This window comes from Electrophorus electricus, chromosome 10 (genome assembly GCF_041902795.1).
Source record: "Electrophorus electricus isolate QZ-2024a chromosome 10, ASM4190279v1, whole genome shotgun sequence".
In the NCBI taxonomy this organism is placed as follows: Eukaryota; Metazoa; Chordata; class Actinopteri; order Gymnotiformes; family Gymnotidae; genus Electrophorus; species Electrophorus electricus.
Window position 1 is genome coordinate 3,030,707 of NC_137506.1, and position 140,073 is coordinate 3,170,779.

General features: G+C 44.9%; 10 protein-coding genes across 36 annotated transcripts in view; 5 read left to right on the forward strand and 5 right to left on the reverse strand.

Moving 5' to 3' along the window:
• bicc1a (BicC family RNA binding protein 1a) overlaps positions 1-9,426 on the reverse strand; it is a 34,610-nt gene extending 25,184 nt beyond the window's left edge. The window contains exons 1-2 of one of the 2 annotated variants that reach the window (XM_081722000.1): positions 9,037-9,426; positions 1,361-1,407 (exon numbers count right to left, since the gene is read on the reverse strand). In XM_081722000.1, coding sequence (XP_081578126.1) covers positions 1,361-1,407; positions 9,037-9,295 — 306 coding nt within the window. In that variant the 5' untranslated portion in view covers positions 9,296-9,426. The remainder of the gene's footprint in view (positions 1-1,360; positions 1,408-9,036) is intronic. The other variant, XM_035533017.2, reaches the window with a different exon arrangement.
• A 2,640-nt stretch (positions 9,427-12,066) lies between these two features.
• ube2d1a (ubiquitin-conjugating enzyme E2D 1a) lies at positions 12,067-16,540 on the reverse strand. 3 transcript variants are annotated; one of them, XM_027017798.3, is made up of 7 exons: positions 16,405-16,540; positions 14,229-14,292; positions 14,111-14,142; positions 13,791-13,868; positions 13,336-13,441; positions 12,906-12,999; positions 12,067-12,527 (listed from the first exon to the last, which is right to left on the reverse strand). In XM_027017798.3, exons 1-7 carry the CDS (start codon positions 16,426-16,428, stop codon positions 12,482-12,484), a joined length of 444 nt encoding a protein of 147 aa, XP_026873599.1. In that variant the 5' UTR covers positions 16,429-16,540; the 3' UTR covers positions 12,067-12,481. The 3 variants fall into 3 exon arrangements, with proteins under 3 accessions (XP_026873599.1, XP_026873600.1, XP_026873598.1); XM_027017799.3 differs by lacking the exon at positions 16,405-16,540 and adding an exon at positions 16,161-16,383; XM_027017797.3 differs by lacking the exon at positions 16,405-16,540 and adding an exon at positions 15,773-16,135.
• A 23-nt stretch (positions 16,541-16,563) lies between these two features.
• Positions 16,564-19,738, reverse strand: LOC113582175 (uncharacterized). The gene is made up of 3 exons (XM_027017828.3): positions 19,429-19,738; positions 19,127-19,211; positions 16,564-18,901 (listed from the first exon to the last, which is right to left on the reverse strand). The coding sequence occupies exons 2-3, from the start codon at positions 19,200-19,202 to the stop codon at positions 17,178-17,180; spliced, it is 1,800 nt and encodes a 599-aa protein (XP_026873629.2). The 5' UTR covers positions 19,203-19,211; positions 19,429-19,738; the 3' UTR covers positions 16,564-17,177.
• Positions 19,739-21,909: 2,171 nt separating this feature from the next.
• On the reverse strand, positions 21,910-24,297 carry vsx1 (visual system homeobox 1 homolog, chx10-like). The gene is made up of 5 exons (XM_027017836.3): positions 23,828-24,297; positions 23,510-23,588; positions 23,297-23,420; positions 22,959-23,139; positions 21,910-22,696 (listed from the first exon to the last, which is right to left on the reverse strand). Exons 1-5 carry the CDS (start codon positions 24,258-24,260, stop codon positions 22,443-22,445), a joined length of 1,071 nt encoding a protein of 356 aa, XP_026873637.3. The 5' UTR covers positions 24,261-24,297; the 3' UTR covers positions 21,910-22,442.
• Positions 24,298-39,136: 14,839 nt separating this feature from the next.
• entpd6 (ectonucleoside triphosphate diphosphohydrolase 6) lies at positions 39,137-50,867 on the forward strand. Of its 5 annotated transcripts, none has more exons than XM_081722137.1 (14): positions 39,138-39,416; positions 39,947-40,257; positions 42,556-42,632; positions 42,783-42,926; positions 44,440-44,515; positions 45,787-45,822; positions 46,635-46,723; positions 46,953-47,032; positions 47,704-47,768; positions 48,416-48,517; positions 49,289-49,423; positions 49,681-49,737; positions 49,915-50,027; positions 50,236-50,867. In XM_081722137.1, the coding sequence occupies exons 2-14, from the start codon at positions 39,996-39,998 to the stop codon at positions 50,317-50,319; spliced, it is 1,320 nt and encodes a 439-aa protein (XP_081578263.1). In that variant the 5' UTR covers positions 39,138-39,416; positions 39,947-39,995; the 3' UTR covers positions 50,320-50,867. The 5 variants fall into 5 exon arrangements, with proteins under 5 accessions (XP_081578264.1, XP_081578265.1, XP_081578263.1 ...); XM_027017829.3 differs by having other exon boundaries at positions 39,138-39,305; XM_027017830.3 differs by having other exon boundaries at positions 39,138-39,305; positions 48,419-48,517.
• Positions 50,868-50,980: 113 nt separating this feature from the next.
• Positions 50,981-52,693, reverse strand: LOC113582167 (barrier-to-autointegration factor-like). 2 transcript variants are annotated; one of them, XM_027017814.3, is made up of 3 exons: positions 52,358-52,693; positions 51,956-52,096; positions 50,981-51,681 (listed from the first exon to the last, which is right to left on the reverse strand). In XM_027017814.3, exons 2-3 carry the CDS (start codon positions 52,079-52,081, stop codon positions 51,535-51,537), a joined length of 273 nt encoding a protein of 90 aa, XP_026873615.1. In that variant the 5' UTR covers positions 52,082-52,096; positions 52,358-52,693; the 3' UTR covers positions 50,981-51,534. The 2 variants fall into 2 exon arrangements, with proteins under 2 accessions (XP_026873615.1, XP_026873614.2); XM_027017813.3 differs by having other exon boundaries at positions 51,956-52,122.
• Positions 52,694-52,764: 71 nt separating this feature from the next.
• pygb (phosphorylase, glycogen; brain) lies at positions 52,765-66,200 on the forward strand. Its single transcript, XM_027017806.3, has 20 exons — positions 52,765-53,094; positions 54,617-54,718; positions 56,286-56,364; positions 56,551-56,654; positions 56,758-56,889; positions 57,147-57,258; positions 58,519-58,601; positions 59,136-59,279; positions 59,502-59,594; positions 59,830-59,976; positions 60,459-60,622; positions 60,740-60,854; positions 61,193-61,294; positions 61,848-61,995; positions 62,955-63,013; positions 63,388-63,529; positions 63,822-64,029; positions 64,254-64,388; positions 64,556-64,622; positions 64,864-66,200. The coding sequence occupies exons 1-20, from the start codon at positions 52,852-52,854 to the stop codon at positions 65,014-65,016; spliced, it is 2,532 nt and encodes an 843-aa protein (XP_026873607.1). The 5' UTR covers positions 52,765-52,851; the 3' UTR covers positions 65,017-66,200.
• A 1,680-nt stretch (positions 66,201-67,880) lies between these two features.
• Positions 67,881-97,545, forward strand: LOC118242319 (uncharacterized). Its single transcript, XM_081722140.1, has 12 exons — positions 67,881-68,143; positions 68,466-69,488; positions 69,873-71,721; positions 73,009-76,757; positions 77,078-78,100; positions 78,485-80,326; positions 81,564-85,311; positions 85,632-86,654; positions 87,039-88,894; positions 90,142-93,890; positions 94,211-95,233; positions 95,618-97,545. Exons 1-3 carry the CDS (start codon positions 68,120-68,122, stop codon positions 69,885-69,887), a joined length of 1,062 nt encoding a protein of 353 aa, XP_081578266.1. The 5' UTR covers positions 67,881-68,119; the 3' UTR covers positions 69,888-71,721; positions 73,009-76,757; positions 77,078-78,100; positions 78,485-80,326; positions 81,564-85,311; positions 85,632-86,654; positions 87,039-88,894; positions 90,142-93,890; positions 94,211-95,233; positions 95,618-97,545.
• Positions 97,546-105,062: 7,517 nt separating this feature from the next.
• aftphb (aftiphilin b) lies at positions 105,063-119,860 on the forward strand. 14 transcript variants are annotated; one of them, XR_014125664.1, is made up of 12 exons: positions 105,084-105,267; positions 105,834-105,976; positions 108,453-109,850; positions 110,562-110,698; positions 111,081-111,201; positions 111,696-111,749; positions 112,168-112,260; positions 112,433-112,463; positions 116,521-116,616; positions 117,564-117,687; positions 118,386-119,482; positions 119,610-119,860. XR_014125664.1 is itself a non-coding variant. In XM_035532755.2 (11 exons), exons 3-11 carry the CDS (start codon positions 108,492-108,494, stop codon positions 118,516-118,518), a joined length of 2,148 nt encoding a protein of 715 aa, XP_035388648.1. In that variant the 5' UTR covers positions 105,074-105,157; positions 105,834-105,976; positions 108,453-108,491; the 3' UTR covers positions 118,519-119,860. The 14 variants fall into 14 exon arrangements, 10 of the variants coding, with proteins under 10 accessions (XP_035388646.1, XP_035388648.1, XP_035388647.1 ...); XR_014125665.1 differs by lacking the exon at positions 119,610-119,860 and adding an exon at positions 116,709-117,021 and having other exon boundaries at positions 118,386-118,401; XR_014125666.1 differs by lacking the exon at positions 119,610-119,860 and adding an exon at positions 116,776-117,021 and having other exon boundaries at positions 118,386-118,401.
• A 128-nt stretch (positions 119,861-119,988) lies between these two features.
• Positions 119,989-139,858, forward strand: abch1 (ATP-binding cassette, sub-family H, member 1). Of its 6 annotated transcripts, none has more exons than XM_081722133.1 (21): positions 119,989-121,168; positions 122,008-122,155; positions 123,134-123,293; positions 123,472-123,626; positions 124,569-124,676; positions 127,014-127,107; positions 129,745-129,819; positions 130,121-130,295; positions 130,493-130,589; positions 130,713-130,881; positions 131,030-131,089; positions 131,969-132,069; positions 133,203-133,273; positions 133,429-133,478; positions 133,597-133,653; positions 133,884-133,954; positions 134,289-134,377; positions 134,731-134,834; positions 135,214-135,373; positions 135,853-135,957; positions 136,794-139,858. In XM_081722133.1, the coding sequence occupies exons 2-21, from the start codon at positions 122,019-122,021 to the stop codon at positions 136,898-136,900; spliced, it is 2,145 nt and encodes a 714-aa protein (XP_081578259.1). In that variant the 5' UTR covers positions 119,989-121,168; positions 122,008-122,018; the 3' UTR covers positions 136,901-139,858. The 6 variants fall into 6 exon arrangements, with proteins under 6 accessions (XP_081578259.1, XP_081578261.1, XP_081578258.1 ...); XM_081722135.1 differs by having other exon boundaries at positions 122,011-122,155; XM_081722132.1 differs by having other exon boundaries at positions 119,989-121,115.
• Positions 139,859-140,073: the final 215 nt, after the last annotated feature.

Consider the following 140,073-nt stretch of genomic DNA (forward strand, 5'->3'; position numbering starts at 1 on the left):
ACACAGGCTCCGTCATACGCACACACACACACACAGGCTCTGTCATACGCGCAGGCTCCATTACAGTGCCTCTAGCTCCACTCCACTACCACACCTCCCAAAAAAGAACCATTCCATGCCATTGCCTACACTCATCATTTTAATGCGACCACAGTCTGTCTCGCTACTGTTCCACACATGTGTGTGTGTGTGTGTGAGTGATTAAATGAATGCTAAATTTGAAGTTAACACTACTGTTCGCAGTACTGAAAACTAATGAAACCAATGAAACGGAGTGGGTTTGGCACAGGACTGAGTGTTACAGAGCAAAGGAATTCTCTATAAAACAACATTCTCTCTCATTCTCTTTAAAACAGAAAAAGCCAGCGGACCAGAACAGAGGAAGGAGAACTGTGGGTCTCGTTGCAGTGAGCTGTGGGTTTGTCTACTGAACAAGCTACCACTGTCTTTTACTACAATTCACACTTCCCATATTGGATCCTACATATATACATGTGTATACACACACACACACACACACACACACACACACACACACACACACACACACACACACACACACACACACAGTCAACTTCAGAAACACCCTTCATGAAAATCACCAAGACAAAAATCTCAGTGCCTGGACGTTGCCAGGAAACACTGGAATCGTGTGCTGTGGTCAGATGAGACCACAATTGAGCCCTCTGACTGTGCACACCATCGTCATGTTTGGCGAAAAAACAGAAAAGAGTATAAACCCCCCCCCCCAAAAAAACCGTATATTATGGCAATGACTCTTTGAAGCTTTGGTGCCGTTTTGCTGCCAGTGGTCCAGGTGCTCTTGTTTAGGTCAGTGGCATAATAAATCCGACTCGATACCAGAAGAGAAGCAGAAACCGGGTCGTGCTCGGGTCTTCCACCAAGGCGGTGACCCGGAGCACACGGCGAAGCAGACAAAGACATGGATGGCCGGAAAACAAAGCCAAGGTTCTGAACGGTCCTCTCAGTCTCCAGACCGGAAGCCGTTTGAGAATTGAGAGAAAACCCAAGAACCCAAGAAACCCAAGAAGAATGGTCCATGATGCCTCTACGAGCGTTCTCCAACCGTGATAAACACTACAGACAGAGTGCTGTGGAGACCTCATCAAATACTGTTGGATACTGTTCAGTAATGTTGGACTCTGCATTTTTAGGAAAACTGGTGTTACTAAAGGAACCTTTATTTTCTTCCAAACGTCTCACTCATACTTCGCTTACTCAAGCCAAAATATCACTCATTGTACATAATGGTTCGTTTTCTAGTTTCAGCTTGTTTATGTGCTATAAAACCTGCCCTATACCACACAAATCTGGAAGACCACTGTAAATGGAGTCTTACCTTCTGAAAGAAATCTTCCCCTCCACGCTCTCTCTCTCCACTGGCAGCTACAACAGAGAGACACACAGGGGGTTTCAGCGCATCTTGTAATGGTAGTCCTTTCTGCTTGCAGAGACCAGTGAGGAACATATTGAGATGGATTAGTGTCACCAGAATGTTGAAAACAAGCTGGCGGTGTTCAGAGTGAACGCCTGCAAACCAAACACAACTTTTACATGCATGGGAAACTCAGCAGACTTTGATCAGCATATACAATTTAGAGTATTGTACGCATATGTTCAAAACTATTATTAATACATATACAAAATCAAATTACATTTTGACCTAAAAATCCAAAGCTGTAATGAACCTGACAAAGTAGTCCCAGTAGTGCTTTTAATAACTGTCACATAATGGGGTGTGTGTGTGTGTGTGTGTGTGTGTGTGTAGGATGTGACAGGACAAATCATATGGGGGTGGGGGTGGGGGGTTCTTCCTAGTCTTCCTCATGTTTCCATCATCTTCCCAATGACCACACATCACCTTGCCCATCAGCCCATGGAGAATTCCAGTCCGCTCTCAGGGGCTGGATCGGGCCGAAGCAGACGGAAACCGAGAGACCCGGTGAGCTGGATGACAATAAACACGCTCCGCCATGTCAGCAGCAGCTTTGGGCTCCAGACAGGAAGTGATGAAGCCCAGGTCTCTCTCCGAGAAAACCCAAAGCCACCACGCTGACCTCTGGAGCTCAACAGCCCCTTCCGTGGAGTCTTCAACTCTTTAGTCATTGGCCACATTAAATCACAGACTCTTGCCCCATTGGCCAGATTAATCACCAACTGCACAGCCATAGGTTTGACTATTATTGGAACCAGCTGAAGTCAGAGCGGTGAATTGATGGGTTGCGCAGAAAAAGAAACTAAAAAAATAAATCATTTGTCATCTACATGTGCATTGTCATCTACACACACACACACACCAGTTGACTGTCCTGCTATAAATACCTGAGAGAGAGAGAGAGAAACAAAATCCGAACAATGAGAATTCTATCCTGTACTGGGAAAATGAAATTCCATATCAGAACAAATTAAAATGAATGGCATGATCATGAATTCAAATGAGCAAATTGCCTCCCCAAACTTAAGGACGACAAACAAAGGTGAGCCCAGTCTAAATCCCAAACTCGGGAACACAAGCTGCCCATCGAAACGGGAAGACGCAGGACAAAGCCGAGTGTCCATGGAGGACAGGATCTGCACCCGCGGCCTGTCAGGAGAGACTGAAATCGTCCTTTCATGTCCAAAATACAAGAGAATACTCCCTGCATGGAATTAATAACAAACCCCCCACCCTCCCCGTGCTGACTGATACGGGAAAACGAAACTGAGAAACAGAAACTGGAGAAAAAGATATACAAAAGTGCCATAAGATCAGAGAAAACGCTTAAAAAAAGGTACATTCAATTATTGTTTGCTTTATCGTATTCCATTTTGGTTCAAGCTGATGTTCTAATCCAATTTGGGGGGTTTTCTATCCTCTTTAAAAACCAGTTCATTTGTATTAATAATACATCTACATATACTGTATTGCATTGACAACATGGGTATTTTATCCTGTCATGCCAATGATTTGATTTGAGAGAGAGAGAGATTGAGACTGTCTGTCTGTCTGTCAGACAGACGATAAAATCGCAGCGAAGGAAAAGTCAGAGGAACAGTGTGGATTCCGCTGCTGCACGGGAATGACTCGGCACTTTCAGAGCCACAAAGCACGCAAGGCAGACTATCAAGCAACGTCCTGCTTTCTCACGCGCGATTCCACACAGAGCGGATATAGAGAACCTCCTCAAGCAAACACCAGCATCAAAAACACCAGCACCGCCTTGCTAAGTGCTGTTGGCCAGGGAGTATCAGATGACGGCCTCGTATTCAAAATGTGGTTGTCGCACACGAATTATAACCGGATCAACATGGCTTTTGGTTTACTTCTGGCATTACCAGAGCGACTTCCAAACCTGAGGGTCCACAGAAGGTGGCCAAGCCTCTACTCTGTAACAAAACAGACCTCTGTCTGTGTGTGTGTGTGTGTGTGTGCGTGCGCGTGCGCCGTGAACGTCTGCTAATCCTGCTGATCCTAACAAACACAGATTCATTTGGTTCACCATTGTGTTTTTACGATATTACAGGTCATATCGCAATTCCTGAATGTACCGATATAATCGCGATATAATATTTTGGGGCGGCCAATCCCTGGAACTGCCTCACACGGGGCCAGCTAATCCCTGGAACCGCCTCACACGGGGCCGGCCAATCCCTGGAACTGTCTCTCCGACAGTAAAAAGTAAACCCCACTGACGAGCTTCTGAACTCTCCATTACTGAGCCCAGTGGCAATTTTTTTTTACCACTACACAAAGTCACACAAATATGTGAGGCCCCGGAGATCAGGGGGCCCCCTACTGGCCATAAAAAACAAAACAAAAACAATGAGGGCAGTAAGAGGATGGGTAAAAGTTGTACGGGGAGGATAAATATTGGATTTTGCTGTAAAAAGAAAAAAAAAAAAAAAAAGGATCCAGAAACCTAAACCTGCTCCAGAAACGCTAAACCTGCCTGACTGAAGCGTTGAGTCACCAACTCTATACCCATACAGCTGTGACATCACGTTCCTGGCTCCAAAAACCACATAAAAAAATAAAAATAAAAATCACAGCTGAAACTGGAAGCTTGAGTTTTTAGTCACCACAGTTCAATTTTGCCCCATCCTGGAGACCAGTCATAGAGTGTGTGTGTGTGTGTGTAAGGGGTTTGCTTCTGCCACACTGAGATTTTTCACAGGTTATCAATGCATAAGATGCAACTTGCACATGCAGAAAGAAAAATGATGAGATGGATAAAAGGCACACATTTTTCATCCAACACACGTGCATGCGCACACACACACACACACACCCGCTGAACAGTTCAGAATTTGTGCCGGTTCATAATGTTCGGACTGCGTTATTAGTGGCATCTAATTATAACAACCCAGGCGAATGTAGAGCCCATTAGTGTAAACGGAGATGTTTTATAATTAGGTTCCATAAAGTCACCTGGGCTGAGGGTGTTTAGATCTAGTCTCAGTTTGAGCAGTAGTCACTGTTGACTAGAAGCATCACAGGCTGAGAGAGCGAAAGAAACACACACACACAGATTTTATATTATATATATATATATATATATATATATATATATATATATATATATATATATATATATATATATATATATATATATATATATATATATATATATATAAGGCCTTTCTCATGTGTTTGTTTCTCTCTCTCTGTCTTTTCAGCTTTCCTGCTTTGGAAGGAATGTAGCTCAAAGGAAACTCAGCTCGGCTTTTGATTTTCTTTGCTAATGAGATGCAGGTTCTCGTTCACCCTCACTCTCACACACACACACACACACCCTCCTTAATTATGACTGCGCTCCTGCAAAGCCTACGCCTTGAGTGCAGGCAGAATGTGTCGAGCGAGTGCGAGAAACTAAGGGTCTCAATGTGTTTCGCTGAGCAAAAGAGTTTAGGGAGTTCCACAATGCTCAGAAGGATCCAGAGCTGACAGCCAGAGTGCATGAGCCAAAGATTAGCTTCACCTTTCTAAACCCTGCCTCATGGCTTCAGTGACCAACCCTGCTCCTGGAGATCTACTGCCCTACAGGGTTAGACTCCAACCCCGCTCCTGGAGATCTACTGCCCTACAGGGTTAGACTCCAACCCCGCTCCTGGAGATCTACTGCCCTACAGGGTTAGACTCCAACCCCGCTCCTGGAGATCTACTGCCCTGCAGGGTTTTAGTTGGCAGTGGTCCTGTGGTCAGAAACCCACCAGTGTATGAGAAGGTATAGGGGCCTGATGAACACACCAACAATTGTGCACTTTTAAAGCACGCCTGTTTTTGTTGCCGTTTGTTCGTTTTGCATTCCCCCCCCTGCCTATCCCAAGATATGTGCTGTCTCCTGCTCTCCCATAGGCTGCCTAGGTTCCAGACTATGAACCAATGGGACAGCTTGGATTTCGGTACTCGTCTCCTCTCTTCTCTATAGGTTGCCATATGATTAGACAATGAGAGCTTTGACCAGCACAAGGAGGGGGAGCCCGAGGAACATGAGGTGTGTGTGTGTGTGTGTGTGCTTAGTGATTTAGGTAGGGGCAGACTTGTGCATTTCCTCTTTTGTGTTACACTCTCAGTGTTTGTTCTTTTTCTCACTCACAGCCAAATGATCCTACTTCCATTTTCTTTTGACTGGATGGCAGGAGATACACACACATACATACACACACACACACACACACACACACACGTCACTTTAGGAAAAGTCTCCTGAGACTGCATGTAGAGCTGACAGAACCCATACACTACGTCCTCTGTAAGCCTTCCAGGTGACGAGCTGGCAGGCTGTCATAGCGGCACCTGCACACCAGGTGGCGCTAACGCAGCAGAACCGAGCACGTATCAGACAACTGTCTTTAATAAAGGAACTTAGCATTAGAACAGCAGGAAGTTATTTTGTCCATAGGTCATAGCGCAGTGTAAATTAGTGCAGATTGAATAAAGCAATTCAAAATCAGACCCTCCACCCCATTCAGCAAACCCCAGAAAAACCACATTCACCCAACAACAGGGGACTGAATAGGAATCATGAGCACATTCCCTAAACAGAACTCACTTCCCGTTTACACACACACACACACACACACACACACACACACACACACACACACACACACACACACACACAGAGTTTTGCCTAAAGAAAGCACAGCACACACAATTACCCAGATACATATAAACCAGAATAGCATAAATGAACCATAGTGAATTCAATCTGCAAACGCTTGCAGACACGTGTGTGTAATTTCCCAGACCCCCTAAGACTGGGACATGCGACATGGTTACGTTAGAGCGTTACACAACCGGAGCTTGCGACATACCACACCTGCACTAGCGCAGACAAATATATATGGTGACAAAGACACCACAGTAACCACCGAGATTAAATCCATCGCTGAACTATTGTGGGAAAAGCCATTTCCGCCACAGGAAAAGCCACAGTAAATCAAGACACAAAAATGATCCCCAAATCCCTCCGCACGGGTCCTGCCTCCCGTTTCATATGAAACGCAGAACCTTCAGATAATAAAATCTGATTAATTAGCTACATCACATCACCATCTGACGATCATTAGTAGCCCCCACTCCTACACACACACACACACACACCACCTGAGCCAAGAACGGCATTCCAAACAGAGGAGTGTATGCCCGCATGCGCCCGTATTCCGCAGGGTTTCCGTTGGATCCTCCTTTCAGGAGGTTGCGCCGTTCCGCAGTGAACCGTTAAAGACCAGATGTCCGGAGCACAACGGCACGCGGAGGCGATTCCTGAACACAGCAGCAGTTACGGAGGTCAAGGGTCACATTTGGGTCGTGCCACATGTGGAGTATTGAATGGGTTCTCGTCCAGATCGAATATTGTGAAGCCAGTAAGAAGAAGGACACCAGGTAAACAGGATAAAGACGCAGTTAAACAGGCACAGGTAAACAGGATAAATACGCAGTTAAACAGACACAGGTAAACAGGCACAGGTAAACAGGATAAATACGCAGTTAAACAGACACAGGTAAACAGGCACAGGTAAACAGGATAAATACGCAGTTAAACAGACACAGGTAAACAGGCACAGGTAAACAGGCACAGGTAAACAGGATAAATACGCAGTTAAACAGACACAGGTAAACAGGCACAGGTAAACAGGATAAATACGCAGTTAAACAGACACAGGTAAACAGGCACAGGTAAACAGGCACAGGATAATGTCATGTAACAGAGCCTGTAAACACAAGCTCAAACGAAAGATTCTTTGCAGCGCACAAACAACTGAACTAAAGCTGCTACACAACACACCAACGACCCAAACTAAAGCTCCTTTAATAGTACAGACGAGCACCGTGCGGCTGAGAGCTCAAACCGCAGGGACTCCCTTCTCCATCCATTAGCAAGATGCCACAGGAGGGAACACGGACTCCTTCCCCACCCCCGGCCCTGCGCTGCTTCCCGGAAAGGGTCCGCCGTTTCTTCACACACAATAAAACATACAGACCTTCACTCTCATCACACGCCCGCCCAAGTCGGACCAATCCCACCACGCAATCTGAAATAAACAGACCCTCCCAGCCAATCACAACACTGCCAGATGTTACACATGTGGGCTGATCAGTGAAGAAGAGAATGACTATGAATCATAATGGTGTGTGTGTGCATCTGAGAGAGACTTGGAGAAACCCTTCTGGGTTGACAGTTTCATGTTTCCTGTGTGGTTCCTCACCATGCACTGTCTTCTGATCCACGGCAGGGCAGAGGTCAGGGGAGGACATAACAGTAACCATGGAAATTGGTGTGCATACAAATACCCTCCCACCCCCACAGACAGACAGACAGATACACACACAGACAAAAGTACAGTTATACACACACACATACACACACACACACAAACAGAAAGACAAACATACACACGTAAAGCCAGCAAGACAGATAAACCTATACACACACACACACACACGTGATTAAACTTACAAGTATATTCATTTGGCCAATTCAAATGAGTTCCATGTGCTCTAAAGATATTAAAGATATAACATTTTATTTCTACTAGCTAAAATTAGATTTGAGATGAAAGTATTATTTGTAGTCAGTAGCGATGCCAGAAAGCTTGAAAGAATCACTGCCCCTGTTAAAGCACCAGTTTGGAACAGAGTGTACGTGTTTAAAAACTACAATGTCCCCATCCCCTTTGAGCTGGATTAACTCTTGAAATGTCTGGCTCTCGACACACCAACACTATAATGCATCCCTGCACTTGGTGTCACTGCTGGTAACACCTAGTGGTACTTGGACTACAGTACACACCTGTACTGATCTTTGAAAAACTGTTTTGTCTTGATCCAAACCACAGTTGATTAGTGAAGCTACAATTGAGGCCACTGGGAGATCAAGAACTTTGATCTCACTGTCTCATCAAATCACCCAACATCGGATAAAGGGGAAAAAATGAGGATTGTTAAAATTCGTATTAAGCATACATCAGATTTCAACCTCACCCAGTCATGTATTGCAGAGTTGTTAGTTATACTTTTTTGAAGGTGTGAAACGAAAGAAATACGTGTAGATACATAAGACTTAGTAGTGACTCCTAGTGGACGAGTGAGACATTGAAGCATCTTACCTGTACGAAAAGGCCAGTATAATCAATTTACGTATAAACGTATTAAACGTATAATATGGAAATTGAACATAAAGTAAGGATACAATTGGATACTACGGTGTTTCCATTTAAGAATAAACAACTTCGCACTGCAGACAGGACTCTTGTGACCTGGAACTAACAGATCCTCTTCTACCCTGCACTACTCTTACTAAGGATACTAAACTTTGTTTAGGAGCAATCAGAGGTCACAAAGTTCACCCGTAAAACATTACATGCGCAAGTGCAAGACTTTCTGTACGTTTTGCACATTTTATTATAAATATTATTGTAATTGTGACATTTTCTACAAGTGGTATGGACCACATTAAAACTTTACTGTTAAGGGAAAATCGGGGCAGATCTGGAAGAGCAACAAGGGATGCCCTTCTCACTCACACCTACCGAGAAACATTATTTCCAATTTTTTTCGGTCAACTCGAAACCTCTCCTCGGTCCAGTCCGGCTCGGACGGAGCCTCGGACACGGGACCGGGAGAGTCAGCCTCGGACACGGGACCGGGAGAGTCAGCCTCGGACACGGGAACGGCAACGGGAACCGCCTGCGCACGTTGAGCGTCCATCGCGTTTGGAAGATCCGTGCGTTTAATGCTCAGTGGTCCAAACTTACTGAAAGACCGAAGTTTCCACAAACCAAAAGACATTCCAGTTGCAAGAGGATGTTTTTCCTGATTTGCATGCTTTCTTCATCGCTCCCCAACGACAGCGATTCTTCCTTCCCCCCTCCCCCCTTCTGCGAAAAACCTGCACAATCCGAATAAGCTCTCACGCGCTCGGAGAGCGTGAAGCTTCGGGACCTTGAACCCCATTAGGGACGTTCACGTGCAGAACACGCCTCACGCTCCTCCCAAAGTCAGCGCGCGCGCACGTGCAGAAAGATTTCAGTCTGATCATCTCACAGAACTATTTTATTTTTATTTTAGTGTAGCGTCGTTGTGTTTCGATACGAGTTATTCTATAATTGGGGATAGGGCTGCTGTCCAGTAATATATTCTTTTTAGGAAATATTTTCTTCAAAACGTTGAAGAAATTTGAAAAGTTCAAAACAATCCAATTATCAAAGTCGTGTGCACCATAATGTAAAATGTATCTCTAATTATTAATTGGCCTGTTAATCATATTTTGTCCTGATTTGATATTCAATCTCCAGCCCACTACAGAACCCTCTGGAACTGCCCGTGGTCATTTCTAATGATCTTGAGTGCTGGCCACAGATGGCACACCTTAAAACCTACTCTAATGTAAGACTGTAGAGCAAAACGTCTATCTTCTCAAAACCTTCGTTTGCGAATTCACAGAGGGTTTGATGGAGAGCTTACAGAGTCGAATCAATGTATGTTAGAGGAAGGAGAAAAAAAATGCTCAGCAAAAAAAAAAAAGGTTCAGTGGGATAATGGACCCACGGATTAGAGCCCACGGCATCACTCCAGAACGTGATCGGATCCACCTCAAAGAGAAGCACTCTGTCAGCACTGCCAAGATAAACCAGAACTGACCATGCAGCTAAATACCTCTGTCCTGAAGAAACTTTTCATCTCCAAATGTGTCCTTTTATTTAGACTGTGTGAAATGCCTCATTTTAACCGTTAGAGGCAGTAGAAATTCAAATGTGGGTAAAGTGGCCTGTACAAAGAAAAGTTTCTTTATCGGATCACATGTTTAAACCCAAGGCCGTGTGTGTCCTGTCCAGCCAAAATTAATACAGTCGAAGGCTGCCCGAAAAACATACCATTGCCGTGTTCCACTCCACGGAGACCATAAGTATTCCAAACACACTAATTACGTGATGTGGGTCAAGGAAAAAGCAGCTGACTAACTGCCTTCATTCATAACATGCATGTGTGTGGTGTCATCCTCACCGTACACCGCCTTAACACTACACACACTCCAAACACCGCCCTACCTCATCACCACACAGGAGACATGCATGTGTGTGGTGTCATCCTCACCGCACACCCCCTTAACACTACACACACTCTAATCACACACCCCTTAAGTGCTACACACACTCCAAACACCGCCCTACCTCATCACCACACAGAAGACATGCATGTGTGTGGTGTCATCCTCACCGCACACCGCCTTAACACTACACACACTCCAATCACCGCCCTACCTCATCACCACACAGGAGACATGCATGTGTGTGGTGTCATCCTCACCGCACACCGCCTTAACACTACACACACTCCAAACACCGCCCTACCTCATCACCACAGGAGACATGCATGTCATCATGTTTTTGTTTCTCTTGACCGCTGCACAAAGTTCCTGTGTCTGCTAATACAGCTCGCAAATGACTGAACTGTAGCTAATGTATTCTCACCTCTATATGTCACACACATAAGTGAACTCCTGATATACCAATGTTTTATTTTCTGCTCTCAGATAACCAATCAGCTCACTCAGCTGGCCACGTCTTGACAGGACATGCAATGATCGATGGCTAAACTTTCATGTCAACGTCCTGTGCGGTCATAAACCATCATTCATTACCCCCATGCAGTGCCCTTCAAACTGAATGTCCTCATTCTTCACGGTTCAGAATCACCCTTAAAATGGCCCAGTTCTACTGTAGGGAACTACTAGGGTGACTAGAATCGACCTTCTGACATTGAAAGTCGTACACTGACCAGTGTGCTCTGTGGCACCATCCCAGGGGCAAGAGTTTCATCCATAATGTGAAGTAGAAAATATTTCACCTACACCCAAACACCATACACCAAATATTTCACCTACACCAAAGGCACTCGACTCGAAAATGACAGTTCCACAATTCTCTCTGCTGGATTAATACTGTCATCCATCTACTGCAAAGACTGTTGAAAGGCAGTCACTGTTCTGGGGTCAGTAACCTATTAAATCTTACGATATTGACCCAGAAATTTGATGGGTGATGATGCCTGCATAAGATCTGCATAGGAGCTGTAGTTCCAAAAAGCCAGGAAGTGTCACTGTTAAAATATATTTTGATCGCATCTACTCAGAATTGAGAAGTGGGTTGGATCAGGCATATTATCCACATTAAAAACAGTCTGAGCATCTGGGCCTCTGTCCATAGTGCTCAATTACATCTGATCTAAAATATGTATTTGATACGTTTTTTCTTAAAGAATGAGAATGTTCTTGAGAATGTTGGTTTTTTTTGCAGCAAAGGCCAAAAAAAAAAACACCTTATTCTCAGGTACAGTACTCAGGGCCTCCAACAAAAAGCAACACATTTAAAAAAAGTTTGTAAATGGAGCAGGAGTCACTTTTCTGTGCTTACAGTCCTATTTTCTTTGGAGGTGGGTGTTCAGCACTCTAAACCCACAACTGTAGCACATGCGCGCGCACACAAAAACACACAGTGAACCATTAATAAAAACACTGGCATGTATCCACATTGCCACAGAAGAAACAATATAGCAGTTGATTCTCATTCTTTTGTGTCACATTTTTAATGCAAAATAATAAAAATAGCTCCAGAATAGCTTTTAATACTATACAATAAAATATCTAAACAAAAAAAATATGTACCTATAACATAGGAAAATGAAATAACTTTCATAATTATTATTATTATTGTTGTTGTTGTTGTTCTGGCTACTCTAGTCAGCAGTATGGCCAGGTAAACATGACTCCTGCGTTCCATATTTCTGTAAACAAAAAGGCGACAGGCTTCACTGCATCGTACAGCTCCATTACAGACGCAGGGCACCCTCTGTAAAAAAAAAAAAAAAAGAGAAACAGACACAAACGCGCTCCTCCGACTCGGGGGAAGGGTGGTGTACAGTACGCTTCGCGCCGTGCGCTCCCATTTCAAGTCTTGCCAGTCTGGACCGAGGCGGCTACATGGCATATTTCTGAGTCCACTCTCTGGCCAGTCTGTTGTACCTGAGAAAGTGAGACACAGAGGGACATGTTAGCACTGGAAACTGTGTGCCAACATGTCGAGATCTCCGGGAGCAGACTGGAGCTAAACGCTGCGATTCAGTAGCTCTCCAGGAACAGAGTTGGAGCTAAAAACTCTGGAAGGTGTTGAGTCTCCAGGAGCAAAATTGGAAGTAGAAAAGCCTTAGTGTCAAGCTGTGTGGCATTATAGACAATCTGAAACAATTGATCACGCAGCCCATATACTGGAATAGAACATGCAACTGAATGAGCCAATCACAGTCCAAAGTAAACAGCAATGCTCCGAGATGTTAAATGAAAGGGTTAAACATCAAACCAGTTTGTGCGAATTGTACAAATGTAACAGAGAAGACCACTCACTTGTCTTTGTCCGATTTGTAGATGTGCGCTATGTCGGGTACTAGAGGGTCATCTGGATTGGGGTCGCACAATAACGAACATATGGACAGCAACACTGAAAAACAAGCGCAAAACAGTCAAGACTGCATGGGTGAACTGTGAGAACACTGCCAATCTGGGAACATCGGTGCCCCCAATATCTTTACGCTTCCCCTCTTGGAACAGAGGTAGATGTTTACAGTTACAAAACATGCCAAGTTCAGGAAGCATTCCAGAGGGTTCGCACACAAAAAAAAAAAAAAAAAAGAAAAAAAAAAAAAAGACAGTTTCATGCAATCTGCAGTATGGACAAGACCACTTTTAACAATGTGCAGAGAAAACAAACAGAGCCCAACAGGAAACACATCATCGGGCTAGGGTTGGTTTCCAGGAGCGGTTCGCAGTGCTTCACCTTTGGACACGGTGAGGGCGGGGCTCCACTGTGAGCGCAGGATGTCCAGACAGATGCTGCCGTTGCTGTTAATGTTTGGGTGGTAGATCTTTGTCGTGAAGGCAACCTGGGAACGAAGCAGCAAGTTGACTCTGGGCACCCAGTACCTCAAACCAGCATGTGCCGTGCTCTATCCATTGGGCTTGATTATTAATTATTATTACCATTATTACTATTGTTGTTGTTCAAACATGTTTTTGCCATATTATCTGCCATTCCCCTCATAAGCAATAAACATGTACACAAATACTTCTAAAAGGTTTAGAAGTGACATATTTTTAACACATGGCGAGGACAAACCACGGTCCCAGATCCCAGCCCGTATTTAGGGAGGTCTGAGGCCCTGAAACAGAACGCTTCCCCGCTGGGTTAAAGCCACAGCATCACCAGCAGGTCCAGTCTCGGTCACTGCTCACCTTTGGTGGTTTGAAGGGGTAGTCGGTCGGGAAGTGGATGGTGAGGAAGAAAACGCCACCCTGATACGGACTGTCGCCCTGGGAGGGGAGGAGGGGAGCAGAGAGAGAGAGGGGAGAGGAGGGGAGAAAAGAGCAAAGAAAGGAGATGAAAGAGGAAGGAAACGCGTGGGGTGGGGTGGGGGGGGGTGCAAATCAAGGGAGTATGAACAGATTAAGAGATTTAACGGAACTACTTCCGCAAGCAAGTGCCAATATAGAAACGAGGCAAAATATCAAAGAACTAGGAGCGACCAGCAAAGAGAATGAAGTGCTGTTCTTACCGGACCCATTATTGTAGCCTGCCAGTGGAACACTGCAAAACAACAAACAGCAGGATGAGAGAAACCTCCACTCCGCCACGGCTCAGAGCCAAGCAGAAACATGATCAAAAACACTCACAGTCCTCTCCCATTGGTCCTGCTGAACACTGTGAAGGAGGGTCTCGCTGCAAGTCCTGTAACTCCTACACACACACACACACTGAGTTGTACTTAGAACTGTCCTGACTTTAGAAAAAAAACTCTACTTGCACAACATTTCCTACTGTTTTTGGAGGTTTTTTTATACCCCAAAAGAATATTCCATGGAAAGTCATAATGCATAAAAGCTCATCCTTGAAGTTTGAAGTCAGATTGGAAGAATGCAGCTGGCGGACTGAGCGTAGCTCGACAGTGTGAGCATCCTCGTCCCCAGCTCTCTGCTCACGTACTCCCATAAACCAAATATATTGCCAAAGCATAGACAGATATTGCGACCTCAATATACACGGGGGATTCTTGATGGGACATGGTCAAACATGACGCTGAATCATTTTAACCAACATTAATTATGCGTGTTAGGGATTTTTGAATGCCATAGCCACGGTGTGATTATACCACCAGTGGCAGGCAGTCACAACACACACACACACACACGCACATTATATATATATATATATATATATGCGCAGCTCTGCCCGCTTCAGTTTCCAAAACAGAGGTTTAATTCCCCCAAACTGATTTCACAGTAAAAAAAATTTAAGATCACAACAGTGGTTGTCCAGCCAATCCTGCTACAGCTTTAGTTCATATTAAGCTATGGTAAAAGACTTAAAGCATTTTTGATTAGACCAGTGTTAACAAAAAGCACTTTTCATTAGAGTCGCTGGTTCACACCACGCTTGAAAAACTGGCCCTGTGTTTGTTTTTCCTGGCAGCGTTACAACCGATGGCACGAAAGCAAAAATTGGAGTACACAAAGTAATTACACCAGTGTCTAAATGCACGCACACACACAACTAAAAGGCTGTACCACACTGCAAAAGTGCACAATATAAAACAACTACCCACACACAAGACCTACACCTATGTATCAATAAACAAAATCACAAAATTTGTTTGTAGTTTAGTGAAATCCCTAAATAAACAACATTTGTTTCAGGATGAGGGTCCTGTTTCTGATTCAAATTGCAGTTTTCAAATTCGCCAATGAAAAAAACATATTAACACAGCAATAAACCTAAACTGAGCCTAAAAACCATTATGTGATTTGGAGCCATCCGATTGGAAACTACTGATGCACTACGTCCAGATTGGACCTTTACACCAGCGAAGCAGCTAGTTACTAAACCCTTAACCCCGTATTTAAACGGATTCTACATCTAGCCTTTAACCCTGTATTTAAACGGATACTACACCTAGTCCTTAACCCTGTATTTAAACGGATACTACACCTAGTCCTTAACCCTGTATTTAAACGGATACTACACCTAATCCTTAACCCTGTATTTAAACGGATACTACACCTAATCCTTAACCCTGTATTTAAACGGATACTACACCTAGTCCTTAACCCTGTGTTTAAACGGATTCTAGTCCTTAACCCTGTATTTATTTATTGCCATACAGATATGACAGTAGCCTACACAAACATGAGAGGTGTACCCGAGGTGGTAGCTTATCTACCTTAGTACATTTCAAGCTTTGTCCACTCTGATTCGTAACTCCAATGAAGCCCATTTAGCCGTTCAACTCCAAATTTAACCGTTAGCTAGCTAGCCACGTTTTTAAAAGACCGTACACGGTTTGGTCAAATACCGAAATGACTTTGTTCGGGTTTAACCGAGCCAGCTAAAGCTGTCTCAGCCTGAGAAACAGCTCCAGGACCCCAACCAGCCAGCAAGCGTTAGCTTAGCCGGGGAGCTAACCTAGCTTAGCCACCAGGATTTCTCTCAGGATAAGTGACTGAAGGCTGACTGCAAGTGAACACACACCAACACATTGGACTTCTCTCCCTCTCTCTTTTTTTTTTTTAAATGTCCGAAACCCATGACTTTAAGACGAGCTAACTTACTGCGAACTTTGCGCAAACGTCAACAAAAACGAGGCATTAAATTCGCCGCGAACGCGTTGTCATGGTTTCCTGACGGGCTCGCGCACCCGGCTTTGTTCTCCGGTCAGCGCGTTAGCCGAGCGCTAGCAAACACGCATGACATTACACTTCCTTTCGCCGCCCGCAAGACCAGACGTCGGCAAACGGATCCGTCTTAAGTGTCGGCTCGAACGGGTCAAACTGAGGGTTTTAAGACGAGGTCTACCTTCTGGATTCTTTTCAAAGCCATCACATCCACCGACTCCTCTCTCTCTCTCTCTCTCTCTCTCTCTCTCTCTCTCTCTCTCTCTCTCTCTCACTCACTCACTCACTCCCCTTCGCAGAAACCGCTACACAAGGTGAAGGTGGAAACAACACAAAAAACGTCGGAAATGGCCGCTGCACACATGCAGCTTTATTTATTTCAAAATAGCAGTCTAACAAAAAGCGCGCATAAATAAAGAGAACCATAAATAACTCACTGGGTAACTTACGTAGCCAGATGGATAAGTAGTTAGCTGTCCAGATAAATACATACATTTAGGTGATATAAGCTATAAATAACTACTTAATATACATCATTATATTTGTAAATCCATTTTCATTAAATTACCGGTGTAATTTATTTATGCAATTGCAACACAAGATACAACTAACCTTCCCAGTCAAAAGTGAAGCATTAATACTGATTTAAGTGTAAATATTTTTTTTGTTCCAACAAACTCTTCACATGCATTTGTTTCAATGTCTGTGAATAAGTATTATACCACTTTAAGCCATACTCTATGGTTTTAGTCTCTATAGCAGGATTCCTGGGGCTCTACTGCCCTGTGTTTTCAGGTTTCCCCTGATCAGCCCTTGAAGGGCTTTTTGATAATGAGAAGTGCAATTTTTTAAATAAAAAAAAAAATTACCAAGAATCATGATTAGTACTATACATCTGAGTACCTATCTTTAAACTTTGTGTGCATGCAAGTGGTGCTTTCTTCATCGAAATGGCTAAGACACGCAATCTTTGGAGATGCCATTTTCTGTTTGATGCTTTGCATCCTTTACAAGACCTTTTTCAGGACATTTGTGGTTTTTGAAAGTTTTCGCACTTGAGAAAACCTTCCCACATTCTGCACAGGTGTGAACTTTTGACTTGGCATGCATCTTTGCATGAGCTCGGAGGCTGAAGCCAGCCCTGAAGCTCCTCCCACAGTCCTTGCAAGAGAAGGGCTTCTCTCCCGTGTGGACACTCTCATGCCTGCGGAAGCTGGACAAGTACGAAAAGCTCCTCCCGCACTCGGCGCAGAAGTACGGCTTCTTCCCGCTGTGCGCGCGCTGGTGCGTGTCCAGGCTCTTCTTCGTAAGAAACCGCTTCTCGCACACTCCACAGATGTGCCCGCCGGGAGCGTGGGAGCTCTGGTGTTGCGCCAGGTCGGTGAGGGCAGCATAGGCCTGCCCGCATTGCACGCAGGCAAAGGGGCTCGGCCGCGTGTGTGCCCGGAGGTGCGCGCGGAGGTGCGCGGCGGAGACAAAGCTCTCTCCGCACTTCTCGCACCTGTGGAGTGCCCCTCCAGAGTGGAGCAGCTGGTGCTTCCTCAGGTACGTCTCACAGCGAAAGGCCTTCCTGCACACAGGGCAGGAAAAGGTCCGTGCGGTGTCGTGGAGCTTGGCGTGCACACGCAGGGACTGCACCTGCCCGAAGCTCCTCCCGCAGATGGTGCAGTCGTGGGTTCTGCCGCTGGCATGCGTGCGCCGGTGCATGCGCAGGTGGCTGGCCTGCGCAAAGCTCCTCTGGCAGATTTCGCAGCTAAAAGACTTCACCGCCCTGTGGCTCTGCCGGTGTCTGGAAAGGTTAGCGGCCAAACTGAAACTCCTCCCGCAGGTTTCACAGCTAAATGCCTTCTCCCCTGTGTGAACCCGCCGGTGCACGTTAAAAGTGCTTTTAGCAATAAAGGTCTTTCCGCATTCCTCGCAGCAATAAGGCCTACCTCCCGTGTGAATTCTCTGATGGGACGCCAGCCCACTCTTATGCCTGAAGCCTTTACCACAGACATCACAGCTGTGCGGTTGCACCCCCTGGTGGATGCTGAGAAGATGAAACTTTAAAGCATGTTTGGTCGGGAAGGCTCTCTCACAGCCAGGGCAGTTAAACCGGCTTCCCCCTGCGCCGCCGCACCGATGCGCCGCTAGCGCCGCAGCCGTGACGAAAGCTTTTCCGCACTCGTCGCAGTTCGGGCGTTTCTCTCCTCTGTGCTCGGTGAGCCTGTGAACCCTGAGACCACATTTGGCAGGGAAGTCTTTCCCACACGGCACGCACCTCGCCGCAGCCTGACCTTGCGTGGCTGCCTTGTGCCTCTGCAGGTAACGCTGGCTGCTGAACGCCTTCGAACAGTAGCTGCACTTGAACCGCGCGTCTTCCGCAGGTGCATCGTGTGCCGGCGACTCCGGGAGACCAAGCACGCAGTTCTCAGACTCCAAGCCGGAGCCGTCAGAGGAAGAGGCAGACTCGTCCTCGGACCAGTCAGAGTTGCGCTCGTCATCATACAGGTCTTCGGGTGAAGCTGGGTCTGGGCTGTGCTCAGGAGTGCGCGGGTGCGAGGCGGGCGGTTCTTCGAACTCGAGACAGGCGCTCGAATCGGTTTTGCCCTCTGCCTGGCTCTGTTCTGGTTCAGTTACCGCGGCAACACTCTCCATCCCAGAAGGAGAGTTGTGCAACGCATCAAACCTGAACTCTGGGGAAGCAAAAAACAGCTATTACAGATGACACAACACACACTTTTACCACTGCAAATAAGGACAGAAATAGCATTCTGTACGTAGTCACAGCGACGATGCTACCATGAAGCGAAACTTGTTTCTTTTCGGCCATGATCAAAGATATATTGCTGTGCACAAACAGGGTTAGATCAGGAGTTCATCTAGTTCAGCAAAATTGTTAATTTATGAGCAAGTGTTACCTTTAAATAGGCAATAAAAAATGCTACTTTTCTGTCGCTCTCCGGCAGTAAGCAGCCCAGGTCCTGAGTCTTCCATGTGTCAATCCTACAGTAAGAACGCACAGCAGATGCATTTAGCTGACACTTTTATCCAAAGCAACAATTATGACTGAGTACAACTTAAGCAATTGTGGGTTAAGGTTCTTGCTCAGGGGCCCCAACAGCGGCGGGACTTGAACCAGCAACCTTCCGATTACAAGTCAAGCACCTTCACCACTGAGCTACCACCTGTTGGCAACAATATGCAATAAGTAACAGTGTACCTGGACGGGGACGATTCACCCAGCTGCTTCAGCACACCGAGTCTGAATCCTTCTTTTGCTCGTCTGCTCCCGTTAATACCCCAGAAACCCACCGTGCTCCTCCGCCCATGCAGTCAAAGGGGGAACTCTTCTACCGTTCGGCCCGCTACAGGCATGCAAGAGCAGACATGTTAAGGCCATATCAACACCTTCCACTCAGACCGAGCATGCCCACGCACAGCAAATGAAATAACTTTAATCTAAACAAACTCAGCCAGCGCAACGCGAGAGACACGTGCAAGAAGAACGAGGGCGACTTCCCGCAACAAAAAACGTCCTTGCTCGCGCCCTGCCGGTACACCGAGCAACGTGAGAAAACAGCGCCACCTGCAGGGCTGGAGGGGACCCGAGGCAGCGCAGCCCGGGCGGCGTAACTAGGATCGTATCGTTTTTACGTTTCCCTTCAGGTGCATAAAATGATTATTCAGGAATAGTCAACTAGTATCGTTTCATCCGAAAACGATTCCAGGTGAGTAACTACACTTTGCTGTTATTTTGTCCTGAAATGCCCTGTTTCTGGAAATCTTGTGCACTATTTTATATTTTTAATATAAAATATTAATCTCTCCCTCTCTCTGTCCCTCTCTCTCTCTCTCTCTCTCTCTCTCTCTCTCTCTCTCTCTCTCTCTCTCTCTCTCTGTGTGTGTGTGTGTGTGTGTGTGTGTGGCTGTCCCTCTCTCTCTCTCTCTCTCTCTCTCTCTCTCTCTCTCTGTGTGTGTGGCTGTCCCTCTCTCTCTCTCTCTCTCTCTCTCTCTCTCATCTCTCTGTCTGTCTGTCTCTCTCTCTCTCTCTCTCTCTCATCTCTCTGTCTGTCTCTCTCTCTCTCTCTCGCTCTCTCTCTCTCTCTCTCTCTCTCTGTGTGTGTGTGTGTGTGTGTGTGTGTGTGTGTGTGTGTGTGTGTGTGTGTGTGTGTGTGTGTGGCTGTCCCTCTCTCAATCTCTTTCTGTCATTGACAAAGTACATTATTGAGGTTGAGTGTTATGACTGTTGTTTAGTTTTATTTTTGTATTATAGTGTATCTCTGACAGCAAGTAGAATTACCAATTTAAGGATCTTAATTCGGGTCCATAATCTTTTATTTTGTTAAGGGCAAAAGAAGAGAGGCTGCTGGATTATTTGGGCGAGTACAGACTGTTGATAGTTTAATTCACTTACACAGTGATTTGTCTCAGGATCAAATGTTTTTAATCTCTGTTTAACTCATGCTAATCTTTGACTCTCATTTTCTCTCTCATTCTCTCCATCACTCTCATTCTTATAAGCCCTCTTGTGACTTCACAAGCACTGAGAGGGAATTAGGGGTTTAACTTAACCTCAGTGCTAAATGCTGAGGTAGTAGTAGCTAGTGTGCTTCTTAAAGTCTGCGGAATAAGCCCGGAGGTGCCGTCCGTGACACCTAAACAGTGCAGCCTATAAGAAGCTGAAATGAAAGATGACAAAGGACAAAACAAAATATGAGGAACTTCAAGTCCTTGTGCACCTTTTCACTCATCAGTCATTCAAGCCGACTGAGTCATTCAAGCCGACTTGGTCCTGCCTGATTGCGGGAGCGGCTTAGTTTCTGCTACGTTCCCATTCCAGTCAGAGTGCACACAGCGCCAGCAGGCTTTCATCCGTCTGCAGGCCTGCGTGTGTGGAGAGACAGAGCTTCAGGGAGATGTGTTGAGAGTCATTACCACTGCCCAGTGAGCCAAACAGCCTTGTTTACCTTCAGGTTAACCATGAGGAGGATGCCGTTCTTCTTCAGCTGCTTCGCTTGGGATGCCTTGCTGTTCTGTGCAGGCAGCAGGCGCAGGGCCCGAGCGTCTGGGCCGGGTGTCTGGGCCGGGTGTCTGGGCCGGGTGTCGGGCCGGGTGTCTGGGCCAGGTGTCTGGCCCGGGTGTCTTGCCCGGGCGTCTGGGCCGGGCGTCTGGCCCGTGTGTCGTGGCTGGGTGTCTGGGCCGGGTGTCTGGGCCGGGTGTCTGGCCCGGGTGTCTTGTCTGGGCCAGGCGTCTGGGCCGGGCATCTGGCCCAGGTGTCTGGGTCTAGCACCAGGGACGAGTGTCAGGCTGTCACTGAGCAGCCAAGCTGCTGTAATTACCAGCCCATCTCCCCTTTGCATCCCCTCATTATACCCAGAAGTCCTGCACACGGCTTCCCTCGCTAATCCTCTCTCCTCTCGCCACCCTCACTGTGGGCAAAGAAAACCCACCCTGCTTTGTTTGTGTGATAGGCTTGTGCACATCAACCTGGCGGCCAACACGCCTGTGACTCTGCTTTCAGGCAATTCAAGACGAATATGTTTTCTGCATTGCAGAAAGTGTGATTATCTACCCAATTTTCATAAAAAATAAAATAATGTATTTACCATTTTCGTGGGTCTTTATCGCGCAACATTATATATTACATTAGTTAATGTATAAGTGCATGTTTCTAATCAAAACAAGAGGAACAACCTTTTAAATCACAAACTATTGATTTATTGATCATTATGTGAATTGATCTTGATGAGTTTACATGGCTTTGTTGTAGGTGTTGATAAATATTGACATTCAGCTTTAACGATAAAGTGCTTCGTTGGTTTGTTAGCAGAGATGAGCAGTTCGGCATCTCGAACGCTTCTTCTCAGCACAGGCAGGCGCTTGGCGCACTATTCCGAGCAGTAGTGTAACAGCAATATTCCTACTGGAATTCTGGATTAACAGATTTCCAGTGACAACATTTAAAAAAAAAATGAATTGAAAGAAAGGGAGACAAACAGATCCCTCGTCTTGTAGATATATAGGTTTGGGTAACTTGGTGGACAACACATATTATAACCATTATTTCATTTTCAGTGGATAATAATAATAATAATTATCAAGTTATGAAGCATTCTCCGGTGTTCCAACAACTATACAATTAAAACAAGTCCGTTTTATTTATGATCACAGGTCCGTTTTGTTTATCCGTTTATCCACAATCTCCACTTTCGGTCTATATACAGAGTTACATTTTCACTGCTCGTTTTCGGAATCGTTGCTGGGTTCATTGTGGCGAGGCGAAACGTTCAAAGTGCTTTTGGTCTCTTGTTTAGATGTGCTGGATAAATCCATCGCCACGTCCTCAGAGTCGTCTCTTGTAGTTGCTCGGCTTGACCACACGATGTCGCTGTCGTTGCCATTTGTCTCCTCGGGATGCGGTTCACAGTGCGCGGGTTCAGGCGTCCCCGGAGACTTTCTTCCCATTTCTACTGATTTTTTGTGCATTCCTGAATTTAGAGAAAAACACGAGTGTTAGAAATTTTACAGGTAGCTACTGACTGTTGACAGAAACGGACTGTTTCTAAAATATCACATAAATATATGTTAGAATTTAGATTTGGCAGTTGGTAAAAGGTTCTGTTTAATTACTCTATTACTGTTACACTGGAACTATCTTTTCACAGGACGCCTCGGCTATGTTGCATTCAAGCAGCAAAATACATGTCTAAATTTTGATGACGCATGAGGGAAAGCACGCGACTAACCCACCCAGAAGCCAGGGTGCGCACGAGGCCACCGCGCCGTTCTTAGCGGAGTTGATGATGGACTCCGGTAGAGGGATGGAGTGGCGCACCATGGCGCCGTACAGGCCATACTCCGCCATCAAGCTGCTGCGCCCCCAGCATTTCTCGCGCTTCCGCCACTTAGCCCGCCGGTTCTGGAACCAAACCTGTAAAACACACACGCGCATACATGCCACAAGCGTGCAGGCGTGGATTGTCGTCCGCATTTCACTGGCTGGTTATACTGCACCTACTGACACAACGCACTCTCGTGATGCGCAAAAACACGTTCGTTTTGTGTGTGTGTGTGTGTGTGTGGCCTACCTGTATCCTGTCCTCGGGCAGCTCCGTCTTCATTGCGAGCATTTCCCGTGCGTAAACATCTGGGTAATGAGCTTCAATGAAGGCCTTCTCGAGCTCTTCCAGCTGATGAGACGTGAACACCGTCCTGATGTCCAAATGGCAGAGGATGTAACCAAAGTTATTTATGTAACACTTGTTCATGAACACAACCTACTGGATTTTTTTTTACCATACCTGTGCCTGCGTTTCTTGCGTTTCTGAGAGTTCCCCGAGCTTTTCCCGTCATGACGGTCACCGGAGAGAGAGTCGTCATCTGAGAATCATATAAAACCTGTTTACAGCGCATGCGTGCACATTTTAGTATAAAATTATAAAGTATAACCAAATATTGTACCACATACATTACTTGACGACTCTGCATTTCTTAGTGTGTTGCTATTTATAAACAAATTTAATTTAACCTGTATTTCAACCTTATTGTGCCTTAAACAGTTAATGAATATTCCGTTAAAAGCAGCTGTGGGTTATATCAGCGCCAGTTCGTGTGCGTACCGGAATATGCGTCCCGCTGCCCATCCATAGTTGGTATAAAGTGGCTCTCTGTCCGGGCCTGTAGGAGCGGGATGTTTGGGAGAAAGCAGCGGGGCCCCGGGGGCTGCTGGACCGCCAAACTGCACAGAAACCCCAACCCGAGCGGTAGAGAGCCACCGGGGAACGAGAACCCCCCAATCCCCGTGCTTTGATCCCCAAACCCCGTGCTTTGACCATCAGCACTGTCGCCAGATCCAGGGGCGTTGCGATGTGGCTGCAGGTCCGGTTCGAGTCCCAGGAGGTCGGTGATGGCGAAACCTTTGGAACGAAATCCGGATCCGTTCACACGTGGTTTGTCGAGTCCGAAACACGGAGTTACGGCTTTGACTTTGGACATTTCGTTCGTCTCTTCTCTCCCTGTCATGGTGGTCATTCGCTCTTTCACTGCCAGCATCAAACAGACGAGAAGTCCGAGTCTGGCGGGACGGTTTATCCCCCTTGTCGAGTCCAGCCGATAACTCCAGCGACCAATCAGATTCAGCCGCAGATATGCTGACCGCGCGGAGGCGGTTCCCTTTTTCGATCCCGAGGGATTAATTGCCACCAATTTTCCTTTAAATCCGATCAAGATTTTCTATCTCCGAATTGGTTCTAGGTATTTCCTTCCCCTTTAGTTGCCAGATGATTTCACTTATAGCAGAGAAAATCTCTATAATCGAGTATAGCTGGTTATACAGATTAACTCAAATATTTAAGAAACTAAGGGAAATTGATTGTAAAATGGAGGGATAATGGAAGGTGAATTTTCGCCAGCATCCCGATAATTCTTGGATTAGAAGTTAAGATGCTACATCCACGTTTCCAGAACAAATGTGTTCAATGTAGCGGTAACTCGTTTAGCACGGGGGTCCCTTTCCATATTTCCTTGCCTCGTTTATTTTGTTCGTTCTTTAACTGAACATTATTTAGTGTTAAGCGCAGCTGTCCCAGCTACAAGGTTTTGAGCCGATCTCTACCAGTCCGGCCCAGTGCCAACTCATTTCGCGTCTGAACGCTCCTTAACACAGATGGGGAGGTCGGTCCCGCAGTGGGTCGGTCCCTCGGTCCCTCGGTTACATGCAATTAAGCCTGCTTTTCTTAAAAAAGAATGTACAAGCATAACGCTCCAGCCACGGTAATCTAAGAAAACCGCATTTTCTTCGTCATCATCCGTGTAGTGAAGCGATTAACTGTCAGATTACCGCGCTGATTCGGTCGCTCTGCGCTAAACGTGAAGTTAGCCGCAGCGTTTTGATAATTACATTGCGCACGGTTTACATTATTAAAGAAAGACCCAAATCTCCCTGACAAGCTATTATGTGGATTAACAAAATAATCATTTTCATTTACTGTTACTGTAAACGAAATCCGTTGGATTGTATTTTTTCTGATGGTTTAGAAAATTGTAGCAAGTACATTTCTTTTAGAAAGGGAACGTTTTATGTCAATTAAACAGAAGAGACTACAGCCAGCAACCCAATAAATAGGTCATTAAAGTCATTAAAGTTATTAAAGTTCATAAACTGAAATATTACTTTTTAAAAAACTCCAGTACATTTTTGGAGTCAAATTTGCTATAATAATAGTAATAATAATAATAATAATAATAATAATAATAATAATAATAATAATAATAAGTATTATTATTATTGTTATATTATTAATAATATTAATATATATTAATAATAAAATAATAATATGTTGTTGTTGTTGTTGTTGTTGTTAAACCCATTGTTTAATCTTTGTGTCTTGTAAACAATTTCAGATATCACAGCTATAAACGCGCGGACTCAATCATCCAGCCCTGGTCAAGTGGTGAGCAAATCCAGTCGCAATGAAGAGTTCGTAATCCCACTAACCAACAAATGTCCTCTCTATACTGCCAATGAGATCAAATGTTTAAAATGTTTTTGAAGTGCTCACAAATCTATTTTTATTTCCACGGCTAAAGGTGATAAGGAAGTGACGGGGAAATGAAGTATCATGTGTAAAGGTAATCTGTGAAATTAGGGTCGAATTACAGAAATGCTGTCAGAGAAGGATTTCGTTAGACCCAGACAGTCACCTTCAGGTGCAAGAGCTCCAGACACTTAGCACACACGTTACACGTATTTAAAGTCATTTAAACGCGACTAAATGTTTGGCTAACACAATAGCAACTAACAAGAGAACAGAAGATCGTATTACGAAGTAACTAAAAGAATACGTTACATTCCTTTAGCCCATCAACAGAGTCCTGCTTTTTATATAGGACTCTAATGTGTATTAAATGCGGACTAATATGTTAATTAGCCAATAAAGGGAAAAAAAATACATAAAATTTAATTGAGAAAAAAATTACACTTCCCCTTATTTATATGAGGGTTTTGACTAAGTATATATATATATATATATATATATATATATATATATATACGATCACGAAGTCTCTGTGCAGTAAGGACACAGAAGAAGTTAAACTACAGTGAGGTCAGTTATGTACATGTCAGTGGGGTACATGTGCGTGAAACAGACTTTCTAAACTGGATGCTTACTTCAGAATACAGGAGAGACTTAGGGGGGACTGATTTCTTTTAGCACCGGGTCCCAGAAGTGACGCCACTGCTATAATATTTTCATTACCAGTGTACTCAGAAAACTGAGTTAGAAAATAAATTGTTATTTTAAGAGGCAGATTACAAGGTTGGGTTTCATGGTGTCATCAGGATAATCCCAGATTAAACTAATCAGTAAATGTTTCTCCACTCATTATTTTCCAGAGAAGATTTTCAGTCGATTTATCACCGCAAAGATTAGTAATCTTTTAAAGAGTGTAACGTCAAAAAAACCTCGCTTTTTGCGCTAATGTTCTTTGGCCGTACCGTACCCCACAAGGAGGCTCTTTAACTAAAGGGCTATGCGGCCTAATTTTAATTCTGAATATATTCCTACTACTGCTAAATAGAAAGAAGTGGCCCCTCAGTCATACACGACCAAGTCTTCACCAGTGATGTGGTAAAAATGATATAACAACTATAACTACAGTCAGCAAATAGAACATATAATATTCAGCAAGTGTACTCAACCATATCGACGCCAATAATAAGCGAAATGTTGGTTTGTTTGAGTGGACTATTCATTTACGAAATTACTAGGCCTACCTAAGAAGGACACATGTTTAAGGTGCAACGATTCAATAAAATATGTTATTTCTATAACAATTGTTCCCCGTGGAAATTGACTGACAAGTACAAAACAGATCAATTATAATGCTACACTAAAACGATTAGACTTCCGATATTAATATACAGAACACATAGACCTTCAGGAATCGGATCAAACGTGATAACTGTAAAAATATATTACTTGGTAAATACGAAGGGTCGCATAATTGCAATCACCTCCTTTTGTTTTTTTCTAACCACAAAAATCTTAGGAACTGCGCTGCGTAAGACATATTGCCTGATATTCCAAAATTACGATGTGACGTCATTTACATGTCAGTCAGGCAGAGACCTGTAGATCTTTCAGTATAATAGAGCCGGGGGGCTAGCACGCACTAAAACACACACACACTCACACACACACACACACACACACACACACACACTCACGCACACACACCAAATGTGCTTGCGTGCGCGCACGTGCGTGTGCATGCGTGCACACATGTGTTGGGGAGTGGGCGAGAGTGAGCGTGAGGCGTTAGGACGCGTGTTTGCTCTCTCTGGAGAATAAGAACAAAGGAAACCCAGCAGGGAGTCCGACAGAAAAGGGTTAATTAATCACACGCGCACTCATACAAACACACACTCACTATATATTTAAATCAGGCAGAAGACCAGCTCCTGTACACTCTTCAGTACAGCATATTGAAGAAACAGCGCCATGATACTAGATGATGTCTGTTTTTTTAAACCCTTATTTCTGCACTAAACCTTTAGGTTTTACACTGGACACTAGACATGTATTACATTTATATTGATCTAAGGCTCCGTTCATTTTACAACTATAAACGTGCACTGTTGAAAGAAGACTACATTCTTGTTAGTATAAGTTTTAATATGATGTTAAATGTGCTGTTTGTTATTTTCGGACACATACTGAAGTATTTCTCTGATTTTAAAGTATTCTATAGTATTTCTAAAGAATTTAATTCTAAAATATTTCTTTGAATTATTCTCATCTTGGGTACTTCTTAAACTTCCTGAGATGACTTTCAGTTTACCTGCATGACTGAAAAAAGGGTTATCAGTGCAAGTTTGACAATTCACAGCAAATGTGTTCCATAAACCCTACGTGAACACTCCAGTAAGTTAACTGAGTACCAACACGCCGCATTGTAAGGTACTTTGGGTATTCAGTGTCAGGCATGCGATTCTCAGATCCCCACTCAGACAGTCTGGGTCATGCACACACAGACGGTGGTTATAGCCTGGGTCGTTCCCAGCGAAGCCCACCAAACGTCAGGGTTGCAAGGGGTTGCTGTTAATTGTTTTGCCGGTCCATTGTTTATGTATGACGAGTTAACAATAATCTGAACACGTGTCAGTCCCCTGAGCCCCTTCACTATAGCCACCAATCAATCCCATACCCTGTGTCTGTCCCATTAATTATTCCAAAATGCAAATTTATTCATAAAAGCTCCTGGTAGATTAACCTAATTCAGCCACATAAACAACTCTTAGGCACAAGATTACAATGTAGTATAAATTAGGCTGGACCACTCATGTGTCTGTAACAAGTCTCTGTAATTTCACTCTTAAAGTAGAGGCCGTAGACACAGACACACGGATGCTCCAGTTCTATCACAATGAGCCATGCTGCATTTAGAGTTAGGCTCCGGGTCTAGGGCCACATTTGCTCTCTCTGTGTTATACTGTCGTCTTGTTTTAATTCTGGACCGGACAGAGGACATATTTCTACATGATATTACAGAAAAGCATTGCTATAAAAAGTTGATTGTTTTACATATCATATTCTTTTCTATTAACCTTAACACATAGTTCGAATAAAACTTTAACTACAAAAAACAATCGTTTGAATTAAACACACGGCTATACCTGCACGTTTTTTCGTTCCGTGATTTTTCTCCGTGAACTCAGGGCAGGGTATATCACAGCAGCTCGGTGACAAGGTTTTCATGGCCAACGATTTGATCCTTTAATCGTCGTGTATCTTGAACACTTTAAGAGGCAGCGAAGATTTCGTTTAGTTTATAAGGGAAGAAAACATGCGCTACTATTAAAGCTGTGTTGGACAAAATGACATTTATTTTGGCGCCAGTGTTTACCCAAGGTGTTATTTCTCATTCTATTAGCTCATGAACCTGGATGATTTCTGTACGACCACAGCCAACCTCGCTAAACTCAACTAACAATGCCGCCATTACATCTATCTCAGGCTTGTCCAACTAATTTAGCCAGCAGAGTGATCGCGGTCACTCTCGTTATCCAATGCTCTTTCTATCCCCTCACCCCACCCAACCCCACCCATACCCCCACCCCCATCCCTTGGTGCTAATTAGAAAGGAATCATCAAGTCAATTATGGAAGGCCAGATCGTTTTTAAAACCCACGGCGGTTTCCCACAAACGGAAGAATTTAGAGCCTTTTAGAGCGTGCACTGTAGGCTTATATGAGCCTGGCTAAATATGACATTTCAACCATAAATCAGAAAGAGAAGAAATCGTTATGGCATAATCATAAAAAATAATAAAATATAGAACCAGGAGCTTCGCTAGGTACCTTCAGATAGCGAGGACTTTGCTGACAGCGATCCTAAAGAGTAGACCTATTATTAAAGGACAATGAACACACAAAAAAAGAAACCAGCCTTTAATTTAAAATAGCCATGATATTAATATTAATACGTTCAGGGATTAATGAGGAAAGGATGGCTGTCCTTGTGTGTGGTTCAAAAAACAATAGCATATGGTCAAAGGCAAGGCTGTATCTGGAAAGAAGAGTAATGTTCAATCATTGTGAGCTACCTCTGGTAAATATCTAATACTCTCTGGTAAATAATACTCGTTGGTAAATATCTAATACTCTCTGGTAAATAATACTCGTTTGTAAATATCTAATACTCTCTGGTAAATAATACTCGTTGGTAAATATCTAATATTCGCTGCTATTCCTGAACATCGTAAAACTCCCGTTATCACTAATCTTTAATTCTATTTACAATTACATTTACATTTAATTCTAAGCATCCTTTGTCTTTAAAGTCGTGATAAAAATATGTAATTCGCTCCCCAACCCCTATATGGGATCGTGTTGATTCCTTTCAACAACCTGGCCTTTTGTGGTTAATAGGTGCATATATAGGTAAGCATTACGTTACGGGACGAGAAAGCGTCAGACAGGCCGTGTAAGAAGCCAGGGTGGCATGGAAGGTCCATTTTATGACAGTGTTCGGGCACACATGTAAGCAGTCAGCAAACGTCTGCACCTGCTTTCATTCAGCGAATTAACAAGTTATTCAAAAGGAACATTTCCCGGCAGTTTTCACTCTCACGACATTAGTCAATCGTCTGCATCTTGGTGCGGGTCTTTAATATGTATGGTTTCATTTACATGTCGATTTTGATTGGCTTTCATCTTGGGCACAGGCTAATTTACCAAAGTAGTCCAATGTCTTCGTTATGGATGTTAATTAAATACAGTGAGGCACATTTTGCATGTCCTAGCTCGGTTATCGTCAGGTTTTACAAATCTGGCCTGGTTTTGTTTAAACTTAATTTACTCACATGTTGTTTTGTTCGTGCATATGGTTTATTTTGTGATTGTGTTGTTAATTTTCCCGTTTACCACACCGAGGGCTTGACTGCCACGATAACCCAGATTAAACGTCTGTAACGCGAGGAATTATGAGCACACAGACAAGTGAGTTAATCCACTCACTGGTCTAATGAGTCTTCTACTGGAGTGCTTAAATTCAAAGCAAATATCAAGAGTAATTTGGGCAAAAGGGTGACTGACTGGCCTCATTCGCTAATGCATTAAGTGATTTGATTTCCTTCATGTAATCATGCAATGTTAGTGGAAACAAAAAAATATCTGTCTCTGCATATTCAAAGCGCAAACAATGAATGTCGTTATCATAATGTTATTACCAATAAGATAATACTACAGCAAAGTGCTTCCTTCATTCAATAATTTAATTCATTATTAATTATTTCAACTCTGGGAGGCCAGAGTTGAACAGACATGCTGTTTTGGAATGTGCCTTCAGATGTTGCTGCCACAGTACTGATGGGAATACGGAGTCAACAACTAATCAGGAACTAGAGTCTCTCTCTCTCTCTCTCTCTCTCTCTCTCTCTCTCTCTCTCTCTCTCTCTCTCTCGTATTCTTTTTCCATTTTGATTTACTAAAAAGTTTAGTAACAGATTAGCTTCCCACAAGCAGAGCACTTTAACTAAAGTAAATTGCATTACATTTTTCCATTAATATTATTATATTTTCCCTTGTTTGACCTCTCTTTTTTTAAATTACAGAACAAATCAAAGGGGCATTACCGTTTTATCTTTTTATCTTTTATAAAATGCTAGAAAATGGGAATTGGATTGAGCTAGGCTGATCGAATATGTGATGCTATGTTATCGTTGTCCAGACATTTTTGAGTTCAGGGCTCGATAAATAAATCCAGAATCAACACTCCCTTCAAGAGAAAGAAACAAGTGTATGGAAACATTTCCGTAAGATGTTTTGCAATGTAAGATAGGATATGTACTTAGAACATATTTAAGATATATTCTGTATCCAAATAGAGGATGCTGCCGTTCGCAAATTCTCAACCGTGCGTCCCCGCGTCGTGCCAGCGCGAGTCTTCGGCGCTAACGTCGCATACACCGGGCACCGGAAGTGTGGGGACTGAGAGAGAGAGGCTAATAGCACACGGCTGTAGGTCAGCAAAGAACCAGCCCCGAGGAGGATTAAAGGTTGTGTGTGTGTGTGTGTGAGGGGAAGTGTGTGTGTGTGAAGGGAAGCGTGTGTGTGAAGGTGAGTGTGTATCAGGGGGAGTGTGTGTGAAGGTGAGTGTGTATCAGGGGGAGTGTGTGTGAAGGTGAGTGTGTATCAGGGGCAGTGTGTGAAGGTGAGTGTGTATCAGGGGGAGTGTGTGTGAAGGGGAGTGTGTATCGGGGGAGTGTGTGTGAAGGTGAGTGTGTATCAGGGGCAGTGTGTGAAGGTGAGTGTGTATCAGGGGGAGTGTGTGTGAAGGTGAGTGTGTATCAGGGGGAGTGTGTGTGAAGGTGAGTGTGTATCAGGGGCAGTGTGTGAAGGTGAGTGTGTATCAGGGGGAGTGTGTGTGAAGGTGAGTGTGTATCAGGGGGAGTGTGTGTGAAGGTGAGTGTGTATCGGGAGTGTGGGTGAAGGTGAGTGTGTATCGGGGGAGTGTGTGAAGGTGAATGTGTATCAGGGGGAGTGTGTATCAGGGGAGTGTGTATCAGGGGGAGTGTGTATCAGGGGAGTGTGTATCAGGGGGAGTGTGTATCAGGTGAGTATGTGTGAAGGTGAGTGTGTATCAGGGGGAGTGTGTATCAGGGGGAGTGTGTATCGGGGGAGTGTGTATCAGGGGGAGTGTGTATCGGGGGAGTGTGTATCAGGGGGAGTGTGTATCGGGGGAGTGTGTATCGGGGAGTGTGTATCGGGGGAGTGTGTATTGGGGGAGTGTATCAGGGGGAGTGTGTATCGGGGGAGTGTGTATCGGGGGAGTGTGTATCGGGTGAGTGTGTATCGGGGGAGTGTGTGTGAAGGTGAGTATGTATCAGGGGGAGTGTGTGTGAAGGCGAGTGTGTATCGGGGGAGTGTGTGTGACGATAAGTGTGTATCAGGCCGAGTGTGTGTGAAGGTGAGTGTGTATCGGGGGAGTGTGTGTGAAGGTGAGTGTGTATCAGGGGGAGTGTGTATCGGGGGAGTGTGTATCGGGGGAGTGTATCAGGGGGAGTGTGTATCAGGGGGAGTGTGTATCGGGGGAGTGTGTATCGGGGGAGTGTGTATCAGGGGAGTGTGTATCGGGGGAGTGTGTATCGGGGGAGTGTGTATCAGGGGAGTGTGTATCGGGGGAGTGTGTGTGACGATAAGTGTGTATCAGGCCGAGTGTGTGAAGGTGAGTGTATCGGGGGAGTGTGTGTGAAGGTGAGTGTGTATCAGGGGGAGTGTGTATCAGGGGAGTGTGTATCGGGGGAGTGTGTATCAGGGGGAGTGTGTATCAGGGGGAGTGTGTATCAGGGGAGTGTGTATCAGGGGGAGTGTGTATCAGGGGGAGTGTGTATCGGGGGAGTGTGTATCAGGGGGAGTGTGTATCAGGGGAGTGTGTATCAGGGGGAGTGTGTATCAGGGGGAGTGTGTATCGGGGGAGTGTGTATCAGGGGGAGTGTATATCGGGTGAGTGTGTATCGGGGGAGTGTGTATCAGGGGGAGTGTGTATCGCGGGAGTGTGTATCAGGGGGAGTGTGTATCGGGGGAGTGTGTATCAGGGGGAGTGTGTATCGGGGGAGTGTGTATCAGGGGGAGTGTGTATCAGGGGGAGTGTGTATCGGGGGAGTGTGTATCGGGGGAGTGTGTATCGGGGGAGTGTGTATCAGGGGGAGTGTGTATCAGGGGGAGTGTGTATCGGGGGAGTGTATCGGGGGAGTGTGTATCAGGGGGAGTGTGTATCGGGGGAGTGTGTATCAGGGGGAGTGTGTATCAGGGGAGTGTGTATCGGGGGAGTGTGTATTGGGGGAGTGTATCAGGGGGAGTGTGTATCGGGGGAGTGTGTATCGGGGGAGTGTGTATCAGGGGGAGTGTGTATCGGGTGAGTGTGTATTGGGGGAGTGTGTGTGAAGGTGAGTATGTATCAGGGGGAGTGTGTGTGAAGGCGAGTGTGTATCGGGGGAGTGTGTGTGACGATAAGTGTGTATCAGGCCGAGTGTGTGTGAAGGTGAGTGTGTATCGGGGGAGTGTGTGTGAAGGTGAGTGTGTATCAGGGGGAGTGTGTATCGGGGGAGTGTGTATCGGGGGAGTGTGTATCAGGGGGAGTGTGTATCAGGGGGAGTGTGTATCGGGGGAGTGTGTATCGGGGGAGTGTGTATCAGGGGAGTGTGTATCGGGGGAGTGTGTATCGGGGGAGTGTGTATCAGGGGAGTGTGTATCGGGGGAGTGTGTGTGACGATAAGTGTGTATCAGGCCGAGTGTGTGAAGGTGAGTGTATCGGGGGAGTGTGTGTGAAGGTGAGTGTGTATCAGGGGGAGTGTGTATCGGGGGAGTGTGTATCAGGGGAGTGTGTATCGGGGGAGTGTGTATCAGGGGGAGTGTGTATCAGGGGGAGTGTGTATCAGGGGGAGTGTGTATCAGGGGGAGTGTGTATCGGGGGAGTGTGTATCGGGGGAGTGTATCGGGGGAGTGTGTATCAGGGGGAGTGTGTATCGGGGGAGTGTGTATCGGGGGAGTGTGTATCAGGGGGAGTGTGTATCGGGGGAGTGTGTATCAGGGGGAGTGTGTATCGGGGGAGTGTGTATCAGGGGGAGTGTGTATCGGGGGAGTGTGTATCGGGGGAGTGTGTATCGGGGGAGTGTGTATCGGGGGAGTGTATCGGGGGAGTGTGTATCAGGGGGAGTGTGTGTCGGGGGAGTGTGTATCAGGGGGAGTGTGTATCAGGGGAGTGTGTATCGGGGGAGTGTGTATCAGGGGGAGTGTGTATCGGGGGAGTGTGTATCGGGGGAGTGTGTATCAGGGGAGTGTGTATCGGGGGAGTGTGTATCGGGGGAGTGTGTATCAGGGGGAGTGTGTATCGGGGGAGTGTGTATCGGGGGAGTGTGTATCAGGGGGAGTGTGTATCGGGGGAGTGTGTATCGGGGGAGTGTGTATCGGAGGAGTGTGTATCAGGGGGAGTGTGTATCAGGGGGAGTGTGTATCGGGGGAGTGTGTATCGGGGGGAGTGTGTATCGGGGGAGTGTGTATCGGGGGAGTGTGTATCAGGGGAGTGTGTATCAGGGGGAGTGTGTATCGGGGGAGTGTGTATCGGGGGAGTGTGTATCAGGGGGAGTGTGTATCGGGGGAGTGTGTATCAGGGGGAGTGTGTATCAGGGGGAGTGTGTATCGGGGGAGTGTATCAGGGGGAGTGTGTATCGGGGGAGTGTGTATCAGGGGGAGTGTGTATCGGGGGAGTGTGTATCGGGGGAGTGTGTATCAGGGGGAGTGTGTATCGGGGGAGTGTGTATCGGGGGAGTGTGTATCAGGGGGAGTGTGTATCGGGGGAGTGTGTATCGGGGGAGTGTATCAGGGGGAGTGTATCGGGGGAGTGTGTATCGGGGGAGTGTGTATCGGGGGAGTGTGTATCGGGGGAGTGTGTATCAGGGGGAGTGTGTATCAGGGGAGTGTGTATCGGGGGAGTGTATCGGGGGAGTGTATCGGGGGAGTGTTCTACCACAGCCTTGCCTTTCTTTTCAGTACCACAATGACATGGACTGTCAAATTACAGCACAAACAGTAAAAACACAAACATGAACGCTACATTCAATAATGTGTAACTGTATTGTTGACATTGATATATGCTACACAGAAAAGTGCAGTCTTGTGTGATTATGTATTCACTCCACCTTCCTTTACGTATTAGTGTTTGCGTTTGCCACTATTACATCCAAACCATACATTAGTCCATATATGCAAACTGCTATTCAACACCCACACCAGTTGGAACCCGTTACCACCACATTCCTAGAGAAGACTTTTCTTGACCTCATCATGAAAGAAGTTTTTCTATACCATCCTGAGCCTGGTGGAGAGAGAATTTATCTGAAACTGAGGTCTGCTGAAGCTTACCCAGAATCCTTTGCCCTGTACACAAATCATCCTGAAAGGACACAGAATCTCCGTACTTCCGCATGTTTTATGTTATTAATATGTCTAATTCAGTGTTTAAACCTCTTTTTCCTGTAAACACTCTTTTTGTTACCTCAGTATTTTGAACACCTTGTTCATAAACAATGACACAAGGACATTCTTTCAAAGCCTTTCTGATGGCACAGACATGCTCACTGACAAAGATATTTACTTTTGAGACAAAATCTAAGGATTTTGAGCAAGTTAACAAGTTACACGCTTTTGCAGGTAATCCGTTCTGTGCTGCTATTTGTATGAATTGTTTCGAGAAATACTTTTACTGTTTTGCAAAAGTTAATGATGATTTGAGATGGGCACCAAAGCGACTGAAAAAAAAGATGTACATTTTCAAAATATAGGACATGCAAATATACAGTTCTGTGTTCCCAGCAATAAGAAAGCCAGAATCAAACCGTGGCTACTGGCCTAAAATATCCTAGCAAATTAAGCCCCCTTTTTAAAATTTTGCAGGCAGAAATCTTAGCAAAGCTTGTAATCGTTTAATCCACGGAGTAATGTGTTTATGTAACCTCACCATCAGAGCCTCCACCATTTGTTATGCATAAACACACATATATATATGATGCATAGCCACTCCACCTGACCTTGTAATGAGGATTACCAGACATAATTCAAAATAAGTGTATTAGAATAATTATTAATAGAAGATTCCACTTTCATCTCATAAATCCTCAGTTCTCTCTGGATTAGATAATGGATGTGAATGTCTGCACTAATCTATGTTTTATGAAATGTGAGTGAGTTAACACAGTGAGTTAATGCAGGACACACATATAAGTACTGACTGACTGTGTTAAGCGCCACACATAAGGGGCTTTATGTTCCAAGCGCATATCATTATTATTTTGGGTATGTAAATCATATTTATTTCCTTAAACACCACCTGAGAAATTCAACCAAAACCTGTTAGCGTCTTTTTCTTAAAGGCATATTCTATGCAAAATCAACAATTTAACAATTTAGGTTTTTTTTAAAAACAGTTTTGGAACAATGTGTAAACACATCAGGCAAACCAAGATGGCAGTGAATTAGAGATCAGTTACAGCATGAAAAAATGAATTATTTTGGTAAGGTTATCTCATTTGTCCATCCAGAGAATGTCTGGAGAATTGGCTTAATTTCTCATGTGACTTTTTTTAATTTTAAGAGATTCATGCAAATGTCACTAAAATGGAATAAAAATAAATAATGAAACAAGCAGCCTAATCACGCTGGATTATTATGCATAATTATTATGCACATAATTAAGATGCCAGGAATAAAATAATTTTCCCAACATGGACCGGTCCTACTGATATAGAGCCCAAGGTAACTGTGCGTCTCTGTAAGGTCCTGTACCAAATATGCAATAAAACTGGATAAAGCTTCTTCCTATGGGACTGGACTGCTTGGAGCCATCTGAATGGCAGATGAAATCAAGCTATTATGAGAAAAATTTACTTACATGGCACATAAAAAATCTACAAAATTGAATTCATTTGACTTAATATTTATTTATTTGTTTGTTTGTTTAAAGCTCAGGGCTTGCCAACTCATGAGTATATGTAAATGGATGCACACTATTGAAAAGTTCTACAATACTATGCACATTTAACAATGAATTAAAACTAACATTACAGGTTAGCATGTCACCAGCAAAGCAGAACTAATATCCTGCCCAGTGTCAGTCACACCGGTTGACTGGCCCCTTACAAGCTATGCACATGCAGAAATCCTTTTAAGTCTTTATTTAAATTGGTGTCTCAGGTAAGCAAAGCATTTAAAAAAAAGATTTTGGATGCAGTGAGAAATAATATGAATTTCTCAGAACCTTTTTCCTAAACCTACATAAACATATGTAGCAGCTGGAAACACACACACACACACACACACACACACACACACACAAACACACAAACGCACACACTCTTCAATACGTTTGCGCAGCCCTGTAAATTACCACATAAAAACTGCCAATTAATAGTGCAGAACAACAATGCGAGGAAGAGGGGTCATTTATTCCGGGGTGGGACAGGGGTGTGGAGACAGTATTCTCTGCTCAGACTGCCGGTTTAACTCTCTAATGGCTGTCACAGATAATGGGTGAACCCGTGTGTGTCCAGATTGGGGGGGGGGGGGGGGGGGGGTCTGTGCATCCTCAGAGAGCAACAGTTTGAGGAGGGGAGGAGGGGGGGGGGGACCCCCCTCCCTTCGATCTGCCTACATTGATCTTTGATAAGAAAGAAAGGCATCACAAGGCAATCGACGCCCTCTGGAGCATGTGCCCTAGATAGGGAGGAACGCACACGCCCCAAACCAGACCATATGGCCTCTTCTCTGTACGCTCACAGACACCCCGCATAAGGAGGTTCAACCGATTATCAATAAAACTCAGAACTCCTCCCACTCCTCTCAGCCCACCCGACTGAGCCACTCAATATGGGCCATCCTGGACACACACATATATATATATATTCATGCATTGGTGCATTGGGTCTTGCAAGCCTGGCGTCGAATGCTAAATCACGGTGAACACTGATTGACACATATATCAGGCCTAATGATGGTTAATTGAGGCAAAGAATGGAGAAGAGCTGAGGGTCAGGCAATGCTGTCTTTGGCCAGTAACCCTTAACAAAGCTTAGGTTCGGGGAGGCGGGACGCCCCTGGCATGAGCTCTCGGGGAGACCAGCTGGTGCCATATTGACAGCGGCACAATGTGTCAGTAATTGGCTCTTGAGTGTCTCAATAGAGGTAAAGAGAGAAGAAAATGATGCGGAAAACCAGGCTTTTAAAACTGAAAAACAACTTGATGCATTTAAAACCTGTTGCTCAGTCTGCACTTTTGTAGTTTTTAAACTTGAGTCAAAGAACCAATCAAAATTAAGCTACTTGGTTCTAAGTTCCTATTCCATAGATGAAGATGTTGTTAAACTGACCTGTTCTACAAAGCAATTAGTGCTATTCCTACTGATGCAATGTGTCCTGAGGTGGGGCAGACGAGACCAAAACTGCCTCAATTACAATGCAGTAAGTGAAAACAAGCTAGCTATATACACTCCCGGGCAATAAATAAATACATATATAAATAAAACATAAGAAATAAAAGAAGAAAAACTGCCGCACCAAAAATCACATAGGTTTTTAGTAGTCCCCACAGTAAATATTGAGAACATTTTCAACACCCAGACATGTTTGTCAAATCTTTTCATGATTTTATCTTAATATCTTTAGAATTTCTCCGTTTCCAGCAACAGTCCACTGGTTCTTGCCCATTTCGTGACCACGTATTTGTTACGACATGTCGTGCCGCCTTTGGCCCGTGGCCTGTAGAGGCCTAGCGCGCATGCGCGCCTTGCACGGCACCCCGCGCTTTTGGCGAGGGAACGTTTTCGTGACGTCAGAGGCCGAACGAGCCGAGCGAGCGTTTTCGCGGCCACGTCATCGTCGCACGTGACGCCATCAAAGCGAGACCCGGACAGCTTTTGATCGCTGGAGCGCCGAGGAAAGTTTCTGCGGTGAATGTGTCTTATGTGGTGAATTACGATGGCGATCACGCCAGCCGTGGACCTACCCCGAAGAGGACGCGTGATCCGGCAATTCAGAACTAGGTACAGCAGTTTAACAGACGATGGGTTTCATCTGAGACAAATCAGAACTAGGTACAGCAGTTTAACAGACGATGGGTTTCATCTGCGACAAGTCAAAACTACGTACAGCAGGTTAATAGACGATTGATTTTAATCTGATACCAGTAGTATAGTTAGACAGCTAGACAGACAGGTTCTCTATTATTAGTAGCAGCCAAGGTAGACTAAAACTATTAATCGGTCCATCTAATATTAATATCAATGTCCATACATATTTAAATGGGTAGTGCTACTGTTTTTTGTGTTGATCTCGTATATGATAAGCAGGCTAGCTAAATTAGGTGGAGGAGGACAGCCCTAGAATCTACCTTGACCTGAAGACTAATGTTTAACCCTCTTAAATGAGGCTGGTAAATATACATTAGCTAGCCAGCCAACTAATGTCAAAGCGGACTGACCAACAATGTGTAGGGTTTAAGATGCATTATTGGTTGGTTTCCTGGGCATAGACTACACTGCAGGGCCAATGATGTATAATATTGGAGAATTAGTCTAGTCTGGTCTAGATTTTAGTTCAGATGTAGTCTGGATATGGGAAACTGGCCCTTAAGATTTTAATCGCTCTCCCTGTGACGAGTCGATATCTGTGTTTGTGTCAACAGGTAGTGAGCGACCCTGAGGGAAGCCCTACTCTATAAACCACACACTTTCATGATGAAGGTCCCTAAATTAGCCGTAGTCTTTCTCTTAGCGGGCTGCGTGGTGTTGTACCTCACTTATATCAAACGCCGTAACGACAACAGGAACACACTAGTGTCCATGCCAGTGCTGGAGTATCTGGAAAGAGCAGACCATCAGAAGGGACCCACCACGGCAGAGGTGCCTGGCCAAAGCTTCCAGTACGGCATTATGTTTGACGCTGGAAGCACGGGGACTAGAATTCACGTATTCCAGTTTAAACTGGAGCCAAATGGTAAGGTTAAACGTTGCTCCTCAACTTTCGAATCAGTGGTAACCCATGCTTGTAGATTTTAAAGTGTGCAAGAATGGGAAGATTGTTGTTTTAGTTTAATAGGCCCGCACACACCCACACCCACCTCAGTTATGATTGTAGTTAAAACAGTTAATTACCAGCACTTCACATGTTCGGTAGTCTAGTTAGACTGGCTCGTGATATTATGCTAGTTCAGGTGAATACAGCTCTGCTCTGTTTGTCTCTCTGTATTGGACTTACAAAGCCTGAAGTTACTTTTAGCAGCTTCCTGCCTAGGGCTTACTATCTGATCTTCTTCTTCTTATTATTATTATTATGAATAATAATAACAATAATAATAATAATGATGATGATGATGATTTATCCTAATCAGATGACCATGTTGATGATGATGATGATGATGATATTATTATTATTATTATTATTATTATCTCATCTTATTGGGATTATTATTGTTGTTGTTGTTGTTGTCAATACTAACAACAACAACAACAACAATAATATTAGGATAAATCATTATTATTATTATTATTATTATTCGTATTATCTGATTAGGATAACTTATTATTATTAGTAGTAGTAGTAGTAGTAGTAGTAGTAGTGGTAGTGTATTATTACTAGTAGTAGTTGTAGTAGTAGTACTATTACTAGTAGTAGTAGGAATAGTAGTAGTAGTGTATTATTATTATTAGTAGTAGTAGTAGTAGTAGTAGTGGTATTGTATTATTGTTATTATTATTATTATTAGTAGTAGTAGTAGTGTATTATTATTCTTAGTAGTAGTAGTAGTAGTAGTAGTATGGTAGTAGTTTATTATTATTAGTAGTAATAGTGTATTATTATTATTAGTAGTAGTAGTAGTAATAGTAGTGGTGGTAGTGTAGTATTATTATTGTTATTATTATTATTAGTAGTAGTAGTAGTGGTGTATTATTATTATTATTATTAGTAGTAGTAGTAGTAGTAGTAGTAGTAGTAGTATTGTTGTAGTAGTAGTAGTAGCAGTAGTAGTAGTAGTAGTAGTAGTGTATTATTATTATTATTAGTAGTAGTAGTAGTAGTAGTATAGTAATAGTGTATTATTATTAGTAGTAGTAGTAGTATTGTAGTAGTAGTAGTAGTAGTAGTAGTATAGTAATAGTGTATTATCATTATTAGTAGTTTAGTAGTAGTGTAGTAGTAGTAGTGTATTATTATTAATAGTAGTAGTAATAGTGTATTATTATTATTATTATTAGTAGTAGTATAGTAGTAGTAGTAGTGTATTATTATTAGTAGTAGTAGTAGTGGTAGTGTATTATTATTATTATTAGTAGTAGTAGTAGTATAGTAGTAGTAGTGTATTATTATTATTATTATTAGTAGTAGTAGTATAGTAGTAGTAGTAGTAGTGTATTATTAGTAGTAGTAGTAGTAGTAATGTATTATTAGTAGTATTAGTAGTAGTAGTAGTAGTGTATTATTATTATTAGTAGTAGTGTAGTAGTAGTAGTAGTAATAATGTATTATTAGTAGTAGTATTAGTAGTAGTAGTAGTAGTAGTGTATTATTATTATTAGTAGTAGTAGTAGTATAGTAGTAGTAGTAGTGTATTATTATTATTAGTTGTAGTAGTAGTCGTAGTAGTAGTAGTAGTAGTATAGTAGTAGTAGTAGTGTATTAGTAGTAGTAGTAGTCGTAGTAGTATGGTAGTAGTAGTAGTGTATTATTATTAGTAGTAGTATAGTAGTAGTGTAGTAGTAGTAGTGTATTATTATTAATAGTAGTAGTAGTAGTGTATTATTATTATTATTAGTAGTAGTAGTAGTGTATTATTATTATTATTAGTAGTAGTAGTAGTAGTAGTAGTGTATTATTATTATTATTATTAGTAGTAGTATTAGTAGTAGTAGTAGTAGTAGTAGTAGTATTATCTCATCTTATTAGGCTAAATCAGTTAAGTGCCTGTTTGGGCTTTATTGTTAAACAATGATTCTGACTATAATGGATGCATGGTGAGCACCTGCTATTTATGTTCATATTTTTCTAAGCCTCTGCCATGTGTTACGCACTCGCCTGCAAACACCTCCCCACCATTCACTCTACTTAAGCTGGACAGCACAGCAGCCACACCGAATGAGGCCGTTTTCTGTGAATATGCTAAAACACTTCAGGCACGAGCCCTCACTTTTAGCCAAGCTAGCCAAAATGGGTAATGAAAATCTCTTAATGCCAAAGTCTCAAGTGATCTGTTTGACGGACATTTTAATATGTGACATGCATGCGTTCTTTTGACAGCGGCTCCTAAATTAACACACGAGACTTTCAGAGCAATAAAACCCGGATTGTCTGCCTATGCCGATGACCCTGACAAGGTAAGGCCGAACAGTGGAATCAGGTCACCCACTCCCAGACCAATAGCCTTAAAGGAAACCCCAGGGTGCTAACGCGCTTGGCGAATAAGGGAGCAGTCATTTCTCAGGGCCCCGCCCCCTTCAGCCTGTGACGGTGCCACGGTGTTGCAGGGAGGAGCAGGGCTTCTGCAGCTGTTGGAGGTCGCCAAGACGACAGTGCCGGCCGCTCTGTGGGGCTCCACCCCCCTGGCCCTCCGAGCAACCGCGGGACTCCGGCTGCTCCCGGGGGAGAAGGCAACTCGCCTCCTGGATAAGGTCAGAGCTCCACCTGCCCAGACACCGTCCCGCGTCGATGACGGGAAGCCGTGTTACTGCTGCTGACGTGAAGCTAACCAGAGTCGTGTGTCCGCACACAGTGAGGTGCGGCTCAGGACGAATAGCTGGGCTTGTCTGATTATTAGATTAACGATATTTACAGACATTATAACTTGGTGACGTTTTATAGCTAGTAATAATTCTAATAAGAAAGTTTCACGCCATGCTTTCATAGCAGAAATATACAATTACAAATAGAGAAAAATCCAGCTGCCTACAGAAGAATAGAAAAGAATAAAATTAAAACATTTGAAAGTGCTAGTGTTGGTTTGAAAATAATAATAATAGTAAGTAAAAGTCAACGTAGAAGTATTTTAAAGAAATAAAACGCTAATCTAAACAAGTGTGCCTCAACCTTCCTCTTAAGTATAACATTCAGCGTATTGCTTTAAGGTTTTTGTTGTTTTCAGCGGATGCTGTTTTACAAACGGAGCTTGTACATATAATGTCAGGTGAATACAGTTTGGTATCAGGCTTGTATATTAACAGATACTTGAGGTTCGTGGGCTGTGTCAGGCTATCCTTCCTCCTTCTTCAGTAAGTTGAGGACACAAGAAGAGTGTGTGTGTGTGTGTGTGTGTGTGTGTGTGTGTGAGAAAGCAAGGTTGGATCGCTTTCCTTCAAAGCGCACACACCATTTTAACGTCTCCGGGCACAGACGAGTGCTTTGCAAAGCAACGGTAAACCAGGGCGATCGGAACGGCGGTATGCCCTCCTGGGCCATGTGCACGCCGGGTTATTGGGGCTGCTCTCTGTCCCACCTCTCTGGGACTGGTTCCGTTCCAGCCCACAAGCCCAGGCTTTATATCCCCCCCCATCATGGGTGGGGCTGGCTTGGAAGGAGCAGTTTAGAGGAAGAGGAAAAATGGAAGAGGCTCATCTTTCTTTCTTCTGGTATCAAACCCAAAGCAGTGGAATAATTCAGACCATTAAAAAACATTTACTTTTACATGGTGATATGCATCATTACACATGGCATAGTTTGACAAAAGGTTTTTTCATCAAAGTTTGAGGTACAGTATGAAACCCACAGTGCAACAGACTAACAGTGTAGCAGGTACATCAGAGATGAAGACCTTTCAAACTCCAGTGATGTAAATGCAGTGATTAAATCTGATGGCAGCACTATTACATACAGCAGTAGTGCAGCAGTGGACAGCAATACACGTCAAAGGAAGAGTCTACAGTCATTCAACCTGTCAATCTAATAGTCCTCATGTTTGATTAATATCTGATTAACACTGTGTTAATAATGTGAGTTATAATTACTATTAACAGTGTTATTATTGAGTATTAAATAACATTAACAGTACAATAGCAGGATGAAGTGCTCTCTCTCTCTCTCTCTCTCTCTCTCTCGGTTTGTGTCTTTCTTTCTGTCTTCTGTCACTCTCTCCCTCTCTGTGTCTACCCCCCAACCCCCACCCAATTTGTCCGTCTTTCTCTGTACCAGGTGAAGGAGGTGTTTGGAACATCTCCGTTCCTCCATGGGCCAGACAGTGTGAAAATCATGGATGGTACCGATGAAGGTGTGTTTGTCAGTCTACCCCTCCTTCTCTTCACCTGTATAGCTCCTCCAGGAAGAACGCTATGTCACGACACACTGTACACCCAATTCTCTTAAGTCGACGCAAGACCTATCGAGACGCTTTGACCAAGTAAGACTAAAAGCTTGGCAGTACTTCAAAAATTTCTCCTAAATAGAAGTTCTACTGGAGTCACTGGTTTCCTACGATTATGCAAACTGTACATCCTGGCAGCATGAAGTTAGCAATGGGGGCTCCTCCAGCTGTAGAGATGCGTGACCCTCCGGTCACTCGGACCCCGTCGCCTTACCAAGTTCCGCCTCCCGGCGCAAAGACGCGCGGCGCAGATCGGAGATTAGAGCGCCCGCGGCAGTAAATATTGCCTAAATCCAGACCTCTAAAGTAGTCCTCCGACGCAATTACGAGCGCCACGGATAATGCCTCTACGTAATCTCTGCAGACGGATTGTCTGCCGTTAATTTGTCGAGCGTCAGGACGCGCGTCATCTTTAAAACGCGTCTAAAAATTGACCCGTGGATGCAGGAAGGAATTTTAATTTGTGGCAGAAGCGTTTTTAAACTGGGATGCACCGCCGCCTCCTTCGCTGTTGGGTCAGAGGAAAAGCAGGAATGCGGGCCGTGAAATCTGATGTTCGATCGCGGTTTGCGTGTCTGCATTTCTTTCTCAGCATGGCGAAAGAGTGTTAATGTATGTATGTCCCCTAAGTGATTGTTGTGACCACAGCTACTACCCTGAACTTTTTATCTTTGTTTCAGTTTACAGCAATTCGTAACGGTTTGGGGTAGGGCTGAACGATATGGAAGAAAGGACCGCATCACGATTATATGGCCATGTGTTGCGTTTTGGATATGCATTGCCATATGTTGAAAACATGGTATTGACTCCTTAGTGTAACGTGATTTGGCCTGTGTTATTTGCTATGAAAGTATTTATGCTAGTTGGACCATGTGAGTTACTGAAACACGCAGAGATGCTTAAATGTCTGGCACTAGTCAGGATTCAGGTCAGTGTTGCAATATTGACGAACGAACGATATATTGTGACGCTGTAATTTGTCATTTTAACAAAAGTCGTATGATGCCACTTAGAATAGGCCTTAAAAGTATGCATATTAATATACATTCCTTCTAAAAGCAGTGTGTACAGGAGTCCTTAACAATGCATAGAAAGAGAGACATATCACCATGTGATTGTACACACAAAACACAAACAAATGCTAATATTTGGAATTGTTTTTTTCTTTTTCCACACAGGGGTCTTTGCTTGGATCACCGTCAACTTTTTATTAGGTGAGAATGCAGTTACTCTTTCCCATAACTCCGATCGTCCTTGTGACGACCTCTGCTGCGTTACGTGCCTGGAACCGAGCAGGAAACGTCCTCTTCCGTTACGACCGAAGGGGTCTCGCTAAAGACGAAGGACCAGAAAAACCGAGCTGATTCCCTACGTCTGTGGAGGAAGTGCGAACTTGTCTGGGCTGAAACGTTGGCTCTCCATGTCCAGTTTGTTCTTCTGCACGGCTTTTTTTTCTTTAAATGGCTCTTAAAAGCCGATTCCACACAACGAAGCGTTATCGTATGTTGCTCTGTTAAATGCTTACAGTTCCAACCAAGGTGGAAATGTCGTGTTAGAAGTCTAGCCCAAGGAATCTTATTGGCGTAATGTGGTTGTTCATGCCCAGACTTGGGCTTGGTCCCGTGCTATAGAGCCAGTGTTGTTACCCACTACTATGTACCGACCATAGATGTTTACTCTTTTGTGCCTATGGGTCATTCTGGGGTAGGGAGAGGTCATCCTTCTGTGACCTTTCTGACCCATGACCTGACCCTGCCCCGGGTCTCGTTCCGTTTCTGAGCAGACTTGCCGCGAGAACAGGAACAGGAACTCTTATGATTATGACCTGTTATTGGCCTTGTTACTTCAAAATTCAGCAGTCACCATGCCGCCTAAACCAGCCTCTCTCTCTCTCTCTCTCTCTCTCTCTCTCTCTCTCTCTCTCTCTCTCTCTCTCTCTCTATTCTGAACCTGTCTCTCTCTTTATCCTTTCTGTCTCTCTCTCCTTAACCCCTCTCCTCCCCTCTCTCTCTTTAACCTTTACCAGGCAGCCTTCCTGGGTCTGAAATTCCCACAGTCGGAATGCTGGACCTGGGGGGCGGCTCCACCCAGATCACCTTCTCACCACAGGATGAGGTGTGACACACACACACACACACACACACACACACACACTCACTCACTCACTCTCTCGCACTCCACGGTATTACCTCATAATGAATCCATGTTTCACTCAGACTGTTACGATGACCTTCTGTGTTATGCTGAGAGAGAGAGAGAGAGAGAGAGAGAGAGAGAGAGAGACCATCACAGGGAGACAGAGTTGTTTGTATTTAGTTGCTGTCTGTGTTGTGATTCTCCACAGAAAACCATTCAGATGTCGCCATTCGATTATGTGAAATCGTTTCAGATGTTCAACAGTAGCCACACCCTCTACTCACACAGGTAAAGGGGGTGGGACTTGAAACACTCTCACCTGGGCCATGTTGTACTGAGCTCAGAGGTGTTTCTGGGGTATTTTCTGGGCTCAGAGTTGGTTTTGGGCATGTTACTGTGCTCACAGTTTGTTCTGGGGTCTTTATTGAGCTCAGAGCTGGTTCTTGGGTCATTACATTATCCCAACTGTTGTACAACTGAGGCTAATGTGTAACCCAAACACAGCACAGCAAAACACTTCATAAGAATATTACAACACAACCCAAGCACAGCACGACAGGAGTGCTCAGTGCTGCTTACAGGCAACATCAGACCGTTGGAAAAACTGATCAGACTGCAAGGCATCTAAAGGGAGGCAGATAATGAAGCCCAAGCACTGGCAGCACACAGCAAAGCTGAGACGCAAACCCCTGAATCGGGTGCAGCGTGCCACAGTAAACGTGCAGATTACAGCAAGACCCAGGATGCACCAGGAAAACATAAATGATGTGCACTGACTGATATGACTGTATGTCTGAGGCTGCATATTTGTATCAGTTAGTAATATGTAAAATGCTTAAATGAATAATAATTACCCTCTCTCTTCCTCTCCCTCCCTCCCTCCCTCTCTCTCTCTCTCTCTCTCTCTCCCTCCCTCTTTCTCCCTTTCCCTCCCTCTCTCTCTCTCGCTCGCTCTCTAGCTACCTGGGTTTGGGGTTGATGTCTGCAAGGCTTGCTGTGTTGGGGGGGTTGGAGGGACAGCCTGGTATGTGCTCTTCGGTCTCTGCTCATCTTTGGCTTCTACAGACCTCATTCGCCTCTGCTAAATAAGACATTACTTAATCCCTTAATAACGCTGAAGATTAATGCCTTTGAGGTCAGCTGCTGTGGCGATTTAGTCCCTGGGCATGCGGTTCAGGGCTTGGATTTGTGCTCCATACACTTGGAAGTTTTAATATGATTTCTTTGTTTAGTTGGTCGCAGTTGTCATGCAAGTTGTGTGTGTCTGTGTGTCTCTGTGTCTGTGTCTGTGTCTGTGTCTCTGTGTCTCTGTGTGTGTGTGTGTCAGTTGGATGGCAGTTGTTGCTAGGTTATCTCTGTAGATGATATGAATGTCCACAGGATGGCAGTATTGTGCCACTTGTGGTTGTTGCACTCTCAGAATTGTAGTCATGCCTAATGCGTTTGGAGCGTTGAGCAATTAATCCATGGTGCAATCGTAGCATCTGGTCACGTCTGTCACGTGTTAACAGTCGTGTACCGGAACTCCGCTGATGAATCCAGAATTGCACAAAACACTCGCTCCTGAAAATTGTAGATGTTGACTTTGTGTTGCATCAGAAAAGATATTAGGAACCCTTCATTGTGCCATTTCAGGGACCTGGTGTTTTGATGCTGTTGTGTTTCTTCCAGTAGAGGGCAGTCATGAGCTGATGAGTCCGTGTCTGGCTCCGGACTACGCAGGCCAGTGGGAACATGCAGAGGTCATCTACATGCTGAAGGGTCAGAAAGCAGGTACGTTCCAGAGTGCCGTTCTCGCTCAGTCATACGTCAGCTCACCCTGAACGTTTATGCTCACCCAAAATCCCTTGTAGTGAATTAACTCTTGAATATCCATTTAGGGTGGATCTCGTAACACCAATCGCTGCGTCTTCGATTCCATTGTCCTGCCACTTCCAGCCCGTGACCCGGAGACCAAGCACGTGACACCATCTTTAAGGATGTGTCCGTTCTCTAAATGTGCTCGTAGGTGTCGAGGGCAGAGAAAAGAAAGGAGCGTGCGCTGCACGTGACGCGTGCCTACGCTTTGAAATCTCCATCCCCAGGCTCGTCCAGTTCAGTTTAAACGCGACGTTTTATTTTCAACTTTGTTTTGCGTCTCCACGTTTTATGCAGTGATCTATTAATTGGCCCATTTATGTTCAATTTGTCGTGTGCCGCTGTAAAGGCTCAGATTAATCTCAATCCCGTTTCACACGCGCGTCTTCAGACTGAATAAGCCATCAACGGCGGCACGCACGTCGTGATGGGTATGGGATTAAAACGCTGCACGGCAGATCCGTAAAAAGACAAGTGATGGAGAGTACGGATGCATCTGTAAATCCGTCTAGCCGAGAAAGGCAGGCAAGGAAATGAGGAGGACCGGCGAAGTTACAAGAGCCACCCTTAGTTTATAATCTCATGTGAAACGGGAACCTCGGCCACTGCTGCGCGCCATTTTGGGTTGTGGCGCTCATGTTCTGAAGTGCTCGGCCCTGGTTGGACCAATCACGTTTTGTGATCTAGGAGAACCCATGTACGAGTCCTGCCTAAGCAAAGTGGAGAAGTTGATCTATAAAAAGGTGCAGAAAGTGGAGGAGGGCATGGAGTTCTACGCCTTCTCCTACTACTACGACCGCGCGGTGGATCTGGGCCTTGTAGGTATGGAATGTGTGTCTCAGATCTACCGCCCTCCAGAGTTTGGTTCCAACCCCGCTCATAGAGATCTACCGCCCTGCAGGGTTTAACTTCCACCCTAATCCGCTACTGTGGATCCAAGAAACAATCGTCTTGGGTGCTTTAGATTTGGGTTGGAGGTGAAGCCTTCAGGACGTCAGACCTCCAGGAGCTCGGTTGGTGGCAACCGTGTCTATCTGCATGACTTACTAAGGCCGTTAACGTCTTTCTTTCCGTCTCAGACGGGAATACCGGCGGCTCCATCAGGTTGAGCAACTACGTTGAAGGCGCCAAAACAGGTACAACCATCTGTGTGTGCTGTCTGTTTCCATCACGTGTAGCACACACGAGACGGCCCCTGAGTAGCTGGGTAGTGACGCAGATTCTAATGTCTTTTAATGTCTAAGACCCATAAACGTTAGCTTCCCATGTCACGTTACGGCCATGGTGAGGTAAACTCTTGGTCTGATGTATAGTGTGTAGGAACATGGAGGCTGGTTCCGGAGACAACCCCTTCCTGTGCCTGGACCTCACCTACATCTCAGTGCTCCTGCAGGAGCTCGGCTTCCCCCAGGACAAGGAGTTTAAGGTCTGACACACACACACACACACACGTTCTTCAACTGGTCCTGGTCTGTCTTTAATGAGTCACTATGTCTTGGTTTAAGTACTGCACCAGCCATACATTTGTCAGGAAGACCCATCCTGCTGGGGCACGTGTGTGTGTGTGTGTGTGTGTGTGTGTCCTCGGCTTTCTGCTTTTAGAACAGAAGTTGACTAGTGCATGTGTGTTTTAGCTGGCCAGGACGATCAACGACGTGGAGACCAGCTGGGCCTTAGGGGCCACATTCTACTACATCGAGTCCCTCCTCTTACATTAACTGGATCCAGGAGACAAGGGAGAGGAATGTCCGGACCAAGTGACCTGCCCCTTCAACGCTGAGGGGAATGAACATCTCTGATCCTACAGTTCTGCCTCACTTTTAACCCAGTCTTTGGTCCTACTTAGTAATCATCGGAGAAAAGATGTAGAATCCGCTCTAGTCTTTTGGTGCACTTGTAATCCTGAAGATGTGTAAGGCAGGAACTGATCTTCAGTCAGCTTGTGGGCAAACGTTCACACATTCGCACTTACTTTTGAACTACTGCACACAGACAAATGACACTCCTGTGGCCATTGTTCTTTGTATTCTTGGATGATTGTATTGGTTTTGTTGCCCACGGACTTCATACAGAATGAGTTTATATATATATATATATATATAGACACACACACACACACACACACACACACACACACACACACCCCTCTGAATGTTCGGTTTTTGGTAAGCTGCAGGATGGAATGTGATGTTTGTAACTTGAAGCATATCGTACTCTACCGGTGTCTCTTTTTAATCATAAAACTGAAAAGATTAGTACCTTGTAATGACTTTTTCTTTTAAGCAACCCCACCCCCATTTGACATAACCCTTGAAGGAGAACTTGTTAATTTCTCCAATGATTCTCATTCTGAAACCTAGTTGCCTGGAGGTTTCCAGGCTTTTACACTAAATCTATTGTAGACACAGCCACCTCCAGCCAGGGGAACAGGTCTTCTTGCACTCATACCCACGGGTCACCAGACCTGACTTTACACAAAGCCCTTTGTGAGCAAAGTTAGAGGTGTTAGAGTGAAAACAAACAAGTGGTGTGGAGTAGCTCTAGGACTGGGCTCACAGCTACCAGCTACACAATGCACATCTCAGATCCTGCTCCTCAACATCCATTCATAGGTCTAGTTCCCAACCTGGTTAGTTTAAGCACCGAACGGTCACATTTTACGCAACATATAATAAAGTACGTACTGGTTCCTGAAACCATTTGAAGACTATTTAAAATCCATTTTCTCCTTTGTATAAAAGGTTTTAGAAGAATATTAATGTTTTATTATTCATAATGGAAGTGTTAGGCGTGCAAACGCCACATTGCAAACCCCAGGTCCAAGTTTAAATGGCGTGCTTTTAAACAGGAACCTCGAATTAAAACATGGGCCCAAACAACAAACACACCAGCAGTAGTGTTGCAGGACGGAGCAGGACAGACGGGGCCCAGCGTCAGAGAAAGGCGTCACACCATTCCTGCAAGCACTGCGAGCACGCGCCCGCCTGCCGCGCGTTCGCGCCGCTCGCGTCCTTCAACCATTCGGCGAAGAGCTCGCGGTCTTTCCTCAGCAGCAGGAACTGCCCCAGGACCACAAACGCCTGCAGGGAAAAAAAAAAAAAAAAAAAGAAGAAGTTACACAAGTCCTTACACTTTCACATGGGCCGTATTAATGCTTCAGCGTTTGCAGGCCACATTGCGTTTTTAAATTAAGACCTTTGATTTTAGCAAAGATCTCTATACAAATCGCTCATTGACGAGAGAGAGAGAGCCTTCGCCCTGCATTGTTTTGCACTAGAAACCCTTAGGCCACGGTTTTAGAAGGCCACCCATTTTTATGGAACATCATCACTAATGCAAACTCCTTCGACTCACTTTATCAAACCCCTGCTCTTCCAGCTTCTTGCCCAGAGCCTCTCCGATTCCAGACAGAGCCGTGACGGGTTTATCCCCCATGGGCTCCGCCACGAAGTCTCTGTGTTTCTGTGAGGTGGTGGACATCTCCGCCAGGTCGGACTGCAGTTTTATTAAACATGAGAATCCTAAGAACAGGGAATAAATACTATAGTAACACTTTAATTCAAGTTAAAGTTACATACGTGGTTGCCCAATTTATTAATCAATTAAACTGGACACTATGGGGTGGACAGTAAAGCCCAGCTTCCTGGAGACATTATACAGGTCTCTGCAAAGACATTGCCTTTGTATACGCTTGCACAGCCGTTTATAATGCTTAATTAAGTGAATTATTAAAAGTTAATGAACCTGCCCGCGTACTTATACTCAGCACGCAATTGATCACGTGGCTTTTAAACCAATTTTGCTTGTATTTTGACGGCGCGGTGTGGTAAAGTTCAGAAGAATCGCATAAAACGCCCGAGTAGAAACGTCTGATGTGTTGGCAATGGGGTCTTCTCTAAATGACCGAAATCCCGCCATCGCTTAATTATGCCACATTTCAGGCTTGATCGCTTCAGAGTTGAAATAAGTTCGCCTCCGAGCTGCTGCCCATTTATAGTCACTCAGCTGTCGCAGTAAAAACTTCCGTAGTGCTGCTTGTTATCCAATCAGAGGGCAGCACTAAGGCCCGCCCCCTTAGCTCTGGCCTGTCAGAAAACAGCCCGGTCGCTGCTGAGAGCCAATCAGAAGGCAGCGCCAAAACCCGCCCACTTCCTAACGCACGGTCGAACAGGGGTGTGTCTCGCGGAAGTCCTTGTTCTCGAGCTCTCCGCGTTCACAGGGGTCCGTGCAGATCGAAAGCCTCCCCAGAGATGGCGAGACCACTGACCGACCACGAGAAGCGAAAGCAGATCAGCGTGCGCGGTATCGCGGGGCTGGGGGACGTGGCTGAGATCAAGAAGAGCTTCAACAGGCACCTGCACTTCACGCTGGTCAAGGACCGCAACGTGGCCACTCCGCGAGACTACTACTTCGCGCTGGCGCACACCGTCCGCGATCACTTAGTCGGACGGTGGATTCGCACCCAGCAGTACTACTACGAGAAAGACCCGAAGGTACTGGGGGGGGGGGTTTGCATCCGCAGGTAAAGGTGCGTTGGCGGTGCACGGGCGGGGGTGCCCGACTGTTGTGCAAAACTGCCCCCCGATCGTGCAGAAAGTTCATAGATTGCTGCTGTTGCATGTTGCGCACTTTTTGGGGGCGCCGTAGGTTTAAGGGCCGTGGCGCGTATGGGTTAATTTTTTAGACGGAAACGTTGGGCTTCTTCATGATTTCACAATAAAGCACCCTTCTCGGATGTGTGCAATTTAGAAATGCTCCTCGGAGTTACAGTAGCAGTACTGAACAATTAATGCAACACGGGCTTGCAGGGCATTGCATCAATGGCACTTCAGTGGTTTCTCTGGATTTGGACCCCACAGCCTGAACTTTTAACCACCGTGCAGGCACACAGGGAGCACACAGGGCCCCTCTGTCTGCCTGGGGCATGCCAACTCACTACGTGGGTATATTCCTGCTGCTCTTTCGGTGGAAAATTTTCACCTGGTTGTCTAAACATCTCATTCCATGCACTGAAGTGTCATGCTATGATGTTTATTAGTAAACATAATCTTGAACGTGGGTGAAACAGCATTGCGTTGGAAACACTTCCTCAGATAAGCCATTAAAAAACACTTCTGCTGTCACTCCAATAGGCTGGCCAGCTTTGGGCAAAAAAAGAACCACCCAGCAGAGAAAGTGAGCCTGTCCTGGGTTATTAAGTACAGCCCGGTACCATGGTGGCTGCGTGGAACATAAACTAATCGAACCAATCAGGAGACCCTAAGGAGTCTACTGGGTAACTGCACGCGTGCTTAGACCTGGCTACAGCCTTCAGCGTTTAGATGAGGCTGCATAAGAAATCCTGTTCAGCAATCTGTATTTCAACCTTCACAATTTTCACACAGGTATGGAAACACGATGTGGTTTTAATGAGGACTGTAATGATATTGGCCCCTGCTTTAAAAGTTGGGTGGGAATTTTAATAAAAGTTATTTATTAACTTCTCTGTTTAAGAGAACTGATCTAGTATTGGCCTTAACTTTCAGTGTTTTAATGAATGCTGTTATATCGGGGGTGAGGGGCTAACTACAAACGTTTTACTCTCTCTCTCACACACACACACACACACACACACACACACACACACACACAGAGACACACACACACACAGAGACACACACACAGACAGACCTGTATTAGTTAGGACTCTCTTTTGTACATGTGGCCTGGATTAGTGCTGTGCTAAACTGAGTACTAACTCACTGCTGAACTTTGAACCAGTTTAGCTTTGGTCATTTCTCTGCTGGGAGTCTGGTTTGTAGCAGGCGGAGAATGTTTTGCTAATGGCTTTACTGCTGAAGTCTGCCCTGGCCTTCACAAACAGAGCAAATCTCCTTTTCGTAAACGTAGAAAACTCGACGTAGCCATGCACGTAACGCAGTATGTGCTGACGAGCAGGATTCCGAGGGGAATGTGTAACGGGCAGAAGCGATGCACCACGGAGCTGACTTCGGCCCTTCTCTCTGCCCCTTTCAGCGGGTTCACTACCTCTCTCTGGAGTTCTACATGGGCAGGACCCTGCAGAACACCATGGTCAACCTGGGCCTGCAAAACACCTGCGACGAGGCCATCTATCAGGTAACAAGTCGATCCACGCGGTGTCTGCATCTTACAGTGTACATTATGTCTTCTGGGTAATGCTAACCAAGCCAAACGGGGAGTCTGACCTAAGGACTTCTTCCAGGGAGACTACAAAGCATTTTTGTAAGTCACTTTGGGACGTGAAGTTGGCTAAACGCTGTAAATGGGAACGCAACCCTTTACTCGTCACTGATCTACTCCAGACTTCAACGTGATGCACCACACCGGTAATCGAACCACGATGTACGTCTTTTAGTGTGACCGTGTACTAGATGCTAAGGAAGCCCTGCTTCTGAGAACTGCAGTGTTGATACTGTCTACCAGGTAATGGCTGCAGTGTTCCTGCTGTTTGCTCCACAGGAACCAAACTGCTTCGTGATGATTTAACTGCTCAGGGGTGACCTGTTTATCTGAATGTTACAGTACGACTGCTGTCTGCTGGATAGCAACCAACTGAACTTCTTCAGTACGCAGGCCGGTTTTCCCACATAGTCTAGTGCATATGCTGCAGTAATCGTGCTATTTGCCTGATGATGAACCACACACGGGGCCACAGTAGTGTTCGTGTTTTCTGATGGATAATTAATTTTCAAGTCAGTTTTGCGGTTTCCTAATGTGCCCCTCTCCCTCCATTTCCTGGCATGTACCTTGGTTTTACAGTGCTGGTTTTACAGTTGTGTACAGAGCCATATGGTGGGTGAAGCAGTACCACGTTTCCCCCCCGCTGGGTTTAGGAAGGTCTGGGTCAGCAGAATCCCACAACCCCCTCCGGCTCGGCCGTGGAGGGTCTGCGCCATCTGGGCTGGAATGGAAGCACAAGGGATCCTGGGAACGTTGGTGGAGCTGCATCTGAACTTTAGAAGTACGAGAGTGAAGGTGTTTAATGGCGCGTTCGCGTGCACGCCACGCCTTTACGTAGTTATCAGGATGGAATGCCTCAGCGTTATAGGTACAAGACCTTCACTGTGAAGACATGCTTCAGAACAAATTAAACAAACATACATTTCAGGAGATCTTGGAGGAGGAGAACAAGTTGTGCCAGAACTTGTCCCAGGCAGTTTTAATTCATTGCTAATTACAGTTTATTTGGGTGATGTATTTTAATACCAAACGTCCTTGTGTTACACTCACTGCCCACTCTAATCATAGCTCATATCTTACCGTGCACGGTTTGTCAGCCAATCTCTTCCCTGTTAAACACTGGACAGTTTCTGACCACATCACCACTAGTGTCTGAACGCTATAGGATGCCGGACCGTCCTCATCGTGGCAGTGATGCCAGCAGGGTATTGGCTGGTAGCACTACCCATCCGAGAGTACCTGGCCAGTAGCCTGGGGCCAGAAACTGTCCATTCAAAGTGCTTGTGAATGGACAACCCAAACGTATTGGCTTTGAATCGCTGCCTGTGCATCTACAAGGCGCTTTCAAAAATGAGCGTTCTTGTTAAAGCGGGTGCTCAAGGCATAGCGCGTGGCGTGGGGGACGTTTCAGCTCAACGTGTAGCACGGCTATAAGTGTGTGTGTGTGTGTGTGTGTGTGGTGTGTGTGGGGGGGACGTTTCAGCTCGGATTGGATTTAGAGGAGCTGGAGGATATCGAGGAGGACGCTGGACTGGGTAATGGTGGTCTAGGACGGCTTGCAGGTACACACGCGTACACGCAAACACTTTTTTTCTTTCTGGGGAAATGCTAACGTCTGTAACTTCCCTTTTTATAAAAGTCTTTTTTTACATTTTACAATATGCCTTACGGCTGTACAGTTTTGCCAAAGCAATGCAAAGAGTGAAGCAGAAGTAGAAAATAAATTATTTCTCTCTCTCTCTCTCTAGCTTGTTTCCTGGACTCTATGGCAACTCTGGGTCTAGCAGCGTATGGTTACGGCATCCGCTATGAGTTTGGTATCTTCAACCAAAAGATCTCCAATGGCTGGCAGGTACAGCCAGGGGAGGGTGCTTCTGTTGAGCTTTGATTGGCTAAACAACTGGCATGGCAATTTTTTGAAGGCTTTGACTAGCCAATGTGTCCTTGCCTTCCAGGTGGAGGAGGCAGATGATTGGCTACGCTATGGTAACCCATGGGAGAAGGCCCGTCCAGAGTACATGCTCCCTGTGCATTTCTATGGTCGGGTGGAGCATACAGGGGCGGGGCCAAAGTGGGTGGACACGCAGGTCAGCCAATCACCATCTTGGGGGTGGGGGGTGGATGCAGTCTGTATGTAGAACCTGTTCAGTGAAGTCTGTTGAGTTTGTGGATTATTGGTCCAATGGCGCTATAGACTCTAACCTGACAGAATCCAGACAGGAAAAAAGAATGGTGGAATTGCAGAGTTGATTAGATAAAGGCTTTTTTTTTTTTTATCAAACGTCTCTCTCTCTCTCTCTCTCTCTCTCTCTGCCATCTCTTCCCCAACTTTTCTCTGTGGTAGGTGGTGTTGGCCATGCCCTATGACACTCCAGTCCCTGGATTTAAGAACAACACCGTAAACACCATGAGACTCTGGTCTGCCAAGGCTCCCAATGACTTCAACCTGCAAGAGTGTATGTTTCTACACACACAAACACGCACGCACGCATGTACGCACGGGCAGTACCATGGCACCCCTGCGCTCTCTTGCACAGGCTTATGCTAACGCTTTGTTTTCTGTGCGGGTACGCGCTCATTTCCCACATGGCTTGTGTCTGGCCGAGCTCACACCGTTCCACAATCACATGGACTCTGCGCTCTTTACTGAAAGATTTCTCTTCTGTTTTTGGCTATTGTTGACTCCTGTTATGCTGTAGTGTTCTCAATCTTCACCACACACACATGTGCACGTGCATTCACTGGCCTCTCGACACTTTTCTGTTAGTTTGGGCTGATTTTTGCACAAAGGGGCAGTGTTTTGCATCTTTTCCTAGACCCACTACATGCATCTTCGTTCATGGTTTTGTCTGGGTATCAGCATGCACTAGGGCTAGGAAAAAAAAAACACAAACAAAACATGGCAAACGTGAACCAAGAGTGAGATTCACTAAGATAACAGGTCATTGTATTAAAATGCTGAGCACGTGCTGTTTCATTACCTCTTCATTATGGTAATTAAAATCTGTTTGTAATGTCTGTTCAGTTGTTCAGTTTGCTGACCCTGGTTTCGATTCTAGATTTGGATGCATGTTTTGTCAGAGGGTTTTATTCTCTGCTTATGCACACCCGAAAGTTCTAGAATAACAGGATTTTGGGAGTGTTATACCTTTGCCAGAGAGCGGGATATCCGCACAGAATACTAAATATAACTCCTTTGCCCACACCACACTGTCACAAATAACAGGACAGGATCTGGCAACCTGCCGGTGTTGCCCCTGGATACACTGTTGTTTGTGATTATAGCACCAACCTATAGGAGCTCCCCCTAATGGACAGAAAGTCTTGGTTTGATCCTAGAACAGACGCCTAGTAATAATTCAACACTAAAACTTTGCTGTCAGTTCATTGTGCAGCGTGATTTCACCGCGTTAAACGTGCCCGCGCACTCGCCCCACTTGCTGGGTGTTTAGTGAGCCTTAAAGTAGTTTTAAGGAAGTATACTCAGGCATATCTGTGGACGGCTTTTCTTAAGACCTCGTGGTCATTGCTTTAGGGCAACAACATAAATCATATATCATATTTCAGTGCCGCAACACAATGCTCAAAAAATGGGCTGTAATGAAAAACGGTTGGCCTCCAAAACAATATTGAATTAATGGATTCATTTATGAATTTGACAGAGCAGAGGAGATTCTTCTTCCTGCTTTACCATTTTTGATTTTCTCTCTTCGCAGTTAACGTGGGGGACTACATTCAAGCCGTGTTGGACCGGAACCTGGCAGAGAACATCTCGCGAGTGCTGTACCCAAACGACAACGTGAGCCCCCGCCACGACGGCCGCTGTGTGATGACGCAGACTGCTTCCTGTTGTTCTTTTTGTTTATTACATTCCAGCATGCTGTTCACATGCTGTTTGGCTTCCTGTCAGAAAGAATCAACTTTCAGGCACACTGAAAGTTTTACACGCAAGCCCACACAGACATGTATGCAAGCATATTTAAGGTTTGTGTTTATGTGCAAGTGCAAGTTAACATACTTGGTACGTGCTTATGCACAAGGAGTGTTTGCGTTTCTACAGGAGGCCGATTAGGGTGAAGGCTTGCCCGAGCAGGTTCCGTAAAAACCACTTTATAAGGAGATCGTGATTACTGTGTGGTAACGTGCATGACTCGCACTAGGGAGGTGCGTGCGTGTGTGCGTGTGTGTGTGCGTGTGCTGGCACTGTGTTGGCTTCTCTCACAGTAAAGCCCTGCAGACTTCATTGTTTGTTTGTTTGTGTTTGTGTGTGTTTTTGTTTGTGTGTGTTTGTGTTTGTGTGTGTGTTTGTGTTTGTTTGTGTGTGCGCGTGCAGTTTTTCGAGGGGAAGGAGCTGCGTCTGAAGCAGGAGTATTTCGTAGTGGCTGCCACCCTGCAGGACATCATCAGACGTTTCAAATCCTCCAAGTTTGGCTGCAGGGACCCCGTGCGGACATCCTTTGAGAGCTTTCCGGATAAGGTAGAACGCTCCGCCCCTTGCAGCACAAATCGACAAACGGCCCCGCCCACTTTCACGCACCCTCTCCTTCCGTAAATCGGCCAGGTGGCTTCACTTGCATGACTGCACTTCAGCATCGCCCAAGCACGAAACATTCGATACGTTTAACCCAATAAACCGAACGACAACAAGAATAATATGTACATGTCAAGATGTTTGGTCACCCTTCCTGCCCTCTGTCAGGTGGCGATACAGCTGAACGACACCCACCCTGCCCTGGCTATCCCTGAACTCATGAGGTTCTTCTTGGATGTGGAGAAAATGAGCTGGGAGAAGGTATGCTCCCGACGTTTACCTAGAACCTCACTCTCACTTAGAACCTCAGTCTCACTTAGAACCTCAGTCTCACTTAGAACCTCAGTCATATTTAGATAATGGAGTTATATTTAGCTAATAATGCTGTAGAAATAATGCCCTTAAAAAAATCTTTTTTTTTTTTTTTTTACCTCATTCACTGTACGTGGCTGCATTTAAAAAAACTTTTAGCAGACTGGTCTGTTGTGTGCTGCAGGCTTGGGACATCACTAGGAGGACGTGTTCCTACACCAACCACACGGTGCTACCCGAGGCTCTGGAGCGCTGGCCTGTGTACATGTTCGAGAAACTTCTGCCCAGACACCTGCTCATCATCTACGAGATCAACCAGCGTCACCTGGATGTGAGCATGCGCGAGAGCGCGCACACACGCGCACGCGTGTCCATCGATCATTGGAACTCATTATAAAGTTATAATGAGTTCTAAATTATAACTCGAAAATGAGAGCGGTTGCCCACATGAGCCTTATATAAGCTACATGATATTATTTATTTTGTTCTTTGTGAACTGTGGCTCCTGCTCATTTACATTTACGGCATTTAGCTGACGCTTTTATCCAAAGCGATATTTGAATATTTGTTTATAAATCTTGTAGTATTTTAGTGGTTTTTTGGTTTTTTTTTTGTTTGCTTTTTTAAGTTATGATTTTAATATGTTGAATTTGGTTATTAGTTAGGGTCGTGTAGCTCATATATATAAAATTAGACTTCTGATCATGTCCGTTGTGACAGTGAGGCAGATTGAAATAACTTAAGTTGACTAGTTGGAAAAAAAATATCTCTCTCTCTCTCTCTCTCTCTCTCCCTCTCTCCCCCTACCTGTAGATGATTTCTGCCCTGTATCCGGGGGATTCCGAGCGCTTGCGTCGAATGTCTTTAATCGAGGAGGGTGACCCCAAAAGGATCAACATGGCCCACCTGTGTGTGGTGGGCTCACACGCCGTGAACGGAGTCGCGCGCATCCACTCCGACATCGTCAAGAGCACAGTGTGAGTGCGAGCCCGTGTTCCGACGTGCCCAGCTTCACAGTGGCGAGGTGGCACGCTGGCAGATAATTAAATGAGGTGTTTTTATGTTTCTTGGCTTGTTTTCATTTTTTCCTGAAGGTTTAAGGACTTTTACGATGTGGAGCCAGAGAAGTTCCAGAACAAAACGAACGGCATCACCCCTCGCCGCTGGCTTCTCCTGTGCAACCCCGGCCTGGCCGACATCATCGCCGAGGTGCACGCCTGCCTGCCACTCAGTCACCCTGTTAGCGTAATCCACTGTTCATCAGGAAACAGTGTAAAGCACCTCCATACTGAGCAGAGTTTAGTTTTCCAACTATACGTCAGGTCACAGCAGAGGCCAAGGAGGGACTTTTATTTTGAAATGCGAGGTCCACACTGTTCTATTCAGCAATTCCCTGGCTCAGACATGTTCGTTTCCTTGTTCGAAACACTCTAAATCCCTGGAAGAGGGATTCGTCTCTGTGGATCTTGGTTTCTTCTTGGCTTCTGCTGTGGCGAGCATTTAACACGTGAACCATTTGCTTGTGTGCTGTGGCTGTCCGGTCGTAGAAAATCGGCGAGGACTTCCTGAAGGACCTGTACCAGCTGAGGAAGCTGTTGGACTACATCAACGACGATGTGTTCATCAGGGACGTGGCCAAAGTCAAACAGGTCACTGCCTCTCCCTGTCACACACACACACACAAAAAGAGAGGCCTGGTGGACCACATGAATAACGATTCAAACCAGTCTCTGCTTCTCCATCTCCGCCTTGCTGAGGGCTTTGCTTTTGGCTCTGTGTCCGAGGGTTTCTCTTGCACAGCATGGTACCTGATGTGGCCCTGTGCACGTTCCTGTTTTCCCAGCTCAGGCCATCGCGCAGTTATCTAAGCTGGATAATAGTCTTCAGTCCTGGGAGGTTAAATCAGGAGTGTGAGAAATAGGAATGAGAATTATGCACATAACTCCCATGACGGTCCTAAATCCAATGCATAAAATTACCATATTAAATATTCTTAATGCTTCCCTGTTTACTACTTTTAAGTCTTTAGCATTATTTGAATGCTTTAATGTAAAAATAGATCACAGATTCTTGAATGATAAACCCCAAACAGTAGCACAGAAACACTAATTGTGTGTGTGTGTGTGTGTGTGTGTGTGTGTGTGTGTGTGTGTGTGTGTGTGTGTGTGTGTGTGTGTGTGTGTGTGTGTGTGTGTTTTATAGGAGAATAAACAGAAATTGGCAGTGTACCTGGAAAAACAGTACAAAGTTAAGATCAATCCAGAGTCCATCTTCGACATTCATGTCAAGAGGATCCATGAGTACAAAAGACAACTACTCAACTGCCTACATATCATCACCTACTACAACAGTAAGAAAACATACACACACACAACTTTACCCTTTTGTACATCAGCGACAATATCTTCAGAAATAAATGAATACATACATGTAGTCACTTCCACTTTTCCACTGCAGTTCTTTTAAAATCTTTACTGTTTGCAGCGCCCCTCTTCCCAACAGCAGATTTTGGCTCCAGCCAAAAAATTTCATTTGGGTTGAGCTCAGAAATCATTGCTGGCCAGTTTAAAAAGGTCCATTTTTCGTTCTCAACCTTTTCCTGAGGTTGATGTGTGCTTTGGTCCTTTATTCTTCTATAAGGTGCACGTTTCATTACAGGCTCCACTTCAGATAACAACACTGGTTTGCCTTGCCAGAGTGCACTATTTGGGTTTCCTTTCCTAGGACCTTTTCATTGATTGGTTGTGGTTTGTCTGGAGCTTCTGGAACAAGTTCGCTTGCCCCTTTCCATGCCAGTGTGTGGTACAGGTTGAATTCCAGCCTGAAGATCTTTGCATGTTGTTGTACATGGTGGCTTTTCCACGGAACCTGTCATCGGTTTTCCTCTTTCCACCTGGTTCTGGAAGGTTCTTGGCTGTTTCATGAGTAGCAAACGTCTTCGTAACATTTTGAACCGTTAGAGTCTGGATGCTGAGGTTCAGGTTAGAGAGTCTGGTAGACTGTAGACTGCTTGTGTTTGGTTATAAGGGCCGTGGGGTGGGGTGTGGGAAGGAAGAGGAGAGTGGAGGAATACCCAGTGTAGGTTACTCACAACGCTCACGCACTTTCAAGCCATACTGATCCCATCTCCAGTTTGAATAGAGATGAGCACAAATCACTGAAAGAAAATTCAGAAAAATATTAGAAAGTTTGTCAAGTTCATGTGCAACACTACTTACTGATTGTACTATCCAATTCATTCTTCCCATAATTTACTAATCATTTCACTTCTGTTACATAATTGTTTTACTAATAATTTCTCTTGCTTAGGGATCAAAAAGGAACCAAATAAGATGTTTGTGCCCAGAACAATAATGGTTGGCGGCAAGGTGGGTCTTTGCCTAATTTTTCAAAGAATATTTTAATACATTTTAATTTATAACCCACACTTTTTTTCTTTTTTTTTTTAAGAACCCTTTTCAAGAAAATTATATTTTCAAGCCACAGGCAGTACTCATTACATTGATCATAAGTGGCAGTGGTAGCTCAGTGGTTGAGGTTCTTGACTAGTAATCAGAAGGTTGCTGGTTCAAGCCCCACCACTGCTAAGTTGCCACTGTTGGGCCCCTGAGCAAGCCCCTTAACCCTCAATTGGTCAAGTTGTGCTCACTCATAATTGTAAGTTGCTTTGGATAAAAGCATCAGATAAATGTAATCATTTTTTGTGTTTTTGTTTGTCCTGTCCAATACTGCCCCCCTACAGGCTGCCCCTGGGTACCACATGGCTAAGATGATCATAAAGCTGATCACGTCAGTGGCACAGGTGGTGAATAACGACCCAGTGGTGGGTGACAGGCTGAAGGTGATCTTCCTGGAGAACTACAGAGTGACCCTCGCGGAGAAAGGCAAGTCTCCCACACTCACACACACCTGAACTTCAGCGACCTCAGAGAAACGCTGCCCCTCCTCCCCGCCCCTGCGTTCCCGCCCCTCCTGCTTTGAAGTGGACTGCAGACCTGCAGAGCGCACACAACCTCAGCCTTTTCTCTAGTGAATCTCAGAGAGGGGGAGGGGCCAGACACGCTGCCTTTTTGCGTCACACTTCACTAGAAGGGCTCGAAGCTCCCACTGGTCGGGATGTGTTGTGGCTGTTTACCCGCAGTGTTTCAGAGTGTCCGTGATGTTGCTCTTGTTTAGTGATCCCGGCAGCGGACCTGTCGGAGCAGATCTCCACGGCAGGCACTGAAGCTTCTGGAACGGGCAACATGAAGTTCATGCTGAACGGAGCCCTGACCATCGGCACCATGGACGGAGCTAACGTGGAGATGGCAGAGGAGGCCGGAGAGGAAAACCTGTTCATCTTCGGCATGAGGGTGGAGGAGGTGGAGGCCATGGACCGCAAGGGGTGAGGGAGGGAAATGGTTGACTCATTGATCCATTCTTTAATACTGCTTCAGTCTGATTTTGATCCCTGTAGCTCTGGGGTCTGTGTGGTGGGCAGGTTCAACGTTCTGGGGTCTGTGTGGTGGGTGGGCGTAATGTTCTGGGGTCTGTGTGGTGGGCAGGTTCAACGTTCTGGGGTCTGTGTGGTGGGTGGGCGTAATGTTCTGGGGTCTGTGTGGTGGGCAGGTACAATGCTCTGGAGTACTATGAGAGGCTGCCAGAGCTCAGGCAGGTGATGGACCAGATCCGCACAGGTTTCTTCAGTCCCAAAGAACCAGAGCTGTTTAAGGGCATCGTCAACATGCTCATGCATCACGACAGGTAACCCAGTGTATGTGCCTGTGTGTGTGCGTGCCTAAAACAATGTTTATCTTTGAACTGGACTGTTTAATGAATTGGGTATCTGTAGAGGTTTTATAAAAATAAAACCACTGAAACGTGCTAATCGTCTCCATTGAGGAGCTAACATGCTTTCACATTCTGTTCAGGTTCAAGGTGTTTGCTGACTACGAGGCTTACATCAACTCTCAGGAGAAGGTCAACAACCTCTACAACGTGAGCTGTGCAGAGCCTTGCATGCAAATCACATGCAAAAACAATATAGCCATCCTGGTACAGAGACTGGTCTCTGCTAGCTTGCCACCAGTTTGTACTGAGGCTCGTGAAAGAGTGTAACCTGGTAGAATAACTACGGGACATTACAACCATTGACACACGGTGTGGTCATGTGGAGTGGTTAGGTTTGCATTATTGTTGTCAAAAACTCTCTCTTTTTCTCTCACATTCCTGATTTCAGCACCCCAAAGAGTGGACGAAGAAGGTGATCAGGAATATTGCTGCCTCCGGCAAATTCTCTAGTGATCGCACCATATCGGAATACGCCAAGGAGATCTGGGGGGTGGAGCCATCAGACGTAAAGATCCCACCACCCAATGAGCCCAGAGACTGAGAAAGCAATTGTGGCAGATTGGCCAGTAATTAGCGATGCCTGCTCTATCCCTCCCCTCCTTTTGACACTGCAGGTGTGTCTAGTTTATTTTCTAGATCTGCTATACACTTGATTGGTTCAGTTTGGTTGCATTAATGTTACCATTGACAAGTGCAGGTTAAGCCTGGGGAAGAGGTCTCTTCTGAGACAAACTAAAACTTAACCTTTTATATCGTTAACTCCATCACACCTGTAGATTAATCCCCATATGTTGCACTTATTTTATAAACACTGTTCAATCCAGATATCGAATATATAATTCTTGGATTATTAATAATGTTTAATTGCCTTGACTGTACACCATATTTAAGTGCCTCTATAATCCCGATACACTGTTGAAGCACAGATGCCATAGCGGACGCTCAGCTAAATAGCACTCTTATTCTGTCGTTTGCTTGCAAGCCAATGTGGGCTGTTGGCACCTGCTATCCTTTATGCTGTTAGCAATTAGCACCTGGTTAGCCCTTGTACTGTGGTTAGCAATTAGCACCTGCTGGCCCTTTTTAATGATGCTGTCATCACAATGGAGCAACAAGACCAGTGAAGGCCAGGGGTGTTAGTTTTAGACGTCATAATATAGCTTGCCCAATTTTCGTTCATAGTCATTTCTTTGATAGAAGAGTAAGTCTAACTATTGATTTTTAGGTTTTCTCTCGCTCTCTCTCAAAATTGTCTAGAAGAACTCCATCGTGTACTTGTTGTTTCGAACTCCACCCATCCTACCTGGAGATACTGGCAGAGCAGTTAGGTTACTGTGGCAACCGTTTATGACTCCATGTTGTCTTGTTTGCACTGCTATATTCAGTCTCTATTCTACCACATCCAACAGGAAATTAACCACCCACAGGTGCTTTTATAGTTAAGAGTGAGCACTTATAATGGCTAGAACCACATTTTAAGTTGAAAAGAAATTTGGTGGGCAGCATCTGAAAAAGAAAAAAAAAAAGTTCGCATAAACAAAGCTTCTGAGCATTTCAACCTTAATGCCCCGCCCGCCCCAGGCAGGGGTCTGGGGGTTATTTGGTGGATTGATTTAGATGAGTTTGCACACTCAGAGCACAGAGGCCTTCTTTGAATCAGTACTGTAAGGAATGTTTGTGAAGTTATTGCTATCGTTGAAGAATAAAACCTGCTTGAAAACAAAACTGCTCTTCTGCAATATGTTCAACGTTCTGTGTTCTAAATGGTCTGGGTGGTAGAATTAAAGTCTGAGAGGTGGAAGGGGGTGACCGCGATGTCCGATGTTGTGGTGGTCCGAGTGAAAATCAGGTCCAGAACGTTGCCCACTCTGAGTCGGAGGACACTGGTTGAGGACAAGGTCAAATGACATCAACAGTGGAAGGATGCAGGAGGAATGTAGCTCGTCTGATGGAAGTTTTTAAGTCACCAAGGAAAATGAGTGGGTTTCCTTCAATGAGGAATTGACTCAGGAGGGCGTCAGGCTCATCAATGAAGTTATCTAGGGAACCTGGAGGGCGGTAGATGACAATGATGTTAAGTTTGCGGGAAAAGACAGTGTAATAGCGTGAAATTCAAAAGAAGAGATTGAAAGAGTAGAGGAAAGGAAAGTGGAGCGAAACGCCACTTTTGAGACGATGGTAATCCAGTGCCGCCACCTGCTGAGATACCTTGGAGAATGTGTGAATGAAGAGGCAGAGGACAGGGCAGCCGAGTTCCCAGGGGTGATCCATGTTTCTGATGGAGCCAGGAAGTGGAGGGATGCTAGTACTGAGATGAAGTGAGCCTTCTGGACAGAAGATTGGCAATTCCAGAGCCCTCCTGCCAACACGGTCTGTGCACTATTAGAGATTCACAATTGTGTTTATTGTTATTTGTATTCCGAGTACATTTGTTCAGTATTGCACGATACGCCTGTTATATGGCAAGAACATAAAGTGGACTTTCATGTCTAGTTAAAATGCAGGCCTGTGAAGGAGTGAGATGGGAAATGGCCCACAGAACCAATCAGCACAGAGGGCCAGATGTGACACGATTGGAGACTGCCCAGCCCTACACCCAATCAGCACGGAGGGCCAGATGTGCACCTCTGTAAATCACAACACCTCATGTTTCAGGGTGAACTTCAGGGTGAAGCTTTGGAGACCTGTTCCTGGATTAAGCCTTTGGTTCCATCTTCTCACTTCAAACTCAGCTGAACCAATACAAGACAAGAGCTGGCATACTGCATGCCACAATCTGGCATACGTGCACGGTCGGTTTCTGTGATTCCCAGATAATCAATCAGGAATACTGTATGTAAATATAAAGCTTTTTCCCTCATTTTCCTCTGCAGTGTTGGTATGGTGTTTTAGTCTTCATGCTGTGATATTACTGAACAAGGGACAGTTCTGGCATTTCCTGTTGAACTAGTCCTACTCTCTTTTTCCCTCCCAAATCTTTTCATTTCAAAAATGTACATAATTTTGAAATTTTAGCTTGGTCGTTATATTGGAGAACCAATCAACAAGTGTACACTGGTGTTCTGTTTTTCTTTATTCAATGAACAATATTCTTTTATACAATTTCTGTATAGTTAAACTTTGTTAGTACTATACTAATGTGTCTGAATCTCTTACCTCAGAATTTCTATGAAGTTCTAGGAAAAACCTGGGTGATCAGAATTTCTTTTAGACATTGAGAAAGCTGTTACTATTTCTATGGTTACTATTTCTCAGTGATACCATCATTGATATAATGGCAAAGTCACTTGTCATTGATAAATAGAAGATCTTATTACAGCAACGCTATTCTAACCTGACAAAAAGCCAGTTATCACTTTACATATCTGTTGGCTGAGCTTATGAAATGGCCCTGCCCCTAAGAACTGTGACCAGAATTAGCCAATACTCATGTAAAGTTTACAAAAATTCTGTTCAGTTTTGGTATTAGTTCTAAGTTTCAATTCCTGCACAAGTACTGTTCAGTTTCGGTTGTAGCTCTAAGTTTCGATTTTTGCACAATGACTGTTGCAGTGGGCGGAGGGAGAGTCCAGGGTATAATAACGGAGTGACGCGACTCAGAGTAGTCCGTTGCAGAACTGTACTTCTTTGAACCATACAATAAAATGGCAAATCCTGATCATGACCAGGTAAGGAACTAATAGGGAAATAATTCCGTAACAAAACAAATGGAACTTTCATGTAAAAATGGGATATCAGTAATTTACAGAATGTGACTAATTGAATAATAAGAACGTTACTTAAATACTTAGATATCCAAATGCCTCATCTAAATGTACTTGTCTTAAACTGCATCCTAAAAATACTGAGGTCAGAAAGAAGCTCATAGTGTTAGACTGCCAAGATAAACATCACAAAGATTGTTTTGAACCTTTTCAGGGGTTCTAAATCCCATACCAATATTTTTTTCTTATTTCTTCTATGTGACTGTAATCACATCTAATGTTCCAGGTGGATTTCAAGGTGACGCGAAATTCACGTTTCATCACTGAAATCTCAGTCGAGGGCCGGCACCTGAGCATAGATGACCTGAAATTGGAATTTCAGAAAGATTGTACAATATGGAATAAGCTATGTGAGCTGGGCAGTAGGAATCAGGGGTCAAAAATCTACAGCGAGAAACCAAGGATGCTAGATTACTTGAGTAAAACCATTCAAAGCTATCCGAAGCCAGTTGAATTCCATGTTGCAAATGTAGCACATGTCACTGAGGAAAATGCATTACTTGAGATATGGAAGTCAGAGAAATTCAGGCCAAATAACACCGAATTCTCATGGTGGGATTTGAAAATTACTGACGAGGAAATTAATTCTGCAGAAAAACGCTACTTAGAGACGAATAAAGCAACAAGCTCATATGAAAGCCAGGAACCGTTTCTGAAAAAGTTCACCACATCACCACTGTTCCAAACTCACGAATCCCGCTATGGCAATTATCGCTTTACGTTTCCACTGGCCGAGCTGCTGGAACGGTACAAAGAGCAGAACTGCGGAGGAAAGGAGCCAGTACTCAGAGTGTTTAAGACCATCGCCTATAAACAGGAGATTGTGTACGCTGTGCTGATTCACAGCCCCGAGTATAACGAACATTTTGGAGCGTTCCCAGCTCTTGAAGATAGTAAATTTGTTGGTTACCGTGATGGGAAAATTATCTGGAAAGCACAAGCTATTTCAGAAACTCACAGGTATCAGTTTTTATCAGGGGAGCTCGAATATCTACCGTCCCATGTGTTCTACGTATGGGATCAGGTTAGTGTAGTCTTTCACCTGCCAGTACAGGCTTCAGCTCACATTAAGGTCACAAAAAAAAGACTCATAAATGCCCTTGAAATTTGTACAATTGCCAAAATACATCTAACAAGGAATGAAACTAAGGCAGAGCCGGAGGCATTGTTGAAATGTTTGAAAAAGGAGGTAGAAGACATGGAGGAAGTTGTGAGTGGTTCAGAAAAAGAACTGAAAGAGGAGAGTGAGGTGAGTATTAAAACAGACTGAAAACTAGAAAATAAATGTGAATGATTTAAAGAGAGAATCAGGAGATAATGTGCACTTGGCCTATTATAAAATGAGAAAGCTTTAAGAAACAGCTAAACATAAGAAACAGCTTTTGCAGGGTAAAAAAAAAACTTGCTCTGGATTGTATCTGAAATTTTGCTCTATAAACTCTGATCGACGTGTTTGTGTCTATTTTTAGTTTTATCTCAGCTAGTTGTCACTATAATCTGTCAAACTTGTGAACATGCTATAATAGAGTACATAGTGTGATTGTAATCTGAAATTATATTGTGTCCAGCCGTCAATACCCACCACAGTACTAGAATGGAGAGTTCTTTTAAAACTATTTTTGCTTCAACGCAGACTAAACTCATCTGACATCATCGCTGTGGCAACTACACCCGTTCTCCCACTTGGGTCCTGCAAGCTGCAATCATGTGCCTTGACCAGCGAATCACTAGCTGTTTTATTTTACCGTCACAAACGGCTAGTAAATATATTTAGTGTTTATTTTAAGTTAAAACGCCAGCAGCAGTAAGACTGATGCCAAGGTAGGTCGAGCTGCTTAGCATTAAAAGGAGCACAAATGTGTGACCAATGGAAATAAATGCATGTTACTTATAAAATATGCAAATGTGCAAAAACCATATTCAGATGTGGATTTATTGAATTCAAAATATTAATTCATCAGGATTCAAGTATTTCTCTCACGTATTAATGAATTATTGAATACAATAACTCAGCCTATGGTAGACTTTGGTGAAAAGGTTACAAATCTATGGCAGTAGCAGAACACACCCATTAGATTATATTTATTACAAGTGCACAAAGGATATAGTCTGTGTTTATAATCAGGTATCAGTGCAGTTTGTCTACAGCTAATGCTTGAACTCTTACAACTATTTTTATGTTTTACTATTTCTTTTGCAGCTGACTTGATTTGGTGGTAGTTTTTATATGAATTATTTTTTTCTATTATTTTAACACTGAATTCCTGGACATTGTGAGATCTATAACACTATACAATTTATTGAAACAATTCTATGTAATTGTATAATCATTCCTAGTTTGTGTCAATTTTGCATTAAGATGTTTCATGTTATACTTTAATTATAACTGGACTGGGTGATATTTGAAATATTTGTATAATTCAAGTATGGAATAATAAGGTATATTGTGTAAAAGCAAATATTTCTATGTAAAATGAATCGAGCTTACCGCATACAAACAATAAACTCTGACCTGCCACACAAAGGCTTCGTGTGAAGTTCACTTGAAAAAGGCGCCGGCAGGTGGCGCTGCAGCGCCGACGTCTGGCGGCTTCTTTACGATGCGCAGGGAACGGGAACCTTCGGGTGGTGCACGGATGATCGCGGAACGGTGACCGGTACGTGAATCTCGGCCAAGGGTCTAAGGACAGCAGCGAGGATAGTCGCGAAATAGCGAGTTATAAGTTCCCCTTTGCTCACCGTGAGAGATAATAAAGGGTGAACGCAGGTAAGACTCGGGTAACGTTGCTTTGACAGGTAGCCTAGCAACAACACCCCTAGCTAGCTAGCTAGCTAGCTGGCTAACGTTAGCTGCGCTGTCTAACGGGATGGTTGACAGAAGAGCTACAACCAGAACAGTAACGTTATGTAAGGGCGCTGTTCTTGCTTTTACTGGGCTTAGGCGGCCAGCTGGACGACCAAGGCAACGTTCGTGTAACGTTGGGGACATTTTAAACTGCAGCTGCTGTTGTAGCTTAAGTGTGTGTGTGTGTGTGTGTGTGTGGTGTAGCTGAGGCTCGGCTAAGCTAAGTTCCTCAGCTGCGTCAGTCAGTATCCCGTGGCGTGGGTTAAAAACACGGGGTCCTGCTCGCTGGTTCTGGCTGCCCGCCCTTACTTCGTCACCTTCGTGGGTTGTTGTTGTTTTTTTTTAAAAAAAACAAACAAACACGGCGTCCAGTCGAGCCGAACGACGCTGCACCAGAGGACGGTTGTCTTAAAGTAGTGGCCGCATCTCTTTCATACAGAAGCAAGTTGTTAAGAACACCTTTGTACGTACATAACTGTTTTCTTCCCTCTCAGGTTCCTGTTTTTTTGGACCAGATCCACGTTTTACTGGAGTAAGACTGCAGGTCTAAGTCCAGGGTGGCTCCTTCTGCATGCATAGTGTGTACTTACGAGGGGTAGAAGTCATGTCGGCACTCTGATATATAAAAGGTTTGAAGGTGAATGAAATGTTGGCAAGCAGCCGATCAAACGCTGGTTTCTGAATACACTCGCACGCATTCAGCATAGTGCAACCAATCAAACATGCCACTCGCACGCATTCAGCATAGTGCAACCAATCAAACATGCCAAAAAAATGTAAATTTAAGTGAAACCGTTTACATTGAGAGAACCTTGTGTTTTGGTAGCGTTTAAAAGAATAAGTTTTGTGGTGGGGTGAACTGGCCGTAATTGGCCAGGATGAGTTTCATCAGTGAGTACAAAGTGACAAGATAGAGTTCCCCAGAGATCCTGTTACTCTTTCTTACATTGTGTGAGTGTGTATGAGTGTGTTTGTAATTGTGTGTGTGCATGCGTGTATGAGTGTGTTCGTAATAGTGTGTGTGTGAGTGCGTGCGTGTGTATATGAGTGTGTTTGTAATAGTGTGTGTATGAGTGTGTTTGTAATAGTGTCTGTGTGTGCGTGCGTGCGTGTGTATAAGAGTGTGTTTGTAATAGTGTCTGTGTGTGTGTGCGTGCCCGCGTATGGGTGGGGGGGTGTGTGTGTGTGCGTGCCCGCGTATGAGTGGGGGGGGGGTGTGTGAGCGTGCCCGCGTATGAGTGGGGGGGGGGGGGTGCGTGCCCGCGTATGAGTGGGGGGGGGGGTGTGTGCGTGTGTGCGTGCCCGCGTATGAGTGGGGGGGGGGGTGTGTGTGCGTGCCCGCGTATGAGTGGGGGGGTGTGTGTGTGTGTGTGCGTGCCCGCGTATGAGTGGGGGGGGGTGTGTGTGTGTGTGCGTGCCCGCGTATGAGTGGGGGGGGGTGTGTGTGTGTGTGCGTGCCCGCGTATGAGTGGGGGGGGGTGTGTGTGTGTGTGCGTGCCCGCGTATGAGTGGGGGGGTGTGTGTGTGTGTGCGTGCCCGCGTATGAGTGGGGGGGTGTGTGTGTGTGTGCGTGCCCGCGTATGAGTGGGGGGGTGTGTGTGTGTGTGCGTGCCCGCGTATGAGTGGGGGGGTGGGTGTGCGTGCCCGCGTATGAGTGGGGGGGTGGGTGTGCGTGCCCGCGTATGAGTGGGGGGGTGTGTGCGTGTGCGCAATAGTGTACGTGTGCGCGTGCGTGTGTATGTATGAGAGTGTGCGTGTGTATGTATGAGAGTGTGCGTGCGTGCGTGCATGCTCCTTGATTGCTGTTTTAAGATGGGGACATAACCTGACAGACACAATTCAAACCATAACTGAAAGTTTCATTGAGACCTTGTCCGTGTTTGCCTGATAACGTTAGATGACTTTTTTTTTTTTCTTTTCTCAGATCTTCTGAGTTTTTTGAAGGTCAAATGTGGATAATTGAAACAAATTACAAATGAATTTTTCCACATCTTCTAAGCTATGAAATTGCATACTGTACAAGTCCAACTCAGGAATTCTCGGGTTTAAGCTCACAGAAGAGCAGTGTGGTCTAGAATGGTATCCTGGCCATGTGAATATTTAAATACCACACTTTTATCTCACAGCGCCTGCCTGATAAAGACTTGCGTCACTTCTGCCTGCGCTGAGATTCTGCTTGTTTCTGTTTTTAAATCAACCTGGAAGTCCTACACAGTTGTGAAAGGGAGTCCAATTTGTTTAACCAAAACTGATTACTGATCGTGAGTGTTGTACACCAAACATGTCGGTGCATGGTCAGAAATGCTGGATGTTTGTCAATTTGTTAACAGAACATTTGACGGGAACATGAGTCAGCATATTTGGAGAAGGCTTGGTAGAAACTTTAGTGACTCGGCAGTGACTCAAGCAGTTCTTCACTTGACGAGAAGTGGTTGTCCTCGCTGGGATTGCTTAATTCTAGAGCAGTTGCGCAAAACGTAACTGATGAAAGTGACACCATAAATGAAGCACCGCTGTTCCTTTCAGCACTAGCAGCTGTTTATTAATCAGACTTCCCGAACACACGGTGTTTGGGAAGCACCGCGAAGCAAGCTACGACACACTTTTTCCAGTTATTACAATTAGGCAGGTCGGAATAACTGTTTCGAACTCCACCCATCCTACCTGGAGATACTGGCAGAGCAGTTAGGTTACTGTGGCAACCGTTTATGACTCCATGTTGTCTTGTTTGCACTGCTATATTCAGTCTCTATAATGGCTAGAACCACATTTTAAGTTGAAAAGAAATTTGGTGGGCAGCATCTGAAAAAGAAAAAAAAAAGTTCGCATAAACAAAGCTTCTGAGCATTTCAACCTTAATGCCCCGCTCGCCCCAGGCAGGGGTCTGGGGGTTATTTGGTGGATTGATTTAGATGAGTTTGCACACTCAGAGCACAGAGGCCTTCTTTGAATCAGTACTATAAGGAATGTTTGTGAAGTTATTGCTATCGTTGAAGAATAAAACCTGCTTGAAAACAAAACTGCTCTGCTGCAATATGTTCAACGTTCTGTGTTCTAAATGGTCTGGGTGGTAGAATTAAAGCTGCAGTCACAATGCAGTGGTCATTAAAATATTCCACAAATAGATGAGTCTTAAGTCTGTGTTTGAAGACTGCAAGGGACTCTGCTGTCCGTACTGCCAGCGGAAGTTCGTTCCACCATCTGGGAGCCAGGATGGAGAATAGTCTCTATGCTCGTCTTCCCAGGCTGGAGAGAAGAGAATGTCGTGGTTTAATGTGTCAAAGGATGCCGAAATGGCCAGAAAAATCAAGACCGGTGACAGTTTGGCAGCTTTAGCAGCATGACGTTTCTCTGCTATGAGGGCTGATTCTGTAGAATTTGCAGATGTTACTTCCAGTAAGAAGTTAGAAAGGAAAACTGGTATGAGTTGAGGTCTGAATCTAGGTGAGGTTCCCTCCACTGCCTCTCTGTTTCTGTTAGCCAGGGGGTTAGGTGGGGAGGACTTAGCAGGTCTAGAATAGATAGGGCACAGAAGATTAATCGATGAGGAGAACATAGAAAGGACAGTATTAGTGACCGTGTCCAGAGAGAGAGAAGAAAGAGGGTGAGGGACGGTGGACAAAACGGAAGGGACGAAGGAGTGATGAAGTGCAGATTGCGACAGAAGGAGGAAGAACATGTTGGGGAGGTATAGATGGAAAGAGAATGTGATGGTCTGAGAGGTGGAAGGGGGTGACCATGATGTCCGATGTTGTGGTGGTCCGAGTGAAAATCAGGTCCAGAATGTTGCCCACTCTGAGTCGGAGGACACTGGTTGAGGACAAGGTCAAATGACATCAACAGTGGAAGGATGCAGGAGGAATGTAGCTCGTCTGATGGAAGTTTTTAAGTCACCAAGGAAAATGAGTGGGTTTCCTTCAATGAGGAATTGACTCAGGAGGGCGTCAGGCTCATCAATGAAGTTATCTAGGGAACCTGGAGGGCGGTAGATGACAATGATGTTAAGTTTGGCGGGAAAAGACAGTGTCATGGCGTGAAATTCAAAAGAAGAGATTGAAAGAGTAGAGGAAAGGAAAGTGGAGCGAAACGCCACTTTTGAGACGATGGTAATCCAGTGCCGCCACCTGCTGAGATACCTTGGAGAATGTGTGAATGAAGAGGCAGAGGACAGGGCAGCCGAGTTCCCAGGGGTGATCCATGTTTCTGATGGAGCCAGGAAGTGGAGGGATGCTAGTACTGAGATGAAGTGAGCCTTCTGGACAGAAGATTGGCAATTCCAGAGCCCTCCTGCCAACACGGTCTGTGCACTATTAGAGATTCACAATTGTGTTTATTGTTATTTGTATTCCGAGTACATTTGTTCAGTATTGCACGATACGCCTGTTATATGGCAAGAACATAAAGTGGACTTTCATGTCTAGTTAAAATGCAGGCCTGTGAAGGAGTGAGATGGGAAATGGCCCACAGAACCAATCAGCACAGAGGGCCAGATGTGACACGATTGGAGACTGCCCAGCCCTACACCCAATCAGCACGGAGGGCCAGATGTGACACGATTGGAGACTGCCCAGCCCTACACCCAATCAGCACGGAGGGCCAGATGTGCACCTCTGTAAATCACAACACCTCATGTTTCAGGGTGAACTTCAGGGTGAAGCTTTGAAGACCTGTTCCTGGATTAAGCCTTTGGTTCCATCTTCTCACTTCAAACTCAGCTGAACCAATACAAGACAAGAGCTGGCATACTGCATGCCACAATCTGGCATACTGCATGCCACAATCTGGCATACGTGCACGGTCGGTTTCTGTGATTCCCAGATAATCAATCAGGAATACTGTATGTAAATATAAAGCTTTTTCCCTCATTTTCCTCTGCAGTGTTGGTATGGTGTTTTAGTCTTCATGCTGTGATATTACTGAACAAGGGACAGTTCTGGCATTTCCTGTTGAACTAGTCCTACTCTCTTTTTCCCTCCCAAATCTTTTCATTTCAAAAATGTACATAATTTTGAAATTTTAGCTTGGTCGTTATATTGGAGAACCAATCAACAAGTGTACACTGGTGTTCTGTTTTTCTTTATTCAATGAACAATATTCTTTTATACAATTTCTGTATAGTTAAACTTTGTTAGTACTATACTAATGTGTCTGAATCTCTTACCTCAGAATTTCTATGAAGTTCTAGGAAAAACCTGGGTGATCAGAATTTCTTTTAGACATTGAGAAAGCTGTTACTATTTCTATGGTTACTATTTCTCAGTGATACCATCATTGATATAATGGCAAAGTCACTTGTCATTGATAAATAGAAGATCTTATTACAGCAACGCTATTCTAACCTGACAAAAAGCCAGTTATCACTTTACATATCTGTTGGCTGAGCTTATGAAATGACCCTGCCCCTAAGAACTGTGACCAGAATTAGCCAATACTCATGTAAAGTTTACAAAAATTCTGTTCAGTTTTGGTATTAGTTCTAAGTTTCAATTCCTGCACAAGTACTGTTCAGTTTCGGTTGTAGCTCTAAGTTTCGATTTTTGCACAATGACTGTTGCAGTGGGCGGAGGGAGAGTCCAGGGTATAATAACGGAGTGACGCGACTCAGAGTAGTCCGTTGCAGAACTGTACTTCTTTGAACCATACAATAAAATGGCAAATCCTGATCATGACCAGGTAAGGAACTAATAGGGAAATAATTCCGTAACAAAACAAATGGAACTTTCATGTAAAAATGGGATATCTAATTTACAGAATGTGACTAATTGAATAATAAGAACGTTACTTAAATACTTAGATATCCAAATGCCTCATCTAAATGTACTTGTCTTAAACTGCATCCTAAAAATACTGAGGTCAGAAAGAAGCTCATAGTGTTAGACTGCCAAGATAAACATCACAAAGATTGTTTTGAACCTTTTCAGGGGTTCTAAATCCCATACCAATATTTTTTTCTTATTTCTTCTATGTGACTGTAATCACATCTAATGTTCCAGGTGGATTTCAAGGTGACGCAAAATTCACGTTTCATCACTGAAATCTCAGTCGAGGGCCGGCACCTGAGCATAGATGACCTGAAATTGGAATTTCAGAAAGATTGTACAATATGGAATAAGCTATGTGAGCTGGGCAGTACGAATCAGGGGTCAAAAATCTACAGCGAGAAACCAAGGATGCTAGATTACTTGAGTAAAACCATTCAAAGCTATCCGAAGCCAGTTGAATTCCATGTTGCAAATGTAGCACATGTCACTGAGGAAAATGCATTACTTGAGATATGGAAGTCAGAGAAATTCAGGCCAAATAACACCGAATTCTCATGGTGGGATTTGAAAATTACTGACGAGGAAATTAATTCTGCAGAAAAACGCTACTTAGAGACGAATAAAGCAACAAGCTCATATGAAAGCCAGGAACCGTTTCTGAAAAAGTTCACCACATCACCACTGTTCCAAACTCACGAATCCCGCTATGGCAATTATCGCTTTACGTTTCCACTGGCCGAGCTGCTGGAACGGTACAAAGAGCAGAACTGCGGAGGAAAGGAGCCAGTACTCAGAGTGTTTAAGACCATCGCCTATAGACAGGAGATTGTGTACGCTGTGCTGATTCACAGCCCCGAGTATAACGAACATTTTGGAGCGTTCCCAGCTCTTGAAGATAGTAACTTTGTTGGTTACCGTGATGGGAAAATTATCTGGAAAGCACAAGCTATTTCAGAAACTCACAGGTATCAGTTTTTATCAGGGGAGCTCGAATATCTACCGTCCCATGTGTTCTACGTATGGGATCAGGTTAGTGTAGTCTTTCACCTGCCAGTACAGGCTTCAGCTCACATTAAGGTCACAAAAAAAAGACTCATAAATGCCCTTGAAATTTGTACAATTGCCAAAATACATCTAACAAGGAATGGAACTAAGGCAGAGCCGGAGGCATTGTTGAAATGTTTGAAAAAGGAGGTAGAAGACATGGAGGAAGTTGTGAGTGGTTCAGAAAAAGAACTGAAAGAGGAGAGTGAGGTGAGTATTAAAACAGACTGAAAACTAGAAAATAAATGTGAATGATTTAAAGAGAGAATCAGGAGATAATGTGCACTTGGCCTATTATAAAATGAGAAAGCTTTAAGAAACAGCTAAACATAAGAAACAGCTTTTGCAGGGTAAAAAAAAAACTTGCTCTGGATTGTATCTGAAATTTTGCTCTATAAACTCTGATCAACGTGTTTGTGTCTATTTTTAGTTTTATCTCAGCTAGTTGTCACTATAATCTGTCAAACTTGTGAACATGCTATAATAGAGTACATAGTGTGATTGTAATCTGAAATTATATTGTGTCCAGCCGTCAATACCCACCACAGTACTAGAATGGAGAGTTCTTTTAAAACTATTTTTGCTTCAACGCAGACTAAACTCATCTGACATCATCGCTGTGGCAACTACACCCGTTCTCCCACTTGGGTCCTGCAAGCTGCAATCATGTGCCTTGACCAGCGAATCACTAGCTGTTTTATTTTACCGTCACAAACGGCTAGTAAATATATTTAGTGTTTATTTTAAGTTAAAACGCCAGCAGCAGTAAGACTGATGCCAAGGTAGGTCGAGCTGCTTAGCATTAAAAGGAGCACAAATGTGTGACCAATGGAAATAAATGCATGTTACTTATAAAATATGCAAATGTGCAAAAACCATATTCAGATGTGGATTTATTGAATTCAAAATATTAATTCATCAGGATTCAAGTATTTCTCTCACGTATTAATGAATTATTGAATACAATAACTCAGCCTATGGTAGACTTTGGTGAAAAGGTTACAAAGCTATGGCAGTAGCAGAACACACCCATTAGATTATATTTATTACAAGTGCACAAAGGATATAGTCTGTGTTTATAATCAGGTGTCAGTGCAGTTTGTCTACAGCTAATGCTTGAACTCTTACAACTATTTTTATGTTTTACTATTTCTTTTGCAGCTGACTTGATTTGGTGGTAGTTTTTATATGAATTATTTTTTTTTTCTATTATTTTAACACTGAATTCCTGGACATTGTGAGATCTATAACACTATACAATTTATTGAAACAATTCTATGTAATTGTATAATCATTCCTAGTTTGTGTCAATTTTGCATTAAGATGTTTCATGTTATACTTTAATTATAACTGGACTGGGTGATATTTGAAATATTTGTATAATTCAAGTATGGAATAATAAGGTATATTGTGTAAAAGCAAATATTTCTATGTAAAATGAATCGAGCTTACCGCATACAAACAATAAACTCTGACCTGCCACACAAAGGCTTCGTGTGAAGTTCACTTGAAAAAGGCGCCGGCAGGTGGCGCTGCAGCGCCGACGTCTGGCGGCTTCTTTACGATGCGCAGGGAACGGGAACCTTCGGGTGGTGCACGGATGATCGCGGAACGGTGACCGGTACGTGAATCTCGGCCAAGGGTCTAAGGACAGCAGCGAGGATAGTCGCGAAATAGCGAGTTATAAGTTCCCCTTTGCTCACCGTGAGAGATAATAAAGGGTGAACGCAGGTAAGACTCGGGTAACGTTGCTTTGACAGGTAGCCTAGCAACAACACCCCTAGCTAGCTAGCTAGCTAGCTGGCTAACGTTAGCTGCGCTGTCTAACGGGATGGTTGACAGAAGAGCTACAACCAGAACAGTAACGTTATGTAAGGGCGCTGTTCTTGCTTTTACTGGGCTTAGGCGGCCAGCTGGACGACCAAGGCAACGTTCGTGTAACGTTGGGGACATTTTAAACTGCAGCTGCTGTTGTAGCTTAAGTGTGTGTGTGTGTGTGGTGTAGCTGAGGCTCGGCTAAGCTAAGTTCCTCAGCTGCGTCAGTCAGTATCCCGTGGCGTGGGTTAAAAACACGGGGTCCTGCTCGCTGGTTCTGGCTGCCCGCCCTTACTTCGTCACCTTCGTGGGTTGTTGTTTTTTTTTAAAAAAAAACAAACAAACACGGCGTCCAGTCGAGCCGAACGACGCTGCACCAGAGGACGGTTGTCTTAAAGTAGTGGCCGCATCTCTTTCATACAGAAGCAAGTTGTTAAGAACACCTTTGTACGTACATAACTGTTTTCTTCCCTCTCAGGTTCCTGTTTTTTTGGACCAGATCCACGTTTTACTGGAGTAAGACTGCAGGTCTAAGTCCAGGGTGGCTCCTTCTGCATGCATAGTGTGTACTTACGAGGGGTAGAAGTCATGTCGGCACTCTGATATATAAAAGGTTTGAAGGTGAATGAAATGTTGGCAAGCAGCCGATCAAACGCTGGTTTCTGAATACACTCGCACGCATTCAGCATAGTGCAACCAATCAAACATGCCAAAAAAATGTAAATTTAAGTGAAACCGTTTACATTGAGAGAACCTTGTGTTTTGGTAGCGTTTAAAAGAATAAGTTTTGTGGTGGGGTGAACTGGCCGTAATTGGCCAGGATGAGTTTCATCAGTGAGTACAAAGTGACAAGATAGAGTTCCCCAGAGATCCTGTTACTCTTTCTTACATTGTGTGAGTGTGTATGAGTGTGTTTGTAATTGTGTGTGTGCATGCGTGTATGAGTGTTTGTAATAGTGTGTGTGTGAGTGCGTGCGTGTGTATATGAGTGTGTTTGTAATAGTGTGTGTATGAGTGTGTTTGTAATAGTGTCTGTGTGTGCGTGCGTGCGTGTGTATAAGAGTGTGTTTGTAATAGTGTCTGTGTGTGTGTGCGTGCCCGCGTATGGGTGGGGGGGTGTGTGTGTGTGCGTGCCCGCGTATGAGTGGGGGGGGGGTGTGTGAGCGTGCCCGCGTATGAGTGGGGGGGGGGTGCGTGCCCGCGTATGAGTGGGGGGGGGGTGTGTGTGCGTGCCCGCGTATGAGTGGGGGGGGGGGTGTGTGCGTGCCCGCGTATGAGTGGGGGGGTGTGTGTGTGTGTGTGCGTGCCCGCGTATGAGTGGGGGGGGGTGTGTGTGTGTGTGCGTGCCCGCGTATGAGTGGGGGGGTGTGTGTGTGTGTGTGCGTGCCCGCGTATGAGTGGGGGGGTGTGTGTGTGTGTGTGCGTGCCCGCGTATGAGTGGGGGGGTGTGTGTGTGTGTGCGTGCCCGCGTATGAGTGGGGGGGTGTGTGTGTGTGTGCGTGCCCGCGTATGAGTGGGGGGGTGTGTGTGTGTGTGCGTGCCCGCGTATGAGTGGGGGGGTGGGTGTGCGTGCCCGCGTATGAGTGGGGGGGTGGGTGTGCGTGCCCGCGTATGAGTGGGGGGGTGTGTGCGTGTGCGCAATAGTGTACGTGTGCGCGTGCGTGTGTATGTATGAGAGTGTGCGTGTGTGCGTGTGTATGTATGAGAGTGCGTGCGTGCGTGCATGCTCCTTGATTGCTGTTTTAAGATGGGGACATAACCTGACAGACACAATTCAAACCATAACTGAAAGTTTCATTGAGACCTTGTCCGTGTTTGCCTGATAACGTTAGATGACTTTTTTTTTTTCTTTTCTCAGATCTTCTGAGTTTTTTGAAGGTCAAATGTGGATAATTGAAACAAATTACAAATGAATTTTTCCACATCTTCTAAGCTATGAAATTGCATACTGTACAAGTCCAACTCAGGAATTCTCGGGTTTAAGCTCACAGAAGAGCAGTGTGGTCTAGAATGGTATCCTGGCCATGTGAATATTTAAATACCACACTTTTATCTCACAGCGCCTGCCTGATAAAGACTTGCGTCACTTCTGCCTGCGCTGAGATTCTGCTTGTTTCTGTTTTTAAATCAACCTGGAAGTCCTACACAGTTGTGAAAGGGAGTCCAATTTGTTTAACCAAAACTGATTACTGATCGTGAGTGTTGTACACCAAACATGTCGGTGCATGGTCAGAAATGCTGGATGTTTGTCAATTTGTTAACAGAACATTTGACGGGAACATGAGTCAGCATATTTGGAGAAGGCTTGGTAGAAACTTTAGTGACTCGGCAGTGACTCAAGCAGTTCTTCACTTGACGAGAAGTGGTTGTCCTCGCTGGGATTGCTTAATTCTAGAGCAGTTGCGCAAAACGTAACTGATGAAAGTGACACCATAAATGAAGCACCGCTGTTCCTTTCAGCACTAGCAGCTGTTTATTAATCAGACTTCCCGAACACACGGTGTTTGGGAAGCACCGCGAAGCAAGCTACGACACACTTTTTCCAGTTATTACAATTAGGCAGGTCGGAATAACTGTTTCGAACTCCACCCATCCTACCTGGAGATACTGGCAGAGCAGTTAGGTTACTGTGGCAACCGTTTATGACTCCATGTTGTCTTGTTTGCACTGCTATATTCAGTCTCTATAATGGCTAGAACCACATTTTAAGTTGAAAAGAAATTTGGTGGGCAGCATCTGAAAAAGAAAAAAAAAAGTTCGCATAAACAAAGCTTCTGAGCATTTCAACCTTAATGCCCCGCTCGCCCCAGGCAGGGGTCTGGGGGTTATTTGGTGGATTGATTTAGATGAGTTTGCACACTCAGAGCACAGAGGCCTTCTTTGAATCAGTACTATAAGGAATGTTTGTGAAGTTATTGCTATCGTTGAAGAATAAAACCTGCTTGAAAACAAAACTGCTCTGCTGCAATATGTTCAACGTTCTGTGTTCTAAATGGTCTGGGTGGTAGAATTAAAGCTGCAGTCACAATGCAGTGGTCATTAAAATATTCCACAAATAGATGAGTCTTAAGTCTGTGTTTGAAGACTGCAAGGGACTCTGCTGTCCGTACTGCCAGCGGAAGTTCGTTCCACCATCTGGGAGCCAGGATGGAGAATAGTCTCTATGCTCGTCTTCCCAGGCTGGAGAGAAGAGAATGTCGTGGTTTAATGTGTCAAAGGATGCCAAAATGGCCAGAAAAATCAAGACCGGTGACAGTTTGGCAGCTTTAGCAGCATGACGTTTCTCTGCTATGAGGGCTGATTCTGTAGAATTTGCAGATGTTACTTCCAGTAAGAAGTTAGAAAGGAAAACTGGTATGAGTTGAGGTCTGAATCTAGGTGAGGTTCCCTCCACTGCCTCTCTGTTTCTGTTAGCCAGGGGGTTAGGTGGGGAGGACTTAGCAGGTCTAGAATAGATAGGGCACAGAAGATTAATCGATGAGGAGAACATAGAAAGGACAGTATTAGTGACCGTGTCCAGAGAGAGAGAAGAAAGAGGGTGAGGGACGGTGGACAAAACGGAAGGGACGAAGGAGTGATGAAGTGCAGATTGCGACAGAAGGAGGAAGAACATGTTGGGGAGGTATAGATGGAAAGAGAATGTGATGGTCTGAGAGGTGGAAGGGGGTGACCATGATGTCCGATGTTGTGGTGGTCCGAGTGAAAATCAGGTCCAGAATGTTGCCCACTCTGAGTCGGAGGACACTGGTTGAGGACAAGGTCAAATGACATCAACAGTGGAAGGATGCAGGAGGAATGTAGCTCGTCTGATGGAAATTTTTAAGTCACCAAGGAAAATGAGTGGGTTTCCTTCAATGAGGAATTGACTCAGGAGGGCGTCAGGCTCATCAATGAAGTTATCTAGGGAACCTGGAGGGCGGTAGATGACAATGATGTTAAGTTTGCGGGAAAAGACAGTGTAATAGCGTGAAATTCAAAAGAAGAGATTGAAAGAGTAGAGGAAAGGAAAGTGGAGCGAAACGCCACTTTTGAGACGATGGTAATCCAGTGCCGCCACCTGCTGAGATACCTTGGAGAATGTGTGAATGAAGAGGCAGAGGACAGGGCAGCCGAGTTCCCAGGGGTGATCCATGTTTCTGATGGAGCCAGGAAGTGGAGGGAGGCTAGTACTGAGATGAAGTGAGCCTTCTGGACAGAAGATTGGCAATTCCAGAGCCCTCCTGCCAACACGGTCTGTGCACTATTAGAGATTCACAATTGTGTTTATTGTTATTTGTATTCCGAGTACATTTGTTCAGTATTGCACGATACGCCTGTTATATGGCAAGAACATAAAGTGGACTTTCATGTCTAGTTAAAATGCAGGCCTGTGAAGGAGTGAGATGGGAAATGGCCCACAGAACCAATCAGCACAGAGGGCCAGATGTGACACGATTGGAGACTGCCCAGCCCTACACCCAATCAGCACGGAGGGCCAGATGTGACACGATTGGAGACTGCCCAGCCCTACACCCAATCAGCACGGAGGGCCAGATGTGCACCTCTGTAAATCACAACACCTCATGTTTCAGGGTGAACTTCAGGGTGAAGCTTTGAAGACCTGTTCCTGGATTAAGCCTTTGGTTCCATCTTCTCACTTCAAACTCAGCTGAACCAATACAAGACAAGAGCTGGCATACTGCATGCCACAATCTGGCATACTGCATGCCACAATCTGGCATACGTGCACGGTCGGTTTCTGTGATTCCCAGATAATCAATCAGGAATACTGTATGTAAATATAAAGCTTTTTCCCTCATTTTCCTCTGCAGTGTTGGTATGGTGTTTTAGTCTTCATGCTGTGATATTACTGAACAAGGGACAGTTCTGGCATTTCCTGTTGAACTAGTCCTACTCTCTTTTTCCCTCCCAAATCTTTTCATTTCAAAAATGTACATAATTTTGAAATTTTAGCTTGGTCGTTATATTGGAGAACCAATCAACAAGTGTACACTGGTGTTCTGTTTTTCTTTATTCAATGAACAATATTCTTTTATACAATTTCTGTATAGTTAAACTTTGTTAGTACTATACTAATGTGTCTGAATCTCTTACCTCAGAATTTCTATGAAGTTCTAGGAAAAACCTGGGTGATCAGAATTTCTTTTAGACATTGAGAAAGCTGTTACTATTTCTATGGTTACTATTTCTCAGTGATACCATCATTGATATAATGGCAAAGTCACTTGTCATTGATAAATAGAAGATCTTATTACAGCAACGCTATTCTAACCTGACAAAAAGCCAGTTATCACTTTACATATCTGTTGGCTGAGCTTATGAAATGACCCTGCCCCTAAGAACTGTGACCAGAATTAGCCAATACTCATGTAAAGTTTACAAAAATTCTGTTCAGTTTTGGTATTAGTTCTAAGTTTCAATTCCTGCACAAGTACTGTTCAGTTTCGGTTGTAGCTCTAAGTTTCGATTTTTGCACAATGACTGTTGCAGTGGGCGGAGGGAGAGTCCAGGGTATAATAACGGAGTGACGCGACTCAGAGTAGTCCGTTGCAGAACTGTACTTCTTTGAACCATACAATAAAATGGCAAATCCTGATCATGACCAGGTAAGGAACTAATAGGGAAATAATTCCGTAACAAAACAAATGGAACTTTCATGTAAAAATGGGATATCTAATTTACAGAATGTGACTAATTGAATAATAAGAACGTTACTTAAATACTTAGATATCCAAATGCCTCATCTAAATGTACTTGTCTTAAACTGCATCCTAAAAATACTGAGGTCAGAAAGAAGCTCATAGTGTTAGACTGCCAAGATAAACATCACAAAGATTGTTTTGAACCTTTTCAGGGGTTCTAAATCCCATACCAATATTTTTTTCTTATTTCTTCTATGTGACTGTAATCACATCTAATGTTCCAGGTGGATTTCAAGGTGACGCAAAATTCACGTTTCATCACTGAAATCTCAGTCGAGGGCCGGCACCTGAGCATAGATGACCTGAAATTGGAATTTCAGAAAGATTGTACAATATGGAATAAGCTATGTGAGCTGGGCAGTACGAATCAGGGGTCAAAAATCTACAGCGAGAAACCAAGGATGCTAGATTACTTGAGTAAAACCATTCAAAGCTATCCGAAGCCAGTTGAATTCCATGTTGCAAATGTAGCACATGTCACTGAGGAAAATGCATTACTTGAGATATGGAAGTCAGAGAAATTCAGGCCAAATAACACCGAATTCTCATGGTGGGATTTGAAAATTACTGACGAGGAAATTAATTCTGCAGAAAAACGCTACTTAGAGACGAATAAAGCAACAAGCTCATATGAAAGCCAGGAACCGTTTCTGAAAAAGTTCACCACATCACCACTGTTCCAAACTCACGAATCCCGCTATGGCAATTATCGCTTTACGTTTCCACTGGCCGAGCTGCTGGAACGGTACAAAGAGCAGAACTGCGGAGGAAAGGAGCCAGTACTCAGAGTGTTTAAGACCATCGCCTATAGACAGGAGATTGTGTACGCTGTGCTGATTCACAGCCCCGAGTATAACGAACATTTTGGAGCGTTCCCAGCTCTTGAAGATAGTAACTTTGTTGGTTACCGTGATGGGAAAATTATCTGGAAAGCACAAGCTATTTCAGAAACTCACAGGTATCAGTTTTTATCAGGGGAGCTCGAATATCTACCGTCCCATGTGTTCTACGTATGGGATCAGGTTAGTGTAGTCTTTCACCTGCCAGTACAGGCTTCAGCTCACATTAAGGTCACAAAAAAAAGACTCATAAATGCCCTTGAAATTTGTACAATTGCCAAAATACATCTAACAAGGAATGGAACTAAGGCAGAGCCGGAGGCATTGTTGAAATGTTTGAAAAAGGAGGTAGAAGACATGGAGGAAGTTGTGAGTGGTTCAGAAAAAGAACTGAAAGAGGAGAGTGAGGTGAGTATTAAAACAGACTGAAAACTAGAAAATAAATGTGAATGATTTAAAGAGAGAATCAGGAGATAATGTGCACTTGGCCTATTATAAAATGAGAAAGCTTTAAGAAACAGCTAAACATAAGAAACAGCTTTTGCAGGGTAAAAAAAAAACTTGCTCTGGATTGTATCTGAAATTTTGCTCTATAAACTCTGATCAACGTGTTTGTGTCTATTTTTAGTTTTATCTCAGCTAGTTGTCACTATAATCTGTCAAACTTGTGAACATGCTATAATAGAGTACATAGTGTGATTGTAATCTGAAATTATATTGTGTCCAGCCGTCAATACCCACCACAGTACTAGAATGGAGAGTTCTTTTAAAACTATTTTTGCTTCAACGCAGACTAAACTCATCTGACATCATCGCTGTGGCAACTACACCCGTTCTCCCACTTGGGTCCTGCAAGCTGCAATCATGTGCCTTGACCAGCGAATCACTAGCTGTTTTATTTTACCGTCACAAACGGCTAGTAAATATATTTAGTGTTTATTTTAAGTTAAAACGCCAGCAGCAGTAAGACTGATGCCAAGGTAGGTCGAGCTGCTTAGCATTAAAAGGAGCACAAATGTGTGACCAATGGAAATAAATGCATGTTACTTATAAAATATGCAAATGTGCAAAAACCATATTCAGATGTGGATTTATTGAATTCAAAATATTAATTCATCAGGATTCAAGTATTTCTCTCACGTATTAATGAATTATTGAATACAATAACTCAGCCTATGGTAGACTTTGGTGAAAAGGTTACAAAGCTATGGCAGTAGCAGAACACACCCATTAGATTATATTTATTACAAGTGCACAAAGGATATAGTCTGTGTTTATAATCAGGTGTCAGTGCAGTTTGTCTACAGCTAATGCTTGAACTCTTACAACTATTTTTATGTTTTACTATTTCTTTTGCAGCTGACTTGATTTGGTGGTAGTTTTTATATGAATTATTTTTTTTTTCTATTATTTTAACACTGAATTCCTGGACATTGTGAGATCTATAACACTATACAATTTATTGAAACAATTCTATGTAATTGTATAATCATTCCTAGTTTGTGTCAATTTTGCATTAAGATGTTTCATGTTATACTTTAATTATAACTGGACTGGGTGATATTTGAAATATTTGTATAATTCAAGTATGGAATAATAAGGTATATTGTGTAAAAGCAAATATTTCTATGTAAAATGAATCGAGCTTACCGCATACAAACAATAAACTCTGACCTGCCACACAAAGGCTTCGTGTGAAGTTCACTTGAAAAAGGCGCCGGCAGGTGGCGCTGCAGCGCCGACGTCTGGCGGCTTCTTTACGATGCGCAGGGAACGGGAACCTTCGGGTGGTGCACGGATGATCGCGGAACGGTGACCGGTACGTGAATCTCGGCCAAGGGTCTAAGGACAGCAGCGAGGATAGTCGCGAAATAGCGAGTTATAAGTTCCCCTTTGCTCACCGTGAGAGATAATAAAGGGTGAACGCAGGTAAGACTCGGGTAACGTTGCTTTGACAGGTAGCCTAGCAACAACACCCCTAGCTAGCTAGCTAGCTAGCTGGCTAACGTTAGCTGCGCTGTCTAACGGGATGGTTGACAGAAGAGCTACAACCAGAACAGTAACGTTATGTAAGGGCGCTGTTCTTGCTTTTACTGGGCTTAGGCGGCCAGCTGGACGACCAAGGCAACGTTCGTGTAACGTTGGGGACATTTTAAACTGCAGCTGCTGTTGTAGCTTAAGTGTGTGTGTGTGTGTGTGTGTGTGTGTGGTGTAGCTGAGGCTCGGCTAAGCTAAGTTCCTCAGATGCGTCAGTCAGTATCCCGTGGCGTGGGTTAAAAACACGGGGTCCTGCTCGCTGGTTCTGGCTGCCCGCCCTTACTTCGTCACCTTCGTGGGTTGTTGTTGTTTTTTTTAAAAAAAAACAAACAAACACGGCGTCCAGTCGAGCCGAACGACGCTGCACCAGAGGACGGTTGTCTTAAAGTAGTGGCCGCATCTCTTTCATACAGAAGCAAGTTGTTAAGAACACCTTTGTACGTACATAACTGTTTTCTTCCCTCTCAGGTTCCTGTTTTTTTGGACCAGATCCACGTTTTACTGGAGTAAGACTGCAGGTCTAAGTCCAGGGTGGCTCCTTCTGCATGCATAGTGTGTACTTACGAGGGGTAGAAGTCATGTCGGCACTCTGATATATAAAAGGTTTGAAGGTGAATGAAATGTTGGCAAGCAGCCGATCAAACGCTGGTTTCTGAATACACTCGCACGCATTCAGCATAGTGCAACCAATCAAACATGCCAAAAAAATGTAAATTTAAGTGAAACCGTTTACATTGAGAGAACCTTGTGTTTTGGTAGCGTTTAAAAGAATAAGTTTTGTGGTGGGGTGAACTGGCCGTAATTGGCCAGGATGAGTTTCATCAGTGAGTACAAAGTGACAAGATAGAGTTCCCCAGAGATCCTGTTACTCTTTCTTACATTGTGTGAGTGTGTATGAGTGTGTTTGTAATTGTGTGTGTGCATGCGTGTATGAGTGTGTTCGTAATAGTGTGTGTGTGAGTGCGTGCGTGTGTATATGAGTGTGTTTGTAATAGTGTGTGTATGAGTGTGTTTGTAATAGTGTCTGTGTGTGCGTGCGTGCGTGTGTATAAGAGTGTGTTTGTAATAGTGTCTGTGTGTGTGTGCGTGCCCGCGTATGGGTGGGGGGGTGTGTGTGTGTGCGTGCCCGCGTATGAGTGGGGGGGGGGTGTGTGAGCGTGCCCGCGTATGAGTGGGGGGGGGGGGGGTGCGTGCCCGCGTATGAGTGGGGGGGGGGGTGTGTGCGTGTGTGCGTGCCCGCGTATGAGTGGGGGGGGGGGTGTGTGTGCGTGCCCGCGTATGAGTGGGGGGGTGTGTGTGTGTGTGTGCGTGCCCGCGTATGAGTGGGGGGGGGTGTGTGTGTGTGTGCGTGCCCGCGTATGAGTGGGGGGGGGTGTGTGTGTGTGTGCGTGCCCGCGTATGAGTGGGGGGGGGTGTGTGTGTGTGTGCGTGCCCGCGTATGAGTGGGGGGGTGTGTGTGTGTGTGCGTGCCCGCGTATGAGTGGGGGGGTGTGTGTGTGTGTGCGTGCCCGCGTATGAGTGGGGGGGTGTGTGTGTGTGTGCGTGCCCGCGTATGAGTGGGGGGGTGGGTGTGCGTGCCCGCGTATGAGTGGGGGGGTGGGTGTGCGTGCCCGCGTATGAGTGGGGGGGTGTGTGCGTGTGCGCAATAGTGTACGTGTGCGCGTGCGTGTGTATGTATGAGAGTGTGCGTGTGTATGTATGAGAGTGTGCGTGCGTGCGTGCATGCTCCTTGATTGCTGTTTTAAGATGGGGACATAACCTGACAGACACAATTCAAACCATAACTGAAAGTTTCATTGAGACCTTGTCCGTGTTTGCCTGATAACGTTAGATGACTTTTTTTTTTTTCTTTTCTCAGATCTTCTGAGTTTTTTGAAGGTCAAATGTGGATAATTGAAACAAATTACAAATGAATTTTTCCACATCTTCTAAGCTATGAAATTGCATACTGTACAAGTCCAACTCAGGAATTCTCGGGTTTAAGCTCACAGAAGAGCAGTGTGGTCTAGAATGGTATCCTGGCCATGTGAATATTTAAATACCACACTTTTATCTCACAGCGCCTGCCTGATAAAGACTTGCGTCACTTCTGCCTGCGCTGAGATTCTGCTTGTTTCTGTTTTTAAATCAACCTGGAAGTCCTACACAGTTGTGAAAGGGAGTCCAATTTGTTTAACCAAAACTGATTACTGATCGTGAGTGTTGTACACCAAACATGTCGGTGCATGGTCAGAAATGCTGGATGTTTGTCAATTTGTTAACAGAACATTTGACGGGAACATGAGTCAGCATATTTGGAGAAGGCTTGGTAGAAACTTTAGTGACTCGGCAGTGACTCAAGCAGTTCTTCACTTGACGAGAAGTGGTTGTCCTCGCTGGGATTGCTTAATTCTAGAGCAGTTGCGCAAAACGTAACTGATGAAAGTGACACCATAAATGAAGCACCGCTGTTCCTTTCAGCACTAGCAGCTGTTTATTAATCAGACTTCCCGAACACACGGTGTTTGGGAAGCACCGCGAAGCAAGCTACGACACACTTTTTCCAGTTATTACAATTAGGCAGGTCGGAATAACTGTTTCGAACTCCACCCATCCTACCTGGAGATACTGGCAGAGCAGTTAGGTTACTGTGGCAACCGTTTATGACTCCATGTTGTCTTGTTTGCACTGCTATATTCAGTCTCTATAATGGCTAGAACCACATTTTAAGTTGAAAAGAAATTTGGTGGGCAGCATCTGAAAAAGAAAAAAAAAAGTTCGCATAAACAAAGCTTCTGAGCATTTCAACCTTAATGCCCCGCTCGCCCCAGGCAGGGGTCTGGGGGTTATTTGGTGGATTGATTTAGATGAGTTTGCACACTCAGAGCACAGAGGCCTTCTTTGAATCAGTACTATAAGGAATGTTTGTGAAGTTATTGCTATCGTTGAAGAATAAAACCTGCTTGAAAACAAAACTGCTCTGCTGCAATATGTTCAACGTTCTGTGTTCTAAATGGTCTGGGTGGTAGAATTAAAGCTGCAGTCACAATGCAGTGGTCATTAAAATATTCCACAAATAGATGAGTCTTAAGTCTGTGTTTGAAGACTGCAAGGGACTCTGCTGTCCGTACTGCCAGCGGAAGTTCGTTCCACCATCTGGGAGCCAGGATGGAGAATAGTCTCTATGCTCGTCTTCCCAGGCTGGAGAGAAGAGAATGTCGTGGTTTAATGTGTCAAAGGATGCCGAAATGGCCAGAAAAATCAAGACCGGTGACAGTTTGGCAGCTTTAGCAGCATGACGTTTCTCTGCTATGAGGGCTGATTCTGTAGAATTTGCAGATGTTACTTCCAGTAAGAAGTTAGAAAGGAAAACTGGTATGAGTTGAGGTCTGAATCTAGGTGAGGTTCCCTCCACTGCCTCTCTGTTTCTGTTAGCCAGGGGGTTAGGTGGGGAGGACTTAGCAGGTCTAGAATAGATAGGGCACAGAAGATTAATCGATGAGGAGAACATAGAAAGGACAGTATTAGTGACCGTGTCCAGAGAGAGAGAAGAAAGAGGGTGAGGGACGGTGGACAAAACGGAAGGGACGAAGGAGTGATGAAGTGCAGATTGCGACAGAAGGAGGAAGAACATGTTGGGGAGGTATAGATGGAAAGAGAATGTGATGGTCTGAGAGGTGGAAGGGGGTGACCATGATGTCCGATGTTGTGGTGGTCCGAGTGAAAATCAGGTCCAGAATGTTGCCCACTCTGAGTCGGAGGACACTGGTTGAGGACAAGGTCAAATGACATCAACAGTGGAAGGATGCAGGAGGAATGTAGCTCGTCTGATGGAAGTTTTTAAGTCACCAAGGAAAATGAGTGGGTTTCCTTCAATGAGGAATTGACTCAGGAGGGCGTCAGGCTCATCAATGAAGTTATCTAGGGAACCTGGAGGGCGGTAGATGACAATGATGTTAAGTTTGGCGGGAAAAGACAGTGTCATGGCGTGAAATTCAAAAGAAGAGATTGAAAGAGTAGAGGAAAGGAAAGTGGAGCGAAACGCCACTTTTGAGACGATGGTAATCCAGTGCCGCCACCTGCTGAGATACCTTGGAGAATGTGTGAATGAAGAGGCAGAGGACAGGGCAGCCGAGTTCCCAGGGGTGATCCATGTTTCTGATGGAGCCAGGAAGTGGAGGGATGCTAGTACTGAGATGAAGTGAGCCTTCTGGACAGAAGATTGGCAATTCCAGAGCCCTCCTGCCAACACGGTCTGTGCACTATTAGAGATTCACAATTGTGTTTATTGTTATTTGTATTCCGAGTACATTTGTTCAGTATTGCACGATACGCCTGTTATATGGCAAGAACATAAAGTGGACTTTCATGTCTAGTTAAAATGCAGGCCTGTGAAGGAGTGAGATGGGAAATGGCCCACAGAACCAATCAGCACAGAGGGCCAGATGTGACACGATTGGAGACTGCCCAGCCCTACACCCAATCAGCACGGAGGGCCAGATGTGACACGATTGGAGACTGCCCAGCCCTACACCCAATCAGCACGGAGGGCCAGATGTGCACCTCTGTAAATCACAACACCTCATGTTTCAGGGTGAACTTCAGGGTGAAGCTTTGAAGACCTGTTCCTGGATTAAGCCTTTGGTTCCATCTTCTCACTTCAAACTCAGCTGAACCAATACAAGACAAGAGCTGGCATACTGCATGCCACAATCTGGCATACTGCATGCCACAATCTGGCATACGTGCACGGTCGGTTTCTGTGATTCCCAGATAATCAATCAGGAATACTGTATGTAAATATAAAGCTTTTTCCCTCATTTTCCTCTGCAGTGTTGGTATGGTGTTTTAGTCTTCATGCTGTGATATTACTGAACAAGGGACAGTTCTGGCATTTCCTGTTGAACTAGTCCTACTCTCTTTTTCCCTCCCAAATCTTTTCATTTCAAAAATGTACATAATTTTGAAATTTTAGCTTGGTCGTTATATTGGAGAACCAATCAACAAGTGTACACTGGTGTTCTGTTTTTCTTTATTCAATGAACAATATTCTTTTATACAATTTCTGTATAGTTAAACTTTGTTAGTACTATACTAATGTGTCTGAATCTCTTACCTCAGAATTTCTATGAAGTTCTAGGAAAAACCTGGGTGATCAGAATTTCTTTTAGACATTGAGAAAGCTGTTACTATTTCTATGGTTACTATTTCTCAGTGATACCATCATTGATATAATGGCAAAGTCACTTGTCATTGATAAATAGAAGATCTTATTACAGCAACGCTATTCTAACCTGACAAAAAGCCAGTTATCACTTTACATATCTGTTGGCTGAGCTTATGAAATGACCCTGCCCCTAAGAACTGTGACCAGAATTAGCCAATACTCATGTAAAGTTTACAAAAATTCTGTTCAGTTTTGGTATTAGTTCTAAGTTTCAATTCCTGCACAAGTACTGTTCAGTTTCGGTTGTAGCTCTAAGTTTCGATTTTTGCACAATGACTGTTGCAGTGGGCGGAGGGAGAGTCCAGGGTATAATAACGGAGTGACGCGACTCAGAGTAGTCCGTTGCAGAACTGTACTTCTTTGAACCATACAATAAAATGGCAAATCCTGATCATGACCAGGTAAGGAACTAATAGGGAAATAATTCCGTAACAAAACAAATGGAACTTTCATGTAAAAATGGGATATCTAATTTACAGAATGTGACTAATTGAATAATAAGAACGTTACTTAAATACTTAGATATCCAAATGCCTCATCTAAATGTACTTGTCTTAAACTGCATCCTAAAAATACTGAGGTCAGAAAGAAGCTCATAGTGTTAGACTGCCAAGATAAACATCACAAAGATTGTTTTGAACCTTTTCAGGGGTTCTAAATCCCATACCAATATTTTTTTCTTATTTCTTCTATGTGACTGTAATCACATCTAATGTTCCAGGTGGATTTCAAGGTGACGCAAAATTCACGTTTCATCACTGAAATCTCAGTCGAGGGCCGGCACCTGAGCATAGATGACCTGAAATTGGAATTTCAGAAAGATTGTACAATATGGAATAAGCTATGTGAGCTGGGCAGTACGAATCAGGGGTCAAAAATCTACAGCGAGAAACCAAGGATGCTAGATTACTTGAGTAAAACCATTCAAAGCTATCCGAAGCCAGTTGAATTCCATGTTGCAAATGTAGCACATGTCACTGAGGAAAATGCATTACTTGAGATATGGAAGTCAGAGAAATTCAGGCCAAATAACACCGAATTCTCATGGTGGGATTTGAAAATTACTGACGAGGAAATTAATTCTGCAGAAAAACGCTACTTAGAGACGAATAAAGCAACAAGCTCATATGAAAGCCAGGAACCGTTTCTGAAAAAGTTCACCACATCACCACTGTTCCAAACTCACGAATCCCGCTATGGCAATTATCGCTTTACGTTTCCACTGGCCGAGCTGCTGGAACGGTACAAAGAGCAGAACTGCGGAGGAAAGGAGCCAGTACTCAGAGTGTTTAAGACCATCGCCTATAGACAGGAGATTGTGTACGCTGTGCTGATTCACAGCCCCGAGTATAACGAACATTTTGGAGCGTTCCCAGCTCTTGAAGATAGTAACTTTGTTGGTTACCGTGATGGGAAAATTATCTGGAAAGCACAAGCTATTTCAGAAACTCACAGGTATCAGTTTTTATCAGGGGAGCTCGAATATCTACCGTCCCATGTGTTCTACGTATGGGATCAGGTTAGTGTAGTCTTTCACCTGCCAGTACAGGCTTCAGCTCACATTAAGGTCACAAAAAAAAGACTCATAAATGCCCTTGAAATTTGTACAATTGCCAAAATACATCTAACAAGGAATGGAACTAAGGCAGAGCCGGAGGCATTGTTGAAATGTTTGAAAAAGGAGGTAGAAGACATGGAGGAAGTTGTGAGTGGTTCAGAAAAAGAACTGAAAGAGGAGAGTGAGGTGAGTATTAAAACAGACTGAAAACTAGAAAATAAATGTGAATGATTTAAAGAGAGAATCAGGAGATAATGTGCACTTGGCCTATTATAAAATGAGAAAGCTTTAAGAAACAGCTAAACATAAGAAACAGCTTTTGCAGGGTAAAAAAAAAACTTGCTCTGGATTGTATCTGAAATTTTGCTCTATAAACTCTGATCAACGTGTTTGTGTCTATTTTTAGTTTTATCTCAGCTAGTTGTCACTATAATCTGTCAAACTTGTGAACATGCTATAATAGAGTACATAGTGTGATTGTAATCTGAAATTATATTGTGTCCAGCCGTCAATACCCACCACAGTACTAGAATGGAGAGTTCTTTTAAAACTATTTTTGCTTCAACGCAGACTAAACTCATCTGACATCATCGCTGTGGCAACTACACCCGTTCTCCCACTTGGGTCCTGCAAGCTGCAATCATGTGCCTTGACCAGCGAATCACTAGCTGTTTTATTTTACCGTCACAAACGGCTAGTAAATATATTTAGTGTTTATTTTAAGTTAAAACGCCAGCAGCAGTAAGACTGATGCCAAGGTAGGTCGAGCTGCTTAGCATTAAAAGGAGCACAAATGTGTGACCAATGGAAATAAATGCATGTTACTTATAAAATATGCAAATGTGCAAAAACCATATTCAGATGTGGATTTATTGAATTCAAAATATTAATTCATCAGGATTCAAGTATTTCTCTCACGTATTAATGAATTATTGAATACAATAACTCAGCCTATGGTAGACTTTGGTGAAAAGGTTACAAAGCTATGGCAGTAGCAGAACACACCCATTAGATTATATTTATTACAAGTGCACAAAGGATATAGTCTGTGTTTATAATCAGGTGTCAGTGCAGTTTGTCTACAGCTAATGCTTGAACTCTTACAACTATTTTTATGTTTTACTATTTCTTTTGCAGCTGACTTGATTTGGTGGTAGTTTTTATATGAATTATTTTTTTTTTCTATTATTTTAACACTGAATTCCTGGACATTGTGAGATCTATAACACTATACAATTTATTGAAACAATTCTATGTAATTGTATAATCATTCCTAGTTTGTGTCAATTTTGCATTAAGATGTTTCATGTTATACTTTAATTATAACTGGACTGGGTGATATTTGAAATATTTGTATAATTCAAGTATGGAATAATAAGGTATATTGTGTAAAAGCAAATATTTCTATGTAAAATGAATCGAGCTTACCGCATACAAACAATAAACTCTGACCTGCCACACAAAGGCTTCGTGTGAAGTTCACTTGAAAAAGGCGCCGGCAGGTGGCGCTGCAGCGCCGACGTCTGGCGGCTTCTTTACGATGCGCAGGGAACGGGAACCTTCGGGTGGTGCACGGATGATCGCGGAACGGTGACCGGTACGTGAATCTCGGCCAAGGGTCTAAGGACAGCAGCGAGGATAGTCGCGAAATAGCGAGTTATAAGTTCCCCTTTGCTCACCGTGAGAGATAATAAAGGGTGAACGCAGGTAAGACTCGGGTAACGTTGCTTTGACAGGTAGCCTAGCAACAACACCCCTAGCTAGCTAGCTAGCTAGCTGGCTAACGTTAGCTGCGCTGTCTAACGGGATGGTTGACAGAAGAGCTACAACCAGAACAGTAACGTTATGTAAGGGCGCTGTTCTTGCTTTTACTGGGCTTAGGCGGCCAGCTGGACGACCAAGGCAACGTTCGTGTAACGTTGGGGACATTTTAAACTGCAGCTGCTGTTGTAGCTTAAGTGTGTGTGTGTGTGTGGTGTAGCTGAGGCTCGGCTAAGCTAAGTTCCTCAGCTGCGTCAGTCAGTATCCCGTGGCGTGGGTTAAAAACACGGGGTCCTGCTCGCTGGTTCTGGCTGCCCGCCCTTACTTCGTCACCTTCGTGGGTTGTTGTTTTTTTTTTAAAAAAAACAAACAAACACGGCGTCCAGTCGAGCCGAACGACGCTGCACCAGAGGACGGTTGTCTTAAAGTAGTGGCCGCATCTCTTTCATACAGAAGCAAGTTGTTAAGAACACCTTTGTACGTACATAACTGTTTTCTTCCCTCTCAGGTTCCTGTTTTTTTGGACCAGATCCACGTTTTACTGGAGTAAGACTGCAGGTCTAAGTCCAGGGTGGCTCCTTCTGCATGCATAGTGTGTACTTACGAGGGGTAGAAGTCATGTCGGCACTCTGATATATAAAAGGTTTGAAGGTGAATGAAATGTTGGCAAGCAGCCGATCAAACGCTGGTTTCTGAATACACTCGCACGCATTCAGCATAGTGCAACCAATCAAACATGCCAAAAAAATGTAAATTTAAGTGAAACCGTTTACATTGAGAGAACCTTGTGTTTTGGTAGCGTTTAAAAGAATAAGTTTTGTGGTGGGGTGAACTGGCCGTAATTGGCCAGGATGAGTTTCATCAGTGAGTACAAAGTGACAAGATAGAGTTCCCCAGAGATCCTGTTACTCTTTCTTACATTGTGTGAGTGTGTATGAGTGTGTTTGTAATTGTGTGTGTGCATGCGTGTATGAGTGTGTTTGTAATAGTGTGTGTGTGAGTGCGTGCGTGTGTATATGAGTGTGTTTGTAATAGTGTGTGTATGAGTGTGTTTGTAATAGTGTCTGTGTGTGCGTGCGTGCGTGTGTATAAGAGAGTGTTTGTAATAGTGTCTGTGTGTGTGTGCGTGCCCGCGTATGGGTGGGGGGGTGTGTGTGTGTGCGTGCCCGCGTATGAGTGGGGGGGGGGTGTGTGAGCGTGCCCGCGTATGAGTGGGGGGGGGGTGCGTGCCCGCGTATGAGTGGGGGGGGGGTGTGTGTGCGTGCCCGCGTATGAGTGGGGGGGGGGGTGTGTGCGTGCCCGCGTATGAGTGGGGGGGTGTGTGTGTGTGTGTGCGTGCCCGCGTATGAGTGGGGGGGGGTGTGTGTGTGTGTGCGTGCCCGCGTATGAGTGGGGGGGTGTGTGTGTGTGTGTGCGTGCCCGCGTATGAGTGGGGGGGTGTGTGTGTGTGTGCGTGCCCGCGTATGAGTGGGGGGGTGTGTGTGTGTGTGCGTGCCCGCGTATGAGTGGGGGGGTGTGTGTGTGTGTGCGTGCCCGCGTATGAGTGGGGGGGTGGGTGTGCGTGCCCGCGTATGAGTGGGGGGGTGGGTGTGCGTGCCCGCGTATGAGTGGGGGGGTGTGTGCGTGTGCGCAATAGTGTACGTGTGCGCGTGCGTGTGTATGTATGAGAGTGTGCGTGTGTGCGTGTGTATGTATGAGAGTGCGTGCGTGCGTGCATGCTCCTTGATTGCTGTTTTAAGATGGGGACATAACCTGACAGACACAATTCAAACCATAACTGAAAGTTTCATTGAGACCTTGTCCGTGTTTGCCTGATAACGTTAGATGACTTTTTTTTTTTCTTTTCTCAGATCTTCTGAGTTTTTTGAAGGTCAAATGTGGATAATTGAAACAAATTACAAATGAATTTTTCCACATCTTCTAAGCTATGAAATTGCATACTGTACAAGTCCAACTCAGGAATTCTCGGGTTTAAGCTCACAGAAGAGCAGTGTGGTCTAGAATGGTATCCTGGCCATGTGAATATTTAAATACCACACTTTTATCTCACAGCGCCTGCCTGATAAAGACTTGCGTCACTTCTGCCTGCGCTGAGATTCTGCTTGTTTCTGTTTTTAAATCAACCTGGAAGTCCTACACAGTTGTGAAAGGGAGTCCAATTTGTTTAACCAAAACTGATTACTGATCGTGAGTGTTGTACACCAAACATGTCGGTGCATGGTCAGAAATGCTGGATGTTTGTCAATTTGTTAACAGAACATTTGACGGGAACATGAGTCAGCATATTTGGAGAAGGCTTGGTAGAAACTTTAGTGACTCGGCAGTGACTCAAGCAGTTCTTCACTTGACGAGAAGTGGTTGTCCTCGCTGGGATTGCTTAATTCTAGAGCAGTTGCGCAAAACGTAACTGATGAAAGTGACACCATAAATGAAGCACCGCTGTTCCTTTCAGCACTAGCAGCTGTTTATTAATCAGACTTCCCGAACACACGGTGTTTGGGAAGCACCGCGAAGCAAGCTACGACACACTTTTTCCAGTTATTACAATTAGGCAGGTCGGAATAACTGTTTCGAACTCCACCCATCCTACCTGGAGATACTGGCAGAGCAGTTAGGTTACTGTGGCAACCGTTTATGACTCCATGTTGTCTTGTTTGCACTGCTATATTCAGTCTCTATAATGGCTAGAACCACATTTTAAGTTGAAAAGAAATTTGGTGGGCAGCATCTGAAAAAGAAAAAAAAAAGTTCGCATAAACAAAGCTTCTGAGCATTTCAACCTTAATGCCCCGCTCGCCCCAGGCAGGGGTCTGGGGGTTATTTGGTGGATTGATTTAGATGAGTTTGCACACTCAGAGCACAGAGGCCTTCTTTGAATCAGTACTATAAGGAATGTTTGTGAAGTTATTGCTATCGTTGAAGAATAAAACCTGCTTGAAAACAAAACTGCTCTGCTGCAATATGTTCAACGTTCTGTGTTCTAAATGGTCTGGGTGGTAGAATTAAAGCTGCAGTCACAATGCAGTGGTCATTAAAATATTCCACAAATAGATGAGTCTTAAGTCTGTGTTTGAAGACTGCAAGGGACTCTGCTGTCCGTACTGCCAGCGGAAGTTCGTTCCACCATCTGGGAGCCAGGATGGAGAATAGTCTCTATGCTCGTCTTCCCAGGCTGGAGAGAAGAGAATGTCGTGGTTTAATGTGTCAAAGGATGCCAAAATGGCCAGAAAAATCAAGACCGGTGACAGTTTGGCAGCTTTAGCAGCATGACGTTTCTCTGCTATGAGGGCTGATTCTGTAGAATTTGCAGATGTTACTTCCAGTAAGAAGTTAGAAAGGAAAACTGGTATGAGTTGAGGTCTGAATCTAGGTGAGGTTCCCTCCACTGCCTCTCTGTTTCTGTTAGCCAGGGGGTTAGGTGGGGAGGACTTAGCAGGTCTAGAATAGATAGGGCACAGAAGATTAATCGATGAGGAGAACATAGAAAGGACAGTATTAGTGACCGTGTCCAGAGAGAGAGAAGAAAGAGGGTGAGGGACGGTGGACAAAACGGAAGGGACGAAGGAGTGATGAAGTGCAGATTGCGACAGAAGGAGGAAGAACATGTTGGGGAGGTATAGATGGAAAGAGAATGTGATGGTCTGAGAGGTGGAAGGGGGTGACCGCGATGTCCGATGTTGTGGTGGTCCGAGTGAAAATCAGGTCCAGAACGTTGCCCACTCTGAGTCGGAGGACACTGGTTGAGGACAAGGTCAAATGACATCAACAGTGGAAGGATGCAGGAGGAATGTAGCTCGTCTGATGGAAGTTTTTAAGTCACCAAGGAAAATGAGTGGGTTTCCTTCAATGAGGAATTGACTCAGGAGGGCGTCAGGCTCATCAATGAAGTTATCTAGGGAACCTGGAGGGCGGTAGATGACAATGATGTTAAGTTTGCGGGAAAAGACAGTGTAATAGCGTGAAATTCAAAAGAAGAGATTGAAAGAGTAGAGGAAAGGAAAGTGGAGCGAAACGCCACTTTTGAGACGATGGTAATCCAGTGCCGCCACCTGCTGAGATACCTTGGAGAATGTGTGAATGAAGAGGCAGAGGACAGGGCAGCCGAGTTCCCAGGGGTGATCCATGTTTCTGATGGAGCCAGGAAGTGGAGGGAGGCTAGTACTGAGATGAAGTGAGCCTTCTGGACAGAAGATTGGCAATTCCAGAGCCCTCCTGCCAACACGGTCTGTGCACTATTAGAGATTCACAATTGTGTTTATTGTTATTTGTATTCCGAGTACATTTGTTCAGTATTGCACGATACGCCTGTTATATGGCAAGAACATAAAGTGGACTTTCATGTCTAGTTAAAATGCAGGCCTGTGAAGGAGTGAGATGGGAAATGGCCCACAGAACCAATCAGCACAGAGGGCCAGATGTGACACGATTGGAGACTGCCCAGCCCTACACCCAATCAGCACGGAGGGCCAGATGTGACACGATTGGAGACTGCCCAGCCCTACACCCAATCAGCACGGAGGGCCAGATGTGCACCTCTGTAAATCACAACACCTCATGTTTCAGGGTGAACTTCAGGGTGAAGCTTTGAAGACCTGTTCCTGGATTAAGCCTTTGGTTCCATCTTCTCACTTCAAACTCAGCTGAACCAATACAAGACAAGAGCTGGCATACTGCATGCCACAATCTGGCATACTGCATGCCACAATCTGGCATACGTGCACGGTCGGTTTCTGTGATTCCCAGATAATCAATCAGGAATACTGTATGTAAATATAAAGCTTTTTCCCTCATTTTCCTCTGCAGTGTTGGTATGGTGTTTTAGTCTTCATGCTGTGATATTACTGAACAAGGGACAGTTCTGGCATTTCCTGTTGAACTAGTCCTACTCTCTTTTTCCCTCCCAAATCTTTTCATTTCAAAAATGTACATAATTTTGAAATTTTAGCTTGGTCGTTATATTGGAGAACCAATCAACAAGTGTACACTGGTGTTCTGTTTTTCTTTATTCAATGAACAATATTCTTTTATACAATTTCTGTATAGTTAAACTTTGTTAGTACTATACTAATGTGTCTGAATCTCTTACCTCAGAATTTCTATGAAGTTCTAGGAAAAACCTGGGTGATCAGAATTTCTTTTAGACATTGAGAAAGCTGTTACTATTTCTATGGTTACTATTTCTCAGTGATACCATCATTGATATAATGGCAAAGTCACTTGTCATTGATAAATAGAAGATCTTATTACAGCAACGCTATTCTAACCTGACAAAAAGCCAGTTATCACTTTACATATCTGTTGGCTGAGCTTATGAAATGACCCTGCCCCTAAGAACTGTGACCAGAATTAGCCAATACTCATGTAAAGTTTACAAAAATTCTGTTCAGTTTTGGTATTAGTTCTAAGTTTCAATTCCTGCACAAGTACTGTTCAGTTTCGGTTGTAGCTCTAAGTTTCGATTTTTGCACAATGACTGTTGCAGTGGGCGGAGGGAGAGTCCAGGGTATAATAACGGAGTGACGCGACTCAGAGTAGTCCGTTGCAGAACTGTACTTCTTTGAACCATACAATAAAATGGCAAATCCTGATCATGACCAGGTAAGGAACTAATAGGGAAATAATTCCGTAACAAAACAAATGGAACTTTCATGTAAAAATGGGATATCTAATTTACAGAATGTGACTAATTGAATAATAAGAACGTTACTTAAATACTTAGATATCCAAATGCCTCATCTAAATGTACTTGTCTTAAACTGCATCCTAAAAATACTGAGGTCAGAAAGAAGCTCATAGTGTTAGACTGCCAAGATAAACATCACAAAGATTGTTTTGAACCTTTTCAGGGGTTCTAAATCCCATACCAATATTTTTTTCTTATTTCTTCTATGTGACTGTAATCACATCTAATGTTCCAGGTGGATTTCAAGGTGACGCGAAATTCACGTTTCATCACTGAAATCTCAGTCGAGGGCCGGCACCTGAGCATAGATGACCTGAAATTGGAATTTCAGAAAGATTGTACAATATGGAATAAGCTATGTGAGCTGGGCAGTACGAATCAGGGGTCAAAAATCTACAGCGAGAAACCAAGGATGCTAGATTACTTGAGTAAAACCATTCAAAGCTATCCGAAGCCAGTTGAATTCCATGTTGCAAATGTAGCACATGTCACTGAGGAAAATGCATTACTTGAGATATGGAAGTCAGAGAAATTCAGGCCAAATAACACCGAATTCTCATGGTGGGATTTGAAAATTACTGACGAGGAAATTAATTCTGCAGAAAAACGCTACTTAGAGACGAATAAAGCAACAAGCTCATATGAAAGCCAGGAACCGTTTCTGAAAAAGTTCACCACATCACCACTGTTCCAAACTCACGAATCCCGCTATGGCAATTATCGCTTTACGTTTCCACTGGCCGAGCTGCTGGAACGGTACAAAGAGCAGAACTGCGGAGGAAAGGAGCCAGTACTCAGAGTGTTTAAGACCATCGCCTATAAACAGGAGATTGTGTACGCTGTGCTGATTCACAGCCCCGAGTATAACGAACATTTTGGAGCGTTCCCAGCTCTTGAAGATAGTAAATTTGTTGGTTACCGTGATGGGAAAATTATCTGGAAAGCACAAGCTATTTCAGAAACTCACAGGTATCAGTTTTTATCAGGGGAGCTCGAATATCTACCGTCCCATGTGTTCTACGTATGGGATCAGGTTAGTGTAGTCTTTCACCTGCCAGTACAGGCTTCAGCTCACATTAAGGTCACAAAAAAAAGACTCATAAATGCCCTTGAAATTTGTACAATTGCCAAAATACATCTAACAAGGAATGAAACTAAGGCAGAGCCGGAGGCATTGTTGAAATGTTTGAAAAAGGAGGTAGAAGACATGGAGGAAGTTGTGAGTGGTTCAGAAAAAGAACTGAAAGAGGAGAGTGAGGTGAGTATTAAAACAGACTGAAAACTAGAAAATAAATGTGAATGATTTAAAGAGAGAATCAGGAGATAATGTGCACTTGGCCTATTATAAAATGAGAAAGCTTTAAGAAACAGCTAAACATAAGAAACAGCTTTTGCAGGGTAAAAAAAAAACTTGCTCTGGATTGTATCTGAAATTTTGCTCTATAAACTCTGATCAACGTGTTTGTGTCTATTTTTAGTTTTATCTCAGCTAGTTGTCACTATAATCTGTCAAACTTGTGAACATGCTATAATAGAGTACATAGTGTGATTGTAATCTGAAATTATATTGTGTCCAGCCGTCAATACCCACCACAGTACTAGAATGGAGAGTTCTTTTAAAACTATTTTTGCTTCAACGCAGACTAAACTCATCTGACATCATCGCTGTGGCAACTACACCCGTTCTCCCACTTGGGTCCTGCAAGCTGCAATCATGTGCCTTGACCAGCGAATCACTAGCTGTTTTATTTTACCGTCACAAACGGCTAGTAAATATATTTAGTGTTTATTTTAAGTTAAAACGCCAGCAGCAGTAAGACTGATGCCAAGGTAGGTCGAGCTGCTTAGCATTAAAAGGAGCACAAATGTGTGACCAATGGAAATAAATGCATGTTACTTATAAAATATGCAAATGTGCAAAAACCATATTCAGATGTGGATTTATTGAATTCAAAATATTAATTCATCAGGATTCAAGTATTTCTCTCACGTATTAATGAATTATTGAATACAATAACTCAGCCTATGGTAGACTTTGGTGAAAAGGTTACAAAGCTATGGCAGTAGCAGAACACACCCATTAGATTATATTTATTACAAGTGCACAAAGGATATAGTCTGTGTTTATAATCAGGTATCAGTGCAGTTTGTCTACAGCTAATGCTTGGACTCTTACAACTATTTTTATGTTTTACTATTTCTTTTGCAGCTGACTTGATTTGGTGGTAGTTTTTATATGAATTATTTTTTTCTATTATTTTAACACTGAATTCCTGGACATTGTGAGATCTATAACACTATACAATTTATTGAAACAATTCTATGTAATTGTATAATCATTCCTAGTTTGTGTCAATTTTGCATTAAGATGTTTCATGTTATACTTTAATTATAACTGGACTGGGTGATATTTTAAATATTTGTATAATTCAAGTATGGAATAATAAGGTATATTGTGTAAAAGCAAATATTTCTATGTAAAATGAATCGAGCTTACCGCATACAAACAATAAACTCTGACCTGCCACACAAAGGCTTCGTGTGAAGTTCACTTGAAAAAGGCGCCGGCAGGTGGCGCTGCAGCGCCGACGTCTGGCGGCTTCTTTACGATGCGCAGGGAACGGGAACCTTCGGGTGGTGCACGGATGATCGCGGAACGGTGACCGGTACGTGAATCTCGGCCAAGGGTCTAAGGACAGCAGCGAGGATAGTCGCGAAATAGCGAGTTATAAGTTCCCCTTTGCTCACCGTGAGAGATAATAAAGGGTGAACGCAGGTAAGACTCGGGTAACGTTGCTTTGACAGGTAGCCTAGCAACAACACCCCTAGCTAGCTAGCTAGCTGGCTAACGTTAGCTGCGCTGTCTAACGGGATGGTTGACAGAAGAGCTACAACCAGAACAGTAACGTTATGTAAGGGCGCTGTTCTTGCTTTTACTGGGCTTAGGCGGCCAGCTGGACGACCAAGGCAACGTTCGTGTAACGTTGGGGACATTTTAAACTGCAGCTGCTGTTGTAGCTTAAGTGTGTGTGTGTGTGTGTGTGTGGTGTAGCTGAGGCTCGGCTAAGCTAAGTTCCTCAGCTGCGTCAGTCAGTATCCCGTGGCGTGGGTTAAAAACACGGGGTCCTGCTCGCTGGTTCTGGCTGCCCGCCCTTACTTCGTCACCTTCGTGGGTTGTTGTTGTTTTTTTTTAAAAAAAACAAACAAACACGGCGTCCAGTCGAGCCGAACGACGCTGCACCAGAGGACGGTTGTCTTAAAGTAGTGGCCGCATCTCTTTCATACAGAAGCAAGTTGTTAAGAACACCTTTGTACGTACATAACTGTTTTCTTCCCTCTCAGGTTCCTGTTTTTTTGGACCAGATCCACGTTTTACTGGAGTAAGACTGCAGGTCTAAGTCCAGGGTGGCTCCTTCTGCATGCATAGTGTGTACTTACGAGGGGTAGAAGTCATGTCGGCACTCTGATATATAAAAGGTTTGAAGGTGAATGAAATGTTGGCAAGCAGCCGATCAAACGCTGGTTTCTGAATACACTCGCACGCATTCAGCATAGTGCAACCAATCAAACATGCCAAAAAAATGTAAATTTAAGTGAAACCGTTTACATTGAGAGAACCTTGTGTTTTGGTAGCGTTTAAAAGAATAAGTTTTGTGGTGGGGTGAACTGGCCGTAATTGGCCAGGATGAGTTTCATCAGTGAGTACAAAGTGACAAGATAGAGTTCCCCAGAGATCCTGTTACTCTTTCTTACATTGTGTGAGTGTGTATGAGTGTGTTTGTAATTGTGTGTGTGCATGCGTGTATGAGTGTGTTCGTAATAGTGTGTGTGTGAGTGCGTGCGTGTGTATATGAGTGTGTTTGTAATAGTGTGTGTATGAGTGTGTTTGTAATAGTGTCTGTGTGTGCGTGCGTGCGTGTGTATAAGAGTGTGTTTGTAATAGTGTCTGTGTGTGTGTGCGTGCCCGCGTATGGGTGGGGGGGTGTGTGTGTGTGCGTGCCCGCGTATGAGTGGGGGTGTGTGTGTGTGTGCGTGCCCGCGTATGAGTGGGGGGGTGTGTGTGTGTGTGCGTGCCCGCGTATGAGTGGGGGGGTGTGTGTGTGTGTGCGTGCCCGCGTATGAGTGGGGGGGTGTATGTGTGTGTGTGCGTGCCCGCGTATGAGTGGGGGGGTGTGTGTGTGTGTGTGCGTGCCCGCGTATGAGTGGGGGGGTGTGTGTGTGTGTGTGCGTGCCCGCGTATGAGTGGGGGTGTGTGTGTGTGTGTGTGCGTGCCCGCGTATGAGTGGGGGGGTGTGTGTGTGTGTGTGTGCGTGCCCGCGTATGAGTGGGGGGGTGTGTGTGTGTGTGTGCGTGCCCGCGTATGAGTGGGGGGGTGTGTGTGTGTGTGCGTGCCCGCGTATGAGTGGGGGTGTGTGTGTGTGTGTGCGTGCCCGCGTATGAGTGGGTGGGTGTGTGTGTGTGTGCGTGCCCGCGTATGAGTGGGTGGGGTGTGTGTGTGTGCGTGCCCGCGTATGAGTGGGGGGGTGTGTGTGTGTGTGCGTGCCCGCGTATGAGTGGGGGTGTGTGTGTGTGTGTGTGTGCGTGCCCGCGTATGAGTGGGGGGGTGTGTGTGTGTGCGTGCCCGCGTATGAGTGGGTGGGTGGGCGTGCGTGCCCGCGTATGAGTGGGTGTGTGTGTGCGTGCGCGCGTATGAGTGCGAGTGTATGTGAGTGTGTTTGTAATAGTGTACGTGTGCGCGTGCGTGTGTATGTATGAGAGTGTGCGTGTGTGCGTGCATGCTCCTTGATTGCTGTTTTAAGATGGGGACATAACCTGACAGACACAATTCAAACCATAATTGAAAGTTTCATTGAGACCTTGTCCGTGTTTGCCTGATAACGTTAGATGACTTTTTTTTTTCTTTTCTCAGATCTTCTGAGTTTTTTGAAGGTCAAATGTGGATAATTGAAACAAATTACAAATGAATTTTTCCACATCTTCTAAGCTATGAAATTGCATACTGTACAAGTCCAACTCAGGAATTCTCGGGTTTAAGCTCACAGAAGAGCAGTGTGGTCTAGAATGGTATCCTGGCCATGTGAATATTTAAATACCACACTTTTATCTCACAGCACCTGCCTGATAAAGACTTGCGTCACTTCTGCCTGCGCTGAGATTCTGCTTGTTTCTGTTTTTAAATCAACCTGGAAGTCCTACACAGTTGTGAAAGGGAGTCCAATTTGTTTAACCAAAACTGATTACTGATCATGAGTGTTGTACACCAAACATGTCAGTGCATGGTCAGAAATGCTGGATGTTTGTCAGTTTGTTAACAGAACATTTGACGGGAACGTGAGTCAGCATATTTGGAGAACGCTTGGTAGAAACTTTAGTGACTCGGCACTGATTCGGCAGTGACTCAAGCAGTTCTTCACTTGACGAGAAGTGGTTGTCCTCGCTGGGATTGCTTAATTCTAGAGCAGTTGCGCAAAACGTAACTGATGAAAGTGACACCATAAATGAAGCACCGCTGTTCCTTTCAGCACTAGCAGCTGTTTATTATTCAGACTTCCCGAACACACGGTGTTTGGGAAGGACCGCGAAGCAAGCTACGACACACTTTTTCCAGCTATTACAATTAGGCAGGTCGGAATAACGGCACGCTGTCCGCACTGCCGAGTAACTGCACGGCATGGTGACCTTTCAGAAGGCCTTGGACAGCTGAATTATTTACACTGTTAGAAGCAGACAGTTTTTGAATAGGTCAGCTCAAGTAAAAATGTCACCAGTCTACACTGCTACAGAGCGCACGAAGCTCTGCTGGCATACTCTTAACTTTGGCATACTCGGGACATACTCTTTGTGCTCTGTCATACACACATGCTGTCATGCTGGGGCTCTGTTGTATTCTGAGTCTGGCATACGTTGTCTTCTAGATGTTTGCTCCTGTTGGCCAGTAGCTCAGTCTTTCTCTTTTTTCAGGTGCATGTGCATGTGGCCTGTAGGTGGCGCTAGAGGAGCATGGAGCCTGACGTAGTCCGGCTGTACTCCTCCTCCCCTCCTCCGCTGGACGAGGTTGGAGAGGAGGAAGACGAGGATGAGTTTGGGGATTTTGGAGGTTACAGCGGAGGAATGTCGTCCAGTTTCTCGGAGTTTGACACGCCCACAGCATTCGGCCAGCTGTACGCAGCCGATACCTTGCCCCCTGACCGGCACCTGAAATCCTTACAGGCTGTCTCCCAGGCAGGGAAGACCCCGGTTGTTGAAGAGACAGGAAAGCCAGCGGAGAAGCACCAGAGTAGCTTGGGCTCAAACTCCAAGCCATCAGTGTACGAGCCTGATGTATCCGTAGGCCGCGAGAACGGAGAGCCGGAGACATCCGAGGTTCTCGTCAACGGCGTTTCTCCCTACGACCTCCAGGGAGCGCACATTGCACTCCCTAACACGGCGCGCCAAGGACTTTATCTTAGCAACAGACACAGCAAGCTCAACAGAGCTCCAGAGGAGGAGGAGCCTAGAGAATCACGCTTAAACAGCACCGATACTGGGCCCACCGGGGACCACAGCACGGACACTGGGCCCACCGGGGACCACAGCACGGATGCTGGGCCCACCGGGGACCACAGCACGGACGCTGGGCCCACCGGGGAGCACAACACAGAGACTAAGCTAGCAGGTGACCAAAGCACACAGATTACGCTGGCAGTGGCTAATGGCACAGAGGCCGTAGAGTCTCGCATTGATCCTCAACCACCTGTGTCTGCTGGAACCTTCCAGAGGGAGGTACCTGAACCTGGAGACACCGCAGCAGGTGCGCAGCTAGCGGGGGTGACCTCCTATCTGCAGCCGGGTACCGACAGTACAGCGGGCCCCGCGGCGGTCCCCAGCTCAGAGCTGCCAGAGGAACCCGAGGACGAGGGCCGTCCGGCGGGCCCCGTGGCGGACGAGGACGAGGACTTCGGGGATTTCAGGGCTGTGGATCAGGGCTTTGCCGACTTCAGCCAGACCGACTCGGCCATGCAGGAGGGATTTGCCGACTTTGTCACCGCACTGTCGGGGTGCTCATCCGACGAGGAGTTTGGGGATACGGATGCCGTAAAGGACCTGAGGGAGGAAGAGGAGCTGGCTGAAGAGGAAGAAAAAGAAGACGAGGAGGAAGGCCCGCGGTGCCCCGAGCTCCCGCAGAGTGACAGCTTTGCGGATTTCAGGTCGGCGCCGTGCAGCGATTTGGCGGGTGGGGCAGGCGAGAGCTGGGCAGAGTTTGACCTGCAGGGGTCGTGTGAGAGCCAGCACGAGTCATGGGCAGCGTTCCACGAGGAGCGGCAAAGTAGCGCTGCAACATCGCCCCCTAGTGACAGCCTCCAGACCAACGACGTGTCAGTAAGTCGACAAAAAACCCCTCCGAAATGTTTCGGATATATTTTCTTCCCTATAAGAGTTGTGCTTAATGGGTTAAATCTAAACATAACGTAGGCTGAAACAGCAGTGTCACTGAGCCCGGTGTACCGTTCACCATAAAAGTCACGAGAAGCATAACCTCAGAGAACATCCCCCATGTGTTTGAACCTTCTTCCTATGTCTCTCTCTCTCTCTCTCTCTCTCTCTCCCTCTCTCTCATTCTTTCTCTTCTTACTTGCCAGTCCTCTCTGAGCTGAACTTTAACAAACGGTCTGCAGAAATGGCCGATACAGTGATGTGGAAGCACACTGTTGGTCTGTGTAACGCACACTGATATGACGGCACTGGACAAAGAGAAGGAAACGACCGACAAAAAGAGTAACCGTAATAACATGGCTGCCCGGATAACTAGTGATCAACCTACAATACGTTAAAAACTTTTATTTTTTCATGTGTATCATGTCATTCACCTGCTGCTTTTCCAGAATGAAATGTGTCACTTTGAGTCTGAGCTAATGTGTCTATTTTTCAACCCAAAAGCCTACCATATAAAGTGGATAGACAGAGCGAGAGGGAGGGAGAGAGAGGTCTGTATATTTGCGTTTGAAGTCTTCTCTACCTTCTTCCTCTCTCTCTCTCTCTCTCTCTCTCTCTCTCTCTCTCTCTCTCTCTCCGTCTCTCCTTCTGTCTCAGGGCATGCTGAGCTGCAGACTGCAGCACCTCTTCCAGAGCACTTTTCTCTCAGAGGTCACCCCTGAGGTCCCAGAGGTCGCCACCCTTCGGCTCCTGCTGGAGCCCCAGGACCACGGGGACAGCCTCCCCGTTCAGGGGTAAGGCTCTTGGCCTGGTCGTCTTCATGCACGCTTGTGACCCGATGACGTGACCCCTGCATGCGGGGTATTCTGATTGCTCATTGGCCTCTCGACAACATTCTAACTGGCTTTGCAAGCTCTGCTTGCACTTTGATGAAAACAAAAAACAAACTTGGAGTGAGAACTTGGGCAATAAAGGTCATTTTTGAGTGTGAGAAGTGTTCATACACACGTACATCTTTGAAGTAGTCTCATCGTGCGAGTTCTCCAACCGTGCCAGCGGATAAATCGACTTCCTTCAGCCTGTTTCTGTCCGGCATATTGCGAGAGGTGACCTGACTGCGGTGTGCCAAACAGCAGTAGCCTGTCTTTCACCTCTCTGTTCCCTGTGCCGTCTCAGGGAGCCTGTGGCACTCTGGCACCACCTGCTGGACATCCACGCTGCCCACGGCCTCAAGGTCCAGTGGGTCGGATCACATAGCAACAGAATTCTGCTGGACAGCCTGGGAATGCGCAATATTGTGAGCAGTGTTGTAGGCCGTCCTTCTGCACACAGTACACTGTACACTCCTCACTCCCTTTAATAAACATGTCATTGGTGTACAGTTAGAGTCTATAGTCCATATTAAAGTAGCCATGTACGGATTATTAGCCATCTTCTGACCACAGAACTGTACCTGATAAAAATATCTGTAAGACTGATGTACCTAATAAATATATAATACAGGTGTACAGACATGAAGACATACAAATGTATTTATTAATAAATATATCTATATGGCAGTTGTAATAAATATAGCTATAAGTCAGATGTACATAATAAAACGGGGGGTATACTGGAAATCGAGGAAGTTGACTTCTCAGAAACACCATCCGATCTGTTTTAGACTAGTACAGGCTGTCGGTTCACTGCGTTACATCCATAAAAGACGCATTAGGAGCGACTTCAACCTGTCTCCAAGAGTCTTGAGTGAATTTGAGCCGGTAACTGTTTGTTTGTCTGTCTCTCCTGCAGTTGTTCACCGACAGCAAGCATCCGGTGATCGTGCCTATATTTGCTGCTGGCCTGGTGAGGGCAGCTTCATCGATCGCTTGTTTACTGTGCCAAACGGTCACAGCGAAACCTTTGTGCTTAATACAATCATTAAAGAAATCTTGGTGTTCAAGGATTGTAATAGACTACCCTACTTTTACACATATTTACGGCATTATTTAATTATGATGTTTCATTATGGTATTATAATTTAACGATGTCTGTTCTCGACTGGGTTTATGTGTTTGTGTGTTCTTCACTCTGTGTCTGTGTGCATTACATCACCTGTGTCTGTCATGCGAATGTCCAACAAGTGAAACATAATAACAAATCAAATCAAAATGACCACAGAAGGTTTGTTGCGTAGGCACTGTGGTCTTTATAGTAGTAAACAATGAGAGTGGATATCAAACGTAACACAACGACACTCTGTCTGTCTGTCTGTCTCTCTCAGGGGATGCTTGAACCTACTAAAGATCCTTTAAAAACTTCGTCAGCTGTTAGATCATCGTCTTCAGGCCAGGATACGTCCACTCTATGCACACCGGTATACACACGCAGCCATTCCAGCTTCTTTCCGAAGATGCATAGTCTTCCTTTTTTTAAACGGGCTGTTATGGATAACAGTCATTTGCGAACAGAGCTTGCGTCATCATCAGTGTAGCGGCGTGCGCCGCTAAAGTTTGTTGTTTGTTCTGTGCTTTCCGCATGTCCACTAGGTGGTGGTCTCGTCGCGCATCGGTGAAGATGGTACGTCCCAGCGTCGAGCTTCTTTTTCTGTAACGCAAGACAAAGCAACCCGCCACTCTCGACAGAAATCGTACTCCTGATATGATCCCCCTCTCGTCCTCTCTCTTCTGTTTGAATCCTGGTCTTCTGCTCTCACCGCTGAGTTTAAAGCCTGTTCCGGCACTTTCTGCCATCCTTTCCTCTCCTCTGTGTTGCTTAGACCTGATTGCCTGATTCCGAGGGCTCAGCTGCGTTGCCGTAACATGCTAGCGCCTGCAGGGGGCACAAGAGGCAGGGGAAAGAAGGGAATCTGAGTGATCTGGAACAAACCTGCTGTTCTGCATCTGTCCTGTCCGTTTGTATCACTGTTTGTCGGTGAATGCACTGTGAAATTCTAATCTCTCCTAGTCTCTCTCTCCGTCTCTCGCCTCGTCTCCCTCGTCCCCATCCCTCCCTTTCACTCTTTCTCTTCTTCTCTGGTTGTCTCTGTACTGTACAATGCGATGCACTACCTCATTTGGTCAGTACGCACGTTCGCACTACGATGAGGTTCAATGCTCAAATATGCAACACTGGAAGAAAAAAAACAACAACAAAAAAAACATCATAATTTTAACAGTAAGTAATTTGGACAGTTTTCAACCAAAGCATTAGTGTTTTATGACGTTTAACTATGGCATTATCAGTATCAGTTTTTCACCATCTAGTCCTGTTTAAATAATCACATCAGACCAGTGTTGACTGTGGCAACAGCACCACCACACTTCTGTCTCACAGGGAGCCTTCAGGATGACTTCAGAATATCTCAACAAACCTTACACAGCACTCGCACAACATTGCCAAAAGTATTCGCCCGTCTGCTTTCACACGCATATAAACTGGAATGACATCCCAATCTTAACCCATAGTGTTTAAGATGATGTTTACAGCTATAACAGCTTCAACTCTTCTGGGAAGGCTTCGGAGCGTGTTTATGGGAATTTTTGGACCATTCTTCCAGAAGCCCATTTGTGAGGTCAGACACCGATGTTGGATGCGAAGGCCTGGCTCGCAGTCTCCGCTCTAATCCATCCCAAAGGTGTTCTGTCGGGTTGAGGTCAGGACTCAACTTCAGTTCTTCCACACCGAACTCGCTCATCCATGTGTTTATGGACCTTGCAGCCACGTTGGAACAGGAAGGGGCCGTTCCCCAAACTGTCCCCACAAAGTTGGGAGCATGAAATTGTCCAAAATCTCTTGGTATGCCGAAGTATTAACAGTTCCTTTCACTGGAACTAAGGGACCGCGCCCAACTCCTGAAAAACAACCCCACACCATAATCCTCCTCCGCCAAACTTGCACTGGCACAATGCAGTCAGACAAGTACCGTTCTCCTGGCAACCGCCAAACACAGACTCATCCATCAGGGTGCCAGACGGAGAAGCGTTATTTGTCCCTCCAGAGAACACATCTCCACTGCTCTAGAGTCCAGTGGCGGCATGCCTTACACCACTGCATCCGACGCTTGCTGATGTAAGGCTTGGATGCAGCTATTCAGCCATGGAAACCCATCCCCAACTCTCTACGCACTGTTCTCGAGCTAATCTGAAGGCAGCATGAAGCTTGGAGGTCAATAGCAATTGACTCTGCAGAAAGGTTGCGACCTCTGCGCACTATGCACCTCAGCGTCCGCTGACCCCGCTTTCTCATTTCACGTGTCCTACTACTTCGTGAATGAGTTGCTGTCGTTCCCAATCGCTTCCACTTTGCTGTAATACCACTGACAGTTGGTACGACTGGACTTGTTGCACAGGTGGCGTCCTAACATGGTACCATGCTGGAATTCACAAAACTCCTGAGAGTAACCCCTTCTTTCACAAATGTTTGTAGAAGCAGTCTGAGTGCCTGGGTCCTTGGATTTATACACCTGTGGCTATGGAAGTGATTGGAACATCCAATTATTTAGATGGGTGAATGGATACTTTTGGCAATATAGTGTATTATTTATACATAAAGAGGTAGTAAACATTTGCACATTGCTTACACAGTGACGGACAACTATCCCAAAAGCCGCTGGAAACCTTGTGTACTTTGCTGCAAATTTGACTACCCTACATTTTTAACTACAGTACACTGCAGTTAGAATAAATAGTTGTGGGCATTTGACATTAATAACGGTGTCAGGCTCTTTAGTGGAAATAAATGTTAATGGTGGCGGTTTAGGGTCACGGGGGTTGGAGGATTGGCACTCCTGTTTGATGGAAGCAGCAGAGCGAGAGATGTGCGTGGTTCCAGACCTCCCCCGTGCCCCAGTCACTAGAGCTACGTGCTAGTCGGTCCCTCCCTGGTGTCATTGACCGATCATGCATCCAGACAGACCACGGCCAACTGCTGCCTTGCTTGAAGTATTGAAACCTGCTGCTAGGGATCTTCTAACAGTGGTTGCCAGGGTGACGCAGCTGTCGCCCAGGCGACGCCGTTCTGTATTCTCCCTGTTCTCTTTCTAACACCTCACTAATTCGGTAATTAGCCGATGAAGTGAATCAGGAGTGTTTGATCAGGTACGGCGCTTTTCACGCTCAGGACCAGGACAGGGACGCAAGGTGGGGGGTGGGAGTGGTATTATTTCAAAAAATGGTGCAGGTCCTACAGAGGACGAGTGCTGTTCCTTGTTTGTTTTTCTTGTTGTTCCTTCTGTGTTTTTCTTGTTTCATGAAGCAGATTTTTTTTAAATGAAGCTTCATTTGTGATTGGAAAGCTACAATTCAGCTTTGCAAGTACAAGAAAAGCCATAAAAATTGAAACAGGCATTTCAACACTACATTTAACATACTTGACACACATTTATTTCATATAGCACTCTGTCCTGTAAGCGGCGTATGTGTCTTTGATCTGGTCAGTCTTCTGTCTCTTCTGCTGTCCTTCGTTAGACTTTGTTAGACAGAACAAAGATGATTCTTCTCATTGATCTGTCTTAAAGAACATTCTCTCCTATGCACTTTAGTTTATCATTTGTTTTCTTTTAGATTTCATTCATGATTCTTATTGGCTGTTGGATTCTTGGAGTTTTCAGACCGATTCACTCTTGTATTGAATATTATTTCGGGATAAGTTAAATAAAAGTTTTATATTATGATACCCAATTTCCTCTTCTTTCTTACCTCTTTCTGTCCTGTCCTGCTATAGAATTCTGTCTTCTCATTCAGAAAGCTCCTTTCAAGACGACACACTCCTTCGCTCTTACTCTGTCTCCCGCTTAGGATGTACAATTCATACATCATACTTCGTTTGACATGACGGGAACATTTGGTGACTGTCACATGACCTGTTCTAAGAAGTGCAGTATACAAGTTGTATAACAATCTACAAACATTTGATTAATTTTCTTGAGAATGTTAATTAATTGTATGCAAGGAATGTAGCTTTAAATCAGAAAGTATTAGATAGACTGTTAAAAATAGTCAGTCCCTTAAAAGTCATCAGATTCTTAAGGATAATAAATGACACACAGATTGTTCCAGACAGTATTTTTATTGAAAAACTTTATGCTCTTAAAGTTAATTATTATGCCAAAATTCATTATTTGTCAGAAAACCTAAAAAAAAAAAAAAAAAGGCTAAAATTCAACACCTTCAGAGTTTGGCAAAATCAGCATTTGCTGAAGTAACACCAAAACTGCCAGCTTTTACCAACATCCATATAAAGTAAAGATGGTTATTTATACATACAATCTGTTTTTTTTAAGTGTTCTGTTGGTGGAGCCATCCAAGTCCAGATGGTTTATTTAACCAGTATATATAATTGCACTTTTTTGAAACACCCGTTTTAGCTGGAACAGTTGCTCGGGTAAGCTCAGCATGTCTGATTTTATAGTGCTCACTGCCTCAGAATCAGTTTCCATTATTTTCCATTTTACATGGAACCATTTTATGAGAAAACACAAATCTGTTTTTAGATCAGAGTAACTTCGTGTAAGACTTTAGATTTTTTAAAAGTATTTTTTATGAAATTACCTCAGTCAAGGTTACTCCAGGAACTTTTTTAAAGGTTTCTTGTGAGCGTGTATGTATTTTATCCTCATGTTAACACTCTTACCCAGCATCAGGGGGCGCAGTATCCCAGCTCAACCTTGATTTCTTTGGGCCAGCAGAAGAGGATAGTGATGTTGACATTGATACTGATGCACCGCTGCCAGGTTAGATCAGAGACGTGGCGCTCTACACGCACACACACACCCACACACACACACACACACAAAAACCAACCTACCTGTGGTTGTGTTGTGAGGTGCTGTGGTCGCCGAGAGTCCGAATCTTCGCCTGCTCACTCTTCTGAATGCTCTTCGGGACTGTAGGAAGCAGTTTCCATGAATGAGTTAGTGAATGCACCACTCACACCACATGATGGCGCCATTGAGCTCTCCTGGTCTACAAAGAAGGGAAACCAGTCGGCGTGACTCGAAGACCTGTAGAAGTAGGGGCCCTCGAACCGTAGCAGAGATGTGTAATTAATTACGATTGAAAGGGAAACAGGGAAGCTGGTCCCAGATCAGTGTTAAAAGGAAAGCTTCTTCCTGCATCTCCGTGTTCTGTTTTACTCTGTAAGTACCTGATTTACAGTAGTTCTGCCCTGCTACACTGTTCTGTACCTGTGAACTTCACAAATGCACTTCACAAATGTTCATGAACATGCATTGTAGAAATCAAAGAGAAGGGAGGGTTTATAAAATGTTGTTTGTTTGTTTGCATAAAGTAGAAACATTTAAAACACAAAAGATAGAAAGTTTCTCACCATTTGTAACGGCGCTGTGCATTTGTGAGCTCTTTCATCCTCTGCTTTGAATGGCCTGCGTTGTGTTCTGTGGTGTTTGAGTTTTGCCCATTGTTTATGAGGGTGTGTTTTGAATTGCTCAAATGTCATGCTGTATCTTTTGTGCATTTGATCTGTTGAACTGAAAACCGTGTGTGTGTGTGTGTGTGTGTGTGTGTGTGTGTGTGTGTGTGTGTGTGTGTGTGTGTGTGTGTGTGTGCAAGCATGAACGGGTGCGTGAGACAGAGAAGCTTTAAATGGGTTATCTTTTTCTAAGTATTGTAGGGGACGTAGGGGTATTTTATTTTAACACATTCTACTCTGTAAATCCAGGAGTGGATCCGGAGTTGTATGAGTTGACCACTGCTAAATTGGAGAACAGTAACACTGGCAGCAATAGAACAGACGCTTTCAACAAACTGATGGAGACTATTGAGAAAACCAGCACTCTGCAGAGGTGTGTCATCGTGCACGCACGCACACACACACACACACACACACACACACTCACTCACTCTTATGTCGGCATACATTACATATACACAAATGATCTGACCTGTCCTCCCAGCAGGGTTCTAGAACGTTGGGCTTCAGTTCGAGTGACGGTACCTTTGTGTGATCCAGTTGGTAAACTAGCATGGCACTGGAAAAGGGTTCTCTCATCCTTTACCTCCTGTGGTTTTTTTCCTTTTATGGGCCATCTGCCAGACTCCTGTTACAGGCTATTCATTACAGAAAAACATAAACTGTAAACGTTTTAGAATTGCCACTTAAGGAACGGCTTTCACATGGACACGTATGAATTAATTTGAGGAGCATTTGTTTATTAGCATGAATGTAGCTTTAGCTAGATGTGCGTAAGCTTACTGGCATCCAGTTTACTGGCACCATTGGGCCGTGTGCAGAATGGTGGGCTGCACTGTCTCTTTCACACAAATGCCTTGTCTTGTGACATTCAGATGTATTACGTGAACGTGACTGGCCTGAGAGTTGACTGTTTAACACAGGTCGTAGAAACAGAGTGAAACACTGTGAAACAGATCAGGAGAGCGTATTCAGGTGGGACAGAATGTTTGCTTGTGGGACATCGCATTGAGCAGCAAATCTGTGTGTGTGTGTGTGTGTGTGTGTGTGTGTGTGTGTGTTGGTTGCCAGGAAGCCAGAACTAGATGGGGAGATAAGTGAAGAGGCTGCCCGAGTGATCTCTGTCCTCCCCAACCTGTCTTTCATGAAAGCAAGAGTTCTGATGTTCCCCGCCACCCTCACCCCAACAGCCAATCACCTTTGAGCTTCAGCAACCACTATCCAATCATTCAGGAGCTTGCTGCCTTCATTATCCTGCCACGTTTGTTGTAGGTGCTCAACTAGCCTGTAGGGGCAGGTGGGCACTTGTCCTCAGCAGAGAAAAACAACAAAAGGAACTTCCTGAAGTACATCCACCTCAAAGGGGTTTAAACCTTTTGCATTGTTTGATAAGTGTGTTGTTGTTGTTGTGGTGGTGGTGTCTTTGTGTTAATCTTTTGCTTTGTCCTGCTCAATGTGAGTTCTTTGATCCTTTTTTTTTACTTAAATGAAACATGGTGCATTAGAGAAATGGGAGGAACAATTGCACGCTTTACTTGAAAAGACTGAAGGCCCCCATCAGTGCTGACAGCTTCACTTCCCTTGCGCTCCCTGTGGAGTTTCTGGGCGTCACGGGACAGAGCAGGTATCCCGAAAGCTTCTTTTATGTGCAGCTGATTTGACCTACAAAAAGGACGCCACAGCCCAAACACTTTCGCGTGCTGTTTAGCGTGCCCGAGATATCTGGTATAATCCGCTGCCCTTTCACAGTTTGCGTCGTGATTACGTTTATTTATTCATCCTCTCTTTCCAATACTTTTTTATTGACCTTTGCTTCCTTACCAGTTAGTGTGCACTCAGCAAGGCTACCGAGCAAACAGGCTCCCATTTATCCATCGTTATGATCTTAATGAGGGTCCTTTTCTGTGTATTTATTTTATCCTGCGTTTTTGTATTTTCTTCCTAAATGCGGTTGTATTTATTGTTGTTGTGTGCCTGTGAAACATGTGAAGGGTGATCGTGCACGTGACCGTGTGATTGACGGTGAGGTGGACCGCTTCTCTGGTCAAAACAGCAAGCTGCCTGAAGCGGAGAAAACGTGTTCCGCTGAAATCATTGTGACTGGGTGAAAAAAGATCCCCGTTCCTCCTCTACCCTTTTCTTATGGAGGCGTGTTTAAGTAGGCTGATGTGAGTTCATCTCAAAGAAGAACCATGGATTTTACGGTGACTGCAGAGAGAGAGAGAGAGAGAGAGAGAGAGAGAGAGAGAGAGGACCTGCATTCATTGTGTTCTGGTTTTTGATTGGAATGGACAGGGCCAGACGTAGCTGACGGATACGCTACCAACGGGTACATGAACCCTCAGAGCGAGAGACCGTCGCTGTGAACAAGGGCGCAGCTGGAAGACTGGCCCTCTTACACATTTATGGCGTTTGGCGGACGCTTTTATCGACAGTGGAACTGCGACGGGGGCTGTGCACCCGTGGCTAACTGCGGAGAAGTCCCCAGAAAGCAGTGTTTGTTAAATCATAACGTTTGACGTTTAATAAATAAGCTCTGCACAATTTCTGGTCATTTTCATTTCTCCTTTTTGCACGCTAAAAATGCAAACGCTGCGTCCAAAGCTTCCACCAGAGTACATCTGATAACATCAAACTAGAACAACCGCTGCATTAAACACATTTTTGGTTGAACAACATCATGAAATAAACGCGTTAACGCTCAGATATTTTCATGACATTACTGCTTCACTGTGTGGTTACTCAAATATTTACTGTGGGTGCATTTACAGTTTGGTGTGTAGGCTGCAATGCAATTTTTGTAGCCTGTATTTAGACTTTCTGCACCAACACACTGAAAGGGAACGTTGCCCCTGGCTTTTGATGAGTGTCTTACATAGTTATGTGACAGTAGGTTTTCTCCCTGGGGATGGAACCTATGACCTTGGTATTTTTGGAGAGAGAGAGAGAGAGAGAGAGATCGATCGATCATCCTTTATGGTTCATCTCCACTCATGTACACTGGATGTCCACGCACTGGTGCAACAGACGCGCATTTCCGCAGAACTCGCCGTGATCTGCTGCAGTAGCTGTTGCGCACAGACGAGTCACCGAAAAACCCAGCGAGGGTCCCGCTGTTCTCGGTTTTGGAGAAAATGAGAGGCGGTCAGCAGGCTCGGAGACGAAAGACTTAACGCGATCATGCTGAGACAGGTCGAGACGTCCCAGGACGGTCTGCGACGCTCGTTTCCCGTCGACGACCAAACCGCCGCGATGGCCGGTTTTGGAAATCACGCGTGACCTGCGGAGGGCGGCGAGTGGGCTGGCAAGCTCTCGTGACGCAGCGCTTTCAAACGTGCAGCTTGCAGCGACGCCGCGTCTCTCTGCAGGCGGCGTGCGGCATCCCAGTCGCGACGCACCGTCCGCTCCGGACGTTCTGGGACAGCTGGGACAACTCGTTCATTCATTCATTCATTCATTCATTCATTTATTTATTTATTTTTAAAATTTATCAATCTCTTTTTCTTTTCTTTTTTTTTTTTTTTAATCGGGCGTCATTTTGTTAAGACAACCGCGCGCTCCTGCAGGTACACGAGCGTTTTCGTGCTATTTTCGTGCTGTTTAGTGCGTTTTCGCCGCCATCAGCAGGTTGCATTTGTTGTACTTTCGGAATGTTACCGTAATATGGTGTGCCATCAACGCCTTGCGGAACATTTGTCCAGTGACTGCGGTGCAATGTGATGTTTCCCCTGTACATCGCCGAACAGCTGCAGCCGCAGCTACAGAGCTAGCCAATTCAGCCTGACCGACTCTTCTGTTCAGGTGATTTTTCACATGATTCTCCGTTTCTCAGCCTCGGAGATGGTGTCGCCTTGGTAGGTTCCTGTCGGCTCGATCCAACAATGTATTCGGCTTATTTATTACTCAAGAAATACATGATATGATCAAATATATAGGCGATGTGATATATATGAACTAACACGAGAATGACATAAGTTTATATATATATATATATATATATATATATATATATATATATATATATATATATATATTGCATTCTGTACCCCTCAACCAGATAAAAAGCCAAACTAAAATAATAGATAAATAAATGAATAAATCATTTTAAAAAGTAAACGTTCCTGAGAGACCACTGGGCGCTTTTAATCTGTGAAGTGAAGGTTGTGAGAGTTAAGAGCACTCAGGCTGAGAACAGTGGTTAGAAAAAGCAGGAATGGTTCACGGCCTCGGTGACCCAGTTCCTGAGTGAGCGCGACCCGGCTGCTTTCATCGTTTGTTCCTCGTCACCAATCACGGATGGCTGCGAAGGCAGCAGACCAATCACGTTCAATCAGGTCACAGCAGAACGAGCCGGTAACGATGGCAGTTCTGTGATCATAAGGGAACAGACTTTTTTTTTTGGCAGTTGTTGAGGTGAAACGATCATTTATCAATTTCTGAACCTGGCCTTCAATGTTATGGACAGTGTCATGTGATCAGATTCTCTTTGAATGTCACTGACTATCTAAGCACCTAAGCAGACTGGTCTCACCATGATTGTTTGTTTACTTTTTTTGTCTTATACTTTTTCCACTCTATCTTTTCTCTCTCCCTCCTTCACTCCATCTCCTTCTCTGTGTGTGTGTGTGTGTGTGTGTGTGTGTGTGTGTGTGTGTGTGTGTGTGTGTGTGTGTGTGTGTGTGTGTGTGGACAGAAGAGGGTGGAATGATGAAGGCTGCCGTGGATGTGTGCTTGTGTGTGGAGAGCTACAATGCTGCTATCCTCTGTCGGGATGTGTGTCGCTCCTACGGAAAGCTCAGAGTCCTCACTGACCTCAACCTGTCTGTTCCACAGGGCCAGATGTGAGTCCAGCATGCAAACACACGCTTGTACACGAATGCGCACATGCACGCACACACTCAGTCACACTTGCAGGCACACGCACACACAACCACATGCAGACCTGAACACACACTCATACATGCCCACATAGACACACACAAATGCTTCTCCCTCAGCTAGCATGGGAATAACACAAAAAATACACTCAGATGTGCTCTAATTCAAACACACTAATGCACGCACAAGCCCAGCTGTAACAGCTGTGGCAATCCTCTCGGAGTTCCATTCAGGACTGAAGCTCTCGACAAAGCACTGTCTTATTTATTGTCGCTGTGAGCTCCTGTATCCCTTCAGTACACACACACACACACACACACACACACACACACACACACACACACACACACACACAAAGACTGATTAACACCACATCAGAAAATTGCTCCAGTATACACACACAGTGATGAACAGCACGTCACTGGAGTGTGGAGCATTTCAGCACTGAATTATTGTTGTTGTTGTTATTGTTTGCAGTTGATCGGCTGATGCTAATTATGTATTATGTATTACTATGTTTTTGTGGGGGTTTTTGTTGGGGGAGGGGTCACCATGATTTAAAACCATGCAAATTTATATAACCCCATCGTCCAGTTTAGATTACAGTCTTGAGAAAGTAGGTGAAATAATTGATTGTAGTCAACCCAAGATGCCAGTGCCGTTTGGCACGACAGAGCTTTCTGCCATTGAAATCCATCCTGGTGGCGATGTTTATCTGAGTCTATATCAGTCATCTGCTATCTGCTGTTTACAAGCTGTGTGCCTCAGTGAAATAGCACTCCTGTAATCTGGATGGGCTTCAGTGCGCACACAATCATTTAATCAACCTTACTTCACTCATAAATAGTAGTATTTATGGGGTGAAAAGTGTGGTTTTATTTAGGGATCTTCTGGTTTCTGAACATATTTACCTCCACCTTCTCCCTTCCTGTTCTTCTCAGCTATGGTTTGCTGGGACCAAGTGGGTGTGGGAAGACCACCCTGCTGAAGTGCATCGTGGGAACTCTGAAGATCTCACGAGGTCATATTAGCGTGCTGGGGAAGCCCCCGGCGTTCCCGGGACATGAGGTCCCAGGGAGGATGGTGGGATACATGCCGCAGGTGAGGATGTCTTCCTTTCCTCCCTCTGTCTATCTCTCTAGCTCTCTCCTTCAGACTCTCTCTCTCTCCTTCTCTCCCTCTCTATTTGATTGCGACGTTCTTCTGAAAAGCTTTTGAATTTCAGCTGTGCAACAAAAAGTGACGCACGCGTTAACTGCATCTACTCCTGTTTGTGAAGGACATCGCCCTGTACAACGAGTTCACCATCAGCGAGACACTCTGGTTCTACGGTCGCGTTCATGGTCTATCCTCCATTGAAACCCAGGCCCGAATGGACTTCCTCATCAACTTCCTGGACCTGCCTCAGAAGAAAAGCCTGGTCAGGAACCTCAGGTACGAATGAGCTGGATCTGAATCTGAACCAGTTCTGTTCGGACAGGTTCCTGGAGAGCATAGAAGAACCTCGACTAGGAATTCTGAAGGATGCAGAGACTAAGATACTGCAGCTGTTGCACCTGCACAGCACATGTGACATGTCTTTCCCAGTCAACCAGGGCTTCTGTAGCAACTAAGCACCAGGGTTACACTGGAATTGGAACTATAGAGTTTCTATAAAGTTTAATTACTGTTACAAACAGTAACAACTGTTACAAAGCTGCATCTCCATTCATCGTAAAAAGTTTGTAAGTTGAGGCTTAAATGCATTGTAGGAATATTCCGTGGGAAGCCTCGTGTAGTAATGTGGGACCAAACGTAATCCAAAAGCAGTCCAAAGAGTTAATTTTGATTGGCTGATGCCTCATGGCTTGCGTGTGAGCGCGTGCATACATGCGTTCAAGCGCGGGTATGTGTGTTAGCAGAGCTAAGCAGAGTGTGTGCGCTGGAGCTATGGTATGTTTGGTATGCGAACCTCCCTCCACGGAGACAGAGTGGCTTGCCCTGTGGACCTCATCCGTCTGGTTCTCTCTCCCCGGCGGGTGGAATCTGGGATCCTAGGAGCAAGCAGGTTATTCTGAGGACAAGGGTCATTTGTTTTTTTAATGGTACTTGGCTGATATTAAGTAACTGGTAGATAATACTGGTAACTGGTTGGTAATTTGTTGATAATTGGTTGGTTTTTATTGGTAACTGGTTGGTAATTGGTTGGTGTTTACTGGTAACTGGTTGGTAATTGGTGGATAATTGTGTCTTTTTGTATTGGTAACTGGTTGATAATTGGTTGATAATTGCTTGGTTTTTCTTGGTAACTGGTTGGTAATTGTTTGATAATTGCTTGGTTTTTCTTGGTAACTGGTTGGTAATTGGCTGATACCTGTCATTGGTTCTTTTTTGCAGTGGAGGTCAGCGGCGTCGTGTTTCCCTCGGTGCTGCTCTTCTTCAGAACCCTCAGCTCCTCATCCTCGACGAACCCACCGTAGGAGTGGACCCTGTTCTCCGAGCCAAGTAGGCACTTGCTCTTCATCTCTCCATCCTTTTATCCTCTATTCACCCCTCTATCCATCTGTCAATCCCTCGCTCAGGTTACCCCTCATCTCAGACTTCTCACTTGTTGAACCACACACCTTCAGTGCCTGCAGGACTGGTCTGCGTTTGTCTGTCGGAGTGTGCGAGAGCGAGAGAGTGTGCGAGAGCGAGAGAGTGTGCGAGAGCGAGAGAGAGAGAGAGAGAACTGCGTGAACTTTGCAATCATGTCACAAAATGTGGTGCTAATCCTGTCTGTGTTTACCACCACATACACTCCAATGCACTGACCAAACCTGACCCCTCCCTGTTTCACTTTGCTCCACCCTGCCACACGTTGTCCAAATTCATGCCTGTCAATCAACCGATGAGTTCTTGAACAAGAAAAACACTGAACTGTGCGGGACCCAGGCCCTCAAGGCCTGGAGCTGGAAACTACTGGTTTAACTGCATTGTCACTGGTATAACTGGATCTTGTTGAGTACATGCACGCATACACACATCTATGCAGCCTTGAACTATATTAATATCAAATGCCATAACAACCTGCCACACTTAACTACGTCTACTTCACTACTTCTTCTCAGGCAAAGGACAATGAACTGTGTCTTAAACAGTTATTCTTTGTAACATTGGTGCTGTTCTATCTGTGGTCGTCTCCGCTGTGTGGCTGTAGCTCAGACCGTGTCCTGTGGTCGTCTCCGCTGTGTGGCTGTAACTCATATCGTGTCCTGTGGTCGTCTCCGCTGTGTGGCTGTAACTCATATCGTGTCCTGTGGTCGTCTCCGCTGTGTGGCTGTAACTCAGACCGTGTCCTGTGGTCGTCTCCGCTGTGTGGCTGTAACTCAGACCGTGTCCTGTGGTCGTCTCCGCTGTGTGGCTGTAACTCAGACCGTGTCCTGTGGTCGTCTCCGCTGTGTGGCTGTAACTCATATCGTGTCCTGTGGTCGTCTCCGCTGTGTGGCTGTAACTCAGACCGTGTCCTGTGGTCGTCTCCGCTGTGTGGCTGTAACTCAGACCGTGTCCTGTGGTCGTCTCCGCTGTGTGGCTGTAACTCAGACCGTGTCCTGTGGTCGTCTCCGCTGTGTGGCTGTAACTCAGACCGTGTCCTGTGGTCGTCTCCGCTGTGTGGCTGTAACTCAGACCGTGTCCTGTGGTCGTCTCCGCTGTGTGGCTGTAACTCAGACCGTGTCCTGTGGTCGTCTCCGCTGTGTGGCTGTAACTCAGACCGTGTCCTGTGGTCGTCTCCGCTGTGTGGCTGTAACTCAGACCGTGTCCTGTGGTCGTCTCCGCTGTGTGGCTGTAACTCAGACCGTGTCCTGTGGTCGTCTCCGCTGTGTGGCTGTAACTCAGACCGTGTCCTGTGGTCGTCTCCGCTGTGTGGCTGTAACTCAGACCGTGTCCTGTGGTCGTCTCCGCTGTGTGGCTGTAACTCAGACCGTGTCCTGTGGTCGTCTCCGCTGTGTGGCTGTAACTCAGACCGTGTCCTGTGGTCGTCTCCGCTGTGTGGCTGTAACTCAGACCGTGTCCTGTGGTCGTCTCCGCTGTGTGGCTGTAACTCAGACCGTGTCCTGTGGTCGTCTCCGCTGTGTGGCTGTAACTCAGACCGTGTCCTGTGGTCGTCTCCGCTGTGTGGCTGTAACTCAGACCGTGTCCTGTGGTCGTCTCCGCTGTGTGGCTGTAACTCAGACCGTGTCCTGTGGTCGTCTCCGCTGTGTGGCTGTAACTCATATCGTGTCCTGTGGTCGTCTCCACTGTGTGGCTGTAACTCAGACCGTGTCCTGTGGTCTTCTCCGCTGTGTGGCTGTAACTCAGACCGTGTCCTGTGGTCGTCTCCGCTGTGTGGCTGTAACTCAGACCGTGTCCTGTGGTCGTCTCCGCTGTGTGGCTGTAACTCAGACCGTGTCCTGTGGTCGTCTCCGCTGTGTGGCTGTAACTCAGACCGTGTCCTGTGGTCGTCTCCGCTGTGTGGCTGTAACTCAGACCGTGTCCTGTGGTCGTCTCCGCTGTGTGGCTGTAACTCAGACCGTGTCCTGTGGTCGTCTCCGCTGTGTGGCTGTAACTCAGACCGTGTCCTGTGGTCGTCTCCGCTGTGTGGCTGTAACTCAGACCGTGTCCTGTGGTCGTCTCCGCTGTGTGGCTGTAACTCAGACCGTGTCCTGTGGTCGTCTCCGCTGTGTGGCTGTAACTCAGACCGTGTCCTGTGGTCGTCTCCGCTGTGTGGCTGTAACTCAGACCGTGTCCTGTGGTCGTCTCCGCTGTGTGGCTGTAACTCAGACCGTGTCCTGTGGTCTTCTCCACTGTGTTCTGTACAAATAGGATTTGGCAGCACCTCGTGGACATCGTAAGAGGAGGGGAGGTGTCGGTCATCATCACTACCCATTACATAGAGGAAGCCAGACAGGCGCACACGGTAAGACACGCTCGTAGTCACAAATGCGCTAATCTTGCTGTAACCAGTAATGGGGCCAACCACAGCTCACTCTAAGGACTTCCAAGGCTCAATTCTACACCCGGTGTAGCTAATTAATGCTGGTTAATTCAAATTTGTATTTAATGCTAATTAGGTTGAGCGTCTGATTAAACTCAGGAAAGACTTGGTAAGTATCTGATTAGCTGAAGTGTGCTGAGTTGGAACACCACACCCAGTGGAGCAGAGGGTCTCTGTGTTGAGTTGGGACACAGTGTTTGTTGAGGCCAGTTCCATATTCATAGTTCTTATAACAGTCCTTGGTTTTAAAGCCTGGATTCACAGATGCACAACCAGAAACCATAATAGCACAAAACCCAGTGAAAACAGGCAGTACACAGAGAGACTGTAACTCGATGGGTAGGTAATGAATGACCACATACAACAGGAAGATGAGAGATTTCGCATTACATTTTATAGTATTCTTATCCAGAGTGACTTACAGTTTTCAATCATGGCTACAGATGGTCCATGTCTCAGAACGTATATCGGCATAGCATGGCACACTTTCCCCAGACTGGGATTGAACCCTGGTCCCCCACAAGGGAGGCAGCATTGTTACCAACCGCCGATACAGACGCGCGGCTCGATTAGGGGAAATGAGGCAGGTGCATACGATGGAGGGCGGAGATATGTATGAAACGCCAGACAGGGCAGAGCCTAAAAGCAAACAAGAGCACCAAAAAAACCACATGGGACTAGCACCATGGGAACTGCAGTACTGCGGCCAAACAGTAGTGAACCATGTAACCCAATGTAGAAATTCAGCATTGAACGTTCTGCCACAAAGCATTTTGTCGTAGAACAAAAGGACAAAGCGTTTTATTGTTTAATCTTTCTGTGTCAAAGACCTGGGTGTCTCGGTCACACACTTTGCCTTACATAGGAGCCTAAACGTGTGTGTGTGTGTGTGTGTGTGTGTGTGTGTGTGTGTGTGTAATTGGTGGTGTATGTGCATGCATGTGTGTGCGCATGGAGTAGATGTTTTATGCTTATTGGGAATTGACCTTTGTCCCATTTACCAAAGCACACACAAGAGTCTTTGTTAGGCTTCGGAGAGAAGCCCAATGGTTAAACCCACTGAGCCTTCAGCCGTCTGGGAAACTCCAGTCATTGGAATCTCACGGCCCAAGGCAGGCGGACCCGCTACAAAACGGCGTGTGCAGTCTCACGTTCCTGATTTTACACCTTTAATTACAATAACAACGGCCCACCCCCCCCTTTGTGTTCCAGATACGTTATTCTCTGTAGTGCTCAAAGCACATGGTGGAACAGCTATATTTTTGCCCGTGGTAATAGTTTACGCTGGTGTAGATATGGACGTGTACAGTTAACGTCCATTTAACTGTTACTTAGAAGACTCAGCGGTTAAGTCGAGTGTATTAATGTAATAATCAGCACAAACATTACAGTGTGTTTGAGAGCAGAGTAAATGGCACTAGGCCGTGATGCTAGATCGGCTTCGTCATGTGTAAATAATTCTTTGGGATGTGACGTAACACCTGTGTTAAGGATTTCTGTCATATGCACTTTGTTGAGTGCTGCCACGCATACGGGATATACCACACACACAAGCACAAGCACACTAATGTATACAACCACACTTGCACGTGCAAATATACACCCCCACACACATTTTATCTATATATATATATATATATATATATATATATATATATATATATATATATATATATATATATATATATATATATATATATATATAGACATATATAGACACACACACACACAAATACCTCCGCACTGTGCAGTAGTATATAGCATGCATTTATTGGTGTGTATAGCTTCATTGTTTCATTTAGATCAGCTTTCCCACCCAGACTCTTCCCGTTATTCCCATTCTTACTCAGCATCGTTCCCGGTCTTCCGCGGTTTAAAATCCCTGTTGTCCTGCCTTATGTCAAAGCCATTCGGGAAGACTAAGCCGAGCTCCTGGATCCGGATCACCACTGGAGAGGCGGCAGATGACTTTGTCCGGAGTTGTTGTGACGCGTATTACGCTGTTCGCGGTGTTTACACTGTGAAACTGCTCGTTTCCACCCTCCTCTGGACATTCCTAGGCACAACAACCATCAGCCCTGCCGTAACACTTCCAGCACTCCGCCCTAAAGGACGATAACCTCCCAGCTTCATCTTTCTTCCCTTTTGCTCCCGAGTTGCTCACATCTATAGGACCTTTGTAAGCAGCAGTGGCACACACACACACACACACACACACACACACACACACACACACACACACACACACACACACACACACACACACTTGTATCAAAGACATCAGACATCTACTGTCTTGGATTAATCTTATGAGCACGGAAACAGTAACTTCACATGTTTAGAGGGTCCATGTTAAGTGGTCCGTGTGGAGTGCCGCATGTAGAGTTGTTCTTGTAGAGTGATCTGTGTAGCGGGCCCATGTGAAGGGTCAGTGCAGAGGGTCCATGTAGACGGTCAAACACATGTAAATGCTTTGGTTTTTACAAACATTTCTACACCTGACTCAGAGTGTGAAAGAGTGTCAAGAGTGTCAGAAAGAACTCCCGCTGGGCTCTACAGGTGGGGTTAATGAGGAACGGAAGACTCTTATATGAAGGTAAACCTGAGGCAGTGATGAAGCAGCACAATGCAGCAGTAAGTTCATCCTCTCTCTCACACACATACACACACACACACACATACACTCACACACACATACACACACACACACACATACACTCACACACACACACACACACACACACACACACACACATACACTGAGACATATACAAACACACAAACAGGCATCCATACATATAAACACACAAGTATGCACATGCACCTTTCAGAGAGCCAAATAAATAAATAAAAAGTTACTTGTCTGGTCATTAAAGAATCTAAATGAATCTGAATGAAACGTGTGTGTGTGTGTGTGTGTGTGTGTTCATATCAGACACTGGAGAGTGCCTTTCTGCAGCTTTGTGAGGACTCTGACCAAACAGGGCCCGAGGCCAGCGCCCAGGGTCCTGCCCAGGTGAACAGCCCGACTCCGGGCGGGCCAGAGGACGAAAGCAGAGCGCCCATTCTGGGGAAAAACCCCCAGGCTGCAGACGTAAACACACCAAAAGGTACTGCATGCACATGGGGAATGCTTAAATAAATGAAGCATCTAAATTAGACCAGCCCTACGTGTGTGTGTGTGTGTGTGTGTGTGTGTGTGTGTGTGTGTGTGTGTGTGTGTGTGTGTGTGTGTGTGTGTGTGTGTGTGTGTGTGTGTGTGTGTGTGTGTGTGTGTGTGTGTGTGTGTGTGTGTGTGTGTGTACAGCTGACTGGAAGGTGAAAGTACGACATGTCATTCCAAAATGGCGGAATATTGTTGCCCTGACGATCAAAACGTTGGTGAGAATGAAGAGAAATCCCGGGTAATCGGTGTTTAAACATCAGTTATCAAATTTTAAAAAATTACGCCATTTGGCACGAAAAGTCCTTTCTTGGTTACACGCCCCTTCTCTCTCTCTCTCTCTCTCTCTCTCTCTCCTCCATAGCTCCCTCTGTTTCCAGTTCCTGCTGCCCATGATTCAGATCTGCCTGATGTGTCTGTGCATTGGCGGAGAGCCGAGGGGGATCGAGGTGGCAGTGGTTAATAACGAGAGCAGTTCCAGCTCCTTCAGTCGCACACTTCTCTCTCTCCTCGACAACGCAAGTGTCCACCAGGTAACCAGGGCCTTGCTCGGGGCCGCACAAGACATCAGAACCGGAGCCGCATCACGATATCGTACGATTTAATCATTAAAGTTTTATTTCATTTATATAAACATTTTCAGATTTGTTGCAGCTCTGTTTTTATGTTACTTATTGTTAGGTTGGTTGCTCTGTGTGTGAAAGGGTAGAAGATGAGAGAAACTATAACCATGTTCAGAAGGTAAAAAGGAAACAAGAACTTATTCATGTCATGCCCATGCTACCCACAAATACCGTAAACATATTATAGGATCATGACATGCGCTATTTTGAATACCGATACTGCAGTGTATTAATAATGTTACAATAGTTGTAACAATGAAAAAAGAAAATACAGTATTGTAGTTTTTTAGAGTATTAGTTATTTTTCCATCATTTGTATCCACCATTTTCTTGCAGGTCTCTTATTTTGGCAGTTGGTAATAATATCAGTATTTAATATTCTGTTTACTATTAACCAGCTGACAGTTTTGTTCCAAAGCTACACTGCCACGAAACATATTCATTAACACATGTGACCATATTTCATTCAAATGTGTTTCCATGGTCATTAACACGCTTGTGCGTTCACCGAGAAAACATCTCATTACCGACGTTCGGGTTCTCCCACATCTCTCTTCCTGGCTCCTGCAGCTCTAAAAGCAAATACAGAACACAGTTTCACGAATGCAGCTGCGTTCTGGACTGGATACGGAACCACAACGCAGCGCAGAAGAACCAAGACTGTGGTTCATAACCGCACGCGATGAAGGAGACTCATTGCATATTCAGTTATACTGTTCGGGTTTGTCATGGCATTGAGATAAATAGGACCCGCCTTCACTGTGGCGTTGCAGTGCTTATTAGTGATTATTGATCAGCTTTTGGTTGATTATTGATATTGGTCAGTAAATAGTAGCACATGGTTAGTATACTTGTTTTATCAAAAATGTATCTTTTCTGATTGTGCTCAAAAACAACATTACAGTTGAGCTGTGCATATCACGAAGCTGTTCTCTTTCTTGGGTTACGGTTAAAAAAAAGGACATATTGATGATTCATTTATTGTTCGTCCTTGCAGGTGAGCCTCTCTCATTCCCAGGCTATGGAAGGTATCCGTAACGGAGAGTACTGGGGAGTCCTGGAGTTTGGCCAGAACTTCACCAGCTTCCTGACCAAGAGGTGAACTGGGACTCCCAATGAGCCTGGAAGCTGATTTGATTCAGTTTGATTTGATTTGATTCGGTTTCATTTAATTTGGTTTGATTTGATTCAGTTTCATTTGATTCCGTTCACTTTGATTTGATCTGATTCAGTTTGATTTGTATCAATTCAGTTTGATTTGATTTGATTCAGTTTGATTTGATTCGGTTCACTGATGAATGAGTTTTAGATCATGAAGACGTTTTAGATCATGAAGACGCCCAAGCTGTGTGGATGTCCCGAGCTCACCCTCGTAAACAATGGTTTAGGTCTCACACGAGTCCCCGTCTCCTGAGAAATCAGCAGTGTGTTAGGTTTCACGTGAGTCCTTGTCTCCAGTGTGAGACTATAGGAGGCGTGATATGAGCCCTCGTCTCCAGCGTGAGAACTGTAGGAGACCAACGCTGTCAGGTATTTCTACAGAAATCTCAAAGTCCTGAGACGCAAAGCGCATCTCAATCTAAAGTCGGAGCAAAAACTGCGAGTGCTGCCAGCAGCGTTTAAGAAACTTGGTCAACATGCGACTGTGATGTCAGACGTCGACTCAAATGAACGATGTTGCAGGCACTGGCAGAAACGCACGCGGTCACGTGAAACGTGTTATTTCCCCTGTTAATACATCACAGTCTGCATGCACAAGAGCTATTCAGGATCCACACAAACGCTAAACGTGTAAACAGACAGATGATGAGAGAAAGAGAGAGAGAGGAAGGAAGAGAGAGAGAGAAAGAGAGAGAGAGAGAGAACTTAGTAAAGGCTGCATAGTTTCAAGTCTGCGATAGTCAGAAAAGGAAGGTCGGTCTTGTTTCTTTGTGTCTCTTGCTCCTACGAAAATGATATTTAAAAAGATGAAAAAGAAATAATTATATATTGACATTTAACAAAAACAATTCCAGAATTAAATGAATAGTTAACCTGAAAAATCACACCAGTATAGAGTGTCTGTGTAAAAGAGTGAGACGGACTCTATGACGGCATGGTGCACCTGCCCAGAGCGTGGAGTGAACCACACACACACACACACACACACACACACACACACACACACACACACACACACACACACACACACAGGGTGTTAAATGGGATTATTTTTGGTTCTGCATTGACAGAATGTTGCAGCCCAGAGTCTCCAGAGAGGTGGTCGAGGGCGGGTCTGTGCACGTGTGGCTGGACTTGACCAGTGAGTCGCATGGATTTATCTCATTGCCTGCTTGGACTCGAGTTGCCAATAGAGGGCGCTGTTTAGCTACACCAAGTACAGCATTGCAGCTCAACACTGATATGAACAAAAAGGTATTTGTAATTAAGTCAGCATTGTGTGTGTTTTGTTTTTAGATCAGCAAATAGCAATCATGCTACAAAAGAAACTTCATGAAGCATTTCAGGTAAAGTATGAATGGCATACACTACCTGGCTGTTAGCTGTATTGTCATATAATTGATTCTATTTTATTGGTGTGTGTGTGCCTGTACATGTGTGTGTTTGCTTGTGTATGTGTTTTAGGCCTTCATTGAAAATAAAATGGGTAGTCTGGCCTACCTGGTCTCTGTCCCCGTTAAGGTAACACTGAGTCACTTCTCTGTCCTGCTGTCCTGCATAGTGTTCGATGGAGGGCATGACATTTCTCAATGCTACATTGCATGTTTAGAGATTTGATTGACTGTGTCTGTGATGCATTTTTTCATCACAAATACTTTTCTTTCTTCTACTCTGCATGCTATTTGTCTCTCTCTCTCTCTCTCTCTCTCTCTCTCTCTCTCTGCATCCGTGACCATCATGTTCTGGGTTAGTTTGAGGAGCCCATATACGGCAGTCAGAACACGGACTTCACTACGTTTGTGACTCCTGGGGCAGTTCTGAGGTAGAATCTCACACGGAGTGAACGTTGGCACAGCTGGCTGAGCTCCCAAGCTTACTGTCATGTTTATTCATGCATGTTAATTATCCTGGCGAATATAATCTGAAAGAAGTGAATTGTGTGTGTGTGTGTGTGTGTGTGTGTCAGATGTCTGGTACAAGATATGCTTGAGGCCTTCTGTGTTTACTGCAAACATCTGAGGGTTTTTTTTGTAATGGGCTTAATGCGCTATGTTGCCAAACCATTAAAATGGCTGAGATCTTGTTCTCTCTCTCACACACACACACACACACACACACACTAACTCTGCGTCCCTGTCTGTGCCGCTCTCCCGCAGCATCACCTTCTACCTGGCTGTGGGACTCACTGCGCTCTCCTTCGTCCTGGAGAGGAAGGAAGGGCTAATGGACAGGTGCCGGGTGGCAGGTGAGGTCCTGAGTCTCGCTTCCTCCTCCGCTTGAGTCCCCGATTGGCCTGCCTGCTATGCCCCCCCCCCCCGAACCACCTCCAACCGACCCAACACAGAACTGCCCAGATTTCCCACGCTTCTTTGCAGAATTGCTGGTGGGGTTTGACGTCATTTCAAGTATCCCCTCGTATTAGCACAGCACGCACCGAGCACACCACGTCCGCTTCTCGTTGAAAAGGGACTAAACGCGCTGGTTGGATATGGTGCGGATTGTGTTGACCGAATGACTTGCTTATAACTGCCACTAGAGGGTGCGTGTTCCCATGCGTTAAAGTCAGCCCGTGTTCTGTCTGAACTTCTTCCTCTGTAGGAGTGAGCTCACTGGAGACCATGCTGGCTCATCTCTTCTCTCAGCTGTTAGTCATCAGTGTCCAGATCACTCTGCTGCTTTCATTTATCCTGCTTGTGTTCAAGGTACGTGCGCGTGCGTGCCTGTTTGAAAGCGTTGCGTAAGTGCCATTTCCCCACATCTGCATCCTGATCGGACAAGCGGCCATCCAGAACCACAGGTGTCTGCCACACCTTTAGACTCGCCCAGTCGGAGTTCCAGAATCCTTTGCCAAACGGCCTGGAACATCACGGTCAAGGGTTCGAGTAACAACATGGGCTTCATTCCCAGGGAGCACATCTATATCGTCATACTTATAAACATGCATTCAGTACATGCTGTAGCTAAGAGCCTCTCTCTCTCTCTCTCTCTCTCTCTCTCTCTCTCTCTCTCTCTCTCTCTCTCTCTCTCTCTCTCTCTCTCTCTCTCTCTCTCTCTCTCTCTCTCTCTCTCTCTCTCTCTCAGATTCCTAATGAAGGATCCCTGGCCTTGGTTGTCACCCTGATTGTGCTGCAGGGCGTGACCGGAATCTCCTTCGGATTGGTCATCTCCTCTGCCATCGACGACGAGCAGTCAGCGAATCAGGCGGCCCTGGGCATCTTCTACCCCAATCTCATTATCAGCGGTGTGTCTCATAATTTCCCGTGCCTTTGATTAAGAGAGTGCTCCAACTCGCGAGCCGTATTTCTCCCGCCAACTGCTGATATCAAAAAAAAGTTCCGTAGCTTTAATGCCCGCTGTGACAGAATGAGCCAGGCGTGTCCAGGCACTGGACTGGAGGAAGTACAGATAGTGACACATGGAGGGTGGAGAGACAGAGAGAGAGAGAGAGAGGAAGGGAGAGAGGGAAAGAGAGAATGTTCACGGGGGGGGGGGGGGGGGGGGGTTGTTAATAGGACAGTACTTAACGGATTACTGAGAGCTCGAAGAGGAGGTTATCCCTGGGGTTCAGACCTCCTTTATTGTAAACGTGTACACACACACACACACACACACACAAACACACACACACACACACACACACACAGGCCCAACAGTATGTGCATTTGTATCGTTTTATCTGGTATTTTTTGCCCTCTCTATTTCTCGCGCTTTCTTGTGTAGGTGTTATCTGGCCGGTGGAGTGTATACCATATCCCCTGCGTTACCTGAGTCTGGTGCTGCCTCAGACCTATGCGTCTGAGTCCCTGCGATGCATTATGTACCGAGGTAAATCACACACACACATTCCCACACACACGCTCTTCCTGCATCATGTTTAGTGGTAATCTTATACTTACACACACACACACACCATTAGTCAACAAAGTAAACACACGCACACATTGTAGTGAGCCTCCTGCCTCCCATGTGTTCCAGTATGATCTCATGTTGCAGCAGACAACAGGGACACCTTACACTCCTACTAGCAACCACACACACACACACACACACACACACACCTCCCCTCTCTGTCTGTCCATCTCCTGCCCTTTCTTTCTCTCTGTCTCTCACTCTCCCTCCCTCCCTCCCTCTCTTTCCACTGTCGGTCGTCCCTTTCTTAATTATTCACAGAGCCTAGCTGTGCAGCTCAGATTAAACACCCTTGAACGCTTCCCAACCTCTCCCTTCTCCTCTACGTGCATGGAAGCTGCTTTATGGACAGAACATCACCTGACTATGGCTACCAAAACCAGTGAATTAAATACATGAGAAAAGGCTATTAAATGTCAAAGGTGTGTCACTCTGATTAAGTGGGTCTACTGTAGGTGTATCACTCTGGTTACGGGTGTCCAGTGTAGGCGTGTCACTCTGGTTACGGGTGTCCAGTGTAGGCGTGTCCAGTGGTTCTGGGCTTCAGTCTAACCCCCAAAATCCCACCCGATGCCACTTAATCACTTTTTCAGCCTTCAACCAGCTGAGTAATGGTGCTAAGTGTCGCTCCTGATTGGTTGGAATCACACCTGGCCTTTGTGGATAAGACCTGCCTAGCCCTGACCCAGCTGGAGGGAGGTGTGTCTTCCCAATGTCCTAGCCCCATGACTGACCATAGTCTTCCTTTGCAGGGTGGGGTCTGTCACGCATGATGGTGTGGCGGGGCTTTGCCATCACTCTTGGCTGGAACACTTTCTTCCTCATCTTGGCCACAGTCATCCTCAAGATGAGGATGTGAAGGGATCTTGGCCTGGGAAGGTGCTTTAGACTTCCGGAGGGCCGTCAGGCGAGTCCCAGGATTCATGGAAAAGAGGAGGCCTCTCTCTCTCTCTGTCTAGAGGCTGGGTGTACATCTCTAAACCCTGCTGATGTGGAGAGTTTTGAGCCACCAACTAAAGCCCGAGTAGCCAATCAGGTCCTTTGTCCTAAGGACCACAGCCAATAACCTCAGGGAATCTATCAGCACCGAGACCTTTTTCTCTCATCAGCAGCATGCAACCAGCACAACTTCAGAAGAGTGTGTCACTCTTTTAATCCCATTTAAACATTGATTGGTATTGATTTAAACATTGGTATCGATTGGTACTAATTGCTATATTTAATGTATGTGTTGCATCTATGCCTGTGGATCCTTCCAGGATAACGTGGACTGTGGTCTCTCCTAAAACACTAGAATTTATTCCCATTACCACAGGAAGTAGGAACCCTATTTGTGAGGCTCACATCGTGCTCCTGTCTCATATCTCAGAACTGTCTCATGGAATCAACAGTTGGAACGTTGCTTCGGAGCGTCTTGAACCTTTTGGAACCTTCTGGAAACTCACTCTTAGAAAACCTTAGCGTGGATGCGTCTGTATAGGTGTCGTTTTTACTTTTCTTTAGATTATCTACTTGTTGGAAGTCCCCTTGGAACTTTTGCCAAGCATTTGCATCTGACAATTTTAACACTTTGTTGTTCCAGCTTCTAGACAGTGTATGTGGATGGATGGATGGATGGATGGATGGATGTATTTGCCTCTGAGTTCTTGTGTGTGCGCGCGCGTGTCTCCTCTGTTGACTTACGCCTGTGAATTAGTTAATAATGCTTTTTGTCTCAATGAGGGAACCTGTTGCCTTCTCCTGCATCTCTTCATGCTGGCCAAAGGGGGTGCTTTTTTTAGCCATACTAACCAGAATATGAACTTTCACTGAATTTGTGTGTGGTTTTACATCTCATTTTTAAGAGGAGTTCATGTATTTTCAAGTTTACATGATGGGTAGATGTCCCAAGCCAAACCTGCAATTATATAGAATGAGTGGGGATGGATAGTCTTAAAGAAAAGACATTCTGATACTCAGAGGGGTGTGCCCTTTAGCAGCAGCTAGAATCAGTACTGTACATGTCTCACAAGAAGGGTGTGTGTGTGTGTGTGTTTGAGAGAGAGAGAGGAAAAATAAATAATAAATAAATATTCCTTATTGTTCTGGTAACCAATGTTATGTTGTAGTGAAATTCTGGGAAAGGCTTTCATCAACAGATCTGCACAGGGACGTGTTGCCTGTGAGCTCAGGTGTAAGAACCTTCCGTTTGTGGTTTGAGAGAGAGGCTGTCCTGAAATGACTCTGACAGATAGTGCACTACATATGCGGTGAAAGTCTGTACCTCCATCCTTGTGTCGCTCACTTGTATCGCTCACTTGAGGTTTATTGATTTCCCCCTTACTTAGGTCTGTGATATGTGGCTTTTTCACTGTGCCTCCAATGCAGCTTATAGATCAGTATTCACAAATAATTTATCATAGTAAAGTTGATCTTTGATCAGTGTTTGTGTCTAAGTTCAGTGATGAGAGGGTGATGAATCTGATTTACATCAGCATGTTTAGGAACACAAGGTAATTTATGGATTGGAGGCCCTGTTCTCCTGTTCTGGGTTAAGATCACATCCCTCAAAGAGCTGATCTCTGTTGCCTTATTGATCTGTTTTGACTGTGCAATAGTAATCACTCCTCTGTCTTCTCCTATTGGATAGTCTTGTTTTTTGCCTCAAGTTAATTGGCTAATCGAAAAATCCCTCCACCTTCATTTGCTCTAAGCATTTTGATATATAATGCAACAAATGAACAAAACATCAAATCATCAGTGAACAGCAGTCCGTAAGTATTTGGACAATGACAATATTTGTTGTTTTGGCTCTATGCTCCAGCACAGTGTACTTTACTGTGATGTTAAAGCATCTGTTTTAGTTTAAGGGTATGTAAACCTGGTGCACTTTGCAGGGATTAAGGGTATGTACACCTGGGGCACAGTGCAGGGATTAAGGTTATGTACATCTGGGGCACTGTGCAGAGATTAAGGGTAAATACACTTGGTGCACTGTGCAGGGATTATGGGTATGTACACCTGGGGCACTGTGCAGGGATTAAGGGTGTGCACACCTGGGGCACTGTGCAGGGATTATGGGTGTGCACACCTGGGGCACTGTGCAGGGATTATGGGTGTGCACACCTGGGGCACTGTGCAGGGATTATGGGTGTGCACACCTGGGGCACTGTGCAGGGATTATGGGTGTGCACACCTGGTGCACTGTGCAGGGATTATGGGTGTGCACACCTGGTGCACTGTGCAGGGATTATGGGTGTGCACAGCTGGTGCACTGTGCAGGGATTATGGGTGTGCACACCTGGTGCACTGTGCAGTAAACCTTTTAATTCATAGTCCTCCCTTTGACGTTTGACCTAAAGTCAGCTGTTGGCTGCTCATTTCCTGGCCAGCTGTGTGTCGGTGCATCATTCGATCTCACAGAAGATCTACACGTCGACAGGTCTACTAGTGTCCCCCTACGGCATGAGCACAGGAGTGTCCATGCTTGGCAGGAGTCTCACAAATCAGAATAAATTAGACACCGGTCAAACAGAGTTCTCAACACCAGTATCGTTTGTTACACAGCTACGATATCAGGTGTCTCGGAAATCAACTGTTTGGAACGTTGTTAAGAAGCAAGAACAAATCAAGTTTAGCAGAAATTTGCAGTTTGTCAGACCAGGGCACAAGGATTAGCTCTGGGTTTCAGCCTGCAGCTAGTCACCGGTATCAGCAAAATTATTTGCACACAATCACCCTTTTCACGGAATATTTAGTTATAGTTATGGAGCCAGACACACAGACTCGTGTTCTTAAAGATCGCCAATTATACATGTATTTTTCTGTGTAATAAATGATTTTTTAACAAGGCCTCAGTGTTTGTGATGTGGTACTACAAAGAGAGCAGTTGTACCGGCAGATAACCACTGTCCTGTATTCCCCTTTGGTTGAATTTCTCTTGCTAGCATACTTCATTCAGCACATCCACAGTAATGACTGACAGAGGCAGTGGGCTGATGTAAATGTCACCCTTTCAATGCATGAAAAACCTTTTGACACAAAAAATGCTAA

Bases quoted from the DNA above. Each gene is read 5' to 3' on its own strand.
- ube2d1a (XM_027017797.3), bottom strand. From the start codon at position 15,826: ATGGGCTTCATTGGAGTTACGAATCAGAGTGGACAAAGCTTGAAATGT. The intron at 13,869-14,110 runs GTAAGAACAGCA...CTCCCCTCCCAG, and splicing joins AGGCTACAATAATGGGTCCG to GGCGACAGTCCGTATCAGGG. The intron at 13,000-13,335 runs GTGAAGCACTGC...CTTGTTTTTCAG, and splicing joins CGCCCTCACCGTGTCCAAAG to TGTTGCTGTCCATATGTTCG.
- LOC113582175 (XM_027017828.3), bottom strand. From the start codon at position 19,202: ATGGAAGACTCAGGACCTGGGCTGCTTACTGCCGGAGAGCGACAGAAA. The intron at 18,902-19,126 runs GTAACACTTGCT...TTGCTTCCCCAG, and splicing joins TTTTTATTGCCTATTTAAAG to AGTTCAGGTTTGATGCGTTG.
- vsx1 (XM_027017836.3), bottom strand. From the start codon at position 24,260: ATGCTGGCAGTGAAAGAGCGAATGACCACCATGACAGGGAGAGAAGAG. The intron at 23,421-23,509 runs GTATGGTAAAAA...TTTGGACATCAG, and splicing joins CGCAAGAAACGCAGGCACAG to GACGGTGTTCACGTCTCATC. The intron at 23,140-23,296 runs GTAGGCCACACA...TGTGTTTTACAG, and splicing joins TGCCCGAGGACAGGATACAG to GTTTGGTTCCAGAACCGGCG.
- entpd6 (XM_081722137.1), top strand. From the start codon at position 39,996: ATGATGAAGGTCCCTAAATTAGCCGTAGTCTTTCTCTTAGCGGGCTGC. The intron at 44,516-45,786 runs GTGTGTTTGTCA...TTTTCCACACAG, and splicing joins CATGGATGGTACCGATGAAG to GGGTCTTTGCTTGGATCACC. The intron at 49,738-49,914 runs GTACAACCATCT...TCTGATGTATAG, and splicing joins CGTTGAAGGCGCCAAAACAG to TGTGTAGGAACATGGAGGCT.
- LOC113582167 (XM_027017814.3), bottom strand. From the start codon at position 52,081: ATGTCCACCACCTCACAGAAACACAGAGACTTCGTGGCGGAGCCCATG. The intron at 51,682-51,955 runs GTGAGTCGAAGG...TTTTCCCTGCAG, and splicing joins AAGAGCAGGGGTTTGATAAA to GCGTTTGTGGTCCTGGGGCA.
- pygb (XM_027017806.3), top strand. From the start codon at position 52,852: ATGGCGAGACCACTGACCGACCACGAGAAGCGAAAGCAGATCAGCGTG. The intron at 63,530-63,821 runs GCAAGTCTCCCA...GCTCTTGTTTAG, and splicing joins AGTGACCCTCGCGGAGAAAG to TGATCCCGGCAGCGGACCTG. The intron at 64,623-64,863 runs GTGAGCTGTGCA...TCCTGATTTCAG, and splicing joins AGGTCAACAACCTCTACAAC to CACCCCAAAGAGTGGACGAA.
- LOC118242319 (XM_081722140.1), top strand. From the start codon at position 68,120: ATGGCAAATCCTGATCATGACCAG. The intron at 68,144-68,465 runs GTAAGGAACTAA...CTAATGTTCCAG, and splicing joins CAAATCCTGATCATGACCAG to GTGGATTTCAAGGTGACGCG.
- aftphb (XM_035532753.2), top strand. From the start codon at position 108,492: ATGGAGCCTGACGTAGTCCGGCTGTACTCCTCCTCCCCTCCTCCGCTG. The intron at 110,699-111,080 runs GTAAGGCTCTTG...GTGCCGTCTCAG, and splicing joins GACAGCCTCCCCGTTCAGGG to GGAGCCTGTGGCACTCTGGC. The intron at 111,202-111,695 runs GTGAGCAGTGTT...TCTCTCCTGCAG, and splicing joins GCCTGGGAATGCGCAATATT to TTGTTCACCGACAGCAAGCA.
- abch1 (XM_081722133.1), top strand. From the start codon at position 122,019: ATGATGAAGGCTGCCGTGGATGTGTGCTTGTGTGTGGAGAGCTACAAT. The intron at 130,882-131,029 runs GTAACCAGGGCC...ACTTATTGTTAG, and splicing joins ACAACGCAAGTGTCCACCAG to GTTGGTTGCTCTGTGTGTGA. The intron at 133,274-133,428 runs GTGAGTCGCATG...TTTTGTTTTTAG, and splicing joins CGTGTGGCTGGACTTGACCA to ATCAGCAAATAGCAATCATG.